We start from the raw sequence: 133533 nt of genomic DNA on the forward strand, positions 1-133533 counted from the left end.
ATTACAGAGGTAATCCCAGTATGCACAAATCTATGAGAGGGCAGGAACAGGCTCTACAGATCCCCGCACTTGGCCTCTGCTTGTGTCTATAGGGGCAGCACACAGATGAATTTCCCTTTTACTTGTTTTATTGTGACTGGATTACACCTTTTCATTTTTCATTGCAAAGTCTGCAATGTTATTTTGTGTGGTCTTTATTTTCAGAGTGGAGTTCGAGCAGTCGCAGTTGAAATAGTCTTGTGATTCTGACTGAATTTTTGTTTAATCCCTAGCCAGTAAGAAATCTTTTGAAGTAACAAAGCTATGCTTCTCCGTGGGTTGATCTGGGCACACAATAATCAGAGAGAGACAGCAGGCAAATGTACTTTGGAGCAGAAATCACAGGTTTGATGCTAGATCCCTTACAGCTCCGGAGAGCTACTCTCCTCAGGTTTTGGCTCTAGTGTTGCATACTTTCCCCTTGCTCCAAAGAGAAGAGCAACAGTGTGAGGACCTCGGTCTATTAAGCCCTTCAGTCCCCCCTGCTGCTGGCCTAAGACCAAGTGACATAACCCTTGCTGCAGGGTCTGCCTTGCGCTTGCTGAGCAGCCCCGCTGGTCTTCCACTGCACAGAGCCCTGCTCCACAGCATGGCTGCAGCTCGCAGGGCAGCCCCATGGCCGAGATACAGGCTGGGACCACCAGAGAAAAAATAAGCTCATGGTTATGCTGTGGAGTTCATCTGTGGTGCATGAAAACAGAGAGGGAAAAAAACAGCTTGAGGTGCGTAAGTCCGGGCTGTGGCTTGGGCAGACATGCTCTGGATCTGCTGCTTCTTGAAAGAGTACTTTGAAACCCAGCTAACTATTACATGGCTGCCATAAAACATGCAGGTGCAAAAGCATGGCAAACAAGAAAAAAAAAATGCACAGAAAAGACTGATGTAGAGGAACAGCCTGAAAGTGATGCCTCTTCTTTCATCTCCATCTCCCTCAGAGGAGTGCAGTTCCCATCACACAGGAGGATGCAAGGTGGTTTTGCACCTCTCTTGGGCTGCCTTGCACACCTCAAGAATATGAAGAGTTCCTACATATAAACCAGATTGCTTCAATACAGAGGAGAATCACAATGCTTCAGCTCCACAAACAATACACAATGCTGGAACAACCTGAAAATATATTTTCCCAACTATGTTCAATAAATCATAAATACAAGATTGTAGACACGGGAAATAGGTGTTGCTGCCACTTACAGTCCTATTCAAATTGACTTTGGAGCTTGTGAAATGATTTCTAAACTTCAGTGAACAGAACTGCATGTACATCTAAGTATCCTCTTGTGACTTATTCAGAGAAGATATTTATCTTGTCTGGGCTTGTATCTCAATGTATATACTTTCCATCTCTTAAACATAGAAAAAAATTGAAAAATTATAATTCAAAGGAAAATTATTTATAATTTAGCCTTCATCCTGCTGGGTCAGAGTGCAGGAAAAGATTTTGGCATCAAAATGTGCTTTGAGGTAGCAATTCCAGGTCACCATCCAGGTGTCCAGCTTGGCTGTCCTGCAGCTGTGCTGGTGCTGTCACAAGTGTTCACTCTCTCCTTTGGCCCCAGTAATCATGACACGTGTTTAAAGACAATTTACACTTTATTTAGGAGACATTCATAATACTGAAATTTTATTCAGGTGGCGTCTATGGTGTTGTGTACCAGCTTAACATGTGAACCTGAGCTTGTGTTATTTGTGTTACATCTGCGCATTAAAACTGGGCCAGTGTGACAATGCGTCGAGGACAACCAGGAACCATCTTGGCTTATTCTGGGGACTTGTGTGAGCTGCAGAGCAGAAAATCTGCAACATGTGTCTAGAAATCAGTTGCTCTGGGGAAAAGTAGGACAAATATGTTAGGAGAACCAGGCCTGGATGGCTAAACAAAAATGTGGTGCAAAAAGAACAGACTAGCAATATAGTATAAGGTCCTGTGGTTTTTTTTGTTTGTTTGTTTGTTTGTTTGTTTGTTTTCCCTTAAGCATATGGTAGATATCATAACATCATGTCAATCAACAGACCTAAAATGCTACATAACCTGATTTTCAAAGCTCCTACATCTATGTTAATATGTCACAGAGAGAACTTGAAGTGCTGTATTGGTAACTGATGCTGTTAATCACAGCACTGCCTATACTATCTAGAAGCCTGGCATTTAGTATTTGCTATGGAAACTGTTTCACAGCTTTGCACTCTTTATTGCTCTCTGGTCTTCCGAACTATTAATATAGAAAATCACCTTTTTCTTTTTTTTTTTTCAGAGCCCCAGCAAGATGGCAGACATCTATTTTTGAAAGGCAGTGTCGATCTGTTTTAACATTGTGCAAGTTCTAATGACAGAAAATTATTTTAAATAAATAAATAAATAAATAATCCAATATTTTCTTGGTTCTTGGCTTTAGAAACCACCAGTTTTTTGCTGCCTTCACAAAGCTTTGTAAAAAACCCTGTGTATTTAAAAATATCAGGATATTGATCAATTAGGTTCCTCATATTCCCCTTTGCCTTGTTTTATTAAAGTAAGTGGTTAAGCAAGTAACAAGCTGGTACTTAGCAGTAGGCGAATTCCTTCCTATGTCTGTACACAGGGCCCTCCAAGTCTGTCTTTTGTCCATCCCATCTGGAGCTATGTGTGGTAGCCTGCACATCCACAGGCAGACACAGTCATTAAAATTGTCTGAGTCCCATGTAGGTGCATTAGCTGTAAGACAATCTTCCTATAGGTTTGGTGACTACAACCCTGAGCTGGGTATTTTATTACCTGGAGCCAATCCTTGTGCAGTATAGAATTCATGAAAGTAAAGAAAATGTGAACAATGTGAACTCTTCAGAAAAGTGGTCCTAAGAGCAGAAACAGTTTTTAAGCACCCACAGGCAAGTGCACTTCAAATTTTAAATAATTAATGTGTAAAAATTCTTAGATCCCTTCCACGAGAGCAGTGACCAGAGTATTTCTCACTGTTTTGCTCCCCTTACAGTCAAAGGACCAAATCATGCTGGCACCAGCCCCAGTTTCTCAACCACCCCCTTGGGACTGCCCCTGGAACCTTTCATCACTCACTATCCCGAGTCTTCCAGTCCTCCAGCACTTCAGTTTCTGGACTTCATGGTGCTAAAATTCCCAATCCCCTGGCTTTGCCAGGAGTTTAACTGCAGCAAAGCCTGCCTCCTGCAGTGCCAGACACCTACGGCTTCTGCCTCCTGAGGTTTTATCATGCTCATGCTAGTACATGTAGCCTAGTCCAAGTACTTTGAACCTTCTGGCCTCAAAAGCTTAGGATTTTGATTGCTTGCCGAATTGTTCTGTCTCAAATACCTGTGTTAGCTCATGCTGCGCTGCCTCAGCCCCCCAGCCTTTAATTACACAGCAACACGTACCCACTGGCGTGTTCACTGAATAATACAGACTTCTGTAACACGCAGAGGAGAATGGAAAACTATTGAAAATCAGCTTAATGTAAATGTATATATTCAGTACTTTCCAAACACAGTTTTTAAAAAGCTCAGCCACAGATACAAGAACAGGTCTGCTCTGCAGCACCACCTGCTGCAAAGAAATATGCTTGGTTTGCTATCAAGCTCGAGAAACTTAACTGTTGAATCAAGCCACACATCATACTCCTGTGGATTTGGGTTGGGAACAAGTGTTATAGGATTTACCTTGGGCCAGATGACGCAGCACTGCTGCACGGGGATTCAAGGATTGGCTCATGTGTCCCTGTTTAAGAGGTGTTACTTAAATGCAGGTGGTTTTTTTCAGTCTAAGAAACTTTTTCAATGTTTTGGTAGTACTGCTGTGGCAGAAGATATTTCAGCTGCTCTCAGTTTGATAATATTAACATAAGGCAACACAGCATTTAAAAATATTTTTAAATGATTCAATAAACACTGAACTGACAGTTTAGCATGCAACTGCCACAAAACTATATCTTAGTGGTGAAGAATTTTTCATCTCTTTTTCCTGATATATTTTCCTATAGGGTATGTAAATAATGCACCAAAATAATAAATTCACAGAATCTGGACTTAGGTTTGCCCATCACAATAAGAAAGAGGATTTTTTGTTTATTACCTTTAAAATCCTTATCGGTTGTGTTGAGCTCTGAGAAGGGATTTGTGTTGGGCAGCATGGATCAGAGCAGCCTGGAAGATGTGCTGGGTACCCCAGTGCTGGCTGGCTCCTGCAGGAGGGTGAAAGGGGATTGCAATGCCGATGCCATGATATGACCAGCGTCAATGGCACGTTCAGTTAATACACTCCAGGGTGTAAATGGCCCAGCTGTGCACCTTTTTTTTCCTTTGCCTAATTCTCCAGGTGCTCTTTGTGTTATGCTGGGTTATGGTGAGCTCTGTTACATACGATTTATGTTGCGTTAGGCATGCATTTGTGTTGTGTGGCGTTGAGAGCCGCCTTCCCTCTGCCCCTCGGTGCAATTGTGGGGAAATCTCCGCTAAACCCTTTCTGCAGGATGTGAGCCGCAGCTGTCCCAGGCATGCCGGCTGAATTTCCAGCTATGCCCTGCCCTCTTGCGGTGTCCTGCCTGCCTCACCGCTTCTTGCTGCTCCCACAGCCCCCAAAAATCAGTGCCGGGGGACAACTCCCCCCCCCTCCCCCCCAAGCCCCAGCGATGCTGCGGGTACAGATCGGTACCACTGTGTACCTTAGTGAAACGACCAGGGGAAAATTACAGAAAAAAATAAAAATAAAAAATCTCCTAATGCCAACACTTTCCTCTTCTTAGCTATAAATGCAGCATTTAGCCCCCTTTCAGATTTTTTTAGCCCAGTCATATAGCTCCCGTTTTTATGTTGGCCCTTTCCCCGTAATAATATAGTTGTTTTATTCCCTTTAGTATAGTTTGCTCCTTCCGAAGCATTAATGCAGTGAGTGGCTGTTTTACGAGCCAGAGGCAGGTGAGAGCCTTTCTGCAGATCCCACTCCACCCCTCCTTACCTTGAGGTGAAATCTCCCAGTACAACACGAAACAAAAAGCCCAGTCCCTGGTGAGCTCGGCTGATACCTTTCCAGCCAAGGCAACATGGTTTCCCCAAGTTATATCATTATTTTCCTGTCCTAAGCCTTTTCAGCTGATCAAAAAATCAATTCTTCCTTTCCATCTGACAGCTGCATGTCTCTCCTCTTTCTGCTTATTTCTCTGTCCAATTTCTTCTATTTTTTGGCTACCTTGCTTGGTTTTATTTTCTTCAGTGCAATTTTGCACAATCGATTTCTCTCACCACTCCAGGATTTCATTTGACTCAGCTGCAAGACTTCTTTCCTATGTCTCCCCCTCCTATACCTTCCTGCAACTGTTGTGTCACATCCTTTGGTCCTTGGTTCAAAAACTGGGGGAAAAGACCCAGCTTGGTTGGCTGTGCCGTGAGCATCACTGGTGAATAAGGCCTTTGGCCTCTGGGAAATTTAAAATATAAAATGTAAAATATTTGATAATTGGGATGTGCTGGTTTTAGATTTATCAAAAGCTAAAGCTCACATTATTTGCAAGTCATCTGTGGTTTAGGCCCCTGTAGCCTGAAATAAAGAAAGTTTTAGGAGCTGCTCCCAGGATGAGTTTTTCCTTCTACTGCAATGCTCTGAGTGCAAGCTCAACCCTTCCCTTTGCTCATTCCCATTCATTATTAAAGTAGAAAAAGAGATCATTTTCTAAGTGTGTGCGCTACAGCCAGATGGAGGAAATAACTGTGAATTAGTCTGCACTCTGTTTTAATAGTGAATGGCTTAATGATAGCTTGCCTGTGTTTTCCTTGGGGAAGATGCTACTTGCAATGCCACCACTACCATGCAATGAGTTGTTACCCCAGCAACTGCTACTTCTGTGACTAAATGCCAATTTTGAAGCTCTTAGAGTTATATTTTCAGCATTCTTCCTCTAGATCATGCACGTCAGATGGACGTACCTGGGCAGCAGGAGGGGCTGGGGACCCCCGCTGTCCCCATGGTCCTTCTGCTCTGGTGTGAGCATCCTGTGCCAGGCAGTGCAGTTAGTGTCCCAGCCCCAGAGGCATTAACCAGCTCACTGCCCTATACAGGCATTTTTTTTTTCTCAGCAAGTGGATGCTCAGAAGCTGTGAGGGTGAGGGACAGGAAGCATTTCCTTCCTGTGAAATGCGATACGTTGATTGCTATTTGTGCCTCTTTAAAACATTATTTTCTGTTAATTGGGGCTTAGTGTGTACACAGCAGGACTCTAATTTTCAACGGCAGATTTCAGCCTCGAACTCCATTAAGCCCCTGCCACTCTGACAATCATTTTAAGGGCCTTTCAGTTGATGGAGGCAGCACAGAGAGCAGGCAGAGTTTCCACGGGAGCCGTGACTTAAAAGCAGGGGTCCCCAGCATGACACTGCCGAAATCTCTCAAGCCTCTGCTGCTACTGACATCCTTCCCTTGACAGAGGCTGTGCCAGAGAGCTGGTCCAGAGAGAAGCGTGGATCAAAGTCTGTAGCAGTACCTCTGTAAGCCAGGATTCTCAGGACAGCAGTCTGGCAAGTGTATTAATGGCAATGATATGCATGTATTAATACTTAGAAGCACTGCTACAATAAATGGAGCCAGAAAATCTGGGCATTTGATGCCCTGTGGACATACGAAAAGAACTGGATTTTTTTTTCAACCTGCCTTTTCCTTTTTCAAAGAAAAAAAAAAAATGTCAAACCCACAACCTATGGCACACGTTAGCCACAAGATGGTACTGCAACACAAGCGTTTCTGTTAGAAAACTACTGCTCAGAAAAGCCTGGTTGGGCTTGCCCGTGGCAGGGCTATCTGTTGGGAGATATCTATTACCTTTTTGCACCACATTTGTGCCTCGTCTATAATAAAAGAGCGTTGGTTGGAAGATGGATTAATTTCTTAGCAGAAAGTTGTATTCAGATCCGTGAGAACCCTGCTGCTTGTTTTCAGTTTGTTTAGCTGAGGCATACAAGCCTGTGCTCTGGACTCAGCAGATAACAGCGTATCATTTTCTTTGTAAATCAGTGCCTGTTTTTCTTAGCAGGAGAGCCTTTGTTTTCACTGCGTGTCTTCCAGCCAGCCAACGTGCTTGGCCCTAGCATACAAGGTCTTACAGAAAGCACATTTTGCATTCTTCTGCAGTAGCAGCAAGAACATTTGGTAACGACCCTTTCCTCAGTGCCTTTGGGCTCAGGAAAGCTGCATCCTCGCCTGATTACTTTAGTTCAGCAGAGATAAGAGTAAATAGGGAATGAAGCACACATTTTCTGAGCTCTGTGCAAAGAGCCACTGCTACACTTTGGCCAACACGAAAACATATTGTCTTGATAGTAAGTTTAAATTCTTGGCAAATTACTGCTCTTGGGATGTAGGACAAGTCAAGGCTACAGCACATAACAACAATAATATCATATTCTTTCACGTCTAGAACTGTCAACAGGAAGGTAAAGAGACTGGAAAATTTTTGGATGAGCCTTGTCACGTGTAGAGATTTGCTGTGAGGCCAGAGTGAAGCCACTGAACGGCAGTGGTACTTTGCTCTGGCTGCAGAGGAGGGGTCTGACACCCACCATTACTCAGGAAGATCAAATGCTATTCTGAGTCACCAGTTCAATATTTTTTTCCAGTCTGTACCAGACAGCAAAATCCTTACCACCACCACCTCCATCCCTGCCCCCTAAACCGCCCAAGAGATGCCCTCTTTAATTTTCTACTTTTTAATATTTAGCCTTTCAATAACACAGTGTCGTAAGATGGTTCCTTAAATCATGAGATCATGTTCTGGAGCTTACGAAACAGATAAAGACATAAAAGCAACCTCATCGGAAACTTCACTTTTGGCCTTACAGATTATCAATAACTATAGCTCCTTCCCCCTGTGTTAGTTTTCTATACACTCTATGGTGACATTCAGAGCACCAACGGCTCTATGTTGAACCTATCCTTGCTTGAGATGCCATCACTGTCCTCCTTTGCATAGGGAACCCTCAACCTTTCCCCTTCCTGTGAGCCATAACTAGGCAAGATTGTGGTCTAGCAATGTGCTGGGGCTGATTCAACCTAGGGCAGAAATTTTGACATTGAGGCATGTTCTAATTTACATTGTACAAGTAGGCAATGGACATAGAGAATCTCCCTGGCCATTGGTGAAATTCATGTTCAGCACCATGCCCAAACTAGTGCATATGATTTGTTCAGGGAATTGATGTTCACACTAAATGAAAACAACACTCATTAGCATTTAGGGTTGGTTAAGATAGTATCAGATCGTGGTTGTAGCTGGCAACTAAACAGAAATACAGAAATGTGTGTCCATAGCAGTTATGTTTAATAAAATTTCCATATAGTTTTACTGGCCATGTGGCGTTGATTCTAATTCAGAGAACAGCTAGCAGAAATGTGTAGTATAAATAAAATATAGAGTGAAAATTTTAGTGGTGAATTGATTCTGACTTTCTGATTCATGTTGCCATAATACTTTTTTTTAGACTGATAAAAAAAAAAATCCATTCTCACTCCTCTAAGAAGTTTTGATCTATAAACATTTCTGAACCAGAGCTAAACAGTTCTAGTTGTCCAGAACAGCTTACCTAAATTTCTTATTTTAGGCATTCCAGACTCCAAACTGAATCCAAAGTTTCTCCACCATCCTTATAATAGCTTTTCCTCAAGTCTTTATTTTCAAGCCTTTTTTAAACTAGATGTACACAGTGTGCAACTAGTTCATTATTTAACATATCCTTTCCATAATGATACATGACATGGTGTATCCTGTCCATTAATGCATTTAATGACCAGATTTCGTAGTGATTTAAAAATGCACACTTTTTGCAATGGAGTAGAGCACTTGTGTAGGACCAAAGAGAAAACTCCATAAAAGCTCTCTATGGCCAGCATTGACTTTACATCAAGCCCGATAGTGGTTTCCTAGGAAAATGTGAATGATATGAATAGATGATACATGTTTGTGTTTACATGAACAAAATGTGGAAGGCAAATGGATTTGTTACACTAAACATTGAATGTGGACTGTTGTTTAAATTTCCGTCATCCATTCATATGTGAATATAAAATTTCTTTTGATTTTGGGGCTAGGAAAGCCTATTTATACTGAAGACATAAATTAGACTTTGAAATTTATGTGAATGCAATTATCTATTAAAGTTACTTTCAGAATTAAGGAGACATAGAAACCTTCGTGTGAGAGAAGACTATTTGTGAACATGCTGACAAAAAGAAACAAAATTTTTGGTTGAATTCACTTAAAAAATTTAATGACTACATGACACTGATAGTTTGAAAAAATGAATGAATAATATATATTGAAAATGAGATTATAAGTGTAATTGTAAGAAATTGATGCTAATTCCATGTTGCAGCATCTTAGAGAAGGTTAAACTTCTACATCCCAGCCGAGAGTGTAAGACATAGCCTAGTGCTTTTCCATCCTACACTTCTGCTGGGGCAAAAGAAGTTGCAAGAAACTCATAAGCAAGATGCTTTACATTCTCACAAGGAAAATGTGATATAACTGTCATGAAGTGTGCTGACTGAAGGTGAGAGTCTCATCTCATCAATCGGCTTCTCTTTGGAATGGGAAAAATGTAAATATCCACGCACAAAAATAGAATTTAAAAAAATAAAAACTCCTTTAAGCACTGTATTTGTGGCACTAAATTTACATATTATGTCCTTTTCCATAAAAAAGCATCATCAAAAAGAACTTGTGCCAGTTTTGTATTAAAAGGCCTGTAGAAATCTCTTAAAATTGCCTTTGTTGTTGGTAGCATAGGTCCCAGGCTTCTGTCTTCAGGTCGTCTAGTGTTTGATGCAGGACTCTTTGTAATCAGAGCTTCTTGTTTCTCACTTAGAGGTCCTGTGGAAAAATAGAATACTATCTTAGTATTCTTCCCCCAAAATACCCATGCTAAAGAAAAAAAATGAATAAGTTGGAAGGTTTGCCAAGTGAAGACAAATGGAATTTTTGTTAGCACAGACAGTGTTTCAGAATATTGAATACAGGTTTAGATTAGTGAAATGAATCATTTTTGGTAAATATGGAAATATGTTTCTCTCTCATATTAATTAATCATCTGTAAAACAAACACCATAAGTCACTTCTAGAGGAAAAGATTTGTTTTCAGAAAATAACGCTGACACTGAATATACTCCCTGTCCATTCTGTCCATTTTGGAATCAAAATTCTTTTTTTTTTTTTTTTTCTTTTACTGTTATTTCATTTAATGATGTGAGTTGTCTGCTCCCTAGTAGAAACTCCATTAGACTCACTCATGGGTTATACAAGCCCCCCCCTCACCCCCTCCTTTTTTTTTTTTTTTTTTTTTTTCCTGTTTCTGAGGTTGTCAGTGGGATCAAAGTGATGCCCAGGTATAGTGATATATATGGATATATGTACACGTAACACAGATATTGCAGGCGTAAATCTTAGCCCTTGACAACGTACTTCAGAAAGATAAGCACCCACAGACTTTTCCAGCATAAACCATCTTCAAGAAGAAGATGCCAAGCTCTTCATCTGTTCAATCTGCCACATTCAAACTTTCTCATCATCTAGACCAGCGTTTGGACCAGTCAGACTATTTTGCAGCCACGTTTTCATCCTCTTGCTACTGTCAAATCAACATTGGGCAACAGTTTGTCTGCCAGCATTTCTCCAAGAATTAGCAACAGATGTCTCAGTCAACACAGCAAAAACACAGTTTTCCCCTTCTCCCTAGCTAAAAACACAACCTTTCAACATACCCACATTTAGATGCTGGATCAGTTTTAGCTGGCAACAGCATTCACAACCTGGTAACACTTGAAGCTGTTTAAATTGCGTGGGATAGCTCTTGCACCTATGTAAGCCCATGACAAACAAGCCCTCACTGCCTTCAGAAGCAGGACTGGCTTCTGTCTGATAAGATATATCCCTACAATGTGAAAGGTTTTAATATATTATTTTTTTTTAATATACTTTTATTAAATTCTTCTAACACCAACTGTTCTATGGGAATTTGGGAATTTTAATTTTGCTTGACTCAAGGCAACAAGATTAATGAATCCTTCAAGACTGATTCACATGCTTTTGTTTTGTCTGCTAATATCGCAAAAATGACCTAAGAAGGATAATAATGATTTTTTGTACTTATCTGAGAACAGACAGAGGACACCTACCGAGATCCAGAAACTGGAACACCATGTGCATGGTGTATTTCACATTTGATGCATGATCCTCTAAACGGAGAACAAGTATCTGATCTTTGTCAAAAACAGTCAGCCAGTCCAAAAGATAGACAACATAAAGCCCAACCTGCAACCTTACCTATAAGCACAAAAAAAAAAAAAAAAAAAAAAAAAAAAAAAAGTATGAAAATCTAATTAATTTACATCACTTTGAGCAAAAACAAACCAATATTCACATATGTCTTCTGGGCAAAAATCCCAAATATGTTCTCTGGAAGGACTATGAAAAGAAAACACATGAAAAAAATTAGTCTTACTCTTGCTTTCAGTGAGGCTTATGTAAATCTTTGCAAATGGCCTAGCTACGAGTGGAAACATTTTATGAAGGACCTGACCATGCACTCCTTCCTGCAGCATTTGCTGAATCAGCTGCAGCTCTGCGTAACAGCGTTGCCTCCTAGAAGCTCAGTGGCTTCTGATTGTGATCTCTAGATCTAGATCTAGGCTGCAGCAGTGGCTGCTCGTCAGCGTTCGTGGTGTGTCGGCTGAGCACACGCTGAAAGCATCAGGTTGTGCAAACCAGAGAGGAGGAGGAAGGGTGGGAAAATCCTGTCCTGACCTGTTTCCCTCCAACCTCCTAAACTTTAGATAAGTTGCAATATCAAAGTCCAGCCTCTGACTGTGCTTATAATTTTCTAAAACCGCTCAGGCTCAAAAGACAGAAACATGAATCCCAAGTCATAAGTGTCTTTCATAAAAGAGACTTAACAACTTTAGTCTCATTACCACAGTACTGAAGACAGATAACAAGTCTCTTTAGTTTCTTACTCGGACTCATGTACCTAAACTACCTAAATTCCCCCCAAATAAGCCAATTTTTGGATTATTGCTAAGCGACTGTTATCATGATGTGAGATTCTGATGTGCCTTTGACTGCTTTTTACAATAAGCCTCCATATTTAGTAGACTTCTTTACATACGTGCTGTACAAGAATTTGAACTCTTATTTGATTAAAAATGTGATTATCTTAGCTAGTATCCGGTTTCACTGAACTCTGGGGAAACACATAACTCAGCACTGGGTTTCACTTTTTTCTTCTGATAAAGGTGAGTGAAACTCCATTCTCAGCTGCACGGTACATGTTGGCAGTGCAGTGCTTTCCCCAGACAGGCCTAGAATCTTTCTTTAAAACTTTTCACCAGAAACAGGAGTTTTAACTAATCTGTCCCATTACTTTTCAGTTTTCTTCAGGAACCTTGATTTCCTACCCTATATAGCACATTTTACTGACTTCTTCCAAAACATGTCATCTTCTTCCATAAGATTCAGTGCACTTCCATAAGATTCATCCTGCACATCAAAGGGCACCAGTGGGGTTTCCCAAGCTATTCTCCCTTCCATAACATCCACATCTGCGGGCTTGGTTTGATTCCCTTGGCTCAGCTTGCCTTTCTCTAGATTTCTCTGTTTTTCACTGATTCTCCACACGGATAAGCTGACAAATGCCCCATTCCTTACAGGTTGGCATCCAGCACCAGTGACATCTATGACACTCACCTCTCTTCTTTCAGGAACATACTAACTAATAGCAAAACACAATTGGCAGTCTAATAAGCTCACAGGGGAAAATGACCCCAACTTTTTCAATCTATAGGAAACAATGCACATAACAGAGATTATCAACTTGTCTGAACAAGGGGCTGGAGAAGTCCAGAGGAACACAGTTAGCATCTGTGTTTTCTTATGAACATCTGCTTGGGTTTGTGTCTTCTGAGGGCTGCCTAAGACAACAAATGAAGAGTGTTTCTGCACCCTGAGGAAGAATAGAGAGGAAAAAAATCTCTCCTTCTGGTTCTCTCCCTGCCTTTCTCTCAACACTGGAAGAAATCTGTTTATGCAAGCAGATGCTTGGGAAGTATTTTAGCACCACCTGGCAGCAACTCATGTCCGTGGAGGTCCTGGAGGCTACCATCCAAGCCTTATGGCTCCACACTACTGCCAAGGTAAGGAAGAGGAATATCCCATTTTCCCTGCTGCTGTGGGGCTCAGGCCTGTGTGATGCACTCATTTATGGTCATTTTATTGACTGAAAGAAACAATAACTTCACCCTGGGGACAAAGGAGGGAAGTATTCCCTCTGAAGCTGTTAAAGCCTTAGCAAATAAAACAGGATTGTAATGGCAAATTGACCAGACTTGATACTTTAAGTCAGTCTCCTCGGTATTATTCTGCATAGGCTTTCATGTCCCTCTCAAGGAAAATTCAAAGCCAGTTCTACACTAAAAATGTGAATTTTGGAATACTGAGCCTGTAACATCAATCCTCTGCCAGCAGTTTCTGTATTTCTTTTTATCATTTTTTAAATGTGCACAATTTATAAAAGGAGGATTTATCTAGTTATTGGTAGACTTCTCTTGTGAAAGAATACATAATTTATTCTGATTTTGAGGCAATTTCCTACCACAAAGATCCTTGCCAGAGCTACTTTTTGGAGAGATCTGCAAAAAGCTTACACATTAAACTGTAATCTTCGCTAAATGTGCTCTCCATACGCCTGCACAATAGAAAGACTGTATTATTGCTGTTGGCATTCATCAGGGAACAGACTGAGGAGACAGCTGAGCCAGTACATCAGCTTTTACATGCTTACATATATATTTATGTCATCCGCTTTACAAATGAAAAGGAAGAAAGTTTTATTTCTTGATGTTTATAGGCACAGCATTTTGGCATTTTAACAGCCTTGACACAGTGTGTCATTATCCAAGCGAGGAATCCGACGTTATTGGAAATACGTACGGGCATGGCATTGTTAAGGGTGTTGTTGTAGACGCAGGCTCTCAGTGAGTAATCCAGCATGCAATTCTCAAACAGCTGCAGTGATTCTGCCACTTTTTCATGAAAATCTTCTGCAGATTTATTAGCACTTGCAAAGTACAGATAATCAGAGTACAATCTGTGGATGAAATACGTGCAAGTAAATGACAGAGGAAATGAAAGAAGATCTATTTACATGACAATGGCAATCACTTACATGAATTGAGAGCAGTGGCACGTGTGTGTAACATTGCCCCAGCAGCCCTGCTCAGCCATGACACATTTTCTATTCAATTTGATGGGCTTTGGCTCAGAATGACAGCTACTCCATGGAGCCGCTCAAAATCTTCCCCACTTGCTAGGTCAGCGTCTTGTGAGATCTAGACCCTAGTAATTGCATGAGCCATTGTTTTCTCATAAAGGCAAATTTTTTGAATGTACACACTTTAAATTTGTGTTATCTATAAAAGGTAGAACTGGTCTGGGCAGATATCGGTACCCCTCTGTACAAGGTGCTCCACACTGCCATGGATAGAAACAGTCCTCATCTCAACAGCTCACAGTTGAAACCAAACCCAACAGAAGAATGAGAAGAGTTAGAAACAATTTTTCTCTGATTACTAAGCTAGCCTTGGTAACACTTGAGAGGGATTTGCTTTCCCAGTATTCTCATAGTACCCATATTACAACTCCATGGCACCATCTCCCAACATGAGGTATCTTTCAGCCTCTTAAAAAACAAAACAACAACAAAAAAAAAAGACTCATTTTATTGTTGTTGTAGGCTTTCCTATTGCACTCACTTTATATTTTTAATTCCCTAGGTTGCCACAGGTACTTTAAAATTCATCATTTAATTTGGAAAGTTTAGGCCCTAATCCAGCAAAGCACTTAAGCACAGGAATAGCCCCTCTGCACTCATTATTTATGTTAGTGTTTTGCAAGAACAAGATTTTAATTCCCATACGACAGACAGAAATTCTCTGTTCATTTGAAAAGGAAGAGAAGGGATGCATATGTTGCAGTCTGTTTTTAATTCACTTTTTACACCCTTTAAAATAGAAATCACAGCAAAGTATAGAAAATGAGGCAACAGTAACCGATGCATCATCCATTAAGAAAGACTGAAAATCATTACTTTTGCCCAGTTCTTTCCAGTCTGGCAAATGCTGACGTGCTGCTGCCTGGCATCACTTCCCATGTCCACAGGAGACCCAGCTGCACAGGCATCACACAGACCCAGCTGCTGTGTCCTTCCCTTGCTCTTTGTAGTGAAAGCAGAGAATTTGCCAAGGTTGCTCAATTTACTAATTTAACAATATTCTGCCATACTATGCACTGCCCATTGTATGTGTATTTGATCTAGGTGTTTTGAAAACTGCTTAAAAATAAAAATCTCAGCAGACCGTGTTTGTATCAGTTATGTCCCACAGTTGTTAATTTAATGCTGATAAACTTAAAAAAAAATAAAATTAAACTGGGGCTTATATAAATATATATTTTTAAATAAAATATATAAAATATATTTATATATATATTTATATATATATTATATATATATAATTTTTAAATAAAAAACTATTTTTAAATTAAAAACTTTTAAATAAAAATTACTGGGGGCTTGTTTTTCATTTTGGAAAAATTACCATGAAAGTTAAGAAGAATTCATCTCAGTCCTGTTTGATGAACAATTTGGAGAAAATAGATATATAAATATATATATTTAAATGAAAAAGCTCCATCTCAGAGCACAGGAAAGGGTACCAGACATGGACCAGACTAACCAGTGCTTGAGGACAGTGATATCCAATTGTGCTTGAGGACCATGACCACCTGTACTCTTCTTCTGGGGTCCTTCTGCTGGACCCACCAAAGAGAGCAAGGATGAGATGAAGCAAAGCTATGGGGCAGAGCCAGCCAGCTTCAGCTACATTAGACACTCAACAGCATCTCCTGTTTGCAGAAAAGTGTGTGCCTGTGAAGAGTATCACTTAACAGCGAACAAACAACATGAACAAGACTCATCCTGGGTAGGGCACGACCAGCTGCTCCTGGAGGTGGAAAGGTTCCTGCCTGAGGAAATCAGCCAGCAGGCATCACGTACAGCATGGGCTGGCTGCTGTTTGTTTAAAAGGCTTAATAGAAGCGCTTAGTATTTCTAATCATGCATTAAAATAAACCCATAGTTTTAAAGACTTGCTGACATCTTATGGAAAACTATGATCTTGAAGACAAGCTCTCTCTCTCTGCAGGGCAGCTGAGATTTTCTATATTTCTTCCCATCTGTTTTTAATTCTGGGGACATCTGTGTGGTAATAAAACCTTTGCTGATTAGGATTTCAGCTGTTCAAGCTACTTGAAGTCATTACCCTCAATCCCCATCCATTACAATGAAATAAGGACACCATCAATACCCACCATCACCAACCTTGATGTCCTTCAAACACACCCCATTTTCAGGGGCCTCTCACACTGGGGGGCACTGGGCAGTTGCTCTCAGACTTTGTGCAAGACCTGCACACTGCTCTCTCACCCTCCTGGCTATTGTAAGGTAACTGTCCCCCAGTGCTCCTTCCTCCATTCAGAGGAGCTGTGAGGTACAAGGGCATCACAAACAAGAAACCAATTTACCATACATACATTAAGGGAGGAGAAGCTCACTTTTCATCTCACTCCCATTACAGCTGGCAAAGAGCTACACCCACATTACAGAGGGTGGTTAAAGCAATCAGGGAACTTGTTGGTAATTTACATGAGGAATCCACTTCGGCCAGCTCTTTCTCATAAAATTACCATCTGTTAAATCCTGAGGTTAGAAGCTGTTAAAGGTTGAGAACTGTATTTGCTGACATGGGAAGCTCACACAGCTCTGCACCTCATGAGTAGGTCCCCATCAACATCTGCATTCTGCTCTCCCCTTTCCTGGGTGCTCCTGCGGCTCTGCCCCTGAGCTCTGACCCAGCCCCACGTAACCTCAATAGGTATCTGAAAAGGACTCTGCCTTTGTCTCCTTCACCCACACCACCCCCCCCATTATCCTCCTCCTTCAGAAGACAGTGGAAAGAAATCCCCTAGAAGTCTCAAACAAAACTAAGAGAAAGAGTGAAATGCAAATGGAAAGAAGGACATTTGTGGCTAAAACTGTGGAAAATCTTTAAAAAGCAGCTCATACTTTAGAAAAGTAGAGCCCTTCCTTTGCAGACAAGTCAGGAGGACAAAGGGTAAACTCCTAAGTACATGTATCTGTTAGTTCTGCTAGCTAAGGTTGCATTAGGAAGCTTTATGAGTGCTGCACCAACCATTTTTAATATATACATTAAAAAAAAAAAAAAAAAAAAAACTGACCAAATACCACACAAGCATCTATTCGTGCCCCAGAGCAAGACTGAATCAAGTTGTTATAGTAAGAAAATCTTCTTGCGTGCTTGTGCAATGCAATCCTTGCTCACCTTTCAACAGGATCTCTCAGCATGATGATAAGTTTGGCATTTGGTTGGAAGGCATGGATAAAATCCTGGATTAAGAAAGGAGGTTCTCCTTCGGTACTGTTGTCATAAAAGAAAATCCATGCATTGTTGTCCCACATCGTCGAGGCACTGGCCTCCCCTGGAAATGAAAAGCATCTCTGCTAGTAACTCATTTCATTCTTTGTATCAGTGTGGAAATCCAATAGCTGGTGTAGACCATTCAAAAGTTGACTTCAGCACACCTTCTGGGTTCTTCCAGACTGATCTGACCGAAGCACCCCAGAGCTAGAGGAGTCACACTGCCTCGACCTTTATGAAGCTAGTGATGGCTATGGCAGGTTTTATGCAATTACACATGAACTATTAATGTCCACACTGCTTCTTTTTTTTTTTTTTTTAGACATGTAACTGCAATTATTATAGAACAAGTGAAATGTAAGTATTTACTAAAGATTAACATTTCATTAAATGTCAAGCTCTTACATACTTAGATTCTGAAGAGGCATACTCTTACATGTAAGGCATTTCTACAGTGAGAAACACAATAGGTACCACCTCCGCAAGAACAAGGTATATGATGCTTCAGCTGCTAAATATATGATCTGATATGATGTTTTGAATTGCTCAGTCTTCCCTGTCTTTTTAACTAATAGTGGCATTTATGTGGCACACTGCTGCTTAATAAAGCATATATGATATAGAAGCCTTTTGGAAACTTCCACCCTTTGACAGCCTAATGAGAGCTAGTTAATGAGTTTTTTTGAATCAAAAGGAACAAGATGAAAAAATAATAATAATAATAATAATGTTGCAGGCTTGTAGACCTGCACATGATTTTCCGTTTTTGTTTTCTCTCTTGGGAAAGACCAATAAAGATTTTAAAAGATTGCCAAAACACAACATGAAATAGTTATTTGCTCCAAACTCTAGCTTAATATAATGTGATTCATTAATAAAGTCTGGGAGTTGTTAGAAAACACATTAATCTTCTGTCATGTTCATTTTGCCTCATTTCAAAAGGAGGGGATCAGGTCCATTGGCTAAAGCTGGGTGTCCACGACAGCTCTGCTCTTTCATTCTAAATTAATCAGCCAAGGCACTGCCTAATCATCGGTAGGCTTTGACTTGTCAATTAAAACTCACTTAGCCTGGCTCCTGTGATGGTTAAAGCACAAGCACAAAAGACTAAATATGGGACAAGTGCTGAGATAACTGGGCCACAGAAGCATCACACAGCTATTCCAGTGCTAGCAGAAGAGGGCACAATTTCCCATATTTCTTGCTACAGTGTAAGCTCTTCAACTCCATACTCTTTTATACACTACCTCTTCCTCTCTCAATATGGTTCTTCTGATCTTCCTTCATACACCTCTGCTCCACAGACTTCTGATTTTATTTGATGCCCTCTATTGGATTTCCCTAAGTAGCTCACATAGGGTGACTAAACCTAAGAACACCTGCATACACACGTGCTATTTGAACTAAACAAAATCAGTGTATTTAGACATAAGTGAGCAGATTGTCTTAATGCCACAGATCAAAATACTCCACAAAAATCACTTCAGCTGGATCAGCTGCCACCACCAAAATGTGAAGGCCGTGCAGGAGCAAGGGACGACCAACGGCACACCATCAAATCATGCTAAAGCATTAACAAGGGCTTGAGGTGCTGCTATAATGCAAATAGTCCAGGCTACATGTAGCTTGGGTTCCAGAAGGCAAACCTTCTCAAAACAAGATGGCCATTAAGAATTAAAAACAAAACAAAACAAAACAAAATAAAACAAACAAAAAAAAACGTTCTGGTCCCTGCTAATTATAATTTTAATTTCCTGAAACAGCCCAAAAAACTTCCGATAATTTGATAGTGCTCTTTTCTGAGTTATAATACAGATTTAATATCTGCAAAGAGAGTCAGCCATACCAAACATGAGATAAATTAATCACTGCTGTAGTAATTCTATGAAATTACTGCACTGCAACTAAAAATATATTATTTTTTCTTTAGGACTTAAAGAACATATGAATTACTAAGCTTCTCAAAGAATAAATGTATAACTTCTATATTCAGTCATTAATGGATTATAATCATATTGTGCTTTCAAAAGACATTCTTGTGAATTAATGATATTAATGATTGTGGATAAACAAGTCCTGCTCACGCTGCCTCAAGCTAGTTCAGCATTGTCCACTTTAATCTTCTCTAAGCAGACAATTTTATTTGGAAAAATGGAATTATTGCCCACTAAGTATAATACCCAATTAAGTTTACGTTTTCAAAATAACGTAGCATGATGAACTACCGAAATGTTTACAGGTTTAATTAGATTTTTCTTTCTAATAACCTGAAATAGGAAAATGCAGGATTCTAAGCAAACCTGACATTCATACAGATTCATTCTATCATAGCTAGCTTTGTTTTGTTTCACCAAGGTAATAAAAAAAAGTTAATGAGCATAATCATTCAGGACTTTTCCTGTAAACTTAATAAGAAAAGTGAACAGAACCTTAATGAAACAAGAAATGAGACTACAGGAAAAAGAAACACAAACTGAACTCTAGAAAAAGCTGTAACAGGAGGTAAGTAATCAAAGATGTACATAGCCAATTAGATTAGTGTATTTAATTAGTATAAACAATTCACCCATGAAAGGACAGGAGATACTATTGTAAGTAGGAGGAAAATCTGCAGATGTCCTTTATGGCAACATTTCTAAAGACCCAGTCTTGCAAATTTTGCTCAGCACTGAATATTTAATAAATCAAATGGTAGACTTAAAAGCTAAGGAAGTATTGAACAAATGTGAGTATAGCCAAGTCTCTGGCTTAAGAAACGTAACACAATGTCACCATTTCATCAAGCCAACAATAGGTTAATTTATTTTTGGTTAAAATTAAATGAAAGAGGATTCTGAGGGTATTCTCTCCATGAGCAGGCAGCAAATCCCTTGTCTGTAATTTCTGTGGGATAATAACTTCAGCTTACTTCAAAAGTCTCTTTTCAACAAGGAACTGACTCTTGCCCAACTAATATTTTCATAGTGGTGTCTGGTTTCCCTGGAAGATTTGGAGACGACAGAGTAAGATTGGTAAAGCTCTCTTCCCCTCGGTTTTCTGCTTCCAGAAGAAAGCAAAAACAGAATCTAAGAATTTCCACTGATGTTCTTCACAGGCACTGAAATCCATTTGTACCGTGGTGGATGAGCATAGTCTACTGACCATGACGCGCCATGGAAAGCAATCCAGGCACCCTTCCATGGAGCCTGGACTTGATCATAGGTTTCCATAATGTGCAACACAACAGCTTTTCTAAACTGGATATTTCTATTTTTAATGCTAATTGAGTAAAGTAATATCAACCAGAACCATAAAATTGTCTTCAGATTGGATCCTGTACTATGCCTCTCACTTCTGCACCTGAAAAAGAATACAGTGCAAGATAGTTTCAGCTTGACTCTGTGTACTCCTGCTCTTGAACGAGTGTTATCTTTGCTGTTAATGAAGCAGCTCAGGGGTTTAATCATGTTTATTTCAGTCCACCATAGGCTACTGCTGTAGCCCAGCTGAAGCCAGGGTGGCTACATAAGGATGATGACACAAAACATGGTGGTCTTTCTTCCTACGAGTGTCTTATGATGGAGCTTGAGAAGAGCCTCTGGTGTCACTATAATGAAAACTGTCTCCAGTCAGCTACAGGATTTCTACAGTGTCGTTTTGTAAGTAGTAATACCACAATTTGTTTGCTATGCCTGGGAAGAAACTCACATCATTGCAGCATTTGAACCTGAAGCTACAATCCTGTGGATACAGGCAAACCCTTTGTAATGAAAACGACATGAAAACAGTGTTTGAAGGAGTAACCAAGTTCCCTCACTTTCTTTTTATTTTATTATTTAATTAAATGCTGATGTTCATCAGGCATTTATTGCTTTCTCAGGCATCTTCTCAAGATAAGAACTTCTGCACTATCCATGCACAGCAGGGGAAACAAGCATCAGTGGCCCCATGCAGTGAACCAGTCACCCCTGAGAAAATGCCCTTTTCATGCCTACAGTACAGATGCTACAAATCCAGAGATAAAAACACATTTCAGAAGCTGTATTTGCCCTACCAATTATGATGTTATTTGTCTTGCTGTGCTCTTTTGCTGCTTCACTCTGCAGTACGCCCTGAATTTGATGTGCTGCTAAGTCAAACAGATCAAGGTAATCTTCTACTGGGTAGCGGTCATGAAATCCATCCCTCAGACGAATGATTCCTAAAAACAGTGAAAAGACAGAAGTTTAAAAAAATAATAATAATAGCAAGGCAAGATTAACTGCTGGTCTACATCAGGACAGCTTCATTGACATTGCTGGGTCTGAGCCAGCTAACATTGGCACAAAATTAGAGCCATGAAATGTAACACTCAACTAAAAGTGCCAATAATGGAGTAGCTGAGATTCGAGATATTATATGATTAAGCCATAAATTCACAGTGATAGGAATATCTTAAGTATTCTGTTTTATAGTTTCTGCATGAATAGCTTGCATTTATTTTCTTCAAAATTTCGCATTTAGAATGAATGAATATAAAAGACAAAATTCTGCTTCCATTTTCACTGGTATAAACTGGAGTAATACAGACTCCAACTAGATTTACTGTACTGAGACTAAGAACAGACTCTGATGCCAAATATGTAAATTGATGTGCATTTATCAAAATCAGAAAACAGGGAAATTATTCATGTCTTTATCTTTCAGAAGTAAGAAAGTAAGTCTCCATGATAGTAGCTTTTTTTCCTATCCCTCCATATGCTGCAGGGTACATTTAACATCATCAGCCTTCTCCCTGCATTTCTCAGCATTGTGAGCCACATTTCTCAGCCAGACAGAGGTCAAGGAAAACAACCAAGTGGGAACAAAAGTAAGGGCATAGAGCAGGACTCCTTGGCTCTCATTTTCTGTTCCTGCAAGGCAGGTAATTATCATTTATGTGAGAGAAAAGCTCAACAAGAGGGTCCTTTTGCCTATTTCCTCTGATTTTCCCCTTTAGAAAAGTAGGATTTAACAAAGCTGGAAAAAAAAATCAGCAGTGTATTTTGATTTGTTTTTAAAGGGGGGAAAAAAGGCTCTAGAATGTATGGTGCTACAGACTGCCTTGATTTGTTGCCACCCCACTCATGGGAGCAGCAGCTGTGGCTAAGAGCCAGGAAAGAGAGACAGTCAAGCTGGGACAAAGTCCTGTAGAGCATCAACCATCCCAGCAGAACGGGAAAGTGGTGATTTGTGAAAAGGGACCTTCCCAGGAGGGTTGTTTAGCTTCAGCTGAAACTAGTCTGTCTTGTAAAAATCCCTGAATCAGAGAATGCCATAGAACAAAGAGGCTTTCTTCTCCAGATAAGTGTTACAAACTAAACAAGATAATAGCCAGCAGCACAGAAGTCATATGCACAAGCTGGCTTTTAAAGAGGACTGTCTCAATTTCATTTGTTAGCCTACTACTACCTTTTTTTTTTTTTTTCCTCCTTTTTATTTTTCATTTTGCCAAATAGCAACCACTATCTAAAGTACTTTGGGGGCAGAAAAGATTAAAATTTAGTCTTTCTGAATGACAGACAGCCTGAAATGGCCGGAAGGTCATCTCTATAGATCTTCTTTCCATAAGATGCCGAGCTCTGCAAACTTTCCTCATTCTTCAGCTTTGAAAACAAACAAAAAACAACAACAAAAAAAAAGTAATTATGGAAAGAAAGTTCTCTTTGTGGATCTGCTGCAGGTCCCCCAGTGACTGACCACAAGGTCATGCATGTGGAAGGTTTGTGAGTGCCAGCACTGAGACTGGAATTCGTCCTTGTTCACAAATTACATTCATTCCAAAATGACTTCTTATGGTTGCCTGTTCATTTGGTCAGTTGGACCATTTGGTATCAGTTGGTCCATTTCTGAGCAACTGTCTTGGCTTTAGTGAGATTGAGTGCACAGCCTCCTCCACCATGAATTGCAAACATTGCTGTTAAGACTACACTAAGTGTAGATACTTGTTTAGCATCAAGGATTTTAGCTTAGTGTATCACTTGAGAGTTTGCTTCTGCCTTTCATGCCAGCACTCTCCTGGAAGACATAATCTTCCACAGATGGTTTTGCTGATGATCCCTGCATCTAGACACCCAGAGACAAGCAGCACGGCATTCACACTGGAAGGTGTCCAAGTCTCAAATCCACTTTCTTCATTGATCTGACTTTCCACCTGGAGGTCATGAGGCAAATCTTATCATTCATTTTCAGTCAGCCACTGACTGTGATGAATGAACTCCTTCTCAGGGGACTTCAGGAGGCACCACGATGCTTCTTTGCTTTGACTTTGCAACTAGCCCAGCTCCTTCATTCACATCAGTACCTCCCATATCTCCAATAATGGAGACAGTTATCTCAAAAGCAAAACTGTATTTTCATCTTATTGCTTTACATCTTAATCTATAAGAAACATTTAGAAAATGTCTACAATACATTTAAGAGGGTTAATTGTATTAGAGACAAAGAAAGCCAAGCTTGCTGTTTCTGCACTAGCTTTATGGTGCACTATATATGAAACAGCACTGTGGGTTTGGTATGAGCCACTTTTTCATGGCACTTTCAAAGGAAGAAAACATAAACCCCAAGACAACAGCTAAGCCATTTCTATATAAGTAATTAAGAATCCCAGATCTGTGACTGAGCCCTCTCCTCACCAAACAGCAATGATCAAAGCCTCCATCTACAGGAGCTCAAGAGATTTTCAGGGCTTCAAGGCAAAAAGAGTGGAGATGGAAATGGTAACACCATGTGTATGGGAAAGAATTGAAGGTACAACCACAAAATAAAGCATAGAAGCAGCACTGCAGGTGTCCCAGTTCCTCAGAAAGCGGCCTAATGATAGCCATGGCAGTTCATTAGGGGAGAGAGTTTCCGATTTCAAAGAAGCTCAGGAGAAGCACCACAGGGAAGTAGTGATGCAAAGGCTTCAACAAATGATCTACCCCACAGTGCTAGGTTTTGCCTTGGTCCAAAGGCAATGGCTGCATTAAAGCACAGCAAATCACATACGGAAGGAAAGATAACATCACTGTAAAAAAAAAAAACAGCATCTTCGTGGAAACAATAATACCACCGACATGCTTGAGAAATTTGATATCAGCATCCTAGAATTTCACAGCTCGACCCAACCACTATTACGGTGAGAAAACACAAAGCCTGGGTGAAATAAAGCAAGTACTATACACACCTGCATTTAGTGAAAGCACTAAGCACACAGTAAAGTCAAGAACTGAACTTGGACTTTCTGAGTCTCATTCAGCCTTTAACCACAAGACTGACCTGCTTTGGTACCCACAGAAGAGAGATCAAGAAAGATATAAACACTTCTGTTGGATAAAAGAATGCATCGAGGCCTGTGGTTCTCAGACACCCTTTGAAGAAGCAGCCACCACCTCGACCATTCCATTCTGCCTTCAGAGTTGAAGAACCATTTCCTAAAATATTGATGTCACTCAGGAAAAGAGCATCAGGAATACATCCATGTTCCTCCATGGGAGAGAGCTGTCTCACACAGAGCATTTGACTAGAGCTGTAACACTAGTGAAGCTGCCACTATAATACACAGTTGCCTTTACTGAATCGCAAGGACAGAAGACACTCATGTATCAAATAATGACCCATCATTTTTTCATGCTTCACAGAAAAATTTTGCATGGTAAAATTATTACCACTATTCATTAAACCTCTTATCACAGCCTGTATTTTTTCTAGGCTTTACAAAATATAAGTTGGTTTTATCCAGTGTTTTTATATTTATCTATATTTTTCCAATCTACTGCAATGAAACCAAATTAAATGTGCATCATCTTGAAAGGTTTAATCCAACACATTTTTAAACAGAAGCAGGCTAGAACCTATTGAGCATCCATCACCTTCGGTTGTTTCAAGGTAAACCAATATGGACCAAATCCATACAATTCACCCCCAATACATACAAGTAACATCAGAGCTTCATAGACCACTCTCTTGAATGTCAGAAGGCACATTTACTCACCAAACCGCTTTCTTGTCCACCAGTGTGGCTCTTTGATTGCTGAGAACCGAACATCGGGGTGCAGCCTGAGCCTATCGTACAAATCTGTTGTCCCACACTTGGGCTGGCCGATGATGTAGAAGTGGGGGAGGCAACGCAGCCGGTAGTGTTTGTCCTTGTAATGGTACAAGTGGTTCCAAAATACCTTCCTGAGGTAATCAAATATGGTTCGAAAACGCTTTGAATACAGTGCATAGGAGTTGGTTGTATAAGGATCTGTGGTTGTGTTTCCTCTGTATTCTTCATACCAACAAGGATTCTTGCTATTTGGAAGGAATTTATTAGGAATTACTGAAAACATCTGCAACATAAAGAACAATAATTTCAGTCAAGGCAGAAAAAAGTGGCAGTTATATTTTTTTTTTTTAACTTAGCACAATGATAGAACACAATAGAAACATTAGCATTAACATCCCCTGCCTTGTTTTATATGTATTAAAAAAAAAAAAAAAAAAAAAAAAAAAAGTATTTAAACTAAGAAATTGACTTAACTTACTTCTTATGGCACTGGAAAAAAATCCAGTGCAAACAGGTGGACTAGGAGAGAAGCACATTTTAAAATCCTTTGAATTTAAGGCCAGAAGGCAGATTAATAATATCCCATATCCCCCACCACCCCAGGAATTAATTTTTAAAGTCAAAGTTGTAATATACAAATTAACTTCCAGTTGTTAATTCTGAAATACAAGGTTCGCAATAACCAATTTTTCAGGAATGCACACAGGTAGTTAGAAAGTCTCCCTTCTTATTTATCACTTTAGGTGACTGGCAAATCTGACTAAATCAGAATGATTTTGGGTGAGACAAGGTTCTCAAGTCAATGAGAGTGTACAGCTGCCGGAAGACTGCCCGATTTTTTGTTCCAGGTGTCAAGACCATTTATATAGCCCATCCATTTTGCCTGTGACTCTGAAGGACTTGATCTATAACATCAGCTCATCAACTGGTATAAATAAGGAGACTCCAGGTGGTATAAATCACAATACGAATATCAGAACATCTGCACTGTTTTTATCTCAGCAAAAGATTGACCCCAAATTCTTGAAATAAACCAGCATGCACTAATTTCAGACACACTTTAACTCATACTTACATGTGGCTCTTGTTTCCTCAGCTCTTCTAAATCAGGGCGCTGTCTTGTTATAAACTCTATCTTTGAAGTAATAGTGTCAATAATTAATTTAATACTTGGATAATCCTTTACATATGAAATATTAATTTTAGAAGACTGGTAATGGTCTTTCATGTCACTAAGGCTTTCATTGTCCATTAAGCTTGGATTGCTAGTAAAAGCTCCGTAATGGAAGGGAGACGGTATTAACAACAGGCCATGTTTGGCTCCAGTCAGTACATAGGATGCCATCACTAGAGTCATTATAATCAACCCAAATATTAAGCTGCATAGCTTCCCCTTCTTCAAGCAGAAAAATCCATTCCAGCTTTCACTGTGATCAGTCCTTACTTCCAAAACTGCAAGCAACTTCATCTGCTTGCTATCAGTGTACAAATGGTTTTTATTTTCTCCTTTGCAAACGGGACACTTCTGGTTATTATGGCTAGGTCCACGGCATCTGAAACACTGTCTGTGCAAGTCATTTGGTAATAAATGTATGCAACAATTAATGCAATGCTTCATATTAGTACTGTTAAACTCCTGTATTAATGAGCCAAGCGCAGCCACAAAAATGTTTCTGAAGCATATGAGTCATCTTCTGCAAGTCTGAAATTATTTAATTCCTTGAGTGATTCTATGAATTCTCAGTGACACAAAAGGACAGGTTCAAACCAGAACAGTTAAAAGGACTCCAAAAGTGAAATATGACATATACAGGGGGAAAAAAATCCAACTACAAAAATAGATGTATTGTAGACGTGTTTTCCAAGAATTTGGCTCAGGATGAGGAATGTGGCAAAATAAAAATCAGCTACACAACTGGCTCAAGTTTTTCCCATTGAACAGAATGGGAAAGAAGAAAAGTTGTTACTTAGTGTGAAAACATGCAAAAAATAAAAAGAATTCATTGTCCTCTGATTTACGTTGGAATAAGCAAATATGCATAGAAATTCCCAGATATTCTTAAAACAAGCAGGTTCTAAACCAGACTTCTGTTCCTGGAAGCTTCAATGTCTCAGAGATGTTCTCAAAGATGTGCATTGTGCAACCTAAAGGAAAAAAAGCATATGTGTTGACACACACACAAGAGCAAACTCAGTAATATCTACATTCGCCTTCATTCAAGGTCATAGCAAAACTGCAATCCATCACAAGTAATTTCACGCTACTGTTTGAAAGATGCCTTCTGTTTGCTAAGTATATTAATTGCAGCACTCATGATATTAAACCCAGGAAACGCTTGGCTTCAAGCCTGCGGTGAGTTGCCATTTCTTTTCAGTCACCCACCTGCTCACATCAGCGAGCAGTTGTTGACACAGGTAACACTACTCTACCTACATCACCTGCTCACTAACCTCTATAACAGCTTTTAATCTGCTCTTTAAGTCTGAAAGCATTTTTGGACAGTAGCCAGTAACACAGGTTTAAATGTTCACTCTCTTTCTGTGCACAGGGACCTTAAATTAACTTTCCTGAAGTGGGGCAGGAACCCAGGTAAGAGGACAATGTCGAGATAAGACAACAGTATGTTTTCAAGCACATGGGGAAGACAGACAAACAACAAATAAAAAAGCCACAAGTAAAACATTCGGTAAATTTAAGAGATTAAATAACAGACATAAGCAAAAACTCCTATCAGGATCTTTGTCTTCTGGAACAAGTGATTCTGGGACAAGAGCAACCACCAGTGACGCACTGCAAAGGCACTAAGATGCTTTCAGCATTACCTGTCAAATACATTTTGACAAGATATCACTCAATAAAAATGGCAAGATGTGTTAGTTAAATGAAACGTACAATCAGTACTGCAATTTCAAGACAAGGCCCTGATCCAGAAAATACTCTTAAATGGTTGCACTTCAGCACAGGAGAGGTTGTGCAGAAATGACCACACGAGTGGATGCCTTCTTGCTCCAAGGACTTGAACACTCATGGGTCTCACGGAGGCCTTCACATCCATGCAGGTTAAAGGACCCTGCTGCACAGGACACATGCTATCCTCCTCTAACCAGTTCATTAGCACAGTTGCTCATAGCCAAAACGTGACTAGAGGTGGTTAGAAGTATTTGTGTCTACCTTTTACAGCATTCATTCCTGGCTTTCCAGACAGAATTCAGAGCAGAGATGTACAAATTCACAAACAAGTCATCAGCTTTCAAAAAGATGGTCTGAATTACAGCATATTTATGCATAGTTCCTCTAGACCTTGTTTTTTTAGCTTATTAAATAACTTCCTGGAACTACTCACATTTTAAAGTCAAAAACAAATCCAGTTTCTCAAAACAGAGATTAACAAATACAAAATTCACAGATAATACATATGCTTCAATATACTAGATAATACTTATATATAGATAGATAATGATAGGACAAGGGGGAATGGAACAGGCTGCCCAGAGAAGCTGTGGATGCCCCATCCCTGGAGGTGTTCAGGGTGAGGCTGGATGGGGCCTTGGCCAACCTGATCTAGTGGGTGGAATCCCTGCCTATGGGCAGGGGGGTTGGAGTTGGATGATCTTTAAGGTCCCTTCCAACCCAAGCCATTCTATGACAGGAAATATTTTAAAACTATTTTAAAAAGTCAGAAACAAAGCAGTAAGCTTGGACAGAATGAGAAGGAAAAAAAGATGCTGAAAAATAAAGAAGCAGTTCTGCCTCTGAAGGTCAACTTTTATTTTGGCTTCTGTCACCCAGAAAAGACACAACTTCCCTTTAATCCCTGGGAATTAAGGTGTTATAAGGTTCTGTCTCTGTGATACTCCTTGTCCATCCTCACGTGAACTTTGTGAGGGCAGCAATCCACTTCTCCCCAACACCTCCGCTTCCTCAACAGCACCATAATGGGGAGAGAAGGATCCAAGATTTAAAGTAAGTAAGTAAAGTAAGCTCAGCAGTTCTCCAAATGACATGGACAGTCGAAAGGGAGGATGAGAAAGGGAGGTTCTGACAACAAGTGAAAAGGTTTCCATTTTGCAAGTCAAAATGCAAGGTAATAAGGCACGTGAGCAAAGATTTTCACTGGGAAAGAAATGGAGTCAAGAGGAGACTCAGGAAGGGCAGAGTTGGGTATCATCCATTGGGGCTAGAACAGAGTTTTCAAGGGAGTTCCTTCCCCCAGAAAAGACTGCAAGAAGGTGGGATGGAAACAAGGGCCCTGAAAAAAAAGAGGGAGCTGAAAGGTGCACCTTTATAGAAAGATGCACAAAGAACAGGCAGCAGTGGTAGTTATAAAAAGATCTGGGTAACCAGAAGGAACTCTACAGCATCAGTAAAATTAAGCATATGAGGTGCTACTTGTATATATTTGTGCAGACCTTCCACCCCGAACCCAATGATACCCAACAAGTATCTCGGTCTCCTCCCAGCCCTCTGCTCTCCAGCTCCATGCTATGTATTTTCAGAGGGACCAGTTACTGTGCACTACTAAAAGAGAAATCCATTTTATTTTCCAGTACTCTTTTAACAGGCACCTGAAACTTTCACAGTGTTATGAATTGAACAAATTTATCCCAGACACTCCTGCAGAATCAATTCAAAACTTGTGTATTTGACATTAATTCTTTTTTTAAAAACGTTTTTTTTTTTTTTTAAACTTTTTAAAAGAGCTATCAGAGATACATTGATGGATTCAGATCACAGGATCTTAGAAACACTGCGTAAGCTTCTGAGTCCTATTTTATGTCCATTTGCATGTTAATAAAATGGACCAAAATTTATTGAACTCTTAATGGGTACAGACACTTCTCATGAAACTGCAGTATACATATTACAAACTCAAGGAAAAATCTTACTAACTGCACTTTTGAAAGCTGAGGAAAATGCTTTATTGGGAAGGTGATACAAAGGAAGGAAGAAAAAAAAAAAAAAAAAAAAAAAGAAATATGCTTAGGCCCCAGTAAAACTGAGATCTTAATCACACCAGTCAGGAGAAAAATTTAAAATTCCACAAGCAACCATAATTCTGCCAGCTTATGTATATGCACTACAACAAGTTGTTTTATTAGATGATCTCTTTGAAGATCTACCACTGAGCATAATGATATATTACTCAGCTAACAGAATAGAGGGAGGGCTTTTTTTGTTTGTTGTGTTTTGATTTTGATTTTTAATAACCGTTAGTTGCAGACATACCATTTTATATTATTTCCTACTGTCATGGTCATGCAATATGAAAGATTTTTTTTAAAAAAACAACAACCTACAGCAATAAACACATAAAAGCCAGGATATAATTCCCTACAGCCACTCCCTTCTCTTTACCAAGAAGTTTTAATTAAATACATTCTCCAGTCTTTCACTGTACAATCAAGAATACACACCCAGAAGGCCAGGATCTTCACCAGTGCAAGGAGCCCATGTTTTCCTCATCCATCCCACAAAATCAAGCAATCTAAAGTATCTCTTCATTGTTTCTTCCAGTCAGCATTTCCAGCAGTCATAATCACAGATATACTTTACCTTTTTTGTATTTCAATACTGACAGCAGAAGAATGTGAATTGCAGACAGAAGAAAAGCTGTGAGACTTGAGTTGGTAATAAACCATTTATGCCTTTTTATTTTAGTTGCAAAACTGCTGTCGGCTCACTGGCAGAATATTACTGTCTTTACACAACAAGCAGTATCTTTGTACATTCTTGAATAATGTAGCATGTAATTTCCTCTTGTTGAAATGAATGGTGAATTATTTATGATCATGTCTATGCAATATTTTTCTGCTGTACATAAATATATACCAGCTTACAAAGCAGGAATCAACATAAACCTTTTCAAGCACCTTGGCCAAAAGTAATCCTCCTCATAAAAATGAGGGGTTTGGGCAATCTCCTAAGTAGGAAACGGGGACATAAGAATGGACATAAGAGATGACTCATCAGAATGAGGAGGGAAAACAAAACAAAAACAAAACAAAAACTGCAAACAGCTACCTCAGATTTCAGCAAACTCCCACTGAAGCCAACAGGACCTACAGTACAGATTTCAACTGAGGAAGACTTAACCTAACAAATATATTTACAGACAACAGAGGATTTAATAAGCAAATAAGGTTTTTTGCCTGTTAAAAATTGACTTTTTCCTTGGTAGTTTCCCTGTGCAACACCCACTTTACGTAAAACTGCCCAGTATTGGCAGTTTTGGCTGAATGGCCAGAGGACTCCTGCCTGCCCTGTGCAGGCTGCAGAAGACCAGAGTACTGGCAGGTACACACCTACAGGCACATCAAAATCAGCACAAGGCAGAGCTGCCCACTACAGCTTAGCAAGAAACCTACTGAAAATGGAGTACCCGCTATGCCTTATTTATTGTCCTAAGGACAGCTAAAAAGATAAATCCCACAAAGAATAAAACATGCAAGATTTTTTTAATTGCTCACGTATTTTCATTCATATCTAGATAATTGAATATTTGTTTTATTTCTTTTAACTAAAGATTTAATATAATCCTTCTCCTTTCTCTTAAAGAACTATAAGGGAATACTGTAATCAAAATGACTATGAAAATAAATTACTTTCATATGCTCAGCCATATAACTAAAATTCTCCTCCTCAATGAATAAGATAAACCAGATGGAATAGATTTTACAGATGCACACACATCTTCTGGACGTCTCAGCATATGACTTCTATTTTTCAGGTCACAAGCTTCAATTTTTAATGTGCTTTCCTTTTTTCATAATTCTTTAAAATGAAGACAAAGTGAACTTTTGCTAGTACACTTAAGTCTAAATTTCATACTAGCCTTGTTACTTTTAGACATGCTTGGCTTTTCCTGCTACCACATGAAAGAGTGGCATGCTGTGAACCTATTATAAACACACTTCAAGTAGACCAGTAACATGCTTCCCAGCTTGATGTATAGCAGTGTTTCTCTGTTTGATGTCAATGGAGCTACATCATTTTGTTTCCTCTCTTCACACAATATAATTAAAATGTGGAACTCATCAAGGCCAAAAGTTTGAATGCATTTAAAAGACGTCAGACAATTAATGGAGAATAAATCTATCAGTGGTTGCTTTCGCCAATTCCCACAAGGTAGAAATATGGGGCTGTAAGAAATCTATAAATACCTGCTTTACACACTTTCACCAGGCATTTATTACTGGTCATGACCAGAGACAGGAGACAGGGACAGAGATATATGTGATATTTGAAAATCCGACCCAGGAAGGTTGTCCTGTTGGGAAGGTCACAGCCTGAAAATGTTTATGTCTAGGATAAGTTGCAAAATAATCCACAGACTCTCAGGGTAGAAGTGGTGAAGCCCAGCCAAAGCATGTCTCTCAGATATAGTTCCTACAGACAGTCTCTCCAGTCTCACAAAATTACTTTGGCTTTTTTTTTCTCTGTCCATTTTCCTGTTGCCACCCATGTCTGGCATCACATTAAGGTTTTGTCTGCTGATGTGTTTATTGCACCTGAGAAAGAAGGGCATTTTTTTCACTAGGAATCTTCTTAGTTTTCAATAAAAGCCAAAACCTAGAACTATTAATACACAGAAACACAAGAGAAGTTCATGTTCTTGCTCTGTTGCTTCCCTGTTCTATCCTTACTGGAAAGGATAAGGACTGAGCGAGATTGCAGGCTTCACAAAGGGTTTGCTTTCGAACACCGTGTTTTCAGAGCAAGCCAAGGTATTTGTTCAAACAACATGAGGAAGTTCATCCTGTTAGTGAGTAGGCAGTACAGGCAGTACTGGTTCAATAAACAAAACAGTAGAAGTCATAAAAACTGGACATACAAAAAAAAAAAAAAAAACTATTCATGAAAAGAAAGGAATAATTGTATATTTACTCTATCCTTCTTATTGTACTCATTTGGCTGCTCACATTAGCACTTTAGGAAATAAACTTTGCCTGAATTCACATATACTCACCTCAAAGAAATCAAAGAGCTGCCAAAAAAAATGAGAATCATTGCTCTCTGCAACCTCCTTGCAAGATAAATAAATAAGTGAAAATAAATACAATAAAAATGCTATTGCAACGGTTTAGAAAAGCCATGGGACTCATTACAAAGCTCAGCAACCTCTCACAGACTGAAGTATAGCTCTTCTACTTGCTTAAAAATGCTAATAAAAAAAAAAAAAAGAAGAAGAAGAAAAAAAAATAGGTCCAACTCCCAAGAAGTGATATTAAGCCACCACAAATATTTGTAAGGCAATCACTTGAGAAACAGTTTCATTTTAAAAGCTAGAATATGTGGTCATAACCCATGGTTATACACTCAACCTGCTGAACAACAGCTGAACACTTTTCAAGCGTACAATATTCTTTTAAGAACCCAGATCTGAAGCCTTTTAAAGCCAAAAGCAAACCTCCTGAATCACCACTGAATCACCAGTCTTGCCCAAATATTAACTGTGGCTCATTCCCTAACACAGATGGTTTCTTTCTCAAGATCTAATCCAAACACACTCTACTCCTTACTAATCAATATACTTCCAGAGAAAATGAAAGAATGGGACAGCCTCTATTTGCAAAAATCAGCAAACTCCCCTAAAATCAGATTAACAGCAGTATTTTCAATCAAATAAGGACGTACTTTTATTTGTCCTGCAGAGCTCAGGAAATAGTTACTGAGCTTAAATCACCACTTAATTAGGGCATGAACACTGCCTGAATAAACAGATTATCAGAAGCAAGGAAAAAGGAGGGGAGGTGGGAAAGTGAGCAGCAGATTGTCCTGGACCAGCTGCAGCAGGTCAATGCCTTCCCCAGGACCTGTTATGTCTGAAGTCCAAGTGTGTTCCTAGAAATGATATAGGCATAGCTTCTTGCTGCCATGTTGGCATGTTCTGATGTGCTATTATTTATTTTACCTTGAAAATGTGAAAAGACTAGTTAAGCCTGATATTGCCCATTTTTAGACTTATTTTTTAGTGGGGGAAAAAAAAATCAATAAAAATGTAATCATTTCTGAGTTGTTTTTATCTTTGCATTTCACCTGACTTAAATTGTTCTAGAATCAGACCCGTCATTTCTCCACATTAAGTGCAGAATAAAATGTCCAGACAGGAAAATAAAACAGTCCAAAGACAGCCAGCCTCCATCTTACTGATAAATGCCAAAGTATATCATGGTCACAGTTAGATCTAAACTAGCATAAAGGTTCAGAAGGCAATGGGCTGGTTCTTCTGCATTTAACATAGGGGATGATGTCTAGACAGTAATTGTGATGGTGATACCTTCCTCAGATCCACACAACATCATTTTCCAAAGCAATTCCAGTGCAAGATTTATGTCAGAGATGAGAGCAGAAGTGAAGTTTAGGGAACTGGGGCATCATTACTGAAATGACTTCTCCAGAAAAGTAGTTCCAAAAGCCCTAAAAGAAAAACCACCACTGCCAGCCACCTGTCCTGTGACACCAGGCATCCCAAGCATAGTGAATCCTTCAACTTGCATCAAGATGGAGCTCACACCCATGTATTTAAGACATTCCTTGTCTCCAACTATGGAACAAAATCTTGTTCTCACATATTGATAAGGGTAACAGAGCAGAATTTTGCCTCCAGTACTCAACTAGCTTCTCAACTCTTGATCAAAGTTTGTTGACTATGGTGTGCAACATCTCAAGTAATTCATCTTTTTGCTTCACTTAATTTCTATTCATTTCACATAGTGGCTTGCTAGAGAAATACTCGCAGATTTATACTGAACACTAAAAAAAAAAAAAAAAAAAAAGAAAAAAAGCACACTGTAGAAAAACTTCACCTTTACTTAAATTACACTAGTGCATGTCTTCTCACACAAAAGCCATTTTTAGCCAGATTATGCAGGGTCAAAGTTCAGTATCTTTATTTTATTATTATTATTATTACTCACATAGTTACTGGGAGCAATCTCCTGACATATCCTACACAGTCATTGAGGTCATCCCACAAAAACAGAGATAAATTGATGCGTCCATTCTGTGTGGCACACAGATTCCTTTCCCACAAATCTGGAACCAGATTTGAAAGTTGTGGTACAAGCAGAAATCACATCTATTTAATGGCTATCAAAACAGTCAGCTCCTCATTGAAAACAACCGAATCACTAAGAGCCAGAACAGATATAAAATATTGATGTTAATGGCAGTTAACTTTTATCCCCTGTTAAAAAAAAAAAAAAAAAAAAAAAAAAGCACACTCTCTTAAATCTCCAGAAAGACATCCAGCGTCAACAATTTGATCAAAACAGACATAGAAGGTTAAATCACTCGTTCGGTGATTTAATGTCACTGAGAATTCTTCAGGTTAAATTTGCTATATTTATTTTCTTTTGTTATGAAGCAAAAGAAACAAAGAGCTCCTGGTAAAGAAAAAAAGGACCACCTGAAATACAGTGTCAGGTACAGTGGAAGCAATTAGTCTGGCCCTGTCACAAATTATTTTATTATGAATTTAATAGGAACAAACAGATGTTGAAGTTTCATTTTCAACACAGGATATCACAATACTTTACAATAATGAAAATTCTCTCCTATATGCACTTTCAAGCAATAAATCACACTATCACTCTGCAAATTGGTAACATTCCTCCTGTTAAAAACACTAATGCAACAGGGAAACACGTAATGTGCAGGCTGAATCTATGATGGAGCTCTTCCAATCCAAGTAGTTTTTTAATCAACAAAATGCAGGGGGTTGAGGGATTGGCAGGTGGGAAAACAGCTCCCACATGCCCCGCAGGCAGGCTGTAATCAAAAAACAAATAAGTACTTATCTTTAGAAAACTCTGGAGGCAAAGAATTGCTCCAGTATTGACAGAGTTCACTTATCAAAGGCAGGCTATTTTTCATTGTGCACTTCTTTCTGACAGCTGCCCATCCCACTTTCGTTTCAGGCTTCCAAGCCTGCTTCTTTGGTTGAGTCTCTGGGCTGACACTGCAGTAATTTGCTCAAATGGTTCTTCTGGAGCAATTGCTCAGTGGAGATACAGCTTTTCCCATCATGCAAAACTGGGTTTGGTGAGGACAGCATGCTTGTTTCCATCACCTTATCTGAACACAGAAAAATCCTCCATGTGCTCATGCTGCCCAGCTCATCAGCAAAGTAGCCTGCCCATCACACATGTCCCTAAACTCACAGCCAAGAGCCATGGAGATCAAAGGGAATTAGAGACCACGGGTCCTCTCCAAGCTCACATCAGGACAGCAAATAGTTCTGATGCAGCAGGTACCCTAACCCTAACCAATACTGCAGTAGTGAGTGCTACCAAGTCATTAACAGTGGAGTGGGAGAAAGTTCAGCAAGTTGAGCTTGGCTCGAGCACTTTCTTGCATTAACAGAAGCAGACTGCAAGGTTGTCCAGCTCTCGAGGCAGTCAGACAGCATGCAGCAAGAGCTGAGAAGACAGCACAGCTCTCCAGTTTGTGTTCACACACTTGTACCTTGGCCAAGTGCTGATCCTACAATATCAATGCACAGAAACAACAACAAAGAGAACCTGGAAAGAGAACACCATTTCCCAAACGTTTTCATTCCTGAGAAAAGAAAACGTGATTTCCCCTTTGTTTTCTATTACTTTATTAGGAGCTGATTGACAGGCCTCTTCTTGTCCTCAGATCATAGTGTAATTATGTACCTATGTCAACTAAACACTGCTATTTCTTTTCAGGGTTTAACAAGTTAAATATAAGAGCAGAGATATAAAAATATAAATATATATTATAGTACAACAGTCTCATGCCATTTACTAGACTGTACTTATAAACAAGAATACAATTAATATAGTGAAGCAAGTAAAAAATATGTTCTGAAAGCTCTTGTAAAAATAACATCTTTGAATTGCACATTCTTGGAGAATTCACCTTCCTAGGTGGGTTTAACCAATCTAAATTTAATCTAGCAGCTTTATAAATTTACATTGGGTGGAAGATTATTATTGAGTATCCATTTGGCAATTACCCAGTTCTGTTTTCCTCAAAAAAAAAAAAAAAAAAAAAAAAAAAAAAAAAATGGCAAATTTGCCCTTGGGCTGAAACTCATGAATAAGGATCCACTTCAAAAAAAGCGGAAGTCAGAAGAGATGAAATTCATCAGAAGAAAAGTAGATGCCAGAGATCTACACACAATATGATCACATTGGACACTGGAGAGAAATCATCCAGAGGAAGCAGTCTAAAGATGACCCATGTCCTTGGAGAGCCTATTTGTTTACCTTGGCTGCAACGTGAGCTTTGAGTGACTTGCTTCAGATTTAGGCATCTGCACACCACTAAGGTGAGATGAACACCAAAGCTTCACTGTGTTGAAGACAAATAAATCTTCCTATTCAGAGTGCCAGCTAACTCTCACTAAAGAAGGACATGCAGGGTGAGTGTAGCACAGCTGACTCTGCAGGAAGAGATCTTTCAGTGATGAAGAGTTATTTTCAGCATGGGTCTTTGTCTCTTGTATTGATCACTGGGCCAGAACCAACACATGGGAGAAAAATGTTCTGAGAGTATTTCCAATAGTCTTGCCAAGCATTTTCAGCCTCGACATGCTGCAAAGTAGTGGGCATTCACAGCTATGTTACTCTGATTACCATCTTGTTCTTTTTACACGCTTGATTTTACTTGATTTTAGCAGCTGCTACCTCAAGTTGATTTAAAGTGAGAAACATTCTTCCCACCATCTGAAATCTAATACTTTCTGCCACTTTGCAAATGGTATACAGTATGAATTGCTAAATCTCGTGGGTTGTGAGAGATCAGCTGCTAATTTAAGGATGCTTTTGAGGGATGAATATTATTATATGGAATAAATAGAATACGCATAATATAATGCCTCCAGTGCCTGTTTATCTTATGGTTTGCTAAAATATTTTTGTTTGCAATGATACGACAAGATGGTATCCACTAGAATTCATTTGTTCACACCTCACACTTCAATAAATAAGCAGTCTTTCTGAAAGGAATTTGTTGATGTGATACTTAACATTGCTTTAAATACAGTGTTGTTCTGACAATTTCAGGGTATATGCTAGCAGTCTTTCCTCTGATTTTTAATGACTGGAAAGGGATTTTCCTCCACCTCCAAACTAAATTTTCTCTGTAAGCTTTGTTATCTTAACCCTGTCATCTGAAATTTACCATTATGACTCATATATGGTACCTTCTCCATGAGACATACATTAAAATGGATGGAAAAACATATCTCATCTGTACATAACTACTGTGTAAGTATTTCTTCATGAATAGGGCATTTCATCTTTCATCTACTACTGAGTGGGTGAAAGGAAACACACACAGCTGCATCCTGAAGAGACAAACTGAGTTTGTCATTAAAGCGCCTTGTAAATTCAAACAAAAATTAGTCAACAAATATTATTAATTTAAACCAAGTCACACCTGTGACTTTGTTTCCAAAAAAAAAAAAAAAAGCATATCAATAAATTTCATAAACATTCAACAACTTGCATTCTTTAAGTGACAACACAACAGATAGATCTCAGCCTATTAAAGCACCAAGAAGGTACATACTTTTTCCAAAGCAAAGTCAATTCAGAGCTCACAGTCCAAGAGCAGAACCTCACTAAGCCTAAGTATTATCAAGTAATTGCTAATTAAATAATCTCTAAGCATAACCTGGTATCACTAGCTAACGTTTGTACAGGTAACTTCTGGTTACAGCTAATTAATCTGTAACTTACTGTATCATATGTAAGAATAAACTCTTTAGTATTTATTTATTTTTACTTTTATTATTTACTCAAGCAATATTCACTTCCAAAGTCTTCTAGTGCTATTCATAAGCATTTCATGGGCTTAGCCTACACTGCTCACCCATATCACATGCTCTTTAACGACACAAAAGTGAAACAAATTTTTACTAACCAGCTTACAAGATACCATCTTTTTGAAGACATGACTGCATCACTACACTCTGTTTTCTGCTGATAGTAACACTTATCTTTGTAGGCATAGCACATGCTTGATGTGAAACCTAATGCAATTTGATAATGGCTTAAAAACTTGTTATCATCCTCTCATATCTTTAGATTATTACTTATACCGTAAACTTAAGAAGCAATTCCAATATTTTCATTTGCTGATTTCTAGTTTTAAAAGAAGGAAAACATTTCATTTTTTCACCATCCTCCCAGAAAAATCCCAGCTCTTGATGCAGTTTTCATAACCCAGTAAACTCTAGCCCAGTAACTGCACAAAACCCCTAGTTTGTAACAGAAACAGTGAAGATAAAGTCATGCTGTGTATGGGACTGACCAATTCCCAGTAAGTAAATGCTGTAGTATCCAGATAGACATAAAGCAGAGTAATATAAGTCTGTTCCTCATCCACTGGGTCACTGGCTCCCTGGACTTGGCCATGTATTCCTATAAATTTTGCCTGTGTTTGGTTTCAGTGTACTTGCTTTCCACTTGGAAATAACACAACCACAGGCATCTTTGAATTCTTTATGTTGCACTTAGCCAGACTGTAGATCACAAACAAGATACAAATCTGAGAACTTACTTTACTGATTGTCAACGGAAAGAAACTGAGGGGAGGAACTCTGCATAATGATGAATGTACCAAGAACCTGGCATATGCCCCCCCTCTTTCCTGCAACATTTTCTAAAAACAGAAGACAGAGTTTCTTTAGAAGATCCCAGCTGAAATCAGACCCACAGAAGTTCTGGAATGCTTTTTCCACTTCTTGAAATGAATCATTTACTGAAGCAATTCAAAGATAAATCTAAAGCAACACCAATCCAAACAACTACAGTTGGCATTCAGCTTTTCAAAAAACAGATTCATGACTGTTAATGAGAACCCAAAAAAAAACTTAGTTTCTAGTGACGGAAAAAAAAAAAAAAAAAAAAAAAAGAAATAGTGTATTGACATTATAAAACTCCATAAAGACCTAGAAGCACCTCTAGAATACACACCACTAAATGCTTCATGAGGAACTATAAACCCCAACTTTAGCCAAATTAACATATCTAATTAAAGCCATCTCCAGCAAAAAATACCTCCCAAGTATTGAAATGCATTTCCATCTGTTCGGTTTCTCTTTTTACACTAGTGTTTACTCTACCTAGAGTCAAGGATATGGTTCTTTAATTTCATGAGCTTAATGCAATAACTTGATTCAGGCTGTTAATGCATTCAAGACCTTCAGACACCCAGGAGACTCAAATGGCATCAAGAGCATACAGATGCATTTGGAGCAGATATTCTAATGTGAAATAAACAATGAATTCCTTAATATATGGCTGCTGCAGAGGCTACACCAAAATAAGAGCTTATTAGAGTGTCTTAGGACTAGAAGAGAGAGCTTCCAAGCCCATTTATGGTTTCTAAGCACTACTACATTTTGTAAATAACATCACCATGAAAGAAACTAAAACATTGTCAGTAAGTGACAGCACAGGAATTCTATGAAAGCAGAGTTAATTTCTCAAAAGTGACATCCAATTACTATAAAACAAGGATAAATAGAATACATAAGTGTTATGCAGATAACGGTGTAGAAATACACTTCAGCTATGGTGCACTTGTCAGTGGGAGCACGAGCTACAGCTGATGGATCAGACTGCAGCTCCAGAGATGGCACTTGGGTCAATGCCTCAAGTCCAGAGAAATGGGAAAAATGGGCTCCATACTGACCTGCTCTTTAAATAATATTATTGAGTCATGCCTACTCTTTTGTGTTTTTGTTTTTTTTTTTAAGGGTATCAGAAGTGTTTTTATGGTTTCAAAAATACAGCATTGTACAATTCAGTCTGTGCTCAGTTTCCTTTAATGCTTTCCACCCTCAAGAATGCTGTTAACAAAACACAGCGTGTGCTGCAGAAGGCCATATCAATCATTGTCTTCTGCAAAGATCACTCCACGCCCACATCCAAAGCCAGCAACACGTAATCTAGTGCCACTAAATGCCACGTCTTTCATCACAGCCCCAGGATTGTGACTCAGCAGCAGCTGGCAGGAGCAGCCTCGGACACCACAGACCCATGACACTGCCCCTGCAGCAGTGGGGACCGAAGAGCAAAGTCACTCCTGCTTCCCACTGTGCCTGACTCCAGCAGACACCTCCAACACCGGGACAGCCAGCAGCCTTGTAATCCACGTGTGGGGGTCTCTGTGAATCCAGGCTGTGAGGTTGTCAGCCGAATTGATAGATTGATTATTGTTTTTAATTATTAATTGCTTTGGTGCTCTCCCCATGAAAACCCTCCATTTTGGTATCATCATTAGTAGTGGATCTAATGGACAAAGTCTTTCTAGATGGCAAAAATGAAGCCTAGTGTGTAAACCACTCCAAGTCATTCACCTGCTGCTTTTACAACACTTACTTCACCAGTCTATGTAGAAATAAGGCAAGCTAGAAAACCAGCCACCCTAGGGGTATAGGAAAAATGACAGCCTCACTACTGACTTTAAAATTTACAACTTTCTCACTTGTTTAAATCCTGAAGAAAGCCTTCAGTATCCAAAACACTTATAATCAAAGTAAGTGCCCTCGCAGGTTCTAAATAATCTATAAACACAGACAATTTCATGGTTCTTCTCACTAAGTGAAGAAATAAATAAGTGAATAAAATATAGTGATAATATATTTTAATTTCTTTATTGCATGGCTCATTATTGAAATTAGACTTCAGTAATAAAAGCAAATCAGAATAAAGCCATACAATTATGTTTTTTCTTCCTTTACATGTGAAAACTTTTTTCTCATAAAGAACGCTTGCACAGGGCTAAGCTAGTCCAGCAAGACTGACGTAGAACAGACAATACGTTATTGTCCAAACATGAACATTTAAATAAGACACATGAATTATTTTATTAATCTTTTACATAGAAGTTTCTGTCCAACCTGAAAAAAATAAAAATATTAAATGAGCAAAGACATCAGTCTTTGTTGCAAACACCAAGTCCATGCAGCAGACTTGGGAGGTTGCTATAGTGTGTTCAAAGGTACCAAGAGGTTTGTAAAGGTCCATGGGGATCAGCCCCTCAGGGCATGGGCACCATTCCTTTTCTTGGAGTAACTCCCAGTGGCAGATGTCAGAGTGCTTTGCAGTCTGTGGCTGACAAAGTGATGTGCATACTGATGTGTTAAAATCTACTGTGCTACCACAGGACATAAAATGGTAGAAGCCCAAGAACAACCCAGGCCTAACTCACCATCTCAAATTCCATGACATGGGGATTGATGGACTTTGGCCAAAATTCAGATACGTGTTGCAAAGGATGGAATGCCATTGGCAATCCAGTCTCTACAGAAACAACCTAAGACAGGCAGCACTGAATCTCAATTCCCCCCAGTAACTTCATTAAACCAGACAAATGTCAGCCTCTCAACGAGCTCACAGGGCGGAGCAGCTCATTTCTGGAAGATGACGGAGAAGTTGTGCAATGGGGTCCTCAGCAGGGCTGAGCCAGCCTCTGCCACAGCAGCAGCACCAGGTGGCATTTTCAGAAACGTTGCTGCAAGACCTGGAGTGAGGAAGTGAAACTCTCAAGCTCATAAACAAAGCTCAGTTAAGACCCTCAATTCATACGATTGGTTTCGTATTAACTGCTAAAACTCCAATGTGCTCCATTTATTAGTCAGCACCATTTCTAGCAGTTAAGCAATGCTTTGCCTCAGGTTTTGCTCAAACACAGAAAAAGGAAGTAAAAACAGTGCCCTATACTCTGCCTCCCATAAGACCCACAGAGCTACTATGACACCAACACAACTCAGTCTTTCTGTCTCAACTACAGAAAAGTCAATTTCCATTTTCTAACAGTGTTTCTTTTGCATACAGACCAAAAAGTGTGCATCAGTCAATTGAGTATCTCTGATGACGGAGAAAAGAAACACTGCTAGACACCACAACCCTGATCATGAGCTCTTTGCTTGCTCTTACTGCTGAGCAGTTATCCATTATGTTTTGCTCATCAAGATAGCTTGTGCTCATTGGGTTCTGGAGAACAAGTTTTACAGTGGGTACTAAGTGTTCCTTTTCCAGTTCAGAGAGATATCCCCATGTGTCTATCTATATTTACACTTTGCTTTGAAGACTTTAAAACCTGAAGGTGAATTGAGGAGTTCTGTAAGTGGATGCTGTTTTCTACTTTTAGAAGTGGTCCTTCTCCTGTCTGCACAACCTTCCACCATGATTTCAGTGCTGCAAGAGTTTTTCATTCATCCCACTGCTTTTAACTTGGCTGGAGATGAATATATATGTAAATCACAGGTTAAAGTATCTTTAATGATCGTACAGTTCATAATAAAAAGACTGTCCTTTGTACAGAAATGTACATTCATCCTTCCGAAAATTTAGTAAGACTATTAATTATACTTTTAAAGACTGAATCTCAAAATGTCACTGCTGACATTTAAGGCTCATATAAAATGCAAGTCTATCTTGTCTGTGAGAAACAAGTCTATACAATCTATTTTAAGATGAAAATATTTATAAAGGAAGGAACATGCCAATTAGGAATACAAACAGAAACAAACCCATTCAGAGCAAGTTGCCTTTTTTTTTTTTTTTTTTTTTTTTTTTTTAAGTATTTTACATACAAGGGCATATTTCTCCTAGCACAGTGCACAAAATAAGTGACATCTGGTGGCTACATGCTGTAATATAAGTAGGCAAGTCATTTCAATGCTGTTAACCATTTCAATTAAGTTTATTGCTTCTTAGTAAAGCTGTAAAGCTTTTTAGATGTTTTATTTATTTATTTTGACACAGACACTTCTGAGACTCTCAGGCACTGTGATCCCTGGCAACTGCTGTTAGCTAATTAAAGTGGGGTTGTCATATTCACATCAGGAAAAAAACATTACTCCAAAAAGGAATTAGCAAGGCATGGCAAAACAGCACTAAGATATAGCCGGGCAACCCCAGTTAAAATCACAGAGCCATGCTGTAAGGAGAGACTGCACAAAATTTTGAGAAGGAAATCCTTCAAGGGCTTGAATAAATTAACATAGGTTTGGCTTTTTCATTAGATTTTAACTTAAAAAAAAAAAAAAAAAAAAAAACCTATGATTTTTATTCTGAGTTTAACAAGATCCTGGTGACTAAAACTTTAACAAACATGAAAGTCTTTCCTCTTTTCATCCCTTCTTGATCCTCAGTGTTGGTAACATCTAATCCATCCAAGTCCTCTGCAACTAAACCTGCACTCCAGGCAAAGCAATTACAGCTACCTTTCTAGCTTTTGCAGACAGAAATGAAGTTCACTTTTATAAAGCAATAAGCCTCTCTTGGATAATTAACAAATATATGGTCAGCTACAGTTAAAATTACAAAATTGCCATCACTGCAATTTCAAGGCTTGTGATACCAATTTCTTCAGTAATAAGTGTTTACAGAAAGAGTCTGTAAGCACTATCTAGCAAAAAATCAGATGAAATATAAACAGACTCTAAATATTTATCAGCAGAGGAAGTGCAAAAATATAGCAGGGAAATAAAGCGGATGGCAGGCTAAATCCAGAGCCATTGAGTGTTCTTCGAAGGATGTGTTAGGAGGAACTTCATTTTCAGTTTGACAACACTAAATCACATTAATTCCTTCCTCCTATTCAGTTGATACTTAAAAATCCTTGGTGCCAGAAGGACAACACTAAATATGTCCCTAAAACTATTCCTGAACACCGTACTTGATGAAGAAAAAATGTATTAAAAATAAAAAATAAAAAAACACCTGCCCAAATTCCTATCCACACAATGCAACAATGCAATACTCTAACAGTTAGGCTTTGGGGGTTTCCATCACTTTAGAAGACAAAATATCTGTAACAGGAATGTCCACCTGCACACTCAGCTTTCATTAGCACCAAAGTGGGTCTCCAAAAATGGGGACCTCTGACATGAAGCTGTGACAGGGGCAGTTCAGACTGGGTGTTAGAAAAAGGCTCTGCACCCAGAGGTGGTCAGGCACTGGGACAGGCTGCCCAGGGCAGTGGTTACAGCACTGACCCTGCTGAAGTCCAAGGAGCATTTGGACAACGCTCTCGGACACCTGGTCTGATATTTGGGTAGGCCTGTATGGAGCCAGGAGTTGGACTCAGTGATCCCTGGGGGTCCATTCCAACTCAGGGTATTCTTATTCTATGGGATAACACAACCAGTGCTATGTTATTTCAACTGGAAACATTTTCTTTTCATACGCTCTCTTCCCCACCAGACATCATCTTCACCTTAGAATTTCCCAGCTGAACTAAAGAACATAAAACTACATCTGAATGACTCCAGCAACTCATTAAGAAGAAAACTTCTTAAAATCCCATTTCAATTTATTTCATTTTATATATCTTTTTTTTTAAATCCTGGCATGCTTAAGTCAGCAGGAAGAGTTTTCATTGACTTCAATGAAGCCAGAAGTTCATCCTGAGAACTGCTGTTTGGAATGAGTGCAGCATTTATACTACCTAATTTGAAACCCTGAAGTTTGTTGTTAAATGTAACTTAATGATATTTGCTGCTTCAGAATTATTTGTTATCTTTAAAGATACACAAAGTTAAGATACTGCAATGTATCATTTTTAGTGATTATGTTTGGGAGAATCTTGTTTTAGTAGCAAGCACATATTTTTAATGCACAACTATATATTGTCATAAAGTTTCACTTTATTTTGTAATAGTGAAAAGCCTTAGAAAATAATATTGGCAAAATATCTAGAATTATAATAGTCCAACAAAAAAAACCTTGTTGATATTTACATGGTTACTTGTATTTTCACAGTACATTTTTTTTACAGCTTTTGTCATTTATTATCCAGTGTACTAGTATAGTGAGATGAAAACTTAGACAACTGGAGAGATTACACCCACTTAATGGGTACCATTAAAAGACAAAGCTATTAAATCTCAGCAGAAGGTTTTTATGCATTCTGCAATATTAAACCAAAATGAGTTATTGCAATGTTGTAACCATGATATCAAACAACAAGAATACTAAATCCTTAAAGCTGCATCCAGAAATAAGCAGCAAATGACTTGATGCCATCTTATGAAGTGCATTTTACCCAAAGAGTTACTGAAATCTGTTTTAAAAAAAAAATAACACAAGGCAGTGTTAAGACTTAAACTAAAAGCTCCTCCTTGTCATGATGTGGCAGTGTTAAAGGCACCAGAGAACACCCCAAACGCCTTCAACATTCAGGAAGAGTACAAAAAAAGTCTCTGTGTGTCCCAGGCCACTTGCTCTGCAGGGCAGAGCCAGGAGAAGACACACGGGGACACTGAGCAGTCAGGTATTGGGATGGGTTGCCCAGGGAGCTGGTGGCGTCACCATCCCTGGGGGTGTTCAAGGAAAGGTTGGACATGGTGCCTGGGGACATGGTTTAGTGGGTGATGTTGGTGGTAGGGAGATGGTTGGACCAGATGATCTTGGAGGTCTCTCCCAAACATAATGGTTCTAGGATTCTATGATTCTACTGCTAGACCAGGTATGGCATGTAAACAGTGATCAGCTCCAGTCATCAGCAAGACAGACAGATTGCATCCAATGGGACAACTCAGCTGCGTGGTCTGTCCTTGTGCAAGCACAAGGATGTGTCCAACAAGATGGAGTTTTCCCACCTATGATGTGGGGAAGCAGAGGGTGGTGTTGCCTTCTAGTGAGGATGCAAGGCAAAAGCTTGTCTGGCCGATACACTCCTTGATGCAGCCTCCCAGCAAGGCTCCCTGCCTTGCAGAAAAGGGTGCACAGCTGGGACATGACTCCTTACACACACGTAGTCAATGACGAAATTCTCCAGAACAACTGGAGAACATTTTCTGTGCCCATGTTTGAGGTGCCAAATTCTTGTCCCCCTTACATCAGTGAAAACCCAGAGCTGAGCTGCTCCTGACCTAACCTAATGGAAGAGAAATCCACGTGGGATTTCCCTGGTTACCAATATAAATTGCATTTTACTATGTTGTGTATTTTTAATTTGACTGTTTTCCTTAGCAGTGTTTTAAAACCTACTCTTAAGAGTTAAATGCTTCAGTATTTAAATAGCCCAATGTTAAACAAATCAATTTTTCCTCCTTCCTATAATGAGAGAGATGAGCTTAGGTTCCACTGTTCCCTTCTGTTCACCTCTCACATCTCATTTCTTGTTGAAACTGTTTTAAAGCTGGCATAAATAGCTTTGCAAAGTAATTTTAATACTGAATGTCAAGAGCAATACTGGTTTCATTATGATTTATCCTTATCTGTTCCTCAGGCAAGTTAATCCTCAACCTGAGATACTGTTTTTATAGCACTATAATTTATGATTTTTTTTTTCATCTAAATTATTTACTTTATGAATGAGTCCAACAAGTTGCTCACAGCCTAAAGCTCAATACTCAATGCCAAAATGTTCAAGAACATGTTTTTGTCTTTTTAATGAAGAGACCACAAGTTTAGCAGTAATGTAGTAACTAACAAATGTGGTAACTGTTATTGGTAACCCTTCACACAGTGGAGCTTTCATACAGCAAAATTCAGTCACTTATCTGACCTTTGCACTTGCAATGGATGCAAAACTATGATCTAGAAATCCAGAGAGCCACAAAACAAGTGAAGTAACCCTAATCCTGGAGCACAACTGCACAGCATGAACCCATATGCCTTCACGAAGCTCACCTGCCATCAGACCTGATGTACACATGCAACCTGCCCCTCTTCCATACATAACGTAATAGCATACAAAATCCCTTAGAGGAATGGATCCAGGCAATTTTCTCAGGCCTTGGCAATCAAGCCAGAAGGACAAACTCTACAGCAGTAACCCTAAAAATGCACTAATCATAATCACAAAAGGAAGAAGAGCACAACCTTTGGCATCACACTGTGAAACAGGTCTATGAACTACTGAGCTTTCAATGTTCCTGGGAAGTCCTACAAATTTCAGATTTCAGTTTAACTTATTTAACATTAACAATGTCTACTTAACATTATCTATTTAATATCTACACAGCTCAGTTAGAAGACAAATTTCTGATCTAACAAGTAGCCAAAATACAAGAGTTTGGAAAGGAGTATTAGATAAAAATCAGATATAGAATTTTCAAGGGATGAAGCTTCCAAAGGAAGAGCTGGGCTCACAGGCAAACCCATCTCACTGCATGATAAACCTGTTAAACAACCTAATAATCCATCCTTCTTGATTTTCTTTTATTTCCAGCTTTTTAAAGTTAAATCTCCTGGCTGTACCAAACATACTCCTCCTCCTTTTTTGGATTAATAAATTAATTAATAAATTCTAGTATCCATAGGCCATTATATCCAATCTTAGGCACTACAATGAGCTCACATTTTCTTCAAATCATGTGCAAAACCTTCCAGGGTCCTGATTTCTATTACTTTTTTCAAAATGTCTCTCCCATTTCTTTGTATCTCACAGCGAATTTCATGCCAGACCTAAAGCACTTAAATTAAGCACTTTTTTCCATATAGCTCCAAGACCTGAATTTTAACTGGACACATATAGCACATAAGGACGTTGTCATCTTCATCTGAAGTTATCCAGCGTTTCAAACTGACACCTATTGTGCTGCTCACTTTTGTAGTGCCCATTTGACACTACGGTTTATCAGGCATCTTCCATCCCTTATACAGACATATTGCATACAAATCTTCATTATTTTTCCTATGTATCTTACAGAAGTTTGCCATTTTTCAAAGCAGGCTTATTTTGTTTTCTTTGTACTTCTAGAAACCTTTCATTTTTTCTTTTCTCTTTTGGTTTGATATCATAGTTCTTCCCCATTAAAAGTCATCTGTAGTGCTAAGACTGCCATTATATGAAAGGAAAGCACTTCCTGATATTCCATGAGAAGTTGACATGCCCGACTTAAACTAGGCAGTTTTAAGCTTTGCTTGAATTCATACTAGAAAATAATAATGCAGAAGTCTTTTTCAATCTCATCAGCTCTTCTAATTTTATGGTAAGATAGCAAGGTACCTTCACCCACACTGAACATTGACGTTTTATATAAGAAAAGTATCTCCTTATGAGGCACATTTCTCCATCCTGGAAGACATGAAGCAAATGAAAAGCAGTCAGTTTTAATATTTTGCTGTTTAGGTACACATCTGCTTTGTACACTGTGCACTTCACAGTGAGGAACAGCTACAATCGATAGAAAGTTGGCATTATAAAACACAAGTATATATAAAGTGACATGCATATTTGATGAGTCTAAATAATAGCACATTAAGTTATAAATTAAAAAGTGTGAATTTAGTAGTTGTTGGTATAAAAAAGAACATTTATAACTAAATTTTAGGGATCTCAGTACTACCTATTCTTCAATCCTATCAAGTAAAGCCTCAAAATGGACTTATTGCTGTATAAAAAAAAAAAAAAAACAGCAGGAATTACACCCAAAATGCATGGTTTAGGGGTCTGTAATCTAGGACATGACACTGGCTCCTGCATTTTAGATTGCCTGTAGGGGTTAGATTGAAAGCCCAAAGTTGCACTTGCATCAGGGCTGCCAAAAGCAATCTCTGTGGAGGAATTTCAGTCTGGGGAAGGGCAAGGGCCTTGTTTTTAATGAAACTGTGGACATCCTATTAGATATGATGCCTTTCTAGCTTCACTTCCACCTTAGGGTGAAATTCCAAGGCCTTTGTCATTTCCCTACTACCCAAAACCACGTTTCAACACACGAATGAGTTCATTTCAAAGGAAAGCCATTACAAAGAGAGCAGACACCTTGGCAGCCAACTTCCTCCCACACTCTATGCCACTGTGGTGACCTTAGACACTTTCTGCAACCCAAGCAAGGAAGGGCTGCTGCAACAGGAGTTCCAAAAACACTGATGGAGCTGGGTTAGCTTATGGGTACTACCTGAGTTCTGGCAAGCTCACTAGGAAACCAGCAGACATTCCACTTCAGAGACTTGGAGCACACACATTTCAGGTAGTTCAAGCCACTGTGGGAACACCGAGAAGCTGGATCTGGGAATAGGAAGCAGCAGGGCTGTGAGTTGGCGTTGGCAAGTCCACAACCTCAGTGCACTGCCATGGAAGGACACAGAGAGGTCATTCAGCCAGAGCCTACCACGGGCTCCTGTTCACATCCACCATCGCGTCTCATCTCTCATCACAGTCACAGCTGCCCCATCATTGCCATCAGCCGCCACTACCCAACTGGACTTGGGTTTATTTTGTTTCTTCTTGCTAGGCATCAAGCACTTCACCTGGTTGTATCCTCTTCGGGAGGGTTCCACGCTCCTTAAAACCAGTGCTTGCAAGCCACGTCCAACAGCTGCTGGAAGCCAGGTGTAACATAAATTAATAAATATTCCATGGAAAAGCTACATTAACTGCTTGCCCCTAAAGTGCTGTTTAGTGGCATGTCGGGCACAGCTGTGTAATCAAAGGATTACAGAGCTCCCTTTGCAGCGCGCCTGCTGCACTCCAGCTCCTCGGTAGCTTTCCTGTCTCCCTCGCATGTAAAAATCAAATCGAGCAACCGGGGCAGAATTGTAATCACGTCCTTTGGACAGGGAAACACAAATGAAAAGGTCGTACAGACAAACAGCCAGTGTAACCAACTGTACAATACGCTTTCTATTAGATGCACATACAGCCCCACGTATCTTTAAGAGAGTGGGTCAACAATGCTGTACATAGCCAGTCAATTTTAGTGAAATTGCAGTAAAAGTGGAAAGATCAGTGTAATTCAGGCTGCTCTGAGATAAGAGCTTGTAGGAGCTCACAGATCCCATCCCCTCATGTGAATAGCTGTATTTAGACTCAAATCTGGCTCTGCAGTTCTTCAGTAAGAAAAACAGTGCACTCTGCTAGAAACATAAATAAATAAGAAAAACTAATTTGTGGGGAAAGGCACTAAAAAAAACGCTCTCTTATTGGAAATCTACCTTGTTTTTCCACTGCACTTTGGGTTCTTCCAGCTGAGCAACATAAGTCCAGCCAAGGAGTGTGGTGGAAACTCAGTTATCCCTCCCTGTGCAAGGTAAAGAGAAAAATAGGTGGGGCGAGGGAGGAGCTGAAACCTCAAGAAAGCAGTTAAGGAACTCAGCTCAAACTAGGGGAGGCTCCTAAAAACTCTCCAAGATGTTGGAAACAGCAATTCGCATCACCTGAGTTTCCAGAGCAGTGCTGAATGATTTAACAGCACATTTCCTTGCAGTTTTTAATGGCAGGATATACAGCCTTTAAGGACGTAGTAACTGCAAGAGTAATTAAGACTTCGGAGGCAGAGGGAGTATATTGGTACCTATTTAAGTCATGTCTCTCTTCACCTGAATGATGTATCTGTATTGAAAGAGCACAGCTGGATGTTCCAACTTCCTAAATTGTTGTAATTTAGACAAAATCGGCCTGCTGCTGCTTGTTTGTCTCCAGAGAAAGATATGACGAACATCTTTTTTTTTGGACAATGAGCATCTGAACAACTTTTAAAACACAAAATGTAAAGGTAACACAATGCTGAGCTACAGTTTCATAAAATTTTGCTCCTTTGAGCATGTGGGAAAGTACTCAGTCATGGAAAAGTATTTAATAATGTGAAGGATCCCCTTACCAGGCAGCAGAGGAATTTTGAGAAAAAGATCCCTATTGGGTGATGGGAAGTGTAGCATCATGTTTAACAATAGCCCCATGAACTTTGGAAGTTTGCTGTCATCCACCTAGCAACTTGACCTTAAGTATAAATAAACACTTAGAGAGAGATTTTAGTACACAGTCCATGTTTAAGAACACATACAATGCCCACTGAAATCACCTGGGCTACAAACATCATCTCTGTCCACTGAAAGTCCCAGTTCTCATAGAGCTCCTGCCACAGGTTGCAGGTTATCAGACCACAAAAAGAAAAAAAACACTTTCGGTGACACTTCAAGTTTCAAGACTGTTATGAGGTGCTTGCAGGCACTCAGAGGACTTTAGCACAGAGGATAAATAGCAAAAGAATGACTTGTCAATCTCTATTATTAAAATTGTTCGTCACAGTTCATGATTATTTTTGCACAAGTGTATTTAGTTTGTCCAGAGGGTCTATGATTTCTAGCTACTTTCATTGTTTTTCTCACCATAAAAATTTCCTGTGTACGTCAGACTACTTTAATTTTATAGTTACCAGTCTCCTTCTAACAAATACATCAATTCTAGACAGTAACTATATAGCAATATTTTGTAAAAAAAAAAAAAAAAAAAAAAAAAGTAAGAAATAATTCAACTCCAAACTTATGCTACTTCTGGACACAAATAGCACAATGGCTGTGCTGTTAATATAGTGTTAAAATATAAGCAGTATCTCATTTACCTCTCTTTGATTATGCCTTTATAATCCCATCCTTGCTAATACTGCTAGTGGATTATATAACTTATCCTTCCACTTCAACTACATGAAATAACCCAAATATGAGAGTCTGCTTCAACCTGCTCATTTGTAGTTTTCAGATAACTACTTTCTGTTTAGCAAAGAAGATAAAATCCATTACTGTCTTCCACTGCATTAGTGGAATTAAGTGTTTTGTCATGCAAATCTCCGCTGTTTCATCATGTTCCTGTTCCAAAACCTCAAATAAAGCACTCTGAATTTGAGATTAGTCTTCCTGTTACAAAATTTGAACCATGAAACTATTTTGTTATTGATTTCAGAACTGCATGTTGACTGCACTTACAGACATAGGATATAAATGCCATTTAAAGGAAAAATATAAAAATAAAAAAGATTAGTTTCACTACTAAATCTTCATAGAAGTAGTTTCTTCTTTTCTGCATTCAAATTGATTTTCTTCCTTTTGGCATAAGAAGAGCCAGATGAATACTTTGACTCAATGCCCAAGAGTGAAATGGCACCAGCAGCAGAGAAGCTCTCAGGCCAAGAGATGTGTGACAACATTTTGATCAGTGACAAAGAAAACCTTAAGATATCTATTTCATTACTATTTACTGCTTATGAGTGAGTATGTATATATGTGTGTGTTTCATTATATATCAAATACTTACATCACTTTATATAAATAGCATAAATATAAGTATATATGTATAAATCCTGTAGAATACATATAAATCCTATAGATGCTGTGACCTCTCACTAAGGTAAGCTTCCCTTTTTGGCAGAGACCTAGTAGTCCCCAGTTAGTATCAAGTATGATGCTGTTCAATAAAGCAGTTTTTTACACAAATGAGCACATACAATTTTCATTCAAACCTTACAAATATTTACCCTTCACAACTAGCTCTAGCAAACTTTGGGGTTTAACCTGTAATCTGCTCAGCTAACTGCTCTGCTCTTTCCTTGGTCACTAAACGCAAAAGGCGCATGTTTATTCTTCAGATGAGAACGTTTTCTGAGTGTTTTTTCCGGCCAACACGATTCAAGAAGTGAAACATTTATTATGTCATATGCAAGCAAATCAATACAAAGACGTCTTTAGGCCCAAAACCATGGAATAAGACAGAAATACATTTCCATACTGGAAAGTTTGGTGGGTGTTGAGATGCAGCACCCTAGCAATGTTGCCGTCTATCCCATTAACCTACAAACCTGGCTGTGACCATGTAAGGGACTTCACCGCAGGGTACGGCTGTAGTATCACAATGAGGCAGCACAGGAAGCAACAACAACAACGAAAAGCCACCAACTCACCATGTACGACACCACCAAAGTTCAGCGAGGGGACTGTTGCTTAAGAGCCTAACCATAATAACCCGCCACCAAACCTTGACTGCATTCTCAGCAAACGCATGCCACGAAGCTATTTTTACCGGCCAACAGCTCGCGTTGAAGAAATACCCCTTTTCACCGAAAAATAAGCAGCGGCGAGCGGCAACATCCCTCCGGGGCTTAATTCTAGGGAGGATGCGGTGCGGGAATTGGGTGCAGCTCTCCGGGCGAGCCGCGAGCCGGGCGCCTGCTCCCTCTCCAGGGCGCAGCTCCCTGCGGGGTGACAGCGAGCGGCGGTCCCTTTGTCACCGCGGGGACACGCTTAGGGGGGACACCTCTCCCCACCGGCCGAGCCCCGGGGGTGCAGCCCCTCGTGTCCCCCCCAGATATCCCCGGGAGGATGGGGGCTCGCCAGCCTTCCCCTCGGAGCAAAGCGGGGCAGCCCGAGGTGTCCCCGTGGAAGCCCCGCGGTGCCGCCCAACTTCCCGCAAAGTGCTGCCACCTCCAAACTTGGGGAGCAGGCGGTCGGGGAGCCCCCCCGGAGCCGGCTCAGCCTGGCTCAGCCTTACCTCGGCTCCGCACCGCTCCGCACCGCGCCGGGAGGCGCGCCCGCCGCTCTGCTTGTCCTCCCATCCGCGCCCCTGCGGGGGGAAGGAGGAGGAGGAGGAGGAGAAGGAGGAGGAGGAGGAAGGGGAGGAAGGGGAAGGGAGGGAGGGAGCAGCCCCGCGCCGCTCCCCGGCCGCGCTGCGCAGCCCGGGAGGAGGCGTGCTCGGCTCCGCTGGGGTGGGGGGGGCTCCGGCTGTGCCCCCCCAGCGCACACACCCCCAGAAGCACCGCACACACCCCCAGAAGCACCGCACACACCCGCACACACCCGCACCCAGCCGGCTCCGGGTCCCGCTGGGCATCGCCCCCGGCCGGGAGCGGCGCAGCATCGGCTGCAGCCTCGGCTCGCTGGGAGCTCCCGGCAAGGCCTCTCCCGGGGGATGCTGCGGGGATCCCGCCTGTCCCACCGGGAGGAAGGGTGTCCCACCGAGGAAGGCGGCGGCCCCAATCGCGGAGTGGGGGCAGGAGGAGGGAGACCCGAGGATCCCGAGCGGGTCCCGCAGCCCAGCTTCAGGTTTGTAACAGCAACAGCACAAACGCTGGCTAGGAAGGCAAAATCTACCGCTCCGATAGCGCACGGTTCATCCTCCGTCAAGAGGACCCCACCGTGTAGACATAAGTAGATGTGTTTATCTGAACGAGCAGTCTGCTTTAGTAAACCATCCGCACAACGTCTGCTTGCTCCTGCGGTGCAACGGCAGAGCTGGGTGCCACGCTCGCAGGGCTCGCCTTATCTGAAGTTGTGCAGCTGTGCCTGCCCTAGCCAAGGTCTGGGTGTTAGCATACCGCAGGAGGAAAGCTCTCTGTACCCCTTTCTTACCACTAAGGGAAGCCACTGTCGGGTTTCAGTCTGCATGGGTAGTGCTCAGTGACTTCATTGCTAACATGTCGAGGTAACAAAGCACGAGCTAAGTATGAAAATACTGAAGATTAGAAGATTTTCCCTTCCTAAATCCAACTTTAGTTATAGCTTTCAGCAGCATCTCAAAGAAAAAAATCATGGGAATCCCTTTTGAAGTGAAACCATATATAACTTAAAAGTAGAATGCAAAACAGCTTCCAAACTACAGCTGTGACTGGGAGCCAAACAGAATTCAAATACACCTGCAAGATCACATACAGATAACTAAGAGACTGACTTAAAAACACGCATCCACAAGTTTCCTACATCGTAGTGTATGTGAGCTCTGGATGGATCAGAGAGCCTCAGCAAAGTCTGAACCTCACCGATTTCTCACCTTAAAATCTTCTCAGAATAAAACAGCTGACTGGGTGAAACCTGGGACTTCTGAAATATTCACACGTATTCAGTGTTTCTGCTCTGGGTTAAATATGCTGCCCTCCAAAGCCTTTTTAGGCCTCATGGGATGCTCTGAATAGCAATTACGCTTAGCCAGATTTCTGCATAATTATACTCCATTCCTTCCTTTCTACATATTTAAGAAAAAGAATCAAAGAAACTGTCATGAAAACAAGATCTTCATTCCCTGGGGAATGAGCTGCTCACCCCACTCCCCACCAACCATCAGCTGGAGCAAATATCTTCATGCAGTATCCACAAGCAGTAGTTTCTAGACAGTCCATAAAGTTTCTGTCTACTCATCTCACAGGCACTTGCAAACTGTCTTCAACATTACCCAGTGAGATGGGGAGGGAAATCCAAAATGTTTTGACATATTAAATCACTCTCCAGCAATGAATTGTGTTATTGTGGACAATTACAGTCAGAAAAAAAAAAAAAAAAAAAAGAGCAGTCAAAATAGATAATCTTTAAAATTAAGGTTGGGATTTAATAGTCATGATTCAAGATGTTTAAAGAGGGAAGAAATTAAGGAATTAAACAGAGAAATCATAGGAAAATTGTCCCTGACTATATTGTCTTTCAGAAAAAAAAAAAAAAAGCTTCTGACCCCCACCTCTGTAGATACGATTTCTGTTCACTCTGCAACATAGAAAGGATCATCTTGCTTTTAAAACATGTTTGAACACATTTGTAAGCTCTAAACAGGCTTATCAAGTCATCAAGTGAAAAGAAAAAAAAAAAAAAAAGAAACATGGGAGCACAGATGCATGAATACAGAAGGTGATTTTTTAATGCATGAGAGTCCTGCTTTATTGCTACTGATCACTGTTTGGGGCAGACCCCTGATGAAGAGGTCTAGTGGCTGGGTTTGACAGGAGCAGAACTGCACATTTACAGCCAGAGTTAACTCCGGGATAAACAAATCAGATTGTGTCCTCAGAGCACAGCTGTAATGGGATGCTAATCCGGGGAAATGGACTGCTCTTCCTCTGTGCGCCTGCTACAGCATCAGCATCTTGAGGCTATTCTCACAACGAGGGCAGAAATGCTGATGTGTCTGCTTGGCGTTCACTCTCTCCCACCCTCAAACACTGGAGGAAGAAGTCCATTCCCCACAACAGCCCCAGAGACTTTTGCTTCCCACTCCTGCTGCTTTTGGGGTGTCCTTTTCCCATGACCTCCCATCTCCAGGCCCAGCTTTCCAAAAGCTTTCTCAAGGGATTTTTCCACATGGTACCAGCATAAACCAATGCCCTCAGATTAAATCTTATCTCACCAGAACCTGATGTGGGTTATGGCAGGAAAAGCAAATAACATCCCCAAAGAGCTTCTGTCCCCCTTGTGCTGTGAGTTGCGAGGAGCAAACAGAAAAGCCAAGTCCCTCCGAAGCAGCAGGTTCAGCACAGGGAAGCAAAGGGGGAGCTGGAAGCAAATCATGTCCTGCGTGGGGACCTCTGAATGGTTCCAGGGAGTTTCCATGCAGTAAGTCCAAAAAACCACAAGGTGCTATATACAGCATGTGTAGCACTTTTAGGCATTACACTGCTATGCTGCTGATCGGCTTTGCTGGGCAGAGGCACGGCAAAACCTAATTTCACGCAGACATTCAATCCTGTTGAATGCATGGCTGCTTTCTAAGACAGACTGGGGTTAGGGCTGCAGTGCTGTCAGGCTTGCAGAGACTCTTCCAGCACTTCTTCCAGCTCTGAGGCCAGGTTCGGAGCTCTAAGTTGGTGCTAGTAGAAAATTAGAGAAAGATTTATTCTTCTTTGTGGACTGTTTTCCCATTAAAGTGTTGGTACAGTTCTTGCTGGAATTAATGGAATGTGTACGATGTAAAGAAATGCATTATTACTTTTATTTTCCCCGTGGTATCCTGGCAACAGACACATTCTTAAAATTCAGATCACTGATTTCATGTCTTTATACATCCTTTGGTGCTGGGGATAGGGTATATCAACCTTCAAATAACTCCGAACACTTATTTTTTTTTACACTTTCCCCAACTTGCCACTGCTTCTTGGCTCATAAATCCCTGGATTGCATCTGGGAGTCCTTTCTCAGTCTTTAATTGAAGACAACTGGATTTTTCCAAGAACAGGCAATAATTGATACTGAAACAGGATTAGATAAATGTGTCAGAATTCGTTTTCCCACAAATGGTCTGTTAGATTTAATGATGTGTACTCAGAGCCAGTTTCCCTTTGCCTAACACCATCCTTTTATCCCAAGCTGTATGTCCTTCAGCACCCTAAATTATTCCTTTTTATTTGTGATATTTATGCCCTCCAAGTACTTGTTGAAGGGTATCATTTCCCTCTTAGTCATCATTTAGCCAAGTGATACATATTAAGTCCCTTTAATCTTCGCTCATAACTCAGTCTCTTCAGACCCTTAATCATTTTTATTGCTCTTCTATGAATTCCTTTCAATTTGTCTGCATCTCTCTGGCAATGAAGTACCCAGAATTTAATGCTGTATTTTAGGCATGCTCTCCCTGCAGCAATACAAAAGAAGATGTTACCTCCTGCTACTTTTATCTACCACCCATTTAACAATATGCTGGAATCGCAAAATAGCCAGGAATCAATTAAAATAGATTTTAAATGGTTCAGTGCTCAGAATTACCATAATGCTTTCGTGGCACCACATGCAACAAGGAGGCTGGGAGCCGATTGAAGCCTGCTGCTTTTGGAAATACATGTGTTTAACTTCTAGGGCAAGCAACGTTTTTCAGCCTGGTGCGTGCACAGCTCTGTGATTCCCTAAAGGAATCTGAATGAGGAGTTAAGAGTTAGAAGATAAATGAAGATGGGTTCAGATTGGCAGCAGAAATAGCTCACGTGTGCTGATGGCCAGGGGGTTTCACACTGCTCCTCCAATAACTCTCAACACCAACCAAGGGCTCTTTGCAGCTGTGGAACAACTACGTGAGCCAGCAACCAAGGGGCTTGGTGTTAGGTTGGTTCAGTCTCTTATTTGAATTATTTGTATTAACGCAGAGAAAAAAAAATCTTTGGCAATCTGTAACACATCATGAGCTTTGATTATAGAAGGACTACGGGAAGTTAAGCCAGACTAAATGGGGAAAGATGCTCCAAGACACCACAGATCTTTACTAAAACTCTCCGGTGGCTTCTCTGGCACCAGTTGCATGTAGCTCCTGGTTCAAAGCACACACTGCTACCTCTGAAGGAGGATGGAAGAGTGTTGCCCTTGGAGGTGTTTAATTTCTGCTACTGAGCAATCTTCACCCCTCTGTGTCATACATTTAAAATGTCACTTTTCCAGATATGTGCTGTATGGTCACTTATTTCAACACTGTGCCTGTGGTAAGGGATTGTAGGTCACTGGGACATTTTGTGTGCACTCCCCTGCCCAGGGTTTCTCTTTTCATGTCATTTATTCTTCTTCCTTTATCTGATAAATTCAAAAAGAAGATCAACTGTATGGACTGGCCTTTTGTTGCAACAGAAATCCTACGTATGAGGAGAAAACCCCATACCTGTATAAGAAAGGATCCAAGAGGTTCTCCAGGGGTCCCTTTGACCTTGTAAGGAGTTGTTACCCGGCCACTCTGAGGGTAGAGGGGCCAATATCTGAAGCCAGACTTGCACTAAAGCTTTTGCAAGCCCTGCTTTTAGCCTCAGGCAGCTAGCATTCCCTGAGGGTGCCTGCTTCAGGGAACAGCATGGTCAGGGGCTGTTCCCATAGGCATGAAGTCACTGATGAGGTCAACGCATGAGATCAGCCCTCTTTTAGGAGAAGAGAGTTCAGTTGTGCAACGATGGCTCTTGCCAGGCTTCCTTCCCTCAGGACCAGACGATGGGCCCTGACCTTGTCCAGCTGTGGGGTGATGCATTGCCAGGCACACTTATGCTAGATTAGCTTTCGTTTTAGAAACACAAATAAAGTCATTTAACTTCCTAGATGTCATATGAAAAATAACAAGCTGGATCAACTCTTTACCTTCTAAGTTACAAAAACCATTATTACAAAGATAAATCACATACCTCCTTGCTGACATACTGATAAATGTTTTCTTCAAGTGCTATTCTTTATGTTAATTTCAGGGAAAAAAAATGAATATTCCTTTTTTCCTTCCCCCTTCCCCTTGCCTGTTTTTTTTTTTTTTTTTTTTTTTTTTTTTTACCCTGTGTCAGACTTTGTTATGGAGTCATTTCAATTTGTAGTCCTTCTTCCAGTACACCTGCAGCAGTAGAACTGGTAAACACTTTCTTATGTTATCATTTTTAATGTCTGCCGTAGTTGCAACTGAATTCTTACTTCAAGAGGAATGATAGAGGTGGCAGAAGACAGAGAAGTAAAATTCAATCTGCCTCATACAAGCTAAAGAAATAGCATGGGAGGGCTGAATTTCATACATATATTATCTATTCTTATTACATATTTTTCAGCGATAAGTTTCTATTCACATAGTTAAAACACTGCCATGCTCAGATCTGTAAGGAGTCTCTTGGTTTCTCCTCACACTGGTTACTTCTTGTCTCCCAGTGCCTAAAAGCTGAAGCATAGCAGCAGAGCTTCTGCACACTGGTAATATCTTGCTGAATCAGGCACTTTGGTGCAAAGCCAATTTCTGTGACTCCTGTGGTCTCGCATGAGAAATTACTTTTGTTGAATAAGCGTTGACCATTTAATACACAGTGCCGTGCCCGTGACTCACCGTATATTCTAAGAGCACTTTCAGATATCTTGATACTGTCTCTGTATTTTACAGCCTAAACATATTCTCCGGAGATTTATTCATCTTTGCATTCCTTTTCACATACACACTTCCAGGGGTTTTACGGGAGGGGCAGGGAGGGAGCCTTTCCTCTGCAGGCATCTCACCTAATTTAGCACAGTCCTGTCTTTTCCAGTTCACCCACCTGCAAAATGGGAATAATAATAAGCACTTAAGGGAGAGGATTCACATGTCTAGCTTGAGACCTCTAATGTTAGGCTCTCCAGAGGCTCAGCACAGAGAAATAGCTTCTAACTCAGATGCTTTGAATGCCTTCTAATGGAGCCTGCTTCTCTCTGCTGATGTTAAGGGAGGTAAGTTCTCAGCTCAAGCACCCCTACATCAGACACTTCAGTTTTACACACAAAGCCAGACAGTGTGAGCATCCTCTCTCATTCCTCATCCTGCAATCATCTCCATGCTCTGCTTTCCACTGGTGAGCAATCTGATTAACTCAGTGGTTTTCCACGAATGCAAAGCTGATCAAGTTGCAGGAAGAAACTCTTGCATACCCCCCAGTGATCAGCGAGGGTGAATGAATTAGTATTTCAACAGCACTTTAAACGTGCTAAGCACGGTGAAAGTGCTATTAATTTTCAATATGGTCAGTCATTATTATTCATTAGTGGTTAGATCAAACTACCAAGAATCGAGATCTTTGTGTTTCAGTCTCAAGACTGCAGCTGTGTGATATTGAATAAGTCACTTTTCTTCTCTTGTCCTCATTTTTCCTGTCATTGGGATATCTGCCTCATTCTTAAATGTAACGTGAACCTTAATTAGGTTTGAAAAGAGATTTGAGAACTTCTAGTGAGCAGTGAAATATTAATATCAAGCATAACTACACAGCAGATGAGACTGAGGGACAGTCTCACTCCTCTACAAAGAGCTAGGACCAGTGCTATGGAGCACTTCAATGTCCTCTGAATCTTATCCAGAAATACTGAGGGCAGAAAAGCACACCGAGCCAGTTCTATTCAAAGTGAGAGTCAAGAAACACCACTGGGGAACTCAGACTTGGAAAACCTGCAACTCTACTGCTGTTCTTCTACTTGCAGAGGCAAACTGCCCATTGGTATACACAAATGGATATTTAGGCATCTAAATATCCACTCCTGGCCACAGAAATACATTTTGTGAGTGTGTTTCACATAAAAGTACTGGCAAAGAAATCAATCTTCATTTCAGAAAATCTCCTCTTTGCTGTTCAGAGTCTTTGTGTTGATTATATGAATTAAATTCACATTACAAATGAGCTTCATGTCCCTGAAACTAATGTGCTTTGCTCAAGAACCAAGACTTTCTGCATTTCATCATCATTCTGTTCATTAATGATTTGGCTTTCCTGGCAATCTTGAGATATGTTTATTTCCCTGGAGTGTTTCTGGATGGTAAAATTATTGTGTTAGTTGTGGGCAATTGATGCTGTATTGACTCACCAAGGTTATATTGCTATATTTAATAACACTGTTTGGGAACCTGGCCACCTTTCTCCACACCTCTGGTTGTCTCAGTACCCTGTGGCCATTATTAACTTAGTCAATTCATTTTTATCCTTAAGACAGTGGCTGCCAGCTTCTGACTGCTTGAAAGCATAACAGCAGGACAAAATAAAGAAAAATGACAGTGACATAAATAGTAGTGAGAGGTCTTAGTGTGCATTTTATGGACTGTGGTAAATCAGAGTGGTGCAGAAAGACAGATTAGTAATGCCAATGTAGAGAGGTGAATGAACATTCTGGAACCTACATTGTCCTGTAAAATACAACTACATTTCCTTTATACCCAAGGCTAGTAACACTGTCATAATGGTGCAGAAAACAGGGCTATGTTGAGAGCTAGGTCAAACTCTTGCACTATTCATTAAGTGCTTCAGAGGTCGTTGAATTAGTACAAGAGCCCACAGTGGTACATCACATTTTCTTACTAACTTCTTTATATCTATGAGTCAAAATAGAGAAATATATTATTCTAGGCTATCAAGTTCAATCAAGTCTCCTTCATTTTGAATCTCTCATAACATCTGGCACCAGCAGTTTGCTGATATTCTCCATCCCATTGTAAATCCCAGATACCTACACCAAACTGGAAAGCTGAAAATATCCGAGATGAGTTGCATATCCACGTGAATATGGTCTTTGTCAAGGTATTATTATCACAGTGAGTGTTTTGGATAAATCTGCACAGTTAATGCAGATTTTCTGAGTATGACCTCAAGCTTCCCTCCATCAAAAGACTGCACTGAAGGAAGCTACATTAATGCAACATCAGGCTTGACATTTGCCATCTGTTCAACCAGAAAACTCTAAGGTTAAGTTCACTATAAGATCCAATGCTTGGCTGCTGTACAGTTGCTATCTGTAGTATTTTACACTACTGTTTATTCTATTAAATTTATGCCTTAGTGTGTAAAAACGTCCACCGACCATAAAAGCAAATGAGCAATGTGAGAGTTCTGTGTAGTAAGGACAATAACTTAAAATTATCAGATTTTGTAGACATAAAAATTGTAAGGCTTAAGCTTACATAAGCTCTTGGTTTTTGAATTTAAGATATTCATGCTTAGTATTTGAAAAATTGCAATATCTTTATTCCTTCTGACTGCACTTTCAGCACTTTGGCTTAACTCTCATTTTAGACTAAGAAAGCACCATGTGTTTGAGAGCTCTTTGTTCAGAATAGATTATTCTCTCTGTTGTGGAAGATACTACTACTTGGTATTAATTGCTTCTATAGCTGTTTTTAGGTCAGCACAGCATATACTGTAAAAAATCATTAAAAAAAAAAAAAGAAAAAAAAGATTTGGTTCTCAGCTCCATGTACTCTCAATCTCAAATTCAACCTTCATATGAACAAAGAAAAATGTTTGGGAAATATGGAGGCATGCAAAAATCTCTGTATTTGATCATTTGGTGGTGACTATTAAAAAATAAAAAATAAAATTGAAATTACGTAATGTAAGAAGGAGCAAACTTTCATTTGACTCATTTAATAAATGAGTACTACAATACATTTGCTTCCACAAAGATTTATTTTCTGGTAGGTTGCAACTGCAGGATTTTTTCCCCTTGTCCACAACTTCCAGTGATTCATACCAAGCAAGGAGACCTCTAAAAATCATAGATGTGTCTCCTGCAGTAACAGAGATCAAATGAACAGACTCTTTAGAGCCAGCCCAGTGCCTCTGGGCCATGCCAGACCAACTGCTCATGCCTTGTGCAGCTGGGCCGGAGACGTGCGGCCGGTCGGACACATCCCACGCCGCCTGAACCGGCTGCACCCTCGCAGATCACCCGCAGACAGGATGTCTGAGCCTTCCTGGAAGCTCGCGGCTCCCTGGGTGTGAGGCTGTCCCCAGACATGACCCCGGCTTTTCTTTATCTTACAGTGCAAGACCAAAATCGTGTGCAGCCCTGGCCAAGCAGTGATGAAGCTGCTGTGCCACATCCTGGCAGCAGCTCAGGTAGGTAAGGCAGCTCTGCTGGCATGCAAACAGTAGGGAAGAACAATCAGAAAGGATATGGAAAGCTGCTTGGGTGAGACGATGCAGAACTGTCTAGAAAGGCTGCTTTAGCACCATTGGCTGCTATAGCACCATTGCTATTTCTCTTCTGGATCAAAAAAGAAATGTCAGTCTGACCCGTATGCTGGGATTCCTGCAGAACCCCCAAAGACCTGTATACCTGCTGGCAGAGAAATGCACATATGGTGTCTTCATTCAGTCACGGCAGTGCTGATAGGCAGCAGAACCACCTCGGGGAAGAACTGGGGCTGAGTAGATATTTTTAGTAAAACAGACTATGCTGATCTGTAAAAGAAAATAACCATTTTTTACTGTGCCATGGTTACAGCTAACTTTATTAATATTCATTTTCATTTGCACTAGTGCAAAGTCATTAAAGTGATGAGAGTGTTATCTTTGTAACACTAAGTATTTATTAAATGTGTGCACAGTGACTACTGGTAATATGACAAAGCACTGCAAAGTAGAAAGCAATGAAACCCCTAGGCAGAGTAATAAATATTCCTGGATCTTTTTATTCCTCCCAACAATTTTGCAGTATAAAAAAGGCAAGATAACAATGAAGGCTCGAACTCACTTATCAGAATTTGCAAGTGCTGCAAGTGCTTATCCTCAGCGAAAGCTCTAGGAGTCCATTTCTAGAAAATGATTATGGCCTGCCCTTTTAGCAAGAAAGTGCCTTGCTGTTTTTGTTTAATTAAACTGCCACTGTCAATTACAACCTGCAAGTAGCCAAGAAGTATTGACGCTGAACTTCGCGGGGCACTCTGCAGTCACCAGGGCATTGCGAACTCGCTCTGCACTCTGTGCACATTTCTTGATGGCGGGAGTTGTGCTGCAAGATAAAACTCTCCGCTTTGCTCTATCTTCCTCTTCTTTCAAGGAAACAACACCGATCCGTAGCTGATGTGACAGCATTGATTGAAATATCGCCATTTCCGTCCCGAGTTGCAATATTTGCTTTCCTCTCCAACAGTTCATGTTTGTCAGCCCTTTCCTGTTGTCATAGCGAGGGCTTCCTCCGGGGCTGCAGCAGGATGCTGCCTGCTCGCACCGGGCTGTCGGAGATGGGGAGTTCCACCCACGGCTGGAGCAGTGCCCTGGGCACGTCCTGCCAAGATCAGGCGCTCCTCTTCCTCATTTCCACTTTTGCAGCAGAATCTGGGTTTATCCCTGTTTGGTTTTTTTTCAGAAGTGGCTAGCTGTGTGCTCAGCTGTTTACCCAGCCTCCAGAGCCTGCAGCCACACAAAAGCACGGCGTTGCCAACACAAAGCAACACAAAGAGCTGTCCTGTCCTTTCCGCTGGGGCTGTCCAAAGAAGCAAGCGCACACCATGTCCCCACAGCACGGCTGGAGACTTCCCACCGCCAGGCTGCCGTCGGCCTCGGCAGCTGTTGCTGCGGGACAAGCGGTGAGTTGGTTTCCTCTCCAACCGGCCACCGGCTGAGCCACAGCTCCTGGTGCTTTCTGCTGTAGGCAAGATGAAAATGTGACCTCTCGTCAACTTTTTGGGCCAACACCATCTTACACACGCTTCAACTGGGAGATGCAGCCAGGGGATGCAGCTTGGTTATTAGCTGCTCCAGATGTCACCTCTCTCTATCAAAGTTTCCCAGAAAAGGCCAGAAAAGGGCCCAATGCTAGCAAAAAATAAAAAAAAAAAAAAAAAAAAAAAAAGACATGAGGACAAGTATTAGTGGCCCTAATTGGCCTTAATATGATCTTAGAGTATTTGGATACAGTCTCTGACCAAAGTAGCCGAATTGTCAGGAAGATACAAGCTCCACTGACCAGCCTTCAACTTTTTTGGAGCATAACTTTTCTGTAGGGAACCTTTTTCCATGGAGTTTAAGGTTGTCTCCGCTTTCCACTGGACATCCATAATATCATTGTTCCCATTGTTCACAGAGGGTATTTTGGCAAGTGTTCACCAAAATAATCCTTTCTGCCACTTCCTGCCCTGAGAGGAGCAAACCCCTGTGACACCCCATGGGTGGGATATAGAGCTGGGAGGAGATGGGATGGTAAACACTCCTAAGGTTGCACTGGATATGGGACATGATGAGATGGTCCCAGACCCAGGGAGAAGCTCAGCCCAACCAGTTGATCATAACTGCATTTCCAGCACCGTCACCCACACCATTTGCATAAGTACCTTGAAAACACTGCTCCACTACGTATTTTCTAAATAATATTAACTTTACTTTTAAGGTTCTGAATAGCTTTTCTTGTCCTTTTGCCATTTCAGGTATTATGCTTATTTTAAATCTGAGATGTTATTTCAAATAATAAGAACATGAACACAATAAAACAGAGGTGACAGAGCCACAGCTAAAATGACACATTTATTTTGTGTCCCAGGTGCCTTCACTTTTTCCTTACTATTTGAATTCTCTCTTCGTTTCATATTACAGATTTAGCTTTCATCTGTTCTGGCAGAATCAACAATCTTTTGTAAAAGTTCTTTTCAGAGTGAGCCATTTTTGTGATAAGAACTAAAATGGTATGGAGAGAGGATTTGGATTATTTGTGTGTGACTAGACTATTGATCTCCCAGCTTAGAAAATGAAAAATATAATGAAATGAGTGTGATTTATAAACTTGACCAAGTGGAAGGGGGGTCAGGATGACGCCAAGCACAGGTCAAATATGTGTGTGATTCTGCAGGGACTCCTACCATCTCAGAAAATCAAGTTCCGGTGTTTGTAGGACATAAATTCAGCTTCTTGAACTCACTGGAGACCTGCTTTTCTACAGGGAACATTCTCAGCATTTGTAATTTACCTCACTGAGATCACCTACAAGATGGCATTGCATTCTGGCTTGCCAAGGGCAATTCCTGCCTTTAACACCTCCATCCATAGCCCTTGCTGACCAAAACCCAGTTTTGTTCCCAACTGTTTGACCAGGTCCCTTCCCTCAAGGAGGGTGGAGGAGTCATGGAAGTTTCCAATCTGAACTTCATATTTTCTGCAGTGAATATGTGCCTATTGCTGGCACAAAGTCTACACACCTCAGTGCCAGCTTCACAGACCTCTTCTCATCTCCACCAACACTTGGCTTGTGGTAGAAATCATGAGGCAGATTGGTCCAGGGGAAAATGGCATGCCTGACTGACAGTGTGCTGGGAAATTTTTTCTTCCTTTTTCTACTGAAAAACATTCTTCCTTCCTTAAGAATCTAATTAGTGGCCTAATTACCACCCCATTTTATGCCCTAGCTGGCCTTTGCTGGCTCGTTCTCTGGGTCTGCCTTCCCTTGTCAATATAATTTTGTGCCTTGGGTCTGCAAGGTCTGCTCTACTTCCTCTGTGCATTGAAACATCTCCACGGTCTGGTCAATGGTTATTTTTATTCTGTACTCTGACAAAATTGAACTGTGAAAGGACTGTAAATTTTCAACCTCAAGAGGCTCTTCATTAAGCAACAAATAACTCTCGGCACCTACTTGATATTATCCTCCTGTTAGCTGTTTGTCACGCGATGTGCCTTCCTCCCTACCCAGCCTGGTGTGTCAGTTCCACTCAGCTGACAGAGCTGCTGCATGCCAAATAACTGTAAATTATATCATGTTTTCCAATCTTCTGACTTTAATACGAAAGCAGTAGCCCTGTTCTTATCCTCGTTGAATTTGGTTCAAAGTCTTTTGCTATCTCATCATTATTTTCGGATGTCAACAAGCAATGTTCCACAGGACCAAATCCTGATACTACCATACAAGAATATCTTTTAATGGCTTAAACACCACCACTCTTGCTAATGGCATTTCCACACCAGGAGATGCTGTCCAAAATAATGAACTGCATTTGATGCATGTGCTCGTGCTCGACTTCTGATGTTGTCCCACTAGGATGTCCACCAACCAGGGTGCCTTAAGCTTCGGGATCTACCTAGTCAGTTTGTGCTCCAGCTCCATGAATCCTGCCTGCCCTTGTGGCAAGTGACTTCCCAGCTCTCTGATACGTGCATTATCAATTTTCAAGACACAGTATGTCTAAAAGCCAACCACCACACTGGAAAGTATGTCATAAAACAAATATTCCTTTCCTGCTGAAATGCATTATTAAAGCCTCTACTCCATAAATCCCAAGTAGATAACACTCTCCATGGCACCTTGTAAAATAAGCAATTTTCTGCTACCAAGGAAACAAATTCTTTTTCTCAGTCATATCTAAACTCCACCAACATGGTGACAGACATAACATTGCTTCTGAGTTTGTTTTTGACAGCCTCATACATTTCTAACTCTGTCAGCAAGAACAAATGCATGAAGCTTTTCACGTAAAAGGGCTCCGAAGCAAAATGGGCTTTCTGGGACCTGTTTCACCCTTGTCTTTATCAGACATTATTCCCTAACATTTCTCACCATTTCTGCTACTGCTTCATTGCAAGAGCAAGGTAGAATTTAAGCGGTGAGATCACTTGCTTGCAAATGCAGAGAGAGCTGTCTTTTGAACAAGGGAATGAGGCTGGGATTAGAAAGTAGACACCCGAGGCTCCCAGAAATATGCTTTTTCACTAATAAAACATCAGCGTGAAGCTGACTGCATATCATATCCCACAGACACTGCTGGGGCAGAAACAAGGAACATTTGCCTGCTTTACCAAACAGCTTGTTCTTGCACGGGATACCATGGCACAAGGGCTTTAAATACCAGCAGACTCAACAGTATTCATGGAAAATTCTCTTAAAATGCCGTTAATGTATGAGAAAAGCAAGCTGCAGGACACAGTTACAGCTGTGTGTAATGCAGCAGTTACAGCCCTTGCTAAGACAGGCATGGAGAACTGCAGTTTTGCAGCAGCAAACCAATATGACATATCAATTTTTACTACACTTACTAGTTTCCATCAGAAAATGTTAACCTTTTATTCCAGTTTGAAGTGAGAAGAAATAATGGAATTCCAACATTTGCCTACAAAATGAAACTGCTATTTTCTAAATAGCTCTAATCAGCTACCAAGACATCTGAAAATAAAATCTTATTTTCACCCATTATGAGTCTATGCAGGTATACAAATCCATTTCTCAGAGTGAGAGATCTTTGAGATCATTCATTTCAGAGAGCTATGTAATATCTCTCTCTTGTGTTCATTCCTAGCACAATCATGAGAGTTAACTTAGCAGTTCATTGTTATTCTTCTGTTCTTCGGTGCATAGAGTGTATCTCCCAGGTATTGAGCAGCTGCCAGCAAAGTATTCAACATCAACAGACCTTACCAGGGTCCATATGTGACCACAGATTTTAAATACAGACATTTCCTTTTTCTTTTAAAGTTGAAGTTAAAATTCAAGAAATCCTTGTCTGCATTATCATGCATTCAAGAAGCAGCCTGAAGCCAAAAATGAATTTGTTTCATATTATGGGTGAAAAACAGCTTGTTCTACAGCTCAGCTAAGACAGATTGCTCAGCATAAATTCCCTATATTAAAGCCTCTGTTTCTTGCTACTGGTACAGAATTCTCAATAAGAGGAAAACATTCTTTCCTCTTCCTCCTCATTCCCACATTTCACAAGAGGTGATGCCTAAGCATTTAAAAGCATTTCTATTTCAATATTCAAGAGGAAAGATTAAATGAATAGCTATTGCAGCAGGCTCCTGTAGTGGTGAAAAGGCTGGACTAGAACCACGTTACTTAATTACACTCGGATATATTCACATCCTGCCCATCAGAGCTGTATAAATATTTGAGTAAGATCTTCAGTGAGTTGACCTAGCCACTGAGAGGGTGATGCCAAAGAGCTTATCATTGGTGTCTATCCATGGAGTATCTTCAGCCATGGGTCTGGAAAATTGTACAAAAATTGTACTAACACAGAGATGAAAAGGAAGCTGTCTAAGTAGCTAGAGCAAGGCAATGAAGCATTCTAGGTCTCAGGATTGACCTCTCTTTAGTACTGCTTTTCCTCTGACAAAAATTGCAACAGGTTACTTCCCCTGGGTCTGAAGAAGAAGGAAACACAGGCACAGTGCTCATGAGAAAGGACCTACAGTGTCACCGAGTCCTGCCATGAAAACCAATTAAAATTCCTTCATTGGGAAAACAACTTTGGGTTGTTGTGGCTTTGTTTTGTTTTGTTTTGTTTTAGAGTACTATTATAAATAAGAGCAAAGGAAAACAAAGTTTTTAATTTGTGCAAATGCTTTGACAAAGTCATGCTTCATCCTTGTATAAATATTGTTCCTGTAACACTGCCAAGAAATGGCCTTGAGTGTCTGTAGCCAAAACACCCAGACCAGCTCCCATCCAAGTCCACGAGACCTACAGATAATTCGTGTTTATGGCTGGCATTCCAGCTCTTTAAAAATTGTCTATGAACACTTCCTGACAGGGAATCCAAACTGCTGGTCTCTGACTTCTGTGCAGAATTTCAGGGGTGGCTAAGGCAAGTCTGGCAAGGAAAAGTACTTCCCTTAGACAAACTGACCAAGCTGGAGAGAAAGGGCAAGCTTTCAAACAAGCAGTTCCTTTCTGAACATTTGGCCTTGCATGCCTGGGTGCTTATTTGTTCTTTTACAGTGATCCAATAGGAGATAAACTTTCTCCTTCTGAAAGCTATTGCCTGACTTCAACCCTAGATGATCATTGTTATAAAATACCATAGCTAACTACAAAGATGATGACCAAGACAAGAAGAGAATCTGTTTAACTGAAGAGGACTAACTTTATACAGAATGATGAGAAATGTAATAGCTCTATCATATAACCTGGCTGTAGTCTTCATTTCAGGTTCTCCAGTTGGCTGTAGCCTGCATTCAAGTGGTGGAGGGACAGAAGCTACAGGGAAAGTCCAGTTGGAGGTGATATTTGTAGGAGGTGTCTCAGATTTGAAGTTTCCATTAGAGCTCTAGCCCCTGTGTCTCATTCAATATGAACCCTCACTCAAGCACGAGACTTTTTCTGATGCTTCTGGAAATTCTTTGAGAGTTCAAGTAGCTCTCACGAAAAGTGATGTGAGAATAAACAAAAGTCAGATGGTGCTGGAAAATCACAGGCTGAAGCTTGAAAGGCTGTAGGCATTTTATGATTTTCCCACTTCATTACTCATGAGTTTTAGATTTGCAGATAAAATTACAGGTGGAGTTGAAATTAAAAATCCCATTGGACTAGCTCCTTTTTTTTTTGACGAAGTGTGAGCCCAGATGAGGCTTTTCATTTCAAGCTAATGCTTAGTTACACTCTAATCTAAAATTTGGAAAGCTACACATAGGGTGAACTGCCAAAGAACTACCTATTTTCCCAACCAGGAGAAGTACTTTCTTGTACACATCAGAAGGCAAAGGAGAAATCTCCAATAAAGCAAAAATATCTTCTAAGTGGGGCTCCTGAGTATGCAGTGTATGGCTTGGACAGTTCTCCAGCTTATCACTGCATTTAAAAGCATGCCTTTGTACAGCAGATACATGCAAGCAGTTCATCACTCAGAGATATCTGCAGAGGGTTTTGTGATCATAAAATCTTGAACATAGGAAGTTTCTGAACATGCCTTCTGGTGCCAAGGAAGGTAAATGCTTGGGAGCACTGTCTGCCAAGGAATCTGTAGATGCTCTGTTATAGCCAGTGCTTTTAGTATATCTATTAAATAAATCAATAGATATTTTAATGAGCAGAGATGGCATTACCACATCCTCCTGCACAGAAAAGTCTGTAGGCATGTAATGATGTGTTGTTTTGGTTTTGTTTGCTTTTATTTTGCTTGTTTGTTTTTGTTTTGTTTTGTTTTGTTTGTTCTTTTCCAAATCTCTATTGTCCAGCTATGGGGGGGGGGGGGGGGGAGGGAGAAGAAAAAGAAGGGAAAAAAAAATGTTATGGCTCACTGTAACACTTGATGAAATACTCCTGACTTATCTACAAATTCTGGTAGTCAAAACTAAAACAGAGAGAGAAAAAGGGAAGAGAAAGAACTATTACTAGCTCTCAGGAAATCTGTAGCCCACAGAAAATCTGTACATACAAGAGAAAATATCTTAAAAGACAAAGTAAAATGCCCACTTATTTATTTGATTTCATATGCAACCCAGTCTCACTCACGAGTTCTGTGAGATCCCAGAGAATCACTCCCCAGAAGCCAGGAAGGAAGGTTTCATAGCTATTGTCCTTGAACTTGTTTGCTGTGGTAGTTGCCGATTTCTGAAAAAGCAGGAGAGCATATACAGGGCTCATCCCACAAACACTTCCACGATTCACATGTATAATTTTCTGATGTAATGCAGTTGGGGGAAATAAGATCAGTCATGTTAAAGGAGTTAACTTTTCTCAGGTTAAAATGAGCTGTAAGTAATGTCTGTATGAAGTGGAAATCTCTTATCCATATACAATAGACTAGGACGAGTAAGAATATAAAAGCCAGTTTGAGATCTGAGTCCTGTGCCTAATCCAAGCACTTCTGTGTCCCACCAATGTCTTTGCCATTTAGACTTGCTCCTCACCATGCTCTGTGGGCACATCCTCCATCACTGACTGGTAAAACTTGACACTCGTGGTGGATTGAGGCAACACAGAATACAGAAGTTTCACACAGAGAGGTGCCACACAACAGCGAGGTCTTTCTCTCAAGTCAAGTATTTAAAAAGAAAAAAAAAAAAAAAGTTGGCAACAAAATTTTGAAATTTTGGCAACATGAAAAAAAAATAAAAAAGGCCTGGATCACAGGTGTTTAGACACTGATATTGTATTTCTGAGCATATGAGGAACAGAGGCACGGGGTTTTTCTCTGTCCTGTATGAACATACCATCCTCTGCTACACCTCAAGCACTGAGACAGCAGTTCTGTTCACACAAACGACTCGATGTACTACTACATGTCTGACACATCTCTGCCATTAAAAGCATTTGCTGGTAAAAGCTAGAATTGCTAGTGAGAGAGCCATGCAGACAAGCTTTAAGTGTGGGCAAGCTCTTAGCTCCAAGTTATCAGTAGACGTCACTATGGCAAACTCATTGAAATAGTTAAATTATTCTGATTTTCAAGGTCAGGAAACGGTGAAACAGTGGAACTGTTGCAGGAAAGCATATTTTACATAATGCTCTTCTCAGCCCTGAACCAAAACCTCTCAGAATAGCCTGGAGGAGATCAGAGTCTTTCATCCGCTTCCAAGAGAGTCTGGAAGCACTCACATTTAAATTTGCTAACCATCCTTTAACCTTTATTCCCATTTCATTCCATCGACTGTGGTCTCTCCACATGCAGCTCCTTCCTGTTTATTAGTTTGCTTTCTTTTAATAAAAGTCGGGGATGGCTGTGATGCCTTCCCCTGGCCTCAGTCACTTGATAAAGGATTTGCAATGAGCCCAAGCACATCACTGCTAGCTGCCACTGGTACTGCTCCTATTGACACGGGAACCTGCTACGCATTTCTCAGTGGGTGTGAAATCCTCTCATGTCATACTTATTGCCTATATTAGTTATTGCTTTTTGCCTATACCTACTGCCCCACGAGCAGTATCCTCTCTTTGCCTTCTGTCTCCCTGCACAGCCTCGGGCAGGACTCCTATTGCCTCAGAACAATAAAAACACAAAACTGACAAAACCTTCTGTCTTCATAAAGTCTTCATAAAGGCTCAGCTTTTGTTCCTTTATGTAATTTCAATTCCAGCCTTAAAAGTGGGGAAGGAAGCTGGTTTTAGAGCAGTATTTATCCTCCAGGGCAGGGGACAGGTCTGCGGTGGGACAGAGGTGACGAGCAGCAGCAGGTCCCCAGGCTGTCCCTACACCCAGAAGTGCCAACGCCACCTTGTCCTGTCCCCTAACATTCTGCAGGTGTGCAAGCAGGGTACAACCAGGGACCGAGGGGTGACTGAGCTCCCTGTAGCTGGCACCATGCTGGTCAGCAGCGAGCCCAGCTCAAGCAGTAAGCTGCCAGGCAGCACACCAGGAGGCATTCAGCTTGGTTTTCTTTCTCAGGTAGCACTGCCCTGCCAGGGCAGCAGAAGTAAAAATTAATTAAAAGGCAGTGGGATATTTGATGGCTGAGCTGCCACTGAATGTGTACGAGGCGCATCACTCTGCAGAAAGGGTTGCCACCTCTTACACGCCTGCTGCTCCTGGTTAACCAGCTTTTTTAACATGCTGGCACTGTTGCCATTGCCAGTACATTTCAGTTCCACTCGTAATGTTTTGCACGTTCATGCATACACAGGGACACTGCCCTGAGGTGCTCATCACAAGAAAGGGTGCAAGAAGCCAAGATGGTGACAAGGACAGGGAGAAAGTGTTTTCTTGTGGAATCAGGCAGACAGCAGTATTGCCATGTACCCTGTAATTAGTAGCATTCTGTCTCGCTTGGGTGTGCTCATCGGTTCTGCAGTAGGTGGGAAAGCAAGAGTGAGGAAGGAAAGGGCAGACAGGGTCCAGCTCAGACCCACTGTGACCCAGCACCCATCAGCAACACCTGCATGAGGTGGCCACATCCCACAGGATGCAAAATGGGGGGCATCCGGTTCAGGGAGCTCTGGAGCTGGGAAAACCCAGCCTTATTTCGGTGCCTCTCCCCCGATCAGGCAGGGACTGCTGTTGTGTCCCGTGTTTGCTGTGGTAAGTTCTCAGAGCTGGATGTGCCCATGGGAAGCTGTGTTTGCTGTGGGAAGCTGGAAGCCAGGAGGGAACCAGCTCCAGCTCCTGACCAGGCACTTTCCGAGGTCGCCCCAGGCAGCAGAGGCTTTGCTTTCAGTCGAGCCAAGTGCACTGTCTGCAGGCTGACCTATAATTAAAGACCTGCAGTTTCCTACTTACCTACTCTTAAAACATCTGTAAGCATAATTACAGTGCACCATTTAAACAGCTTAATACGAGGCAGGCACTCTTCTTCGCTGGGAGATGGCTTTTAAGGGCTGGCTGCACTGTAGGCTCTGCAGAGAAGGCCAGGAGTGCACCCAATTATCTCTCTGCTGGCAGCTGCTCTACTTAAACTTACATTTTCATAGCGGGACGCAAGGCTTTTTGTTTTGCTTCATGATGACTCCCATCCCTACTAATGCTTAATACTCCATGCACCTCTTTAAAAACTAAGGATCCAGCCTTGAGCTTGGGCTCCTGCTACCCAATTAGCTGCGAATAATGCTGCAGAGCCCCGTGCCATCTCCTAACGTCTTCCCTCCTCATTACCTTGATGGGTGCTGATGGCACTCTGTGTGAGCTGAGAAGTATATTTAATATCTGTTTTGCAGGAATTACTCCACTTTTGCCAAAACACACGCTGTTTGCACTGATCGTGGTGTCTGTGGTGTAGCAAAGGGTATTTGGAAAGAGGCTGAGAGTGATTCCTGGCCGAAGCACAGCTCACATGTCTGCAGCCTTCAGCTGTCCTGCGCCCTGCTGCACAGCGGTGGTGGGGGTTGTGTGATGTCTGCGTTTGCCTGAGACACGCTTCTCATTTGGGGGATTTTTCAGACTGGAAAAAGAGATTAAAAAATCAAATCAATGATGTCTAAAAATCTGAGCTGTTTTCCAGGGACTTTATGTTTTTAACTGGTTTTCTGTTCTCTTTCCTGCTTGCCTGAATGATCACCCCATCTCTGCCATGCCTCTCCTGGGATGTTTGCAACCTCCAGAGGAAATTACAGCCTCTGATCTGAGGTGTCTTTGCAATATAGTACCCAAAACTGGGGACTCCAGGGGAGGAAGGAAACAAACTTTCTCAAGATAGGAGTCCAGTTTTAATTCCAAATAGAAGGACTGGATAACCCACTTTATCTGTTGGGTAGACTGGGTGATCCCATGAGAGCAAGAGGATCTTCAGTGTCCCCCATGTCCCCTTTTCCTAGGCACTTATATACATGACAGTAAAAAGTGGAACTGTAAAGGTTTCTTTACACACAGTCTGAGACCTTTTTTTTTTTTTTTTCCAAGAGAGAGAGGCAGAAAGAGAAGAGCAGCTGCCTGAATAAGGAACTAGCTAGGTGGCTAGGAAGAGCAAGTTTTATGAACAAGCTTTTGCCATGCAGGGTGAGGTCAAATCTTGGCTGGGGAAGAAGATACCGAGAGAATTAAGTTCAGAGATGTTAGATGCTAATATGCACGAGCGTGCAGAAAGAGAAATAAGAAATCTACACGTGAAAAAGCAAGATAAAAATACATAGAGTTAGAGGGAGAGGACATAGATGAGCAGAGGTGAGAGTCTGCACACATTTCATGCTGGTCCTTCTCGTTTGCCTGCTAGGCAGTGAGTGCTAGGCGAGCTAAACTTTGGGACTGACATTCTCCAAGCAGATGAGCACAACATATCCCACTGCACCCAGGAAGCGTAGGAGCATTGGTTTGGATTTGTGTTTTTTTGTTCCTCTCTCATGATAACAACCACCCGGTAACAGCTTATCCCCTGGGGACTGCGTAGATTTCCTGTGGTGAGTCGTCTCTTGCATCTGCTTCCCCACGTCACAGCCGAACGAACTCTCATCATCAGGAGAACAAATTTCGTAACCCCGGCCCCAGAAAAGCCATTTTTTTCCAGCTGCTCGCTCCTGGCTGCGTGTGACCCAGGGATCATACTGACTACACACCCACTGCCTACACAACATACACCACCACAGTCACTGTCCCCTCTCTGAGCAAGGATCCTGATGGCACTGTCAAGAAGAGAAGTCATGTGTGAGGTGAGATGATCTCCTTGCAGCTCTCTGTAACCAAACCAGAGCCCTCAGAGGAGAGCATCAGGGATCCTGAGGCTTTCAGCACCTCTGCTCCCCCGTGTTTTCAATATACATGATGCCCCGGTGGGCCGGCTTGTGTTCTTAGTGAATCCTTCAGGCCTCATCCAGGCCAACTGCTACAGCACAGAGACATTCCACAGTATCAATGGTCAGGAAACTAAAAACTGGACCAGACAGTCCTGGTGCTGCCTGTCCAGACTCTCTTCATGCTCTTCTGCCCCTGGCAAGGACAAACTTCTCTCCTACTTCAGGTGACCAACACTCACCAAAGAGTTCAGGTTTAGGCTTCAGTGGGAGATAAGGATGGTGGAAATAGCACAGGGGAGAAGTTCCTCTCTTTCAATTGTATGGAGAGCTTAAAGCATGAGCTTAAATACAAAGAAATGTTTTGTATCTGAAGCTAAATTAGAAATGGGTTGTTTTCACTTGTGTGCAACACATTGTGTTTGCTTTTTCCCCACCCACCAAAGACTCAAAGTGTATGTTAAGGATGTCTTTGTCCCCTGGAGTTTGAAATATCATAACTTGCATCCTAGTAGTATTAATAAGAATATTTCTGTATAGCCTTGCATTAAGTAAATGCAAATTTATTATATTTCACTGAAAGATTCAGACTATCAGAAATGACACTCTCCTGTGTCTGATGGTGAGCCACATTTCAATGTGTTCTTCCAAATAACAGAATATATAGATATTTTATTTTCATCCTAATCAAATTGGGACACTTTTTCATCGAATCATTTTTTGCCTGTAAGACCAGCAAAGGCTAGAAAGAAGCTATATACATTTATCTTAATAGCTGAAGTAGTATTTTGTGCAGATTCTGTTTGGAAGCAGATGGTTAGGAAGACAGGACTTTGCAAGCATTTAAAAAATATTTATTATAATAAATGTCATATAAATAAGACATGCTTAATCTCTTGCTGTATTCTTGCAAGATCTGAATTGTGTTGTGGTTCAAACTACAGGAAAATAAATTTTTTCAGAAGAAGACAACATGTCTTCTTCATTTCCTATTATGATTGGCATCAGAAGCATTTTTTAAATCAACTTTTCTTTTTACTAATTCGTTACATGTTATTTTTTCTGAAAATGTTTTTCTGTGTCAGTTAGCCCACAATAAAACAGGATATTCTGCAGATATAAGTCCAGTTGCTTCTTCCAGGAAAGATATATAACAGTTTCAATATAGGTTTGGACACCAAGTGGTCTGAATCTGCTTCTGTACCTGTTTCTGTCACACTGAGTGACCTTAGGTAAGTCAATCTCTGAAACTCAGACATCTTCCTTGAAAAATTAGGATAATTCCCTCCCACCTCACAGATAAGTTACAAGCTCTAAACAAATTGGTTGAGCAGATATCAGTTTGAAGAACAACAAAGAAATACCCATAAAAGAACAAATTCCGTCCCTCAGACTCTGGAAAAAATCAGTATTGATCTCAATATCTAAGAAATGCAGAAGGGAAATTTGTCTGTAAAAGCAGAGAAATGCATAAACATCAGTAGCAATATAGTTTCATAAAATGCTGACTGTTTTTCAAAGACATAAAGAGAACATTCTCTGCAGATGTTTTTTGTTCCATGATTCACATTGTAAAAGGCTTATTTGCAAGCCTTAAAGAACAACTTTGCTTTATTTGCATGGTTTCATTCAGCTATATGTGAAGAAAGAATTATCATCCACCAATCTTTCTTGGCTATCTTTGATCTGGGAGCTGCAGTGATCCACAGAGTGTGCCACCTCTATTCTGCTGTAGTAGGAACAATGCTCAGTTTTGCTAGGGATCTGGGGGGTTCATCATTAAACAAGATAACATTAGCAAAAGGTTAATACTTCTAACTTATCTGAGCACTGAGGGCAATTTGCTAATAAAGACCTTCTGAGGCAAGGGTAAGACACTTGTGCCTGCTCATGAGAAGGGTCATTGAGAGTGATGAAACTGAGAGCACACAGGCAAGGAGACCATGGGTGCACTGAACAATCACAAGAGAAATTGCAGTGGCTGGTAGGAAACCATGAGAAGAGAGGAAGAAAAAGATGAGCAGAAGAGGGACTGAAAGCCTTTATGGTACAAACATCTACAAAAAGTCAAATTTTAGCAGTATAACATAAACAGAAGCAGCTAGATTAAGATCTGTGTCAGTTTTGCTAAGGGAATAAATTGGTCCTCAGACTTTGCTAGCCTGTACATAAAAATCAGTTACACATGCTTTATGAAAGGGAAGCTGGAGAATAGGAACAATTTGGGAACAATTGCTTGAGGACTTTGAACTATCCAGGTTAATTGTACCTCTCAGAACTGTTTATGCTATTGTACAACAGTTTATTACAAAATCCTTCTATGTAACTTTGAACATATGCAGAAACTGCTCAGTAGGATATTTTATCAGGAAAAACGATATTGAATATGAATTGTCTTGAATTAGAGATGTTATTAGAAAGGAAATCATATCATGATCTGTGATTCTACCATGAATCAATGGATTAAGTTTCCCCAGTCAATTATCCCAACTGGGAAGTGATTAATACAGCTCACACCATGGAGATGAGCCACACCAGTGCCTGGTGGCCACAGGGTGAGCACCCTGTGCTCACCAACAGCCACCACTTGTGGCATGGCTGGTTCCCCCAGCAGTTTGCTCAGAGACAGCCAGATAATGCAGTAAAGATTTCTGAACTGGTAACTTCTTTCCTCTTGGCAGAGTTACAGTCATTCCTCTTCCTGACCAGTCCAGAGAGATTTTATTCATGACCACACGTTTCACATTAAATATTGGAAGTTATTGGATTACAGCTCTGCAGTATGAAAGGTCAGCCACAGAGTGGACTCTGAGCAACTCTGTTTTTGTTACACGTCCACATAAGGATGGGTAATCAGATAATTGCTATGTGTGGTGCTTTTGTATGATTCCTACTCTTGCAGTTCAAAGTTATGTGTAGTTTACAGCCATATACCAGTGCTCTTGAGAAAACACTTAAAAAAAACTTTCTCTAAAGTGAATCTAATATTTCCATGCAATTTTCCTTTGGGTCTGAAATGTTCTGTGGCTGTGGAAGTTTTCTTGGAAAGCCGAAGGGGAAAGTAAATTTAATTGGACTGTTTCTTAGTTACCTGACCTTTCACAGTCTGTGTGCACTTGGTCTTTCCAATACTCTAGAATCCTAATTAGCTTCTGCTCTCATAATTATCGTTTTTCTTCCTCGATCCTCCTGCAATCTGTTTGGTTGCTTTCAGAAAGCTGGAGCTGAGGTCCTCAAAAAAAAAATCAGATGTGAGAAAATCTTCAGCCAGTGTAACTTGAACTGTCATTTTTGACTTCATTTTAGCCCAGTATTGAAATAAAAATATTGAAAATTCAACTCAAAAACTGCAAGTATCATGATTTTTCCATATGTATTCTTTTAAAGTCTTTGGTAGACAGAGAGGTCCTATGCACTTCTTTTGTTTCTCAAAGTTACTGTTATTATGGGAACAGATCAAAAGGACAGTTTTTATTCTTATCTTTGTGTGCAGTAATAGTTTATCATATACTCCAATGGCCTTTCTGTTGTAGCCTGGTCTTAAGCTCTACAAAGGGCAAAACTCATTAATTTTTTACTTAACTGTGCCTTTTATCTTGCTAGTTTTCACAAGCTATTTGTTCCTTTCCAAGATAGCTTCCTCTGAGGAAGCTGATTTTTTTTTTCCTCAGAAATTAAACTCCAGTTCCAACTATAGATAGTTTTATTTCATATGCTAAATTGTCACAATCAAAGGGAGAATCTCTGCTGAACAGGTCTGAAAACATCTGGCTCTTTTCTTTAGACTTTTGAGTCTAATTATCTCACTGCAGATCATGATTGCTAAGTATGAAATTAAGCTGCCCAACCTCAGCCATCTCAGAGAGCTCGGGGTTTTGTTTTTAGCCCCTTTGTAACTATTTTCCCCACAGCCTTAAATCATGCTGAAATGGAAACAGTAAAAATATGTACCCAGAGAGCAGTCCACATGTGCTGGCACTTTGAAACACCACCACAGGAATTTCTTGCTGTGTATTACAAGAACCGGCCTCTTTCTGCAGAAACTGAGGGTTGTGAAGGACTCTGGTATTTCGAAGAGCTGTGGAAAAGTTACACTCATGGGGAGACCTTTGGAAACAGCCAGTCTGCACAGGCTAGGGATATAGGACTACCCAGGTCAGCCCATTTTTAACACTTAGGATCAAAAGGGTGTAGGAACAAAATACACAGTGGCCAATGGAAAAAAGATTAAAATGTTACGCAGATGCTAGCACAGAGACGTTTTGCTCCTGGTGCTGTAGAAAGCTGTGGCTGAGTGTTTATTCTGTAAAAGTCTGACCCATGATGAATGGAGTATTTCTGACCTGCTGCGTCTGTGGTGATGGTCACAGGGACTTTGAAAGCTCAGGTCTGATTCCCTGCTCTCTGTCGTTAGTATGTCACCCACGTCCAGGTCTGCAAAGCGATCCCCACAGGTCCCACAGGACAGATCTTGGTCTCTCTGTAATTCGCTTCCCATCCATAAAACAAGGGCAAGGAGCTACATGACGGGAAATATATTAGGTGCCCATGAGTCTGAGGTAGCATGGATAGAGGCTGAAGAACAAAAGGAGGGAGAAGGAGGTTTCTTTGTTAAACAGGGAGAGGGATGCCACGATTTCCCGTTTCCCCTGCTGAAGAACCCATCACTCCTATCATCTTTGTTAGAGAGCATTGCTTCACTTTGGCTGCCTGTTTTGAGGACAGATGCTCTGCTTGGCAGGGTTATTCCCAGAAAATTCAATGAGAATGGTTTGAAATGGTTTGAAAATATGTCAATCTGAGACAAAAGGCTTTTTATTTTTTCTCGCTTTTCTCCCATAGGACCAGAAGTATCTGAAGGGAGAGCCCCAGGAACGGACAGTGTCCCTACACCATGCACAGCGAGTTCCAGCCTGCTCCAGCTTCACACCCACAGCCCAACCCCTTCTCCTTCCTCGCCTGTCTCTGTGCCAGGTAATGTCTAACACATACACCCACGCTGAGGAAGGAAAAAAAAAAATGAAAATAACAACAGTGAATCACAGTGAACCAACCAACCTTTCCATAGAGATTGGAGAAGTCTAGAGGGACTGCTGTTATTTCTATTTCCAGACAGCTCAGTAAGGAGTACAGACAAGGCGGTGAGGACCAGGTGAGACTGAAGGTTCAGAAGACGGGAGGGAAATCCTGCAGGAGAAAAGGATTTGCTCCTTGCAGGCAATCCAACCAGTGTCGTAGATGGAGGGTCAGTCAGGGCTGGGATTTCCAGGTGTTGTGCTCTGCAAAACTGCAGAAATATTTTCCAGATATGTGCATTTCTCAGGCAAAGGCACCTGGCAGCAACACTCCTTATTCCAGTCAACAGACAACTGACGTTTTTCTGTACTGCTTGATTTGTACATCCTGAACTGTGTCTTGGGAACCAGAAAAGACTTTCTGCCATGGAAAGAAAAAATAATAAATTCTAATAAAGGGTGAAGTCAGTTGAAAAGCCGGCTTCCCCTGTAAGTGATGGATGGGTGTTGGTTGTAAAAGGTGAGGGGAGCCGGTCATTAGCACTACTTCTTATGTTGCATTCTTTGTTTTAATTATGTAAATTACAGACACTACTGTATAAATGCAAACTTCTGGTATTATATTTCAGTACTTTAATAATGTGCACCATTGGTCTTTCAGATACTAAAGAGCCTGTGTCAGACATACTTTATAGGAAAGCAGACATGAGCATAAAGAAATGGCACAGCCCTGGTGGGACCTGGTGTATCAGGGCATCGTGTTGCTTTCAGTTTGTAAAGTAGATCTGCACGTGCTCTACTTCTGATACATAACGCAGAAGAACATGCACATAAACTTTTTCTAATCCCATGTGTGGTTTAAGGAAGTCACTAGCAGCATTACATGATGTCATCCATACCTTTTGAGTGAGTCTGGAGAGACTTTAGTGTTTTTACTAAACTCCGAGTGTTTGGGGGCCCCTCTGGAGCCACTCAGGCAGGTCAGATTGCTTCACAACAGCTCCACACCTCAAGGTGCATGGTTCCCAGGTGCTGCACACAACTTGCAAGCAGGAGCTGTAGCCTCTTTATCCCTTCCTCTCTCCAGCATGTCCCCCCAGAATCTCCAGGAATCCCCCTGTTTGCACAAAACATCACTTCAGTCTCAGACATTGTTCCCTTGGGCTCACATCACAGTGCTACGATCACACGTACAAGATGCAGGCTCTCCTGCTGGCCCTGCCTCTGAATAAACGCCTGGAGAGCTAACCACAATCCTGGTTGTGATTTTGGGAAAGGAGATCCCATACTGTGTGTGGCTTAACATTGCTATGTTTAGCATTTTCTTTTAAGCTATGTAATTATAGACATGCCCCATGATACTTTGGACTAGAGGTTTGGGATTTTCCTTTCAATAATCTTTTGGGCTCTTCTTTAGAGAGAAGTTGCTAAATTACATTTTAAGCCAGAAGCTGTCTTCATCAGGTCTCAAGTACAAAATAAAGGTGTCTGCATGTCATGATCTTGCATGATCTTGCTTTGCAGATAAAACAAATGCTGCTTTCATAGAGTGCAGAGGTGATTGAGCCCCACCTGCAGAGGATGAGGACAAGCATGAAGAGGAGGGTGAGGAGGGTTGCTTGGCAGCTATTTCCCTGGCTGCAGGGAGCACAAGCCCCCACACGCATGATGCTCAAAAGAAAAGTGGGAAGAGCAGAGATGTAGTACGTGGCCCATCTCCAGCCAAGTCCCATCTCAGCCCCAGGAGCTGCTGCTTCACAGGAAAGCAGGAATCTCCCAGGGGACTTCAGCCTTCAGGATGATGTGTGGCTCCACATCTGCCCTCCCCTGGTACTTTCTCCATGACAAGTGCCACAGCCACTAGCATACAGCCAAGCTGAGACAAGGGCTAAAAATAACAGGCAGGAGACATAGCATTTCAAAACACTTCAGTGACAATCACAAATGATGTTTAATGATGTTCCTGCTGTGAAACAATTTCCAAAGATGAGTGTCTTAAATTACTGGACAGGCCAATGTTTGGATGTAGGCCTCTAATAGAAAGCCTCAAGTCAATAAAAGAAGCAACCTCACTACTCACCAATTAAAAATACAAATACCAATTTACCCTATGAGCAAGCCCTGGACATCCCATGTTAATTGTTTAAAATCCTCTTATTGCCTGCTCCTTTCTGTAGCTCTGCATTCCATAATTTAAGCTAGTTACAACATTAATTTAATGAAGCCATCACCATTACTGCCATGGAGCTACTGCCTAGAAAATAAAGCAATGTCCTCTCACTAATTATCCCTTATCACTTCCCTTCATTTTCCCCAAAAAACATAATCCCAGATAGTTTAGGAGGGTCGTGTAAGTGGGCACTGACCTAATAGAACCGCTTTCTGGAAGGAAGAGTGTAAAGGAAAATCAGCAGAATGGTTTATAGCTTGCAGTCAAAGCCTGTGGCTTAACCAATTTAGCTGCTCAGGTATCACACAGAAAGCCAGGAGATTAAAGACTGAGAAGGCTAGAATAATTTTCTATAAAAATCTTCTGGGGATAACCAGAATTATTTGAGTGGAAGGGTAGTACAAGATGAAATGGATATATATAGGTCTTGAATACATTTGAGGGTGGAATTAGAAGGTTTCTAACCACTGTGCTGGAATTTTGCAACCCTCCATAGGACTCCATGGTGGAGGGAGGAACCTAAACTGTTTAAAGATGAAACTTGGCAAATTTCTGGGTGGCAGTTGGTAACAGAACAGAAGGAATCCTCAAGTTAGTAATTAAAGGCTCTGAAGGGTGGTTTTCCCTGCGAGAGGTTGAAAGGAGATTTGCTGAGTAATTGTTAATGAATTTTGATTGCACTGTATTTATGCTGTTAATTAATTCTGTTCTTTAGACCTCCCAGTGATTGCCTGACAGACCACAACCACTTTTGGACTTGAGGGGTTTTGCTTGCCTTCTTCCAAATCAGCAGAGGCTGCTCACACTTGGAGCCAGGATGCTGGGAGCAGTGAGATGCCACCCGCAAACTGTATTCAGAAATCTTGTATTCAGGAAGAAGAAGGTGCAGTTTGCAGAAGGTCAAAGTCACCCCAGCCACCAGACCTGAGGTCAGGAAGGTGCACCCCTCCAGCACTGCCCTAGAGCCCTGCCAGAGAGGGAGGGAGGGCTGGTTGTCAAACGGGCATCTCACACCCAAACTGCTCAGCTACAGCAGGCATCCTGGGACTCAGGCATGGGCTTCATCCTCTTCTCTTAGGATGCTGGCTCTAAGGCCTGATCATAACATTTTTACTGATCATAACAATTTATTTTTATCCATAAGGCCTTAAGAAACTCACAGAAAGTGTAATTTCCAGCTCCTCTGCATTCCACTGTAAGTGAACTGCTTCCAGCAGACTAGCCACTGGAAGACAAACATTTTAATTACATTGGTTTTATGATGTATTTTATTTAAAAGAGTCTTTTATTTTCACTTGGTATCCAGGAATTTTACTATTATGTTGATCTTGCAAGAACTAAACAGTATTTACAGGACATAGTAACTTTAATTTTCTGTTGACCTATAGTCAAGACTATCCCAGCATAGAAAAAAATCCAAGGAGAAAAGGTGCAAAGAAATAGAAGGAACATAGTCTTACATTACTAAAATATATATAAAAAAAAAAAAAGTAAAAAAATTAAAATAAAAACCTAATGTCGATATTATTTTCTCTTTTTCCTTTGGAGCTATTAATCTCTGCAGAGCTGTACCACTTCACTAATAAGTTTCTGGGAGAAGACTTGGAAAATCTGAAATGAATTCCAGGCCTCAGATAATGAAAAAGGCTGCAGGATCATTTGCTTACAAAAAGTAATGTCCAAAATGCTGCTTAGAATTTTTTTTTATTTTTTCAAAAAGCCACAGAGAAGTCAGACCTGCCCTGAGTGAGGTTAGACTGAAGACTATTTATAGAATTTCCATAAGACTTTGTAAGGGTTGCTGAAAGTTCATCGCAGGGAGTATCTGCTCTTTTCAGCTTTCAGCCTTCTTAACAATCCCAAGTTAATAAACTTTAGGAAAGTGCAGGCTTTGCTTCTCTGTGCAGCTTGTACTCTTCAGGCCTTGCATAGATGAAGCCATAACATAAATTACAAACTACGTATATAAACTGACAGTTCACTGACATTACTAAACCATTATGTTTTTATTAGATAAAATCTGAGAATGTTTCTTATTTTCTCAGATATTAAGATGTCTACAGTTTGTTTAATATATAACAACATTAAATCAATTAGTACCTTGCTGTGAGCAAAAAAATATAATCATTTGAACATGGGACACAAGAGGATTGGTGTTACAAGATCAACATCTAAGAGCAGAAGCACAGTATTAGATATCCTGCCCCTGAAAATCTGTTGAAAGTTGCTTTTCAAAACTCAGTATGGAAAGAATTGATCTTGAGGTGGACCAAAAGTGTAAGGAAAATATGAAAATTGATAAAAGTTTTTCTCTCGTCCTTACTGTGCATACTTGGTAATTTTGTGTTCTCCTGCCATAATCTGTATTTACTCCATTTACATGCAAGGGTTCTTTATTGTATTTTTGCTGCCAATTTCAGTATGTTAATGCAATTCACACAATTATTTTCTTGCTTTCATTCTGGGCCATATGAAGGCCAGCAATTTGAACTCTCTAGGATTTATACTTGTCTTCTTAGGAGACTTCAGAGATGTGTGGTTTTTGATAAAAGATATCTGAGTTGTTATTTTCACTTCTAGTAAGATCTGTGCTTTCAAATTATATTTTCATTTTCACAACAGAGGCTCATTTTGGCTCTTGAGTTTTGATTACAACATGCCAGAAACCCTGTGTTTTCATAATACCAAATAAAAAAATACATACATTTTAAGCATTTTTCAGCAACCAAGTGTGAAAAGTTGAAGGAATCTGTTAACATATTGATTGCTTTGAGCACTGCTTTAAATTAGCTTTCTGTTCCTCTCCATATGGTTTCCCATTAAATTTAAATAAATTAAAGTTCAATTATCTGGAAGAGAGGTGCAGAGTCCTTCTCAAGCTGCCGGATGAATTATCTCCCAGCCTCCTCCGTCAGAAATTTATCAGAACGTCTGCCTTTGGGTATTGTGTGTGCCACTACAACCAACCACCTTTAGCCAAGATTTCCACACTGGTGCCAAGCACGTTTTCAGAAATAGCCTTGTGATTGGAAATGACTTTCTCTCTGCACTATTATGTGAGTCATCCCTGTAAGAAAAAAATAAATAAAATAAAAAGTTCATCGACTGGAGAGGCTCTGCTTTGACACACACAACAGTTTTCAGTCTGCAGAGATGCAGCAGACATAAACAGGGGGATACGCTGCAGATGGTGTCTTTCGTTCTGGAAATAAAACATGCAGCGTGTGCCTGCCGTCGGGTGCTTGGCACGCGGGGAGGATGGAGGACGATGAGTAGCACCCCTGCCACTCACACAATTAGGTTAAAAAAAAAAATCCATTTCCATCTGGTGCTTGTTTGGGAGAAGGTATTTTGCAGGGGCTTTAGAAGAATGACTGGAGGTTATGGGACGAGTGTTGGATGTCCTCTTTGAACACACAATGTGTCACATGTTGGCTTCACATCCTCGCACAGGGATCGTGGTTCCTGCCCACAGCACAGCACCCTGGCACCAGCCCCTCATGGGAAGCCATCTGATCAAGGGAAGGAAGATGGAAACACTGTGCCAGATCTGGTGCTCTCGTTCTTTTTTACGTTATTCTTTATGCAGAGGAGCATAAAACATATCCATCCTGCAACTGCTGTCGCTGATAGACATGATCCCTGAAGGCAAAAACTCCTCATTATAGTCACTGCCTGCAAAGTCTCGTTCTCCTTACTAAATATATATATATATATAAATATATATATATATACATATATATCAGAAGCAAGAAGACCTTAGTTGGGGCATGATCAACAAGAAAAACCCAGCCTTGATGAGCTGCAGAAGCTGAGTGCCATGGTGGCTACGAGCCCTTAGCTGGGGCAGTGAGTAGTGGGCACGCTGGGATAAAGCTGGGCCCAGCTGATGGGGAGAGCAGTGACCTTCTAGAAGCCGTCAGGAAAGTCATGGTTTTGAGTGTTTGGTCCTGGGCTGATGGAAAGCATCAATTTTCCTCTTTCCTCTGCTTAAATTGTGACTCTGTGCCTTAAAAGTCTGTGCCCTGCCATAAAACCTGCCGTGCCACCACCTCCTGGAGACTTACCTCCAGTGGCCCCAGGCGGGTTGTTCCCTTTACTGAACGTGCCATTCATCCGTACCAGGGCCTACACAGTTTTACTATGTGAAAATACATTAAATGACTGAATTATTTGTTTTCAAACAACTCGCTGTGAAATCACACAGTGGACAAGAGTCCATGGTGCTTTGCAATTTGCTCTGCACACGTGGCAGCTCAAAAGAAGCCCTCAGCAGACAGGGGTCAATGAACAAAACGCCCCTTTTAGCGAGCCTTGGCATATTCACCCCCAAACAAATCAGGAGGGCTATTGTCTATTGTGTCAGGACTCAGTATTTGTTTAAGAGGGAAATTATTCATAGTAATGGGCCTATCCAGTTGATAGTCTCTATTTTTAAAATTCCCAGAGTATGCATTTAATTTGAAGAGATAAGACAATTACAGAGGTTTTATACTAGATTTTATAGCACTATTAAATTTCCCAACAGTGTTGTAAAAAATTAATAAAATCAACTGCTGCTATTGTACCAAAATAAAATAAAATAAAACAAACACGGCTAGCTTTAAGGGTTAGGGTTTTTTTTTCGAGGTTTTCCTGCTGCTGCTCTTTCTGCACATAGAGACAAATGATTTTTGTTCCCTCAAGTTGGTCTCACTCGCAGGGCATGGCAGAAACCCAGATGCATTTGGGTCCCTCAAAGCTCAGCAGTGAGCAGGGCCATGGGCTGTGGGGCAGGAGGAGACACACGAGCGATGAGCAATGACCAAAACGCCAGTGCTGCAACAGGAGTTGAGCAGTCATTAAGCCACAACCAAATGACATTCAGCTTGGCCAAGGTAGAGCATTGCCTCTTCTGCTCATCACAGATTTGAGTTGTTAAGGTGATTTGTTCAGCTGGGACCCACGAGGTCTTAGGATGTGAGAATCTCTGGGCTCGCTCCTGCTCCCAACATCAGTATTCATAGCTTCTCCTGCACCATGTAGATTTATTTAAATTGGGTGGATGGCTGTGCAGAGATGAATGCTGGTCTTTCTGTGTACTCCTGAAAATGAAATTTTCCGTTCTTGTAATATAGTGCTAAAAGTCTAACTCAGATGTGCAAAAGCACCTCCGAGGTAGAAGCTGTCTAAATCATGCATTGCAAATTCTCTGTTACATTACTGGGGGAAAAAATCCTTTCACATTGCCTCACTCAAGCTGCTTTAATCAATAGTTATCAGTCATTTCATTTCCCTTGATAAGTGCTTCTTCCCCTGAAACCTTACTGCTTTCTACAGCTGAGATGTTTTCAACCTGTACTTGGAACAGAACTTATTCCCTCCAGTGTAATTTTCATTTTAACCTTTCCTCAATGGCCTAGAAATAATAAATTGCTAAAATTACTTTAATAGATTAGAAATTTAAACCTCTTAGAGATAACCACCTCAACAATGTTACGACTCAGTGATAAGGCAAAGAATAACAAATCTTAAAGGTTACTGAACTAAGACTTACATTTTAAGGCTGCTGAAACACCGGGCATTGTTATGGCTCTGCAATTAAATAATGTTACCCAGTGTTATCATTCCATGTGCTATTCAAAATCCTCCATTCTGAAATTGCCTTCTTAAATGGAAACTCCAAGGGCAGTAATTACCAATGGAGGAAAACAAATACTTTCAATATTCCCCCTTGGCCTTCCCAATGGTGAAAGCACTCTGGTGCTCCCCCTGTGACCTTCTGGGCACTGGGAGAATGAGGGCTTTCAGCTTTAATCTTCAGGTCAATTACGTGTCTCCATCACTTGGCATTGTGAATGTGAACTATACTGACCTATTTAAAAATTCTTGCATCTTTGGTAACAACCAGAAAGTCTTCTGTGAAATGCTGGAAGTAATGGGGTTTTCCTTGCCTCTGGAGAGACTGAAGGACTGTTTTCTACAGGATGTTTTCAAGAGAATTGCTGATTTTAACTCACAACATCCCATATGATTACCCCTCACTGTCAGCAGTAGGATCCTAGCAACCTAATAGATTTTATTAAAGTGAGTTGAAATTTAAAAATTATTATCACACAATCTTATCTTTGCAGCAGTCTATGCATAAATAAGTGCATAATTTATCACAAAAAGGTGGTGAATTTGGATGTTTGCCTTTAAATGACCAGGAAGACTGTGAACTTGGAGAGGACAAGCCCAGAGGCAGAAGAGTGGCTTGTCTCCAAAGCTGCATCCTTTGATCATCAGCTGAGTAGGCTCTGCAAACCCCAACACTGTGAGTGAGTATGAACTAACCCCTACTGAGACACAAATGTATTTGCAGACAGTAGAAAAACAAGAAAAGGAACACTGAAAAAAAAAAAAAAAAAAAAGGTGTTTTTTTTTTTTTTCTGAAAATGAACAGAGCTATCAGACTGCTGGTATTCCCACCAGTGTGAAAAATGCTGCATTAAACAAGACGCTGGGCATCTCTTGTCTTGGATTCTCCCCAGCCATAGACAGAGCCAGCACAGCTCCCCACCATCTGTATGAAAACTGCACGGGGATAGAGATCAAGAGAGGCTCTTTGGGGAGAAAAGATCCAGTTCTGGTTAAGTCCAAGATGGTAAAATTCAGCATTCTGACATTCTGAAAAGCTTTGAGGGTCATTTCTATAGATTTTATAGTTTCTACTGAGCCCTCGTGGTAAGTGGAGCGTATGGGTCCAGAATCAGAGGTGACCATCGCGACTCCTCATTGCCCAAATTTCAGCATTCCCCAAAAGCATCCCCTGGATGCACATCTGATAACTTAGCCCCCTAAGAATAGGCTCAAGTCTGGCTTTGTCAGCTGCCATCATTGCAAATACCTTACTTCTAATGGGCTACTTGTGGTGCAAAATACCTTCTAAAAATACTTGGTAATTTCAGTAGTTGGGCTGAAACAGCATGGTGCTAAAGCATTGCCTCTATGTTGTGATTTTTTCTGTTGCAGCCAACAGCTACAAAGGCCCAGTAACAGCCTCCTGTAGTTAGCATCTCTGTATTTATCTGCATATGATTTATTTTTAACCTGTTTTTCTCAGATGCTAGCTGGGAGATACTTCATTGTGCTGCGTTTTCCTTATTTATCAGCCTTGAAATCGTGAAAAATCTCACTTCATTCAATCTGTGTTCTCCTCCCATGTAAATGCTTTAGCATTGATATCCTAAGGTGGCTTTTCTGTCAGATTCAGTGTGATATTTATGACAAACTATTTCCAAGATTTGTTGCCTTGATCAGCAGTTGTCAAATGTTACTTTCCAACTCAGGCAAAGAGAATGAGGAAAACGGTATGTTTTGGTTTAAAAGAAGTTATTTTCTTCAGTTGTTTTTTTTTTTTTGTTTTGTTTTTTTGTTTTTTTTTTTTTGAGAACCTATGAATTTGAGGTCACTACTGGCTATGTCTTCCAAATTTCCTCCCTGCCACTAGATTAACAAAAAATATTGCACTAATTAACCTCAGGGGAGTTGCCGGAGAAGGAAAGACAAACTTTGCGCAGCTTTTAAAGCAATCATTTACAATCACAGCAGAACAATTGTTTCTATCAGGGTGGGTTCCCACTTTCCCATCACTCTTGTCCATGCATGTCAAACACAGAAAAGGTGCTGGATGCAGCGTCTGTTCATCCTGCACCCAAAAAAAAGTTCTTTGACTTTTTTCCCAACTCTAGAGGAGACAGTAGCCAGGGTAGGATGACTGAGAGTGGGGCTTCCCAATCCCATAAAGTCCCCATGCCATGGGTGCCCCCTTACATCACCACATGAGAGCTGTGCAGCTGCAAAGCTCACCCACGTAGGTGGGATTGTGGTGGCTCCTCAGCAAATAGTTAAGATGGTTGAATGAGTTCCAAAAACTAACTGCTGTGTCGTGGGTTGACCTCGGCAGAGCTAAGCTGTGACTGAATGCATGATGCATTCACCACATGGCATTAACTCATCACAGATGTGGTAGAAGGATGGGAATTTTGCAGCATGTTTTCTGCTCCCTGGACATCTTCAAGTTAATTAAAATGTCACTGAGACATTCATAACATGAGTTGTATTTTTAAAGTGAGTTCCAATTCAGTGGGTTTGGATGCTGTTCAGAGGAAGGCTCAGCATTTACCTGTGCTGCTCCATCCAGATTTGGGATCAGCTTCCCCAGAGCTCACGGGACAGGCAGGCTGCCCTGGAGCACCCAGCACCCAGCCACCAGCACTCAGCTCATCCTGCAGGCTGGAGAAGAGCTGCCAAAGGGCTTGTGTGTGGCAAAAATCCTGAAATCCCAACTATTTGAATACACATCAGCCGTATCTGATGACATCAGCTTGACAAATCCAGCACACTGGGTATCTCATGCTTGATGACTTTACAAATGTTTTTTCAGCTTGTGATAACAGAAGGCTGCCAGTCATAACTGCCTTACATGTTGTGCTCACAACAAATATTTGGCTTTAGCATAAATAATAGGACTTTATTTATTGCTCTGCTGTGATCTACCCCAAAGTTGTACCAGAAATGTCACTGTTACTAAAGTGATTATTTGGGCACATTTGTAGTCCTTGTAAAATTTATATTAACCTTGTACTCAGAGTACAAAATTTACTAGCAATGCAAGGAGACTTTCCTGTAAGTAAATTCTAGTTCAAGGAAGGAAAAAAAAATATGTCTTGGGGCAGGATCCACCCACTCTCTGAGTTGCTCGTGAAACATCTTTCTCATCAAGTCTTGGCGCATAATGCAAATCCCTGTACAATAGTTGCAGGATATCAGTCAGAAAGGCTAAACATTGGCAAAACTTCTCTTTTTCCTTCCAATATGTTTACCTCAGGCATTAAAATAAATGCCTGTTGTTGAATATTGGAGATGTGTGGAAGGTAACAGAGCCTCCCACTGCACCACTCAGACAGAGGAGGATGTAGAGGGAAGAGTTTCCACTCTCATCCCTGCTCTCCTGATGGTTCCTCAGCTCCAGGGAATGCTAACCCACTGCAAAGGCTGAGTTTTAAGTAGCCGCACGGGTCCAACAGCAGGTGAATGTGCATCATCTAACAAGTCTGGCAGCAGACAAAATGCTTCACCTAGGGAGAACATGTCAGCATTATTGGAGAACAATGGTAAGTTCCTTAAATGTGTAGACCCAGACAGTGGAGACCATAGGGCTGAAATTTGGGCTTGGAGTTGTGAGCCCACAGACTCATTACGAAAACTAATTTCCACCTTAGATCTGCTGTCATTAATTTCCACCTTAGATCTGCTGGCCCTTCTTGGAAAGGACCACTCTGCATCTCAGCTTGGACTAACCACACAGCATACCAATGCAAAGAGGAATACTGCAATGCCATGGGCAAACACTACACAACATTCAATTGCCATGCCATTATTTTTCCAGAAACATGCTTTTCTCATTGAGAAAGAAGCTGCAGCTACCCAGTTTGCACTGGAGAGGGTTGGCAGCAGTGGATATATTGACCTTTCTTCCCTAAGTATGTAGCTCCTGCAAGTTCAATGAAATGTGGACTGCATGTGAAATATTTCTCCACTTTTGCTGTGTGTAAATCTTGTCCTCAGACTTGGTGAATATTAAATTATTATTCGCATTTTGATGTACACCTTAGGATGCTGATGGAGTCAAGTACTTTATCCATGTGTATGTATATAAGGATATAATGTTATTCTACATTTTATTTTGTAGTTGCCAGGCTAGAATCTTCTGACTCAACTCTACTGCCATTAAAAGAGAGGAGTGGAAGAATAATGGATTTTGTAGTTGTGTGATGGGTGGAATGGAAATGTTCGGTTTAAGCCAAAACTGCATATGGACTTCAAATGCTTGTAAACATTTCTCTTGTTTATTTTCAATAACAATACAGGCTTCTTTTTTTTTTTTTTCTTTTTTCTTTTTTTTTTAAAAAAAAGGAAATTCTTCCATAACAAAAAAAAACACCAAGAATTTTTGCTGAAACATGAGCACATTTTGGTTGTTTTTGAAATCGACTCAGTTTTGTTTCCGAACAAACAGTTCAGTAAATTTGACTTAAATTTTGCCAGGAATAAACCTAACTTTTTGATCAGAAATATTTTATGTGGGCAAGCAATCTGCAGTCAAACAGTGAGTTTGGCCTCAAATCTGATCTTATATAGACTAAAGCCTTGTATAAATCAGTGCTTAAAATACAATATTTTGTGCCTGCAAGAAGCAGCACAAAGAGGATGAGAAACACTAGCCTTTGGCTGAGGTCTGGAATAGCACTCAGATTCAGATACCATCCTCTGTTTCCCTTGTATCAGATGCATTCATTTATTTATTTTTTCCATTTTATATCACAAAGCTACAGATTTTTTCCTGGCATTTATTTCTACACATGTCTCTTTGCTGGAGTTAGTGCCTGATACGCAGAGTGGAGAACAGATACTCATTTGGATACCTTCACAGACCAAACCCCAAAAGCTTTTGGCATTTTATTTAAGGCACTACAAAACTGTTGGTGGGTCCATGTTATTATTTGGGCAAGACTGTGGGATTACATCCTTAACAACTCCTGTGGTTCAAGATGCAGTGTTGCCACTGCTAATACAGCTTTACCACCAGTGCTTGGCATCATAACATCAAGGACCAAGCTAGGAGTGGCTGGTGGCTGTTGTTGCTGGGACCACCTTCAGCAAGAAGATTTGGATGGCCCTCAGCACCAGCAGTGGTGAGAGGCTGGTGAGAGGAGGATCTTCCTCCTCTGCCTGAAAGAGAGCAAACATCAACTTAAAGATGGAAGGCTAATTTCCTAATGACTTCCACATTCCATCCAGGGATTTTTATTTAATCTTATTTTCAACTGAGTTGGAAAGCCTTCCTCTTCCAATAAATCCATGATAGTAAGGTAAAGCTGGAAGCCTTTCTATTCTGTCAGATTTTAATACCTTTAATTTATCACTTGTGGACTTATGGCTAAGCCATGCTGCAGCTTCTGTATGATTTAGACAAAATTTAAATGTCTAAAGGTTTCTGCATGCTGTCTTTAAAGAGAGCAGATTGTAAGTCATGCTTAGAAGAGTTCTTTTTCAGGTTTATAAAGAGTAACATGAGCTATGGTTCTTTGTTAGCCTGCAAGACAATGTGCATGAGTTAAGGTTTCATTTTCAGCTATTCATGTGTTGTGAAATGAAACCTTCATCATCTTGAACCTGAACATTTCTACTAAGTGGGGTGATTTCTGTGAAAAGGTGGGGAGCAAAATCTAGTGCATCATGTACAAACTGGGAAAAAGTGCCCTTGGGAAAACCATGTGGCCAGGCTGGGCAGAACAAGGCACCATGTTGGGAGTTGCTGGGCTTGCAGAGACTCACACCTTCTTCTGGGCTCCTCTGACTGGGACGATGGGAACAACTGCCATGTGGAGCTGTAGCAGAACCTCCCAGCTCTGGCATGCCAACCATCACATCACGGCCCTCCTTCTGGCTGCCCTCCTCATAGGTGCCTGGTCTCCAATGCTGCTCTTTCCTGCTCTGTAACAGATGGAGGAAACTGTTTCAATATTCCTCTTCTAATAAACTCAATATTTGACAAGCACCACTAGTGTCTGTCCGTTTTCCTTGAAGTGCTCTCGTGACCTCCAGGTGCCCAAATGTTTTACCTCTGTCCTCCCTGCTCCATCCCTACTCCCCAGGGCTGGTTGCTGCTCCTGGCCGTGCAAGCACGATGTGGCTCCCCGTGCAGAACTGTGTCCCCAGCTCTTCTTGTGAATTGCGAGCGTGCCACTCTAAAACTCTCTGTAAAACTTTAATTACAGAAAAATGATGTGTCTTAAATAAAAGCTGCCCCAGAGGAAAACAGAGCTGACAAGTTATTTTGCTTGTCTTGTGAGCTAAAACTGTTTGTCATAACCAGATGTGCACCGCAGATATTGCAGCACTGCTCAGAAATTAACTTGCATTAAGACTTTGGGCTTCAGCTTGTGCCTGCTTGCACAGGGAACCCCAGCACAGGCTGACTTTCCACCTCCATTCAGCTGTGGCCATGTTGGAGGAGGTTGTATGGCTGCAGGGGTCCCAGGCACGGGGATTTTTTTTACTTAATCCATTTTATTTCTATGTGCACTCAAAGCAAAACCTACGTGCTTTTAGTAACACGAGGACCCACTTTGTGGAGTTTAATTCCCCTTCAGAAAAGTCTGAGGTGTTGAAGAGAGCCAGATGCTTGCTGTCTCTGGCCGGGCATGTTACAGACATGTTTTATTTGAAATTCAAAACAAAACAGAACAAAACAAAAACAGCTCTTCACGTTTTAAGAGCAGCAATAAGAAAGCTTTAAAAACTGAAGTGCTTTGGAACTGGTGCAGGAGCCCCAGCCCAGCAGCACCTTGCATCTTCAGGGCCGAGCCAGGAACTCAAGAGGACCCAATGCTGGGTTCAGTGCCAAACGCACCCAGCAGCACTGGGCCTTTCCCAGCTGCTCCTGCAGGCGCCTTACAAGACTTGGGAAAACTGCTGGCTTCCAACAGAAGGGCTTTTAATCTGAGAGTATCTTTACTGGCCTCTTCTCTGGGAAACAGCTCAGATGACAGCTTTCTGCCGCACTGCACAAGAGGAGGGGGATTTTGGAGGTGACGGCAGCTTCACGGACCAGAGGCTGCTCCACAGCACGACTGAGCCAGGCAGGAGTCCATGTAATCTAAGCCTTTTCCTTCCTCTCAGCTACGGAACAAAGCTTTCTCCTTCATGTCAAGTGCATTTCTTACATTCATCTTTTCTCCCCTCCCCACATGTCCCACCATCCTCAGGAGAGCGCTCCCCTCCCACACAGCTCTGCCACCACATACAGAAAGAGACTGCGAGCAGCTCGCAGGGGGTTCAGCACACTCTCCTGCTCTGTTTGCATCAGATTAAACGATTTTCTCCTTCTGTTCTCCTTACACACGGAGTTTCTGCTCTCTCCCCACTCCAAATGGGGATCTGAATCTCCAAAGCAGCAGCTCCTGCTCCTGTTCTCCCTTTGGTGCTCTCTGTGCTGAGCAGTGATTTTGCCTCCCAACATCAAATTCCGTCATACAAACCCCCAGGCTCTCTCCTGCAGGTGGCTCTGAAGGCTGAAGCTCTCTTCCAAAGGCTGATTATCTCCTAACTTATTTTACTGAAGCCTGATAGAATTTCATCCCTTGCAGATGAGATTATTTGACTCAGCCTACTTCAGGTACAGTAACCCCAGGTAAGAAAACAAACAAAGAGAATTAAACACTGTGAAATGTGTGTGAACAACATAATTATGAAGCAAATCCACGGCCTCAGCCCTCCCCACTGGCTTTAGTATAGCTTTATGTGCATACAGATGACAACAGGGGAGGCACACCTCAGGAGGTACATTATTGATGTGTGTGGCTGCTTCTCCATGTAGCTTCAAGCAGAAAACTCACTTCTGCCTCCTGTAAGTCAAAGCACCCTGCAATGTAGCAGACCCATAACTTACAAGTCAAGAAAATGAGATGCTGAGACTTCACGGTGAGATTGAATCAATGGAGAAGTGGAAATAAAGCATTGTTCTTCTATTCCCTGTTCCCTATCCCAGTTTCATCGACCAGAGTCACAAAGAGCCTATCAAAATTTGCCTTTTTTTCTCTGCTTAAATGCTCTCTACCTCTTGTTAGCAAAGAGTACTGAACTAGAAGATGGAAAATCTCATTTATGAGAAAACTGAATGGTTTTCAAGTAGATAATGCCAAGAAGAGCACATCTCCTGTGAGGTACATCAGGGTGCCATCACTCCCAGATAAGCACACACAAACTGGTGTTTTAGCTGGGTGTAGGAAAAAAAAATAAAAAAATAAAAAAATAAACAGGAATTGGTTTTGGAGGAGACCATGAAGTTCTGTAAAACTAGTCTCATGGGTGAATTTACCTGGTGAATTCAAAGCCCCGTGTTTTCATGTGGCTTTTCATGTGGCTTCCTTCCCCAACTCACTCTGCACACAACTCAAGGACTTTTGGATATCTGTGTCCAAGTTTTGAGGCTCATCTAGCAGGATTAATCAGGACTTCCATTAAAAGTCATAGAAACAATGTTGATTTACACTAGATACAAGCTTCCATTTTTACGTAGGAAAAGCCCTGTTCCCATTTCCAAGTAAAGTAGTCCTTGGCATGCAGGTTGGAGTTTGGCCAACTCTTTTCCAGAGTCCAGGACCATGCACACAGCTCACACTCACCCTTGACACTTCATAAGGATATCAGCACACACCAGACAGTAGCAAATGCTTATTTAAAAGAGAAATTCTCTAAAATATCTTGTAGTGGTCCTGTGTGCTCCGCGTGCATGTATACAGGTTTGGCAATGACTGTACTTTGATGTCCATGGTTTGTCAAGGAAGGAGGGCTGTGAGTGTTGCTTACCCCAGCTGCAGCACAGAGCAGAGCTCCACACTCCAGAGTTCATCAGTAATACTTGAACTTTCCCACAAGAGGCTTCAAAACCTCCCTCTTTACATTCATTAGCTGTTCTTCTGCAGAGGTAATTAGGTGACTACAAATTGAATTAAAAAAATTAAGGCACTTTCAGGTTATTCACAGAGAGAAACAAAACTGAGAAATGGCAAGTTACTTATGTCAAATAAAGCATTTTCCCTTTTCCCCAACCCTCTGACATCAGTGGGAACAGGGAGTTTGCATGCTTAATTGGCTATAACTTTTTCTTCTTGTAGAAAATGGGGTATTTAATGCAATGTTCATTTTTTTCTGAAAATCTTCTTTGGGATGTAGAAATGAATGTTAATATATGCAAGCCCATTACTGAGAATGGTAATGAAGAAGTCGTGGCCAATGGTTACGCTGAAATTAAGCACGCTTCAGAAAACAAACACAACTCTTTTAGAATCCCCATTCAACATAAGTAACAGACTAAAAGTCCTAATAAAATGTTTTCCCTGAGAAGTAATAAATTCTGAAAACACAATTGTATTTACTTGGACCTTTAGCAATGAAAAACTTTTTTTTTTCTCAGAGAGGAAAACTGCTCTTTATAGGAAAACTCAATAACTCCCATTATGCAACTGTTTTCTTGAGACTTGTGCAAACATGTGCTGCTGCAAATGTTCCACAGGCCAGAGTGTGAGGACCCCAGTCCCACATCTACAGCTTCATTGAAGGTAGAAAAAATGTTCAAGCATTGAAAACACATATGTAGTCTATAAGCGTACCTCTGTACCTCACTTATAAAATTAAAGCTTTTCCAAGCCCTATGTAAAGAACTGAAAATAACTGATTCATATTTCACTGGAAACCACTTTGTTCATGACATAAATCTTCTTCTGTGAATTGTAACAAGTTCCTGTTCCCAACTTCTTGCTACATGTTATATTTTACTTATTTCTGAGAGAAAATAAATAGATTTAGATTTATGATTTAATCTGGAAAAAAAAATCATGTGTCATTACAATTGATATTTTAAGTGGATGTTGACTACCTAAATGCTCTTATTGACACCTGAATTAATATATAATATGCAATTCACATAGACACTTGAGCCAAAGTGAGCTGTTTCAAAAAATGCACATTGGAGTTGCACTTCAAATGCAGTATTCATGCCTAAATTTAAATGAGTTCTCGATATTTCACTCCTACCACAGGAGCTTTCATTCCCCAGGCCTTGTATCCTGCATTGTGTTTCAGAAAGCTCAGAATACATCAGATCATGATGATTGTTCTTTCCTTTGTGCTGAGTTTTGCTCAGGGCAATGAAAACCTTCACGTGGTTTTGGCAACTCTTTCTCTTGGCAATGCGAGCCCGCTGAGTGCTGCGTGGTGCCAGCTTCGCTGGCGTGCTCTCACCAGTGATACAAAGCCACATGCACACCTAACGTCTCAGCGTTAAGCCAAGTTTATGGCCGCTTTGCATTACCAGCACAGTGCAAAGCAGCTGGAGAGCACCACTGACTTTGATCCCAAGCTATAGAGGAAATCCTGATTATTTAGCTACGTGACCCCCGGAGATCAGACGTTGCTTTAAGCACAGAAGAAAGAACCTTGTAAGGCATCCTCACCATGCTCCATCCAACACAGACCGTGTTTCAGAAAAATCAGAGCTCATTTAAGCAGAAAACAAAGTTAACAGCCATGGTAGTGCAGCACTATCCTCCTGGGCTCTCAGCTCTGAAGGCTTTGCAGGATTTCTCGCTGTGCCACTCTGCTCCAGATCACAATAAGCATGAGATCAAAGCATGGGTCACACGGGAAAACATGACCTCAACCCCAGAGATGTCTCAGCTAGCAGGACTCACAGGATGGCAGCTAGCAGGTTTTGGAGGACTTCTGAGGCTGTGACAGCCAAGGCAAGATGCTGGAACCCCCCACAGCCATCACTGAGGTGAAGAGAGGAAGTCACCGGTCCTTCTGGGCTCCCTGGTGCAGCCACTGTCACAGATGATGAGCTGCCACATGGTTTCTATCCATTCAATCTCTAAAGCATATTTTAGGGGAGGATAAATAATGTCATAAAGGTGTTATTTGACATCTCTGCAGTGAATATCCTTTTTTTTTTTCATCACGTTATATATAAAAAAAAAAAAAATCAGAGAAAATGTATTTGAATTTTGTGGCACTAAGATAAGCAAGTTTCAAAATATTACCCAAACATGGAGACATTTTCTTTGGATTTTCTAGTTCAAAACTGAAGCCAAATGAAGACAGGGCCAAGAGATGCCAACAGAAAATGCTCCATGGGACAATAACAGACTGGAATGGTGACACACTGTGCAACTCCTGTTAAAACTTTGGCTCACAACATAATTTTCCATGTATATTTTATACCTCTACTTATGTCTTTGAGAGTTAATTAGTTTCCTAACAATATTCAAAGAGAAATATTCAAATATTCAACCCCTGAGGCAATTTGCAACAAGCTTGGCAAAAAGTACCTGCATTACTTAAGGATGATGTTTTTACCCTGAGACTAAAATACTTTTATTCCTCTCCCAAACACTTAACTATCCAGGTAATCACAGTGCCAGACTAGAAAATTATCTCTAAATATAAATGCTGGAAAATCCATCAGTTAAAGTGGTGTCATGGAAATATTTTGAAGTGTACTGTAGATAAATTCGCAAAGACAGGATACTCATTGCTATGTCTCCTAACTCTGTAATTTCTTACATTGCATTAAGCTTTATCCTGAATCTTAATCTAGTCCAAATTAGCTCTAAGCAGAATGTGAAGTACATGAGCTGCTGATTTGTATCAGCTTGTATACTCACATCTGCCGAAAAGCAGACTGAAGGAATTATTTTATTGACTTCTTGTCTAATCTGTAAAGAGCAAAGGACGAAACTTCTAATTTACAAAGTATACTCAGCTATAAATATATCGGAAATCTACCTAGGTCCTTTAGAAGCTTTAATGCTACAGCAAGGCTTTGAAATTGATGCCAGCTATAGCGTAACTTAGAGCAAAACCAGGCTGCAGCCTCCAAATGAGCTCTGTGTTTTCCCACACCAACCTCCTGACAAAAGGTGATAGGATTTGTAAGCATTTATTTGAAAAGTCCTTAAAAATAGAAAGCTTAGAGGAGAAAAACAGCTCCTTACTTGGTGCCACGAGCAGAGCTGTTGCTGGATTTACTTCCATTTTCTCTCAGAAGTAAAGACTGGCTCTTGAGTAGTATCATGGGCAGAGCACTGGCAGCAAACAAGCAGGCACACGCATGGGATGAACACCCCAAGACCAGCACCCATAGGCAGTGTCTGGATTACTGTACAGCTGGTGGTATGCACACTGAGGGCTATTTTCATCCTCCAAGCTCAGAGATGACCCCAAGGACAAGCAGAACCTCGTGTCCTTGTGCAGCTCCATGGGGTCTCTGTGGCAGAAAGGTTCTGGCTCTCATCCACAAGCCAGAGCAAATAACTGTGAGCCCCTGATTAATCCTGAGGGCATGGGGTGCTGATTTGTCTGCTGGCAGAGCCTACAACAGACATAAAGCAGGTATTGGGAAAGAGGGACCTCAGGAAAATAAAATCCCTAGAAGCCCTTGATATTCATTTAAATAAGAGAAATGTTCTCTTCCTGGACTATGGCACTCTTTCTTTGTCTCTTTTGCATCATGTTAGTAATTCCTCCAAGGGATGCAATAGAGGAGTTCTGCCATGAAAACCAACTCACTGTGACAATTTGCACACCAGGATGCTCCAGGTACCTGTACCAGCATCTGTGTGTAAAGTAGTTGTACTTTCTCACCCTAGCCAGGCCCTACAAGCCAGGCAAGAGGAGAGCTTCCAGTCATGCCCATGACAGCCATGTAATCTGCTTGTGACTGATCCACTTTTGTTGGTAGGAACTTGCTGAGCAATGTGAGCAATGCACAGAACAAGCAGGGACCTGACTGCAGCCAGGGCTGGGCTGTCTCTGGAGAGGTGGAAGAGCTGAGCAGCAGGAAGCACTTCCTCCTCATCCCAGTCTGGGGGCTGGACACACCCCTTTTCTGACTGGGGATGTGCCCAGCCTGCAGTGTTTTTTTTCACGGCAGAGCCCCAGGCTGGGTTCACCTGAATGCAGATCTCAGGGTCAGCCTGCAGATTCACTCCTTCTCCAAAGCGATCACACAGATAATTGGAAACTGCATAAATAAATAAATAAACACTCATAAGACTAGCATAGATCATATATTTAGTTTTAATATTATTAGTTAATACTCTCAGGAAGGGAAAAGGGTTTAACACGCACAGTATCGGCACAAGGAGAAAACAGGCATGTGGCTGAAATCTGAAATGTAAGAACCAGTGAAGCAGGAAAACAATAAAAAGCTGTTCCAGATGAGAAGAGATGAAGGAAGGAAAGATCTTTCTCCATCAGCTATGGCTGTTAGGAGGCGTGCAGGGAAAGACCTGGTAGCTCAGCAAGAGGGAGTAAAGGAAGCAGGGAACCCAGTCTTAGTCTCACCCCCGTCTAAAAGAACCATTCCAGCAGTTCCTACCAACAAGACTTCAGGTTATGAAGTCAGGAGCAGAGCTCTTACATCTGAAAGAAAGAAGATTTGGGTTCAAAATCTACACTTGAATCAGGTTATTAATCCCAAAGTTCAAATCAGGAGAAAAGAAGGGAGGAGGGGAGAAGACATGAGGACTGCAGGGAGCCCAGGACAAAAATAGCACCATAAAACACTTCATTTCTTTTCTGGACATTTTCCCAACGACTTTAAAATCTCCCTAGGTTTATAGAGAAAAAAATAATAAAATAAAGATTACATCCTTTACTGCTCCTTTATGTACCATCCTTCAGAAGATGGCTTCATGTGATGCCGTGGTGTAGCTCTCCCATCTTTGGGTCTCGGGAGGTCCCACCAGCACGTCCCAACTGCGTCCCCAAAACCAGAGTATGAGGGAGGCTGAAAGTGAGTAAAATAAAGGACAGGAAAAATCCCACTCAGACATGATCCTAAGGGTGGTGTCGAAGTGGGGATTATTGTAGATTTCAAAGTTAAAACAAAATGGAAGAGTAAGCAGTATTTTGTCGATAAAGGGAAAAAATGCTTACCCAACATTTTTTCTCCATGCTTTGACAGCTCTCGCTGGTGTACAGTGTACATAAGGAATATATGCAAATTTTCTCCCATTAAAAAACCCTCTGCCATTAAACATTCATTACTTGACAACCTAAAATTCACTACCTGATTTTCACAGTCCTACAAATCTCTGCGCTTTCATTGTCTCTGTGCTTGCCAAATGTAAATTAACTTCTATTTGTCTCTTTTACTGAAATACAGCTAGAACTGTGTGCTCTTGTGTTGTTGGTTTTTTGCATATAGAAGCAGATGTTATTTTCAATGTTGTAAGACATGCACAAAACAGGGCAGGAAAGGACTGAAGTGACCGAGATGTACATTGACAGCTGGATGAAGTGAAAGCTCAACTTTTGCACAAGAAGCCCTGCTGGAAAGATTAATTACTATTGCGAATCAGATTTCATATGGAGATGGCTAATAGCTTCGGCAAGGCAGGTTTTCTTGGGTGACTTGGCAAAGCCCTGTTGATCTGGTTTCTCTAACCTGGAAGGGACTGGGCTGAAACACGGCTGGATGGCAGCAAGCAGGAGCGGGAGCCAGCACCCAAATCAGATTTGTGTAATCAGCTCGGGCAGCTCGAGCCTGTGAAAGCTTTTAAAGGCTCACATGATCCTAAATGGTTGACGTGGAAGTCTGAGTGTACATGTCCATAAAACACAGTTTATTTAAGTAGCTACCTCATAAATACAGTTAGGCTGGCAGGCTTGGATTGCAGGGGACTGGTAATGGACTGGAGGGTCCATTTATAGATCTGCCCCAGTTCAAATCCAGTTCAGGAGCTAAAAGCCGGGGGTTTTGCTGCAGCCTGCACAAACCCAGCCCACGCCATGAGCTGCCAGCCCACAAATGCCACCACGGGCAGGGGCTGGCAGGAAAGGAGCAAAAAGGGGCCGACGGTGCGAAGCCCTGACCATGCTTCACCTCCCCGAGGTTTTAGCTCAAGGTGCTGTTTGCAAAGTTTAAATAAACATGAAGTTGAGGATGTGGTTTAACACGGGAATGGGGTGGCTGCAGATCCATCCTCAGTTCAGCCTGGCAGTGCCATGGCCATGCTGTGCAGGGCAGCTAAATCCATGCTTCTGCAGGGATCCAAAATCGCCGTTCCAGCAAGCTGCAAGCAGAGACAAAAGAGAAAGCTAAATCTGTACTTGGCAAAGAGAAAAAAGAAAAAGAAGAAAGGGTTCAGCTCCTGATAATCACGAGCCAAATAATTGCAAGGCAAAGCAATAGAGGAAGACGGAGCATCACGGGGGCTTGGTGCAAAGCGCAGGGCACGGTGACCAGGTAAACATTTTAACACCTTCAAAATACTCGGGAACAGAGATGGAACAGGATCTAAAGTGAGACCTCAGGGCAAAGCCCAGGATCACCCTTCTGGCCACCAAGTATTTCATGGGGGGGAGAGGACTCAGATTCAGAGTGGAGAAACATGAAGAAAGCTGGAGTTTGGGGGGGTGAAACACAGGCAGGGTTCTTTTGCTCCCCCGACCATGAGCACACACATCCCTCGCTCTGCAGATACCCCACAGGTGTTAGACTGAGAAAGGCTGCAACAAAAATACAATTGTAGTTTTGCAAAGATTAAACCCTCTGTGTTTCCATCCCTCCCCCAGCTGTTGTCCCCTTCCAAGGCACCAGGGCTACCCTAACTACGGGGCACAGATAAGGAAAGAGACAGGGAATGGGCAGAACAGGGGCAAAGAGAGGTGACCAGACACCCAGACAGCTACACATCCCTCAGGACAAACCCTCGGTTTGGCCAGAGCTGAGCAGACTGTCTGGTCACTGTATATATAGGATGGAGTAGAAGCTGGCAATTACATCCCGTTTATGTGGTTTACATATAGCCATGCTTTATAAGCTAGCACACATCAAGGCTCAGCAGTTCAGTGGGCTTTTTCCAGGGAGTTCTTATCTCCTCTTAGGAAATGAAAACACGGGCAAATTTGCTTTTCCAGGTTAAAGAAACCACAGAAATGTGAAAGACATTTGTGTAAATAACATCATGCACCAAATTCCACCATTCCTTTTTGCTTCTGGCTTCAGCTGCATGAAGTGAAGTGTGTCTTATTGGAACAAATGCGTCTTTATTAAAAAAAAATAACCCCGAGGCAAATTTACAGCAATTCTCACTATCAATAAACAAACTCACTGGAGCTCCAGGCTCCCAGTCTTGCCACAGCCAGGCACGATGGTCATGTCATTTGTGGCCAGATGGTTTGAATTAGGGTGGCTGTATTAGAGGAGCTGAGCTCCATCTCAGCCCTGCATGGACGGGGTGATGCCCATGAGTGCCTCCTGCTCCGAGGGCACAAAGGTTACTGCAGCACCCCAGGACAGCCTTGATAAAGGCTTCCTCAGCCCATGCCAACTGCAACTCAAACGTTCCTGTCTTCAAACGATACAAGACGTTTCCTAGCAAGGCTGGAAAACCAAACTAATAGTAATTCTTCGAGGTGGAAAAGGCTTGCAGTTTGAATCGACAAAGAGAGGCGAGACGATTGCCTTCACTCCATTAGCACACTGCAGGGCTCCAGTTGCATCCGTCTCCCAGTGGAAGAATGCAGCTTCCTCATTAGAAGTCGGAATAACTACAAATTACAAATAAGAGCAGCATGTGAGTAGGAGCGTTTCATACCAAACAGGTCGCACCTTGGAGTTACAGACGCACCATCCATTATCCGCGTGGCTTTACACAACAATTTCTCAAACCAGTGCAATGTGCCATGGAGCGGTGGCTCCTGCACAATGCAGCTTTTTCCACAAAAATAGTTCAATTAATTTTAGCAGAGAAATGAATGGTAACTTCCAGCTGGCTCCAAATAGAAAATTTAGCATGAAAAGTGCTCTTTTTCAAACAAAGACTGCAGACAACTTTCTTTGTAAGATGTGAAATGAAATGCAAGCTGAAGCACAGAAAATTGGTTACCAGATCTTCTGTCAGGCCACTCAAGGAGGTAACAGATCAGGTCTTGTGATAAGAGCAGTCAGCTTGGCCTGACTCATTCTCAGATGAATGCACAAAGAGTACATTGCAACTTTTCAATACTTAAAGGGGGCTTATGAAAAAGATGGAGAGCAACTTCTTACTCACACAGACAATGACAGGACAAGGGGAATGGTTTTAAACTATAAGAGGGGAGATTTAGATTAGATCTAAGGAAGAAATTCTTCACTCAGAGGGTGGTGAGGCACTGGCACAGGCTGCCCAGAGGAGCTGTGGATGCCCCATCCCTGGAGGTGCCCAAGACTTTTATCACAACTCCACCTCAAAACAGGCCATGTACAGTCTGCTTCTCGCAGACACAGCATCCTGGAAACTGCTCTGTCCACCCCTGGTCATCACTTCTCCAGGCAAAACTTAGGGCTTTTCGTATTTCAACACAGAAGACTGATGCCAAATATTCTCATCCAAACAGTCTGGAAGAAAATAGAGTCAAGACAGTTTAAATACTTTTCAAATAGCACCTAAATAATAGACTTCATCTTAACATCTTCAGAGAAACATTTCATAGCATAAAACGTCTTCAAGTTAAATTTTATGTAAGAAGACAATGAGAACTAAGCCTCCTAGTTCAGGCAAAAAATAGGGTAGAAAAGCTCTGGTCTTTCATAAAACACCACAAAAGATGCGCCAGAGTCACATTGTAACAGGTGCACGGGAGTTTTCAAGCCTCTAGCAAAAGGAAATGCATTTTGCATACATGATAGCCGTGGAGAGCTCACGGCTGCCGAAGCTGTGGCTCAGCCTTTTGAGATACTGAATCTCCGAAGAACCTGGAGCAATTACAGCTCATCGCTTCTGGAAGGGAAACCAGGGGGTGCAACCTGCAGCAAGAGCACCTGAAAGCAAATTGGAAGGAGCAGTCAGCAGGAGCCGTGGGGATGGAGATGACGTGCCTTTTCTCAGAGCAACCAGAACTCACGCAGACCTGGGAAGGGAGCTGAAGATGTGTTATTAATTGGTCTGTGCTGCTGGGGGATGTCGTGCATGTCAAAGACGTCCCAGGGCTGTGAGGAGTGTGTAAATGCTGGCGAATTATTGAAAGCCAGATCTGAATGTGTCCATGTGGACCTGGAAGCCCAACATCATTGTGAAGCAATGTTTTTTTTCCTTTGACCACACGCCTGATGTAAGAGGCTGCTTCAAAAGCCAGTCTCAGAAAGGAGAGAAACCATAACCAAAGCAATTTGACTGCCAGGGAGACAAGGGTTTGGGGTGAGTGTGATGATGGATATCCAATGAGGCTGGGGAGGGGGGAGGAAGAAAAAGAATGAAATGGAGAGAATGTGTGGCATGTGGATCACCAGAGTGACCAGAAACAGCAGGAGAACAAGCAGTTGAGGACACAGAAGCCCAAGAAGGATCTGGACACAGTTCGCTGCTCTTACAGTGAGATGTTTTTCCTCCTCAAACCCATCGAACAGGCAAGGCTCCATGGAGGAAGGAGGGGCAGAGAAAGACAACTCTTAGATTATCTCTAACCAGATGGGAATCTCCACTACCCAAAAAGTGAAGTCCAAAAAGGAAAAAAAACTAGTAAAAGCTCAAACGAATGAGCAACACCAAATCCACAGCCTCTGTATCTATACCTCCCCACCTTCACCCCAGCCGCCAGGTAAGTCCCAACCCCAAGCACCATGGGCACCCTTCAGCACAAGCATCATCTACTCAGGATCCCTACACTGAAGTCTCATCGCTGCAGCTTTCCTCCACCCCTGGAGCTACAGCAATTTGTGATAAATCACCGATCCCAACAGGGCTGCTTCTGCTCACGGGACACTTTCATATTGCTCAGCTATCCCTCGGCTGTGCCAGAGTACGGGGAGATTTCGGCATGTAAAGTGCATGATAATTTTTCATCTGAATTACCCCGAGCTGCCAGCAAACGGCAACGCTGCCTGAGAGAGACTCGGAGGATTGTTTTAACACATTGTTGGGTGTTTTGTATGCGGTGCCAGCTTCTTTTGCAATAAATCAGAGCTCCCTGACACACGCCTCTCGGGAGGTACCTGGCTGGATGTGGAGGCTGTAATTCTTTCTGAAGGTGTCTCACCGCCCCCGTGTGAGGCACGTGGGGTGGGACAGGGCTGCCCACCAGCTTCAGGCTCTGCCAGTGGGGTTGGCCAACACTGACCCCGGAGAGGGGCCTCTCCAGAAATGGCTAACAACCGCTTTCATAATGCTCGTAAAAGGGATGAGCTAAAGCCCGTTAAATAGCATGGAAAGGCTCCCAGTCATTTTAATGGGTTTCATGCTAGTCTGCTGTCTCTTGGCTTCGTTTTATACCTAGAAAACTCCCTTTGTTCCTGGAAGAACTGTTGTCTGTCCTGCAGCAGCACACTGGGAGAATGCAGAAGGAACAGCCCAGGGAAAATAAACTTAATTAACCATTTAATTTTAGTGTTGGCATTTACACAGATCATTGATTATCTGGCTGCACAGACTCCTTCAACTATTTAAAATTGCAAAATGATCCGAATCTGTGATGTTCTTTGCCAAGACCAATGCTACAACAGCTTTAGTGCTGAAATTAAAGAGAGCAAACAGGCCGCTCCAACAAGACCAGCACCTCATAAATCCATTCAACAAAATTTATAGAGTCAAAGGTGGGCAAAGGGGGGCCCAGTCTTGAACTTCTTTCTCACTCTGGCAAATCATATTTTTTAATTGAGTGCTGGGACTATTCACATGTAAACTCACTCTCACAGATAAAAATACCCTAAGAGTTCCTCCTCTTTTTCTTACATTTTTATCTTCTGACCGTATCACCTATAAGATTCAGTCTTTCAAAATATTGCTCAACAGAACAAAGCTATCTCCGGTAGCCAAGTAGGTGATGCAAAACCCAGAGCTGCTATTTAGCAAGATCTGGCCTTTGGTTTTTGTGGGAACATGTTGTCTTGAGTCACAAATCTCCTTTTGTTAAGGAGAAAAGTTATTCTTAAATAAGTTATCCTTGTATATTCTTAAATCCAGATCCAGTGTCACTTTAGCTTGTGTCCTCTGAAAAAGAAAAAAAGAAAAAAAAAAAAACAAAAAAACTTTTTTAGCAGCACAGTTCACGTGGCAGTTATGAAAACTGTTATGAAAATAGAGTTTCTAAGAGTTTGGTTTTCCTTTCCGGTGCTTTTCTGCTGGCTAAGAAAGGAAACACCCTGTGATCCCTGGCCTATTTAACCCTGCAGAATGACAAGTGCCATTGCAAAAGGTTTTATAATTGATTGTTTCCGTACTTCCCTTCCAAATTTTGTGTTACCTGCCATAAATGAGCTAAGACAATGCAACAGTCCTTTCTTTTAATACCCTACTTTGCAACTGAACAAGCTAAAATAATACCCTAGGAGCAAGAAGCTGCCTTAGCAGGAAAGAGAGTGCGTGCAGCTGGGGCACTGAAACGCAGTGAGACTCACAGCAGAGACGTGTCCTGAAAGCCCTCACCATCCTGACAGCTTGCAAAGGTTACATGAAAATAATGGGAATATAATTTCTGTTTGCTACCTTTCCATCTATGTCCATATCAAGGAGAAGTAAAATCTTAATTACAGGGGAAAAAAAAAAAAATCTATTAGAAAGACTTCACTCAGAGTAAAAATTAGCCTCAAGTGACTGCACAGTAATAAGTAAAATTGGTGGATTTTTCCATTAGTGTCCTCCCACAGGACACCTCAGGGAATGTGTCATTCCTCTGGTTTCTGCCCTCCAGCCCTGCAGCATCCCTGAAGGCACATGGGACAGGCACAGCCCAGCGGACAAGATGCCGGAGGTGCTCGCCAAGTCATTTCGGCACACCTGAGCACCCAGCTGAGCAGCCTTTGTGGTGCACCGTGGCGTGAAATGGCCAATTTGTCCTCCTTGCTCACATCGCAGCAAGGTGGAAAATCCTGAAGGAGGAAAGCAGCCTTCTCGGTGGCCTTCGGGAGCTGGTGGCGAGCCAGCAGAGCGCTGCAAAATCTTCACGGAGGAAGCAAAATGCAGCAAGGCAGAACTCAGGAAAAATGATGAACCACCACGAAGCTCAGCATGATCCACACATGGCACAACAGTCCCTCTGCTCCGCTGTCTGCATGAAGATCCTCTCCCAGCCCCAGAAAGCCAGAGCTGATCCTGCCCCCTGCCAGTGCCATGGGTTTCTTCCTTCCACCCAAGCTTATTTTCTCATCCTTCGCAATTTATTCTCTGTGGGAGGATTTCACAGCCCATAAAGGGAATTCTTGTGGATTTGTGGAAGATAAGGACTTGCAGACTGGCCAACCACCACATTGCTGTGGGGGGGAGTCCCGGAGAAGAGCAAAAGAAGAGCACAGATAAGATGCTTCTCTTTCCTTCCCTCCCACGTTGGTCTCTGGAAGGCTTTGCTCCCTGACATTAACCCAAGGAAAAAACATGCCATCGTTTTTAGGCCAGACATGCATAAGTGAGATTCATGCTCTAGCCACAAATCAAATTCCAGGCATCAAAGCAAATGAAAGTGGCATTTTGTAAGCTTTAAGTTTCCAGTTCAGAAGTGGGTATGAATCTCATTGTGGGTGTTTCAAGAGATGTTTGCAGAGATTGCTGTATGGAGAAACTCGCATGTGGTCCGAATTACCAGGGCATGGATTTGTACTTATAAAAAAAAAAATCAATCATGGGTGTGGTGGAAACAACTGCTTTGTTGCAATAACCGTGACCAAGATTCAAAATCTGCTGCCCTTTCATAACTGCAGTGGCATGAAATTGCCACAAATGGTTTTCTGCTTTTATATGGAAGTTACGAGCGAAGAGCAGGCTTGGTGTGTCACAGCACGCACCCACCATGGGAGGTGTCACAGGGGAGGGTTACACACTTTATTCTTCGATTACAGTGGCCCAGCACTGCTGTAGCATGCTTTGCAGTGGGATTATTGAGAGCTATACTTGTAACACACTCACACCCATTCCAAGAGCATAAATGCACACTTTGAAGTCATTTTAGGTAACATGAAATGGGCTGAACAGCCTCAAATAACTCCTTGCCTGTAATTACGAGCTAGGAGTTGCTGCATACAATGTAAAGAAAACATACGGATGGCAGGAGTGGAAAACATCCCTTCTAACTGCAGCAGAGATGCTCAGAGCTTCCTTTGCTGAGGATATGCCTTAGGAACAACCCCTGCATGTCACACATGCATCTGCACTGCTACTTAAGGCAGGACCATTTTCCAATTTGGCCGTTTATTTGATCACACACAAGTCCAGGTGAAGAACTGGAGAACAGACGTTAATACATCAACCAAAAAAAAAAAAAATACAGACAAATGTAATAATTTAGGAGTAAAACTGTTTGAGGGACTACTTGCAAATGGCATGAGATGTCTTCTTATATAAATTGTGCTTCAGTGATAAGGACAGGACATCAAACTTCGGCAAGGTATTCACTGAAAGCATCTGTTATGTAGCAGCTGCCATAGAAAATTCACAGTAACAGCCTGATTCTCCTCCCCCTGCAATCTCAGGACTGACTAATAGTGCATCGTTTTGTTTCCTCAACTGCCATAGCCTGAACGTTGTGCAGGGCTGGCAAACACCGTGGATGGAAGCACAGAAAAGCTGGAGTTCGTTTCTGATGCTGCCATGACCTGGTAATGGCTTTTGCATAAATAATTCAAACCCTTGTTGGCTTCTTTCCCCACACAGAGAGTAGAAGTAACAGGTTTCTTTTCTTTTATTTTTTCATACCTAAAAGTGAATATTTTATAAGTAGATAATTGTCATATTATTGTTGGAATCTGTCTCATTTATTTACTACATTATGCAAAGAATAAATTACAGCTCATGTAAAACAGTGACAAGCTGGTCCGTAAGAAAAGTACTGCAGAACACCTGAGCAGCAAAAAACAAACCTCCCTGGAACAGCTGAGCCTTGATCTCGTGCACTTTCAGCCTTAAATCTTATTAAAAGGGTAATGTGCACAGAGAGCGAATCAGGCCTTTCCCACTGCACGGCTGTGGGTTTTAGCAGCGGGATTATCATTTGTACTGCATGTTGAATGTGTGTGTTTTTCATTACTGGGTAATACATTGTTAAAACATAAGCAGACCCAAATGTACACGTGCATCACATTACATCTGTACAAGGAAATTCTTCCCACAGCAAGCATCGCTTCCCAAATCCCCAATAATGCCTACTCTAAAGAGCCATTGCTAGGAGCACTCTTCACATAAATATTATGGGAAGTGCATTCAAGTCTGGAATTAAACGTTGCTTTTATATTTTCATTATTTTTTTAAAACTTGTGATTACAAAACTCCTCCAAGCATCAGCAGACACAGCCAAGCAGAACCTCGGGCACAGCAATCCTATAACCCACTTGATGTAAATTAGTCAGTCCTAATGACAAAGGTCTGTTCTGGTTGGTTGAAAAAAAAATAATAATAATAAAATAAAATGATTTTAAACAGTACAATAGTAATTAGCAAGGCTAACAAGAATTTCCATGTGGGGTACCACTAGGCACAGGAGAGCATTACCATGTGGTGGAAAACAAGGCAAGTGGAGCTCTGTAATCTCAGGACATCATAAACATCCATGGTGGGAGGGGGAAATAAGCCAAAGCAGCAGAGTTTGAGAGTTAGTACCACCTAAAAGAGCAAGGGAGCTAAGGCAGAGAAACAAGCTCCCTTCCTTCTTCTGAAAATTTAGGCTGTGCCATTGCTGATGCTGAACCAAGCCATTGAGAAGATGGAGAATTTTCCATCCAGCGTCTCTGCTCCTCCTCTTCCCACATATGCTCAGCTATTTCAGGGTCAGGCCAGACCTGGAATGCAAGAGTAACTTGTGCCACCAGAACATCTGCTACGGGGTATTTCCAGCCCGTCCTGTCACAAGAAATATCTGAATCATGTGAGAAAACTGGTTCTCAAAATCTTCAGGCTAAATTTGCAGATAAGCTTAGGTAAGCATTATAATTACAGCTCAGATAGACGAGCCAGGTCCTCAGCTGCACTTCCTGGCATCCTTCCACTGAAGTAAATGGAGTTCTGCTGATCTGGCCCCGTATCTGTGGGGGCTGCCAACAGTCAGGCTGATGTGAAATACCACTGCTAGGAAGGATGGGAAAGATAATTCTTTTAGATTGTATGGGAAAAAATCAGATTGGGGGGTTCTGAGCCTCGTATGATTCATCGTGTAATTCAAAGGAAATTACTGCCCGTGTCTCTTTGACAAGTGACCTCCAGGTCCCCTCCTGGCCAAAGTCCTCAGCCGGGATCAAAGGGGCTGAGCGTGGGCACGTCCTGCCTGGACAGGCTGCAGGCACCTCCTGCCAGCTCTCCCAGCACACCCTGCCTTACAGCCACTTTAACCTCTAAAAGCACAAAGAAAGACAAAGCTTGCACAAACGCACGAAGACATGCACCTTCTCTTATTTGCAGATATTCTTTTGCAGAGTGAAATAAACGGCATGAGCAAGATTGCAAAGAACTGGCAACATTAGTACATGATCTCTTGAATTTGAAGGCATTGTGTTTGCATGGATTGGCAGTGTGTAAATGTGGAAAAAGCTCATGGCTGCTCTCTGCTTTCTACAGGAAAAAGATGGAGCTTTCTGCCAAATGTCCCCAAAAATTACCCTTCAGGTAACAAGGAAGAGTCCAAAGCATGGCTCAGGGTGTTGGTTTTCACCTCTCCTTAGAGTTTCCTGAAAATCTATGGGCACTGGGAGATGAAATGCAGCAAAAGAAAAAAACAAAGGGGGGGGGGGGAAGAGAGGAGGGCACCTCAAATTCATGTGGCCTAAAATTCACCCACATCCCTGCTGTGTTTTCTGCTGGGTTTATGTTTTGAATGGAAGTGAGCTACAGGTAAATTCTGGGTAGGAGGACTTGAGGTCATCTGCACCTGGCCATCAGGCTTCATATCAGGCTTCATTCCTGATATCTGCAGTTCATTCTCTATGGATCAGGAGTAAAGACTTGCACAGGATCAGCACTGGGAAAACACACAGGAAAAAAAATACAAGGCAGAACAACCTTATCTGTGATTTTGGTGAATGCAGTGGTGACTAAGCCTGCTTTGAGAATGAGTTTGCTACTGCTTTTGTAAATGGGACCAAAATTATCGTTCCATGGGTCAGTCTTCAATCTGAACTGCAGCACCTTCTCCAGCATGGGCAATGGTGGGGACAGGACAAATTTCTTAACCTAGATATTTGGTTACACACTTTTGGATTAAATTTTGACTGTTATAAAACCAGATGGGGGTTATTCCAATGGTGGTCAGGTTTGCCACGTTTCTGTGCTTGAAGTACATCGATGTCAGAGTCAGATGGATTCAGGGAGGAAGAAAAACAAAATACCTCTATTTCTGTCAAAAATCTTTCCTGTCATTTCTTTTTATTCCCAGATAGTTTATCATATTTCAACAATTGTTTATACTTGGTAACAACTCTTCACAGATGCCCGTGCCCACATTGCAGTTATATCTACACCTCATCCCTTCAACATGAGCACCATTTCTGGTAGAGGCTGCAGCAAAGCAGACCTGGTTCTGAACAGCTCATGCTGTTTGGCTGATGAAACCAAGAAAAAAATGTAGCCCTTGTTTATTGAGGAAACAAAGCTGCTTCCATAAATAAGCAGGAGGCACAAAAGCAAAGCAAAGATGAAATAGCACTCCAAGGGAGGCATTTCAATCATTTTAGAAGGACTACTGTGCAAGAAGACAACAGGAAAAGAGCTTCCTTCTCTAAAAAGAGAAAACGTTCATTTTAAGTATACTCAAATTTCAAATCCTTCTGGAGGAAGAAATGTTAAAAGCGATCTCAGCTTCAAAAAGTGGTAAGGAGTCAGCCTCCTTTCTATTGGGAATGGACTCATTCCCAAGGGAATTCTATTAAAAAAAAAAAAAAAAAAAAAAAAAACAGGGAGAGTACATAATTTCAGGGCTAAAAACTTGTTTCTGAAACCATTTACAGCTCTCTGCTGCTGCACAGCATTAATGTGTTGTCCTAAGCAGCACAGGGAGACATGGGGCCATGGTTACTGCCAGGTGACATCAGGTTTCCCCAGTCAGATCAGGTTAGCAGCACATGGGTATCTGCATGAACACCTCTAGGAACCTAACAGAGGTCTTGGTTTCTTTCATAGTCAGCGGCACCATGGAGCAACTCAGCTCACCAGGACCTGAAGCTCTTGAGATTCCTTCTCTTTAATGAAAAATACAATTTCCCTCTTTCTGGGTCGAGCAACCAGCAGAACTGATGGAAAGCAAATCTAGCATAAGATGATGGAGGCACAAGTAACCACACAGATATTTTTTCATCCTCCCCTGCTGACCGATGGCTCCATTTTCCCCTCCATTTTCATTACTATTTCCTACACATTTCCATCAGAAGTACCATCCTGATGAGGAGACCATCCATTCAAGTCATATTCCTGCTGCATTTTGATCAATGAAACAGGAATGCTGTCACACCTGTCCAAGATGACTGGTAAAAAAAGTGAAGAGCTGGATTTTCAGTATCCAGAGCAATGGACATTTACCGACACAAAATCAAATCAGCAGAGCAGTACACGAGCAAGTTCTCAGGTCATGCACCTAGGCCCGTAGGCACAGCCACATCGACATACATCAGGAACTTGGGCACCTATCCGGGCTACAGAAATCAGCTCCTACGCATCCAGCGGGTTTCTGCGATGAACTGCTTCACAGCCCTGTAGTTAAAGAATTCAATTTCATCAATAGCATTGCTATACGTCTCACTTTAATATCATTTGCAAATGTTCCAATAAAATCCTCAGCCCCTCGGCAAGTCTTGCTCATAATTCCATATCATTGATTCGTTTAGGCAAGCTACAAATGGCAAGCTGTCTGACTCCGCTTGTTAATGCGGGCCTCTTCCCTCATCTGCTCTCTTCAGAATAACAATGAATGCTGCATTCTTTTGCTTGCCAAATCCACTTTAAGCTTATGAAATACTAGCTTCATGTCAAAAATAAGATCTGTGCAGGACCAGAGCTCAGCACGCAGACAAGAATATATTTGCGGCATATTTAGAAAAGATGAATCTTAGCCTGAAAATTCGGGCCTAACCTGCCCTTTTTGCAAGTTTTGGAAGGACAATTTTGGCTGAGGCATGGCACAGTGAAAGAACTGATAATGAACTTTAAACTCCCCAAATCTGGCTCCCAAAAGTCAGGGCTTCAGGATCCAGATCCTCTGGTGTCATTTCCAAGCCTCCAAGAAGAAAGGGTCCCTAGTGAAGGGAGCCTGGGCTGTGCATGCAGCAAATCCCCACTTCCAATGGAGTCCACCATGGCTAAAGAGAGCAGGACCAGGCCCAAAGGCAAAAGGAGAGAGGGGAGCACCGAGCCCTGGGAAAGGCCAATGCCCACCCATAGTGTCCTGCCGTTAGCCAGACGTATCTCGTCTGGCCCTGCCTCTACCTCGCTCCCAGTGGTAGCATTTTATTACTCTCCCAGGCTCCATCCACTACCATTATTGCAACAAAATGCGATGTAATCACATTTACATAGGATTTTCAACCATCAGTAAAAAACGTTCAGACTTCAACTCCCTCCCAGTCTCATCCTGGGCTCCAGCCCCCAGCGCTGGGACATCCTGCCTATTGTCTATGGCCATTCACAGCAAACTTCAAAGAAATCCTTCTTAAAGGCTCCTCCCAGCCATCCTGCCCTGCTGCTGCTCTCCCAGGGAGGCACAGGATAACAGCAATTGAAGGCTTGCTCCTTTGTAGTGTATTGCCCGTCACCAGGACACCATTAATCACCAGTTTAGGTACTGTGAGGCACTGGACTAGCACAACAGTACAGACCGGGGATTTGTGGCTTCAATCAGTGGCACAATTAATGTAGAAGGAATAATGGCACCAGTAATGGCACTTCCAGGATAATCACAGGTTTTTTCCAAACCCTGAAAGCTTTTATAGACTTCTTCCCTCAAAACTGTGTAATGGATGACAGTGCACAGTTAGCTAATGGTTGAAAAAATCCGATACCTGCTAATGTCCTGAGATAAGGATGGAGGAACAGGTCTCTTTTAGAAGCTTTATGCGGTGACATGCGACATGGATTCCACACATGCCTTGCTTGTGCTCTTTCCTTCTTTGTGTATATTTTCCACATCAAAAACACCAGAACAAGGTTTATTTATACCCTACTGCTTACGAAACATTGTTCTGCAGCAAATCAGATCTGAGGCACTTTACGTTCAAACATTTGTATTTATGACCTGTGGGATGAGAATTGTTTGTTCATTGCTCTCCCTGTCATGCACTCACTGCTTGTTATTTTGGAACCAGATACAGAAGAGTGTCTCCAACAGGTTCCCATGGAGAAAGGCACAACCTGTGCTCAGGAGTGGTTTCCTTGGAGCTCAGCAACCCAGACCCTGACTCACGCTCTCTTTTATCCATCCTCCTGTGCCCAGGCTCTCTGCGATGTGTTCCCACGGGTGGCCATGGCCCCACGTCACACTCATCCCCTCTACACAGCCAAATGCTCAGGTTGCACAGCTTCACGGTTTGTTGCCTCAAGTGGTGAATGTGCTCTTTCATAAGCATCCCTGCAGACTTGCTGACCCTTTTATGTACTACACTAGTAGATCTCACATTCGCCAACCCCTTCAGAAGATCAAGCAATAAAATCTTATTTTCTCAGGAAATTGTATCGCTCGTGTATCATAAAGAAAATGCTGCGGTTTGTTGTTTTACACTGCTGGAAGTACCAAGATCAAAGAATTAACACAAGATTCAAGATTAGATCTGGCTTTGCAAGCATGCAAGGCAGACTTTGTCTTTGATATGCAAACAAAGAATCATTAAGTAAATTTGATAACATCAAGCTAGTAAGAGGCTTCAAATACAAGCTGAGCAACCTCAAGATAGCTTGGCACGAGCATTTTGATAAAACACTTCCAAAGTTTTAAGATAGGATTTATTTCAGGCGAATCAGAAAGTCTTAGCAGCTGTGTTTCAGTATTTTATCTCCAGACACCTTACTCTAGGAAAATGTGGAAGCAGAGGTAGATCTGATGAGATCATTTGTCATATCATCATATCAGCAACTAGTTTTGCGGTTGTAGATCTATTAATATTTGGGGAGGAACTCAATTTCATCTTAAACAGAGAACTGTGAGACAAGCTTTGAGATGGCATAGATGGTGTGTCAGCTTGGTTTTTCTTTAACATATTAGCCTTCTGGAGGGGATCCAACTACCACAAGCTCTGAATAGATATATACCAAGAAAATGTGATTTGTTGTATAAAAGAAAACATTACTGCTGATCAATAGCTGCAGTGCTGTAAGGGGAAGAGAACTCTGCCTCAGTTTCTCTATCAGTGAATGAAAGACATTCACAAGGCCCAGTGGTTTAAAGAGGCAATGGTGGTGCCTTATACCCAGCTCAAAGGGGGCTTTTTTCAGCGCAGTCACAACAAGTCAGAAGAGCTTTAGATTAAGTCTGTGGAATAAATGAAGTGTTCAGACTACTGCAGCCGCACAAGCTGCCATGCAGACGAGGCTGTAATCTATGGAGTTGTTTTTAAGACACAAATGAGCTTTCATTGTTTCAGGAGGGAGACACGGAGAAGAGGGAGACTGTCACCACAGTGTGGTAAGCCCATTCTGCTCCTAGCTTTCTTTATGCAAAGGCTGCCCGAGCTCAGCTGATAATTAGTGTTAAATCTCTACCTGCCTCTGCAGCCAGACCCTGTGCAGGGCTGAGCAGAAAGGCTGGGTTCACCCCAGGCCAGCAGCAACAAAAGGCAGAGCTATTCACCCAGCTCAGTGCAGAGAGGCTGGGCTGTTACAGACCTCAAGGGCAAGCAGGAGCAGAGCACAAATACAGAAAAAGCATGCCTGGTCTAACTCTCCCCTCCCATACCCAGTGCTGCAGGAACCACCAAGTGCTATTTTCCCTGGGAAGACTGAGGCAGCAGTATTTCTTGCCTCTTTAATGCCTCTCTTTATTGCACACACTACTTAGGAGTCTCCTTTGCTCCTACAGCACAGCTGTAGAAGCTGGGGCACAAACACACGTTGTGAGTGGCCCACAAGCAGACAAAACACTGCACATCATGCCAGGTCTCTGCCACTGCCTTGTATTTAAGGAGCTTTAACAAAACAGCAGTGACAGAACCCAGGTAGATAATTCATCAAACTCAACCACAGCCCTACGTGCATACACTTACTGCAATACATTATGGGAAAGGCTACATCCCCCTTTTAATGCCCATATCATCATCGCTGGTCCAGAATTAATGTCCATGCCAAAAGCATTAATTACCCTCTTTGATATCTCGCAGGGAAGAGGCAGGCATGCTTCAGAAGCACTGAAGCCCTGCAGTCCCTTATTACAGCACACTCTTCTTAAACCCAGGAAAAACTGTGATAATCAATATTGATTGATCTCTGCATTTAGTCCCGCAGCTGCTTCTAAATGACAAAAAGCACTTCATCAGATAATGCATCTTTTTAAATTTACCAGAGAGGTAGTTATGCATTGGCTTCAGGGGCTAGACATGCAAGAGTGCACTGATGACTCCTAAAATAGATGGGAATAATTAAATGCCTAAAAACACAGCTCAAACCAGAGTGCTGACACAGATTCCACTTTGCTGGCTAAATGGCATGCCAAGGAGCACGGATTAAACACCTTCAAACAGCCGGGATTCCTGCCTGCCCCCCTCCATGGCCACAAACCACTCCGGCCTGGGGTGCAGGAGCAAAGTGTGGCTTCTGAAAGAAGAAGCAGCACAGCTGGCTTCTGGGCCAGCTAATTAGCACGTGGATGATCCGCATTTAAAACCCTTTCGACTTGACACATGGCATAAAACCCTCATTTCCCCCCTCCCTCAAAAGAGCCCTAAAACACTAAAAGTTTGGTGTAAAGCAGAGCTTAGCCATAGACACCCACAGGTGAGGGTGACAGCAATTAAAGCCAGCAAGACCCACTGACATTTCTTTGTAGGCACCTGACCCTAGGTGTCAGAGACACCTTAAAAATAAGCTCTAAGATCTCCAGTCATGCACAAACTTGCATACACATTGCACCTCATTAACAGAAGTATTTATTTTGTAAACCAGCCTCAGAAACGTACCTAGCTTTCAAAGATGATGGGAAGGCTTGATCCATATAGCTTGCAAATAGTCTCAGGTTATGTTGTCAGGTTGTATGTGGAAGTGAAGAGAAAATGCCAAAAAAATATGAAACTTTTTCAGCAATGTTATCCTGAATGTTGTCATATGTAATCCAGCTGCTGGTCATATGCACTGTAAAGAAGAACTCAGATTTATAACACCCATGTGCACTTTGGGTTCATGAAGGAGTATTAAATCATTTTTCAGAAAAATAAACTTCCTGACTAACACCCACACAAAACCATACTTTAACTCTATTTTATTACCAAAATGTACGGTGGGCTGGCACTGCTGAAAAAAAATGAAGCCCACCTATTTTCCCCTGGCAGTTGCCTTTATGCTTGATTGTAACCTGAGAAAGACAAATAGCACTTAGTTCATCAGGGGAACGAGTATTTTCCCTGGTAGCCAATGAAGCTGCCTACTCTCACCTGGTCTGCATCAATACATCTTCACTGAAGGCTGGGGAGCCCACCAATTCTCAGTGCTGGCATCTGCACTTTCAAGGGCATCGACTTGACACTATATAAATATTATATGCTTTTCTTTCACTTTGTAGTTCAGAATTGATTCATTCTAGAGCAGTTTCAGGGCTGAGCATAACATAATTCATCTCTGGTTGGCATTTGTTTCTGAATAACACCAAGCATCCCCGCACCCTGTGTGAAGCTTCTAGGAAAATGGTAATGTATCTTTTTCTTGCTCATGACACCACAACCCTACTTATGACTTGCCCTCAGACATTGCCTAGTCCAGCAACATAACTTCACCTATTCCTTGCCCTCTTCTCTCACCGCTTGTTTTTGTTTTCACCAGAAATTTCTTGATGTAAAAGCTGGTGCAGGCAGGAGAGAAGCGTATAAATACCTCCCTGGGTAATGCTATACCTGGCTGGGAGAGAAAACTGCTTGCAGCAGGACAAACAGATACCCAGCTGCATGCTGGCTGCAGGTATGGGTGCAGCACCAAGAGAAGAATTGAGATTGATGGCTGAGATAATGATGAGTTTTTCCATGGAGAGCCAGGAGCTGGGATTTCAGTCTCCAGCCTTGTTCAGGACAGAGCAGGATCTGATGTGAGCTGGCTGAGCTACAAACCACAGGAGAGGTGGAAGCTGGGGAAATAGGGCAGAATGGCCATGGAGCAGATGGAGCCACCCTATCAGTGCAGCATATTTTACATGCTTTTTTTTTTTTTTTTTTTTTTTTTTTTTTTCCCAATTACTGGCTTCTTTTTAACCTGACTAGTGAAGCATCCCTGGCCTGCCTATTGCTGTGCTGGCCACAGGATGAATGCCCCACTAGGCAAGGCATTGTGGACAGGCCCAGACCTTTCTATGCTCCTAGGAGTCCTGCTGACCTCAGAGTTTGTGCAGACTTCAACACCAGTAAGCCTGTACATATAATTTGTGCTTGGCTAAAAATCTGGACTTGACAAAAATGCAGGTTTAACTGCTCTAAAAGAGAGGGCATTTACTCCAGGTCTCTGAAAGAATGGGAAAATCCTTTCACATTTCTAAATAATTCATTTTAAATTTAAATTCTGAAACTTGAAATCTACTGTTTGTCAACTGATCAGCCTATATGACTTCAAAAAAATAGCACCATTCCTTACATAAAGCAGGCTATTGTATCGTACAAGAATGTGAGTTTCATGAATACCTGCAAGACGCAGGTAGAAAGACACAACATTGCAAGAGAATTTGAGTTATTCCTGTAATAGCATTTGCTACCCCTCATTGCTCTTCCCATTCCAAGCATTTAAGTGATATTGGACTTCAGCTTTTTTTTTTTTTTTTTTTAATACAATACACCTTTTATAAGACTATCTCAAATCTCATGTGGTACCACTCAGGGTACATTCTGCTGGAAAGTGTTCTTGGCCAAGTACTTAAATTTATCTATCACATGTTCCTATTTCCTACTAACCCAGAATAGGAATTCTTGTTCTCGTTTCTAACATGTTGAGTTATTCTGAAAGTGGGGCTCATCAAAACAATTTAGTTTTAGGGGTTTTTTTATTCATTATATTCCCTAGAGGATCATCCTGCATCGACACAATATAGAGAGTGTCTTCTCTCTAATTCTTGCCTTCTTGTTTTCTCAGATGACTTTTTGTTATATATAAAAAAAAAATCCCCAACATGCCTTGCTGTAATGCGAACAATTGGGTTAACACAAATGGCAAAACAGATTTACTGCAGGAATAGGTTATGCAAGCCTTCCCCATGTCCTATCTACAGAATATTTTAGTGCATTGCATTTGCAGTTCAGCTCATTGTGACAGAGCTGCTTTCAGTTAGACACAGAAATCACTAGATATAAAAGCAGAAAGTGTTCTAAAAACTTCTTTAAAATGCTACGCAACTTCCACATCACTTACAGTCTTAGATCTTAAGCAAGAGCTCTTTCACCAGATAGTTTGGCTCTGAACTTCTTCTTACTGGCAATGAAAATTTTGACCCCCAGAATTCAGACTTCTTAGAAGTGATTATCTTCTATTCCCACCCCTTCTCATTCTTACTCCTTCCCCAAGGGACTCTCTGAAATAGCTTCCTCTCTTCCCTCAGAATTTCTCCCCTATCTTTCAGGTGCCAGTGGTTTCTGGCATCTGCTCTGGTCTGGCATCTTCCTCTGCTTGGCAAGAAAATCCCTCTTCCAGGGAAAGCCTTGGCCTGCCCTTGGCCCTGCTGTTCTCAGGGCCGCCTCTCTTCAGGCCCCTCCAGGTCAGGCCCAATGACACCAAGCATCACAAGGCACTCATTCCTCAGTTTTCTCTTTCAGATGTATTTCTTCGTTCTTGATAAAGAAAAGAAGAGGGAGTGCCAACTAATCCCTACTGCTGGACTGAGCTTCCTCTTCCATCTCCAGTTATGATAGAAACTCTACACATACTGCCTAATAGCAAAGGTCAGCCTGTATTTAAAATGCTAAAGAGTCATCTGTCATTTTTAATGTGTTAAATGAGGTGTGAATTGTAGAAGTTCATCTACAGATGCATGTTCAGGTCCCTGTTCTATTGCTACATATATTATAGAGGTCATAACTTGCAGATTTTTTTTCAGAGTTTGGCTTTACTCTGTCCTAAGGGATCAATAAAATACCTCATATTTCCTTTCTACTGCAACTTTGATGTTGAGAGTATCTTACCCTAGATAGTAAACTGCTGGCACCAAGTATTATATTGCCTATAGCTTTTAAAATAATAAATAGTTCCCTTACCACGAGCAAAACAAGTGCTGATTAAAATGCAATACAAGAAAAATAGCAAAATTTTCATCAGACTGACACAAAATGTTATAAAGTCTCCTTTTTCAAGAGTTTTTATGAAATTTGTCTTCTCTCTCCACCTCAGAAAGTTGGAAGAACATACTGTGTCAGAGCATGACTAGTTTGAGGATTACTACTTCAGGACTTCAATCTAAGCTCTCATTGACAATTATTCAGTTTCTAGAACTAGGCAGAATTTTCACAAGTCAGGATTGTTTTGTTCAAGATGACCAGTTTTCTAACAGGGCTGCCTTGCAATAGAGGTCTCATCCCTAATTACAGCAGGGAAGCTACTACAGAAATGCCTTGGTGGTAGTTTACTCTTCTTCCTAGCATTGCTCTGAGGATTGACATCACAGAGCCAGAGAAAAGGAAAAGGAGTGTCACAGAGTAAGACTACTACAGAAGTAGATGTTTGCTTTAATCCCATTCCCAGAGATGACTCACCTTCTTTAACAGAACTTGAAAGTCAGTGTTCTACCCTTTAAGGCCTTCATCTTCTTGCAGCATTGGTCTCATAGCAATTTTCCACATAAACAGGAAAGTTTTAATTACATAATGGGTGATACTGTTGTTTTCATAAGAATTCCTTTAATCAGATGCAATGCTTAAAGAAAGCTGTTCCTTATTCAAATACAGATTGTTTAATATTAGGAAATATTGTTAAAAGTAAGTGAAGTAGTATTGCAGAACATGTTAGTTTAGTGTAAAATCCACAACTCCAGATAATGCCCTTGTTCTATCGACAAGCTTGGAAGACATGAGCAAGCTCAGTACTCCTTTTGCAACGTACCCGTGTAAAGCTGCAGTAGGAGTTCTGGTTATGACTGACCTGAGATACTTAGACATAGTTATCTAACAATAATCATCCCATTTGCCATACATAATAAGCTTAAAAAACAATAACAATTAACTTAGACCACCATGAATTATTTCTATGCTTATATTAACCCATAAGGTTAAAGCATGATGGGAGAAGGAGGTGGAGACTTTCTTATAAAATTGTCTACCACATATACCTGTATTCTGCAAAGAAACGGTAGAGCTCTATAAGTAGTATTAGGTCTTTAAGTTGCAGGGTCTTTTTTTTTTCAGCTCTTTCTTCTAATGTTTTTTATGCTAGGATGAGTAGGAAAATAGCTTATATTAGGATACAAACATCTGCAGCAGTATTGTCTGTTTTCTTTTCATGTTCTTTATTGCTATAGTACAAGGGGCAGAGGATGTTCTTAATAATTGGTAGCTGCTTCTTTCTTTTAGAATCTGTATTTATCTCTCTTCCCTATTTTTTTCATCAAATAATGAAAAAGCAGTGGTATACTTTTTCCCATGTTGTTTAGCTACATAAGCTAATAACTTAATTCCTGTTCTGAGCTACATCTCATATAAGCTTCTCAAACTTGTTCAGAATTTCCTCTGCTATAATACTTGTCTCAGGGAGGGGCTTTTTGGAGAGGTTTTGTGCTAAGCTACTAGATCACTGTCATATAGCTGCATTTAAGGTTTAAGCTCATCAACATCCATACCTGTTACTCTTATTTGTGTATCAGTTAAGTATGCGTGAAAAAGGACCAGGTGGTGCTTACTGGGGTCTCTAAAAGGCTATTGACAAACCCACTTGTGAAAGCTTTTGTGAAAGTGAGGGACAATAGTGTACAAGTCAAAGGGCTGTCATGGCCCAGAAAAGATGAGAACAGAAGGAAAAAATATGATTACACTTTCTTCTCCTAAAAGCTGACAGATCTGCCCCAGCCTGCTGAGACTATGCATTGGCACGGTGTGTGATTCCAAGAGAAGGAAGGTGTCAATGTTTGTGAAGGGCACTAAGAGCGGTAGGATACCTTTAGAGAAAATCAGGGGGGACTGGTAGACAATTGACAAAGTGCAGTTCAGTGGAGAGTTCAAGGCAATTACACCTGACACAAATAGTACAAATATTTGGTGCATGTTACTGGCTGTTCAGTTGCACAAGAAGCGTGTGCTGATGTTGCTGCAGGCCACTTAATCAAACTCCGTAGCAGAATTAATAGAAACAAAAGGGTGTTATACTTTTAAATGAAAAATCCTGTTAAGGACGTGAAGAGGCTTTTTGGTTTGTTAGGATAATAATAATGAACCAAAGTGGAAAGCTTCAGCTGTGGTGGTTGTGCCCCCAAACCATGGCAAAGGAACGGTAGAAGGACCTTGGGTACTGTGATTGCTGTGAGATAAGATCACATCTGTTCTCATCAGATATCAAGTCCTTCCTCTCTGCTGGCCTCTGGCAAAGCCCAGATACCTTTTGGACCCCTCTGCTTTGGGTGCTCTAGGGGTTGAAGAGCAGGTGATAGGACATCAGCTGAAATGTGAGGCTGCTCGGGTCTGTGCACAGGGGGAGGCCTGGTCCCACGGGGCCTCTCTGCGCAGGACAAAGTCAGCAGCTTCTCCACCTCCCTCCTAGCTCTGTTTGCTGTAGATCCTCTCGCATGATGTATTGGTGGTTTCATGTGCTCCAAGAGCAGCTGGCGTCGCCACAGGTCCCACCAGTCCTGCCTACAGCATCCTTCCTGGATTGACCTCGCACTGCAGGCTTGCTCCCAGTGCCAACAGAGCCAGCTTGTTAGCACCCTTGGCTGGGAGCATGAAACAGCTCCTACCATCTATTCCACAACACTGACTCTTGTCCTGCAGGCAGCATCCTGGGGCAGGCTGGTGAGGTTTTAGGATTCACTCCTGTCAATTAACTGCTGCCATCAGCTCACCCTTAGGTGAAGCCCTCACCCTGGACACATGGAGACATGTAGTACAGGGACTGAGAAGAGATTCTTAATGCTTGCTTCTTTCTCCTTAATGAAAACTGGGACTGTAACCAAAATTTGACACCTTTTTAATATAGTGGCTCGCTTTGGAAAATCTCACAACTCAGTCTGGCTATAGTCCAATGTTTTTTCCTAGTATAGGCTGGGATGAGTAGCTTCAATTTGAACTAAAAGTCTAGGTGTAATATTGGATAGTCAACACTGCATGATTTCAGAGTTCTGTGAGTGCCCTGCATGTGTCAGAACATTAAATTATGGCTGATTTGGTTTGTATCTTTGGTTTGTATCTACTTAACTTCTCTTGACTACCACTAATACAGATTAAATAGCTGATAATTTAAATGTAAAATATATATAAGACTCAGCACTCAACATGAAAAAATAAGATTGTTCATGAAACAGAGACAATACTTAAAAGGTGTAGAAGAGATCAGAATAGTGAATACCACCTGTTCCAAAACTGCACACTCAAAGGAAACATATTCCTAGCAGTTTTCCCCAAGCACACGTCTCTGTCCCTACAGCTGTTGCAAAGCATTTATTTTACTAACTCCTTGTCTTCGTTCTTACCACATTTTCCCACTCTCTGTAAACAAAGAGTTTACTTACGTTAATTAACAATACAAAGTGATAATGTTAAATATCAACAGAGCTGTCTTCATCATCCTAATGCTGAAAGGATGCTGCAGCATGTAGACTAGCAAAATGTAAATAAAAGCAGTCATTCACAGCTACTTACAGCTATACCCTTAGCTTCAGGGCAAACATGCTTGGAATATAAGGCAGGGAGTCAGTCTCCCCCTTTCAACCTATTGCTGCACCAGAGGCATCTATGAAATGTGTTGTTTAAAAAGCATCTGTAACATCAGATGTAACATTATATGTAACATCTATTGCTTTAGCAAAAATGTGTTCTCTGTTGTGTGATGTTTGCTCAGGAGAGTTTTCACGTTAATGAAAAGTTTAAGAATGCAGTTCAAAGAGTACAGCTCAGATGTGTATTTAATGTTTTCCTGATGGTTGTGTTTGCACTGAATCAACTGCCTTATTAGTAACAACCTGGCGTAGGTATGATAACAGTTTAGTTCATTTAATTTAGAATGCTTATGAAGTTGTTTTTTTTAAAAAGCTTCACACTGTCTGGGTGATTCATTGCTAGATAGAACAATCTCATCGTATCACAGGTGGCTTTTGCAGCCTGCAGGTGTCACTTGCTAATGAGGCAGAGGAGAGGGGTAGCCAGCCCACCTGCCCACATACCCCTTGTCAAGTGTCGCACCCCTTTGGGTGATGTAGCAAAAAGCCAGCTCCTGGAAGCCTCAGTTATACACTTCCAGCAACAACATTTATCCATCGTCAGCATAGTCGTGAGATTTTAGTCTCTCCTGTCACGATGTGTTAATTAGGGTGGGTAATACATGACCTCTATAATCTGTGCCAATAATTTCTCTACACACACAATTTCTTCTTGCCTTCTTTATCACGTATTGAAATTAGTCATTAATTTTCACTAGCAGCTGCCTCAACAAGTTAATAACACATATTATAAGCTACAATATTCTTTTCAGTAGCCAGACTCTGAATCCTATTTTTCATCAGTAAATTGATAAAATTCTACTTGTAGTGAAATAGAACACAAATTTATATGGAAGTAAGTATTGTTTAATAAATTTTCATTCTAGTGTGAAAGATCTAAACTGATAGATGCTTAAAATATATTTGCACCAAGTAAAAGGTTAAAAAATACACTATAGATGAGGTATAGTGATCATATCAGTGAGGGATAGGATCCTAGTAGTGGTCACTGCAATCACAGAATGGCCAAGGTTGGAAGGGACCTCTAAAGATCATCTAGTCCAACCCTCTGCTGAGCAGGATCACCCACAGCACATTGTGCAGGATGGGATCCAGGTGGGTTTTGAATACCTCCAGAGAAGGAGACTCCACAACCTCTCTGGGCAACCTGTTCCAGTGCTCTGTCACCCTCAATGTTTTTTTTTGTTTTTGTTTTTTGTGACAGAAGATACTTTTTCCACTGATTTCTGAAGGGTATGAATGAACTTTCGGCTGTGGCTCATAAAACAGAACTTCATATTGTCAGGCTTGGCTTGTCATGACATGGATTTCCTTACTCCACAGAAATCAAACAGTTTAACCTCATCTAAATGATAGGTTTTATTTGAACACTTTTAAGTAACAGAATCTAGAGCCAACTCTGTTCACAAGCATTACATTGTTCATTTTGTGAAGAGATCCAACCAGATGTGCTCTACTACTGCATAGGACAGCCCTCCCCAAAAGTCTTAGCATTCAAACCTTTTTCTATCTGCCAATGAACTGTCTTGGCTTTTTGTTCTTCATTTTCTTTGATTATTTGAGGTCTCCAAATGAACACTCCAATGTTATTCACACCGTTTTTGCATTAAAACTACCAGTGGAAATCCTTTTGGATATATGTGGCTGATTTCCCAACATAAGCCTTCTGGCATTCACAATTCTCTTCTTGCCTTTCTCCCAAAGGAAGTGTTTCTTTTCCACCAAAAGCCATGATTGCCAGCAGTTTGAGGAGTTCCAACTCTTTGCATTATAATAAACTGCTTTTAGTGTCAGTGTGATAGTTTAGCTGGATCTGCTCCATTATCCCAATGGGGAATATGAAATTTGGGGGAACTAACATTAGTAGACAATTTTGCATTTTTTTCTGTAACATGAGTTCTCTGATGCCATTTCAATTTTTCAATATAGTCCAAAGGGTGGATACATGATCTACCAAACATAAACAATGAGTCACTTCTGGTACAAATTGGGAAAACTTACATCCATGCAACTCTACAAGTATTCGTATGTGGCTAGTTCCTACTTATCTTGGTGTTAAATAATGATCTTACAAAGTGGCCTACAGAGCAAATTTGTAAAGTAGACTGACACCTTGAGTTTCAGAGCAATCTAATGAGAAAGTGGCCATAGGATTCTTTATGTGAAAATTTTAAAAAGAACAAGCTTTCATTTAGCTTATAAAGCTCTGGAGTTGCCTTTTCTGTCTGATTTATTTATATATATATATATATTAATATTGGGCATCTTTTTTGTCATGAATTAATCTTCAGATTGAAAGCTTTTATTCTTTCCAAAAGTAAAATGGTGGTGCAGTCTCCCAAATGCATCAGTAGGAATAATGAGACTAAAGTGTTTTGAGATAGTTTGATAAGTGTATAGACAATAAGTGATGGGGTAAGAGTAATCTTGGAATTTCATTCTTCCTGTGATAAATTCATGCGTGTCTGAACTGTTGATAAATGCCTCATTTATTTGTTGATAATGTGTGTATTGTAGTTATATTGTACTAATCTCCTGTTTCAGGACTTCTTGTGCTTACTTATAGGAGGAAGGATAAAACTTTCTCCCAATTTTTTTTATTTTTTTTTTGAGAGGGTGGTGGAAGAGGCAGAAACCCTCTTTTCTCTGAGGCTGAGCAGAAGAGACACAGGATATGACATCTGCTGAGTCTCCAGGTGGCTGGTTGGTGTTCTGCTCAGGGTCAAATTGCTTACCAGCTGGCACATCAGTCACTGAGAACCCCTTCCCCTCCCTGAGCTCTGCATGGTCGCTGCATTCAGTTGTGGAGGAAGAGTGTACCTGACAGCCCTCAAAGGTTTAATAAATGTTTGCTCTGGTTTGTGTTAGCATTCCCCGTGTGCATGTATTGTAATTGTTGCGTTTTACATGTTCTTGGCACTCTCCAGAGAGTAAAGTTTCTATTGGTAATTCTTCAGTGAAGCATAAAAATGTCTCTTTAAAGATCTATTATAAACCAGACTGCATGTGTTTGTCCATTTTCACTCAACTGGCCAACTGTGTGTAATAATACTTCAAGATGAAATATGTTAACTTTATGGATACATACAAGTTGGAGCAATAAAGGCATTAGTCAAGCACTTTGCTGAGGTGCGTAAGGTTTCATTTATGCAAAAGCTAAAGCAAAAACTACAAAGTGAAAGAAGGATTCACTGCTCAATTTGGAGCTATCAAGAGCAAAATATTTCAAAGGAGGCTAAAACTCTTCAGAAAAAGTGTTTTGCTCCATACCTGTGGGGAAGTATAAAAGACAAAAACAAGGTGGTTGTGTTGAGGTAGATGAAATGTGGTGAAATTCTATTGAATAAAGAGATAGAGATAACAATGTAGAAAAGCCATTGCTTCAAAGCCAAATTATAGTAAGCTTAGAGACCGTAGATGTCATTAAATATATACTAGTAACATAAATAAAAGAAAATATGGATGTACTATGCGGTGCAAAAAGTAACACGAAGTAATAAAGAGGTAGATAACAGAGAAGGTCTGGAATGGTTTGTGAATGCAATTAAAGACTCCAAAGGAATTACAAGGAAAGTAACGATATAGAAGAAAATATGATTCTACCAAAAGATGAGCAATAAGAAATGTTTCCAATATGCAAAGAGTAAAAAGACAGGAAAGGAGACTGTGGGCTTTCTAAGGCAAAGACGATAATTTAAAGACAATAGATTCAGCCTCTGCAAGAAAAAAAAAAAAAATGAATTCCCTTCTTCAGTGTTCATAAAGGATATGGAACAGATGCCGAGAGCAGATGTACAGTTTCCAATAGAAGAAAGAGAAACATGCAGAAAATCATCGCTATAACAGCTGATCAAGAAGTAAAACAATCTCAGCAGTGGGGAAAAAGCCAAAATTAAACAAAGATCCATCTCACAGTTCAGAAGAAATCCAAAGAGGAAACATGAGCTTGGGTAGCAAAAGTTAGAATAGCAGAGAAAGACTGAAGGGATAATAAATAAGGATAGTAAACTTAATGCCCCCAAACTCCCATCACTGGATCTGGAAAGAAAGTAATAGTACAGAGTTTGATTTTGTAGAGTTCTTATACGGGTCTTGAGGTGTTGTGATAATGCAAGCATCTGCTTAAAGAGAGAAAAATAAGAATTTGTTTGTTTTCCTCTGAAACCTCCATTCTGTGACTCATAGCTTTCTGGATAGTGTCTTGTCTGTACTGCACTAGATGAGGATCAAATGCATCATAAAATAATTGTTTCTTTTTTTTTTTTCTTTTTCCCCATTTTAACACGTTCCAGCCATTCAGCATTAGGTTTTCAAGATGAAGAAGGACATTTTTCCCTTGTGCTTCACAAGATTTGTAACAATAAATATGAGCTGGTAGCTGAGGGGAATTCTGATTTGCAAAGTGACCATCATAACAGTAAAGCACCATGAACTAAAATTAAACTTGAGGTTTGGGCTCATTTCCAGTGGCAGGATCCTATTACTGGCGATGAAAAGAAGGAAGCAGAGTAAATCAGAACAAAGTGATCCAAACAGCTAGAGAGCCAAGGCTGTACAAAACCTTATAGATTAGGTGGGGACAGTTTTAATGTTTTGATTTGGAGCACTGTCAAGTTAAAAAGAGCACTGATGCAGTTTCTGGAAAAATGCTTTCCTGTCAGAAAACACTCAAGCAATCTCAACTGCGTATGTCGGCATTACCTGGCTTAGCTCTGATGGATTGTTTTGAATTTCTTTGGAAAGCAGCCAAAATACTTCAAGGAGTTAAATTCATAACTTACCAAGAGAAAAATAAGGTGCATTATGACATTTACTGAAGAAAAAAAAAATCCTGACAGCTGCATGTAAAATGTCTTCTGAAACAATTTAATGTATTAAGTTTATCTTCTGAAAGATGTCAAAGGTGAGAACAGAGTATGGGGAAAATGTTGCCAGGTGACATCTCTGAAAGGAATGGATTACATAGGTGTGAGAGCAGGGATTTTGGCAGAAGATTTTGAATCCAACATGTTTATCAGTGTTCTTTCCCCAACGATAATTTTGCACTCAGAAAAACATTAGGGCTATATTCCGTAGCTATGCACTCTTCCTATCTGCTGCGACTGAAACTGCTGGCTTTTTTATTTATACACAGAGCATGTGTTAAACTGTCTGTGTTAACAAGATACTAGGGAAGAAAGGAGCCTCAGGAGAATTCAGGAGGACTGGGGCACTTGCACAGGGTACTGAAACTTCAGGTCATGTTCCCAAGAAGTGGGCAGAGTGAGGGCTTGGGCATGTTCGTGAGATAGAGTGGAGATATTTTTCCAAACTTTGGCCATTTTCAAGGGCTGACAAGTAGAAACCATTCATGGCAAACGAGAATCCACCCAGAGAAAGGATAAAATCATGGCCACTTTGTAAACAAGTTTTGAAAGAAAGTTGAGAGGGAATAAAAATAAGATTTAAGAGGGAGGGAGCGTATCATCAAAGTAAGTACTATGTGGGAGGAAGTCGTGTTGGTCTATTTGCTCAAAGTGCAATAACTCCCTATCATTTCCTGCACTTTATTAATAACTACTCTTCTGTTTAAAAATATTTTAATCCTTTTCATAGTTGGGGATGACTCATCAGCTCCTTTTTTTTCGTTGTTAAAGATGATGTCTTCCAGTCTCAGCCACCAGAACAGTGTCCCCAGAGAGAGGAACGATGATAAACCAACAATATGTCCTATTTG

The 133533-nt window shown here is 41.2% G+C and overlaps 1 protein-coding gene across 1 annotated transcript; it reads right to left on the reverse strand.

The window, feature by feature from the left end:
* Window positions 1–8262: 8262 nt before the first annotated feature.
* Window positions 8263–54947, reverse strand: CHST15 (carbohydrate sulfotransferase 15). The gene is made up of 8 exons (XM_084290490.1): window positions 54787–54947; window positions 26659–27728; window positions 25527–25866; window positions 21588–21734; window positions 17459–17615; window positions 13992–14148; window positions 11183–11330; window positions 8263–9881 (listed from the first exon to the last, which is right to left on the reverse strand). The coding sequence occupies exons 2-8, from the start codon at window positions 27199–27201 to the stop codon at window positions 9691–9693; spliced, it is 1683 nt and encodes a 560-aa protein (XP_084146616.1). The 5' UTR covers window positions 27202–27728; window positions 54787–54947; the 3' UTR covers window positions 8263–9690.
* Window positions 54948–133533: the final 78586 nt, after the last annotated feature.

Source organism: Netta rufina, assembly GCF_964035555.1.
Source record: "Netta rufina genome assembly, chromosome: 7".
In the NCBI taxonomy this organism is placed as follows: Eukaryota; Metazoa; Chordata; class Aves; order Anseriformes; family Anatidae; genus Netta; species Netta rufina.

Coding starts and splice junctions, on each gene's coding strand:
- CHST15 (XM_084290490.1), bottom strand. CDS start 27,201: ATGAAGCATTGCATTAATTGTTGCATACATTTATTACCAAATGACTTG. Junction 25,867..26,658: donor TGAGGAAACAAGAGCCACAT/GTAAGTATGAGT, acceptor TTTATGTTGCAG/ATGTTTTCAGTAATTCCTAA. Junction 11,331..13,991: donor CCCTTAACAATGCCATGCCC/GTACGTATTTCC, acceptor TTGTGCTTATAG/GTAAGGTTGCAGGTTGGGCT.